The sequence below is a fragment of the Salvelinus namaycush genome, chromosome 10 (assembly GCF_016432855.1).
Source record: "Salvelinus namaycush isolate Seneca chromosome 10, SaNama_1.0, whole genome shotgun sequence".
In the NCBI taxonomy this organism is placed as follows: Eukaryota; Metazoa; Chordata; class Actinopteri; order Salmoniformes; family Salmonidae; genus Salvelinus; species Salvelinus namaycush.
This window is the reverse complement of record NC_052316.1, coordinates 46630359-46774537: the sequence shown is the minus strand read 5'-3', so window position 1 is coordinate 46774537 and position 144179 is coordinate 46630359. Positions and strand designations below refer to the sequence as shown.

General features: G+C 44.7%; 3 protein-coding genes across 4 annotated transcripts in view; all 3 read right to left on the bottom strand.

The window, feature by feature from the left end:
- Nucleotides 1-32326: 32326 nt before the first annotated feature.
- LOC120055109 (espin-like protein) lies at nt 32327-78835 on the bottom strand. Its single transcript, XM_039003027.1, has 15 exons — nt 78115-78835; nt 72807-72997; nt 60649-60835; nt 54665-54847; nt 54320-54451; nt 36933-37068; nt 36233-36399; nt 36029-36127; nt 35579-35716; nt 35318-35473; nt 35040-35210; nt 34633-34797; nt 34101-34367; nt 33215-33946; nt 32327-33102 (listed from the first exon to the last, which is right to left on the bottom strand). Exons 1-15 carry the CDS (start codon nt 78415-78417, stop codon nt 32614-32616), a joined length of 3516 nt encoding a protein of 1171 aa, XP_038858955.1. The 5' UTR covers nt 78418-78835; the 3' UTR covers nt 32327-32613.
- Nucleotides 78836-81177: 2342 nt separating this feature from the next.
- scly (selenocysteine lyase) lies at nt 81178-105698 on the bottom strand. 2 transcript variants are annotated; one of them, XM_039003025.1, is made up of 13 exons: nt 105595-105698; nt 104643-104890; nt 104292-104401; nt 102653-102753; nt 102273-102468; nt 101859-101986; nt 96780-96932; nt 96401-96507; nt 96180-96216; nt 93324-93407; nt 92562-92664; nt 82580-82655; nt 81178-81783 (listed from the first exon to the last, which is right to left on the bottom strand). In XM_039003025.1, exons 2-13 carry the CDS (start codon nt 104885-104887, stop codon nt 81615-81617), a joined length of 1509 nt encoding a protein of 502 aa, XP_038858953.1. In that variant the 5' UTR covers nt 104888-104890; nt 105595-105698; the 3' UTR covers nt 81178-81614. The 2 variants fall into 2 exon arrangements, with proteins under 2 accessions (XP_038858953.1, XP_038858954.1); XM_039003026.1 differs by lacking the exons at nt 96180-96216; nt 96401-96507.
- Nucleotides 105699-117569: 11871 nt separating this feature from the next.
- Nucleotides 117570-144179, bottom strand: part of kif1aa (kinesin family member 1Aa) — a 130569-nt gene continuing 103959 nt past the window's right edge. The window contains exons 34-44 of the mRNA XM_039001780.1: nt 137695-137809; nt 133636-133769; nt 133312-133373; nt 132901-133046; nt 132349-132540; nt 130667-130738; nt 130186-130310; nt 125454-125606; nt 123789-123981; nt 120479-120597; nt 117570-117612 (exon numbers count right to left, since the gene is read on the bottom strand). Of these exons, the coding sequence (XP_038857708.1) occupies nt 117570-117612; nt 120479-120597; nt 123789-123981; nt 125454-125606; nt 130186-130310; nt 130667-130738; nt 132349-132540; nt 132901-133046; nt 133312-133373; nt 133636-133769; nt 137695-137809 (1354 nt within the window). The remainder of the gene's footprint in view (nt 117613-120478; nt 120598-123788; nt 123982-125453; nt 125607-130185; nt 130311-130666; nt 130739-132348; nt 132541-132900; nt 133047-133311; nt 133374-133635; nt 133770-137694; nt 137810-144179) is intronic.

Here is a 144179-nt window from a genome sequence, read left to right as displayed (position 1 = left end):
CTGGGCACCGTTCCAGTTCATGCCTAACGCAATGTGCATTTCTGCATGGCAAGAGGACAGCTTTCGACCAAAAGACGATTAGACCCAAGAAAGGATTCTTTGACCAAGATTCTGATGGAAGAACAGCTCAAAGTAGGAACAATTTATTATGATAAATCGTGTTTCTGTCGAAAAATGTTAGTGGCTTAGGACGCCATCTTTTTTGACGTAGCTTCGCTTGGCGCAAACTGTATTGAAAAGTAAGGATAATTTAAAAAATGTAATTCCGCGATTGTATTAAGAATTAAATTGTCTATCAATCGCTGTCCACCCTATATTTTTTAGTCACGTTTATGAGTATTTATGTATAAGACTAGATCACTGTCTAATATGGCGCACGACATTTTCTGACCAGCTGGGCTACTTTTCTCATTGTCTAACCATGATTTTGGTTGCTAAATATGCACATTTTCGAACAAACTGTATATGTATGTTGTAATGTGATGTTACAGGAGTGTCATCTGAAGAATTCTGAGAAGGTTAGTGAAAAAATTAATATATTTTGGCGATGTTTACGTTATCGCTCTCTTTGGCTAGAATCAATGCTGGGGTAATGTTTGCACATGTGCTATGCTAATATAACGATTTATTGTGTTTTCGCTGTAAGACACTTAGAAAATCTGAAATATTGTCTGTATTCACAGAATCTGTGTCTTTCGATTAGTGTATGCTGTGTATTTTTACGAAATGTTTGATGATTAGTAATTAGGTAAACACGTTGCTCTATGTATTTATTCTAGTCCATTTGTGACGGTGGGTGCAATTGTAAACTATGATATCTACCTGAAATATGCACATTTTTCTAACAAAACCTATCCTATACCATAAATATGTTATCAGACTGTCATCTGATGAGGTTTTTTCTTGGTTAGTGGCTATCAATATCTTAGTTTAGCCGAATTGGTGATAGCTACTGGTGTTGGTGGACAAAGAAAAGATGGTGTCTTATGCTAATGTATTTAGCTAATAGATTTACATATTGTGTCTTCCCTGTAAAACATTTTAAAAATCGGACATGTTGGCTGGATTCACACGATCTGTGTCTTTCATTAGCTGTATTGGACTTGTTAATGTGTGAAAGTTAAATATTAAAAAAAAAAAAAAAAATTGAATTTCGCGCTCTGCCTTTTCAGTGGAATGTGGGAGGAGTGCCGCTAGCGGCACCCCCGTCCTAGACAGGATAACTGAAACTGACCTTGTTGGTGTAACTCACCTTGTTGGTGTAACTCACCTTGTTGGTATAACTGACCTTGTTGGTGTAACTGACCTTGTTGGTATAACTGACCTTGTTGGTGTAACTGACCTTGTTGGTGTAACTGACCTTGTTGGTGTAACTCACCTTGTTGGTGTAAATAGAACTTCCGTAGCATTTTCCTCAAATTTTCTTTGTTAAAACTCACCTTGTTGGTGTAACTCACCTTGTTGGTGTAACTGACCTTGTTGGTATAACTCACCTTGTTGGTTTATAACTCACCTTGTTGGTGTAACTCATCCAGTGGCGATTTTAGCATGTACGTGTTTGTGTGTGAAACTCTTAATTGTATTTTTAGATGCATGCCAGCAAAGCCCCTACACAACACTAAACAATACATTAATTGCGCTATATGGCAGACTGTCACCTGTCTGCAAGGACTGTCCCTCTGTCTGCCATGACTGTCACCTGTCTGCCATGACTGTCAACTGTCTGCCATGACTGTCACCTGTCTGCCATGACTCTAACCAGTCTGCCATGACTCTAACCAGTCTGCCATGACTGTCACCTGTCTGCCATGACTGTCAACTGTCTGCCATGACTGTCACCTGTCTGCCATTGTTGTACCTGTTTGCCATGCCTGTACCTGTCTGCCATGACTCTCTCCTGTCTGCCATGACTGTAACCTGTCTGCCATGACTGTAACCTGTCTGCCATGACTGTAACCTGTCTGCCATGACTGTAACCTGTCTGCCATAACTGTCTCCTGTCTGCCATGACTGTCTCCTGTCTGCCATGACTGTCCTTCTGTCTGCCATGACTGTCCGTCTGTCTGCCATGACTGTCGCCTGTCTGCCATGACTGTACTTGTCTGCCATGACTCTCTCCTGTCTGTCATGACTCTCTCCTGTCTGTCATGACTGTCCTTCTGTCTGCCATGACTGTCGCCTGTCTGCCATGACTCTCTCCTGTCTGTCATGACTGTCCTTCTGTCTGCCATGACTGTCGCCTGTCTGCCATGACTGTCCTCTGTTTGCCATGACTGTAACCTGTCTGCCATAACTGTGTCCTGTCTGCCATGACTCCTGCCTGTTTGCCATGACTCCTGCCTGTCTGCCATGACTGTACCTGTCTACAATGACTCTCTCCTGTCTGCCATGACTCTCTCCTGTCTGTCATGACTGTCTCATGTCTGCCATGACTGTACCCTGTCTGCCATGACTGTCAACCTGTCTGCCATGACTGTAACCTGTCTGCCATGACTCCTGCCTGTCTGCCATGACTATCTCCTGTCTACCATGACTGTACCTGTCTGCCATGACTGTCACCTGTCTGCCATGACTGTGCTCTGTCTGCCTTGACTGTCTCATGACTGTACCCTGTCTGCCATGACTATCAACCTGTCTGCCATGACTGTAACCAGCCTGTCTTGCCATGACTGTAACCAACTTGTCTGCCATGACTGTCAACCTGTCTGCCATGACTGTAACCAACCTGTCTGCCATGACTGTAACCAACCTGTCTGCCATGACTGTAACCTGTCTGCCATGACTGTCATCCTGTCTGCACATCTATTAAACTATTTGGTTTTGTTTTTCTAAATTCGTTTTTTCTGCTTTAAAACCTCTCTAGGGGGTTTGGGATGCTACTGTCCCACCTGGCCAACATCCAGTGAAATTGCAGAACGCCAAATTCATAACAGAAATACTCATTATAAAAATTCATGAAACATACAAGTGTTATACATCGGTTTAAAGATTAACTTCTTGTTAATCCAACCACGGTGTCAGATTTCAAAAAGACTTTACGGCGAAAGCAAACCATGCGATTATCTGAGAACAGCGCCCAGCAGACAAACCATTACAAACAGTAACCAGCCAAGTAGACGAGTAACAAAAGTCAGAAATAGCAATAAAATTAATCACTTACCTTTGATGATCTTCAAATGGTTACACTCACAAGACTCCCAGTTACCCAATAAATGTTTGTTTTGTTCGATAAAGTCCCTCTTTATATCCAAAAACCTCAGTTTTGTTGGTGCGTTTTGTTCAGTAATCCACTGTCTCAAACAACATCCGGTGAAATTACATAGCTTGAAACTCAACAAAACTGAAATTCTCATAATAAACATACATAAAAGATACAAATGTTATACACCAGCTTAAAGATACACTTCTTGTTGATCCAACCACTGTGTTAGATTTCAAAAAGACTTTACGGCGAAAGCAAACCATGCGATTATCTGAGAACAGCGCCCAGCAGACAAACCATTACAAACAGTAACCAGCCAAGTAGACGAGTAACAAAAGTCAGAAATAGCAATAAAATTAATCACTTACCTTTGATGATCTTCAAATGGTTACACTCACAAGACTCCATGTTACACAATAAATGTTTGTTTTGTTCGATAAAGTTCGTCTTTATATTCAAAAATCTCAGTTTTGTTGGTGCGTTTTGTTCAGCAATCCATTGGAACAAAGCGCGGTCACAACAGACAGACGAAAAATCTAAAAAGTACCATAAAGGTTCGTAGAAACATGTCAAACGATGTTTATAATCAATCCTCAGGTTGTTTTTGTCATAAATAATCGATCATATTGCAACCGGACAAAAGCTTCATCAATAGAAAAGGAAAAACTGGAAATGCGCACTCCGGGTCATGCGCAGGACTCACGTCTGGAAATTTCCACTGTCCTCCCATTGAAAGTGGTGTTTCTCCCTCATTTTTCAGAGTAAAAGCCTGAAACAATGCCTAAAGACTGGCCACATGTAGTGGAAGCCATAGAGATCGTGAACTGGGTCATAAGTCTTTGTATGGTGGATAGGCTTTCAATGGAAAAACACAATTTCAAAATAATAGCACTTCATGGATGGATTTTCCTCAGGTTTTCGCCTGCCATATCAGTTCTGTTATACTCAGACATTTTTATTTTTTATTTTTTTTAATTATTATTATTATTATTATTTTTTTTAAATTTTATCCCATTTTCTCCCCAATTTTCGTGGTATCCAATCGCTAGTAATTACTATCTTGTCTCATCGCTACAACTCCCGTACGGGCTCGGGAGAGACGAAGGTCGAAAGCCATGCGTCCTCCGAAGCACAACCCAACCAAGCCGCACTGCTTCTTAACACAGCGCGCCTCCAACCCGGAAGCCAGCCGCACCAATGTGTCGGAGGAAACACCGTGTACCTGGCCCCCTTGGTTAGCGCGCACTGCGCCCGGCCCGCCACAGGAGTCGCTGGAGCGCGATGAGACAAGGATATCCCTACCGGCCAAACCCTCCCTAACCCGGACGACGCTATGCCAATTGTGCGTCGCCCCACGGACCTCCCGGTCGCGGCCGGCTGCGACAGAGCCTGGGCGCGAACCCAGAAACTCTGGTGGCGCAGTTAGCACTGCGATGCAGTGCCCTAGACCACTGCGCCACCCGGGAGGCCCTCACAGACATTATTTTAACCGTTTTGGAAACTTTAGAGTGTTTTCTATATGCATATCCTAGCTTCTGGGCCTGAGTAGCAGGCAGTTTACTTTGGGCACGCTTTTCATCCAAAATTCCGAATGCTGCCCCTACCCTAGTGAGGTTTTACAGCGATTTGAGATTATTTATGAAATGAATAGCACTATAAAAGTTGAATAAATTAAGTACTATAATTCATATAATTGTTCTTGTTCTTGTTATTATTATTAGTATTATTGTTATTATTATTATTATTGTTGTTGTTGTTGTTGTTATTATTATTGTTATTATTGTTATTGTTATTGTTGTTATTAGTATTGTTATTATTATTATTATTATTGTTGTTGTTGTTATTGTTGTTGTTATTATTATTGTTGTTGTTGTTGTTATTGTTGTTGTTGAAATTGAAAACCCTAGTCATTGGTGACTCCATTACCCGCAGTATTAGACTTAAAACGAATCACCCAGCGATCATACACTGTTTACCAGGGGGCAGGGCTACCGACGTTAAGGCTAATCTAAAGATGGTGCTGGCTAAAGCTAAATTTGGCGAGTGTAGAGAGTATAGAGATATTGTTATCCACGTCGGCACCAACGATGTTAGTAGTGCAGAGGTGGAGCGGAGTAGTGCAGAGGTGGAGCGGAGTAGTGCAGAGGTGGAGCGGAGTAGTGCAGAGGTGGAGCGGAGTAGTGCCGAGGTGGAGCGGAGTAGTGCCGAGGTGGAGCGGAGTAGTGCCGAGGTGGAGCGGAGTAGTGCAGAGGTGGAGCGGAGTAGTGCCGAGGTGGAGCGGAGTAGTGCCGAGGTGGAGCGGAGTAGTGCCGAGGTGGAGCGGAGTAGTGCCGAGGTGGAGCGGAGTAGTGCCGAGGTGGAGCGGAGTAGTGCCGAGGTGGAGCGGAGTAGTGCCGAGGTGGAGCGGAGTAGTGCAGAGGTGGAGCGGAGTAGTGCAGAGGTGGAGCGGAACAGAGGTGGAGCGGAGCAGAGTGGGATTCGAGAGAGAGAAGGGGGAGGTTAGAGGGAGAGTGGGGGAGGTTAGAGGGAGAGTGGGGGAGGTTAGAGTGGGAGGGTTAGAGAAAGAGGAGGTGGAGGTTATGGTGGAGGGGGGGGGTTAGAGAGAGAGGAGGCGAGGTTGAAGAGAGAGGAGGGGGAGGTTATGGTGGAGGGGGGAAGTTAGAGAGAGAGGAGGGGAGGTTGAAGAGAGAGGAGGGGGAGGTTATGGTGGAGGGGGGAAGTTAGAGAGAGAGGATGGGGGGTTGAAGAGAGAGGAGGGGGAGGTTATGGTGGAGGGGGGAAGTTAGAGAGGGAGGAGGGGGAGGTTATGGTGGAGGGGGGGGGGGTTAGAGAGGGAAGAGGTGGGGGGGTTCTGAACAACAACACTTTGTCATAGTGACTGCACCCTCTTGGGGGCTTCCTCCATGGAGCATGTCAAATCCAGAGCATCTCCTCCCTCCTCTCCCTCCTCTCCCTCCTTCACCCTCCTCTCCCTCATCTGCCTCCTCCACCCTCCTCCACCCTCCTGTCCCTCCTCTCCCTCCTCCCACCTCCTCCCTCTCCTCCCTCTCCTCCCCCCTCCTCTCCCTCCTCCACCCTCCTCTCCCTCCTCCCTCTCCTCCACCCTCCTCTCCCTCCTCTGCCTCCTCCCTCTCCTCCACCCTCCTCCACCCTCCTGTCCCTCCTCTCCCTCATCTGCCTCCTCCCACCTCCTCCCTCTCCTCCCCCCTCCTCTCCCTCCTCTGCCTCCTCCCTCTCCTCCCCCCTCCTCTCCCTCCTCTGCCTCCTCCCACCTCCTCCCTCTCCTACCCCCTCCTCTCCCTCCACTGCCTCCTCCCTCCTCCCCCTCCCCCTCCCTGCCCACACAGGCTACAGTACAGGGACCTAGGAAGGGTTGCTGGGGTCACAGGGTCAAAGGGTCAGTGAGTGAAGAGAGAGACAAGATGGAGGGTGTGTCTCTTGCTCTCCTCTCAGGCTGCTCCCTAGAGAGGTAGAGGCTGCTGAGGAAAATGGTTTGACAGGTGCCCCGAAGGCAACACACACACACAAGCAAGTGCGTACATACACACACGCACACACAGACATACATACACACACATGCTTCTGCAGTAAAAGACTAGCTAGAGATAATGTACTGTCATAACACATTTATATAACCCATGATTTGTGTAGCAGTAATGTGTTTGGCTAAAAAGACAGAAGGTATGTGCTGATTTAATGATATGATGTTTCCCTGATAATGCACTGAGGCGTGCAGGGCAAGGCTGGTTACCCTGGGGGGGAATTCTATCATCAGTGTCAAATATGCAGAGATTATTCAAGCTATCAAATAGGTGCCTGGCTGATGAGAAGGATGATCTCATGTAATGTAACAACAAATCAAATCAAATCAAGTTTATTTTATATAGCCCTTCGTACATCAGCTAATATCTCGAAGTGCTGTACAGAAACCCAGCCTAAAACCCCAAACAGCAAGCAATGCAGGTGTAGAAGCACGGTGGCTAGGAAAAACTCCCTAGAAAGGCCAAAACCTAGGAAGAAACCTAGAGAGGAACCAGGCTATGAGGGGTGGCCAGTCCTCTTCTGGCTGTGCCGGGTGGAGATTATAACAGAACATGGCCAAGATGTTCAAAATGTTCATAAATGACAAGCATGGTCAAATAATAATCAGGAATAAATGTCAGTTGGCTTTTCATAGCCGATAATTAAGAGTTGAAAACAGCAGGTCTGGGACAGGTAGGGGTTCCATAACCGCAGGCAGAACAGTTGAAACTGGGACAGCAGCAAGGCCAGGTGGACTGGGGACAGCAAGGAGTCATCATGCCCGGTAGTCCTGACGTATGGTCCTAGGGCTCAGTTCCTCCGAGAGAGAGAAAGAAAGAGAGAAGGAGAGAATTAGAGAGAGCCAAGATGTTCAAAATGTTCATAAATGACAAGCATGGTCAAATAATAATCAGGAATAAATGTCAGTTGGCTTTTCACAGCCGATCATTAAGAGTTGAAAACAGCAGGTCTGGGACAGGTAGGGGTTCCATAACTGCAGGCAGAACAGTTGAAACTGGGACAGCAGCAAGGCCAGGTGGACTGGGGACAGCAAGGAGTCATCATGCCCAGTAGTCCTGACGTATGGTCCTAGGGCTCAGGTCCTCCGAGAGAGAGAAAGAAAGGGAGAAGGAGAGAATTAGAGAGAGCATACTTAAATTCCCACAGGACACTGGATAAGACAGGAGAAGTACTCCAGATAAAACCAACTGGCCCTAGCCCCCCGACACAAACTACTGCAGCATAAATACTGGAGGCTGAGACAGGAGGGGTCAGGAGACACTGTGGCCCCATCCGATGATACCCCCGGACAGGGCCAAACAGGAAGGATATAACCCCACCCACTTTGCCAAAGCACAGCCCCCGCACCACTAGAGGGATATCTTCAGCCACCAACTTACAATCCTGAGACAAGGCCGAGTATAGCCCACAAAGATCTCCACCACAGCACAAACCAAGGGGGGGCGCCAACCCAGACAGGAAGATCACGTCAGTAACTCAACCCACTCAAGTGACGCACCCCTCCTAGGGACGGCATGAAAGAGCACCAGTAAGCCAGTGACTCAGCCCCTGTAATAGGGTTAGAGGTAGAGAATCCCAGTGGAGGGGAACCGGCCAGGCAGAGACAGCAAGGGCGGTTCGTTGCTCCAGAGCCTTTCCGTTCACCTTCACACTCCTGGGCCAGACTACACTCAATCATATGACCTACTGAAGAGATAAGTCTTCAGTAAAGACTTAAAGGTTGAGACCGAGTCTGCGTCTCTCACATGGGTAGGCAGACCATTCCATAAAAATGGAGATCTATAGGAGAAAGCCCTGCCTCCAGCTGTTTGCTTAGAAATTCTAGGGACAATTAGGAGGCCTGCGTCTTGTGACCGTAGCGTACGTGTAGGTATGTACGGCAGGACCAACTCGGAAAGATAGGTAGGAGCAAGCCCATGTAACGCTTTATAGGTTAACAGTAAAACCTTGAAATCAGCCCTTGCCTTAACAGGAAGCCAGTGTAGGGAAGCTAGCACTGGAGTAATATGATCAAATTTCTTGGTTCTAGTCAGGATTCTAGCAGCCGTATTTAGCACTAACTGAAGTTTATTTAGTGCTTTATCCGGGTAGCCGGAAAGTAGAGCATTGCAGTAGTCTAGCCTAGAAGTAACAAATGCATGGATTAATTCTTCTGCATCATTTTTGGACAGAAAATTTCTGATTTTTGCAATGTTACGTAGATGGAAAAAAGCTGTCCTTGAAACAGTCTTGATATGTTCGTCAAAAGAGAGATCAGGGTCAAGAGTAACGCCGAGGTCCTTCACAGTTTTATTTGAGACGACTTTACAACCATCAAGATTAATTGTCAGATTTAACAGAAGATCTCTTTGTTTCTTGGGACCTAGAACAAGCATCTCTGTTTTGTTCGAGTTTAAAAGTAGAAAGTTTTCAGCCATCCACTTCCTTATGTCTGAAACACAGGCTTCTAGCGAGGGCAATTTTGGGGCTTCACCATGTTTCATTGAAATGTACAGCTGTGTGTCATCCGCATAGCAGTGAAAGTTAACATTATGTTTTCGAATAACATCCCCAAGAGGTAAAATATATAGTGAAAACAATAGTGGTCCTAAAACGGAACCTTGAGGAACACCGAAATGTACAGTTGATTTGTCAGAGGACAAACCATTCACAGAGACAAACTGATATCTTTCCGACAGATAAGATCTAAACCAGGCCAGAACTTGTCCGTGTAGACCAATTTGGGTTTCCAGTCTCTCCAAAAGAATGTGGTGATCGATGGTGTCAAAGGCAGCACTAAGGTCTAGTAGCACGAGGACAGATGCAGAGCCTATATAGACTCCACACTGACTCTGTACCAGTACCTCCTGTATATAACCTCCACATTGACTCTGTACTGGTACCACCCTGTATATAGCCTCCACATTGACTCTGTACCGGTACCTCCTGTATATAGCCTCCACATTGACTCTGTACCGGTACCCCCTGTATATAGCCTCCACATTGACTCTGTACCGTAATACCCTGTATATAGCCTCCACATTGACTCTGTACCGGTACCTCCTGTATATAGCCCCGCTATTGTTATTTACTGCTGCTCTTTAATCATTTGTTACTCTTATCTCTTACTTTTTTTGGGGGGGGGGTGGTTCTTAAAACTGCATTGTTGGTTAAGGGCTTGTAAGTAAGCAGTTCACTGTAAGGTCTACCTACACCTGTTGTATTCAGCATTTCACTGTAAGGTCTACACCTGCTGTATTCGGCGCATTAAGGAAATTAACATTTTAAATGATTTGACTTGAAGAATACAAATCACATCCCACATTTCATGCATGGGGTCAAAGGTACCACGGAATAAACCCCAAATCCCCTGAAACAATCCCCCAAAACAGGTCCAAAAAAGAATCACCAAAACAATCCCTCATTTGATCCGTCAGACTAAACAGGTTTGTAAAGGTCTTCTCCTACTGCTTTGCCCTGCTTGCTAAAGCAGTAGGCTGGCTAGAACTCAGAGGCAGGGTGACATCTGACCATGTACTGGACTGTTGAGGTCACTAAAGGCTTAAAGCGGTCCTGTCTCCCTGGGTTGGGTTGGCCTGCACCCATACGGATAATAAATGGCATTCATCTGTCAGATTCCTAAGCACAGCTGGAGTGGGTGTCCATCTCTTCTATTAATAAAAAATATATATTATTATTATTTTTATTCTTTTTAAACCTTTATTTAACAAGGTAAGTCAGTTTTTTAAATTTACAATGACGGCCTCCACCGACCAAACACTCCCCTAACCCGGAAGACGCAGGGACAATTCTGCGCCACACGATGGGACTCCCGATCACGGCCGGTTGTGATCGAACCAGGATCTGTAGTGACGCCTCTAGCACTGAGTTCCTTAGACCGCTGTGATACAGCCCGGGATTGAACCAAGGTCTGCAGTGACGCCTCTAGCACTGAGATGCAGTGACGCCTCTAGCACTGAGATGCAGTGCCTTAGACCGCTATGAAACAGCCAGGATCGAACCAGGATCTGTAGTGAAACATCTAGCACTGAGTGCCTTAGACCGCTGTGATACAGCCTGGAATGGAACCAGGGTCTGTAGTGACGCCTCGGCCAAACCCTCCCCTAACCCGGAAGACGCTGGGACAATTCCGCGCCGCCCGATGGGACTCCCGATCACGACCGGTTGTGAAACAGCCGGGACCGAACCAAGGTCTGTAGTGACGCCTCTAGCACTGAGATGCAGTGCCTTACACCGCTGTGCCACTCAGGAGGACAAGATGCATACACACACACAAAGACACACACACACACACACACACACACACACACACACACACACACACAGACACACACAGACAGACACACAAAGGCATCTTGTCTCCTTTCCTAACCCCCTGGGCGCTGGCTTTGTGAAAGTAGAAGAGGCCCAGCTGATTGTGAAAGCCTGTTTATGCCTGTGACCGACGATTACACAATGTAGGAAAACAATCAGAAGTGGGGGGTACAGGGTTGTGTGTGTGTGTGGTGTGTGTGTGTGTGTTTGTGTTGTGTGTTTTTGTGTTGTGTGTGTGTGTGTTGTGTGTGTGGTGTGTGTAGGGACCCCCAGTGTGGAGATGTGTACATATCTAGCATGGTTGCCATGGTGCACGTTTAGTTTTGTCCCTAGGGGCAGATGATGGTAACATGGGTAATGAGATGGGGTTGACAGCTGCATGGTAACATGGGTAATGATATGGGGTTGACAGCTACATGGGTAATGAGATGGGGTTGACAGCTACATGGTAACATGGGTGATGAGATGAGGTTGACAGCTACATGGTAACATGGGTAATGAGATGGGGTTGACAGCTACATGGGTAATGAGATGGGGTTGACAGCTACATAGGTAATGAGATGGGGTTGACAGCTGCATGGTAACATGGGTAATGAGATGGGGTTGACAGCTACATGGTAACATGGGTAATGAGATGGGGTTGACAGCTACATGGGTAATGAGATGGGGTTGACAGCTACATGGGTAATGAGATGGGGTTGACAGCTACATGGGTAATGAGATGGGGTTGACAGCTACATGGTAACATGGGTAATGAGATGGGGTTGACAGCTACATGTTAACATGGGTGATGAGATGGGGTTGACAGCTACATGGTAACATGGGTGATGAGATGAGGTTGACAACTACATGGGTAATGAGATGGGGTTTGTCAGCTACATGGTAATGGTACAATGGGTAATGAGATGGGGTTGACAGCTACATGGGTAATGAGATGGGGTTGACAGCTACATGGGTAATGAGATGGGGTTGACAGCTACATGGGTAATGAGATGGGGTTGACAGCTACATGGGTAATGAGATGGGGTTGACAGCTACATGGTAACATGGGTAATGAGATGGGGTTGACAGCTACATGGGTAATGAGATGGGGTTGACAGCTACATGGGTAATGAGATGGGGTTGACAGCTACATGGTAACATGGGTGATGATATGGGGTTGACAGCTACATGGGTAATGAGATGGGGTTGACAGCTACATGGTAACATGGGTAATGAGATGGGGTTGACAGCTACATGGGTAATGAGATGGGGTTGACAGCTACATGGTAACATGGGTAATGAGATGAGGTTGACAGCTACATGGTAACATGGGTAATGAGATGGGGTTGACAGCTACATGGTAAAATGGGTGATGAGATGAGGTTGACAACTACATGGGTAATGAGATGGGGTTGACAGCTACATGGTAACATGGGTAATGAGATGGGGTTGACAGCTACATGGGTAATGAGATGGGGTTTGTCAGCTACATGGTAACATAGGTAATGAGATGGGGTTTGTCAGCTACATGGTAACAATGGGTAATGAGATGGGGTTGACAGCTACATGGTAACATGGGTAATGAGATGGGGTTGACAGCTACATGGTAACATGGGTAATGAGATGGGGTTGACAGCTACATGGGTAATGAGATGGGGTTGACAGCTACATGGTAACATGGGTGATGAGATGGGGTTGACAGCTGCATGGTAACATGGGTAATGAGATGGGGTTGACAGCTGCATGGTAACATGGGTAATGAGAATATAGTAATTGATAAATATAGTAATTGATAAAAAAACTGTATTTATCGAAGAAATGTTTAAAAAAGGTATAATTTTTGTGAATGATATCATAAATAGGACTGGTGGAGTTATGTCACACATGCAGCTAACACAGACATATGGAAATGTCTGCTCTACCCAAAATTACAACCAATTAATTGCAGCATTACCACAAAAATGGAAGAGGCAAGTAGAAGGGGAAAAAAGTAAGGAACTTGTATGTCGGCCCTGTATTAAAGAACATAAATGGTTAAAGAAAAGTGTGATAAATAAAAACATATACCAATTTCATTTAAGGACCAAAAAACTGACAGCTGTGCCATATAAATTGCAAAATAGTTGGGAAGAGATTTTCGATGTACCCATTCCATGGCACATGGTTTATGAATTGATACGCAAAACAACGCCGGATTCAAAACTTCGAATTTTTCAATTTAAATTACTGTACAAAATTCTTGCAACTAATAGAATGTTATATATATGGGGTATACAATCTTCCCAGCTCTGCAGATTCTGTTGTGAGGAGGCAGAGTCATTAGATCATTTATTTTGGTATTGTCCATATGTAGCTCGTTTTTGGTCACAGGTCCAGGAATGGCTGAAGAATTGCAACATTTGCCTAGAACTAACGCTACAGATAGCAATACTGGGGGATTTGAAAAGCCATAGTCAATCAATCAATAATATAATAATTATTTTAGCAAAAATGTTTATTTTTAATTTACAATCTGTAGAAGCTATGAGAATAGGAAGGTTCAAATCTTTTGTGAAGCATCAAAGCACAGTTGAAAAATATATGGCAAATAAAAATCCGAAATGGATGATGTTGGAAGATAGATGGGAAGGGTTGAGTGGAACTGAAGGGTGGGACTAATAACAAGATAAACAATGTAGGGCATACGGGATCTGTGAAATGTGTATAGGTGCGGAGCTTTTGTGAAATAGCACAGTTACAAGTGGAAATAAAATTGGATGGACAACAGAAATAGAGGAAGGACTAAGAACAAACAAGAGAGAACTATTATAAAGTAGTCTGTGTCTGTAAAATAGGTATAAGATGTATAAATTGAAGGTAAAAGCAGAAGTGTTTATTAGTTTACTCCAATTGGGGGAGCGGTGGTAGGGTTGCGGGGAATAATAATAAAGGTATATTCTTTAAAAAGTATGTATGTCTATATAGGTATGTGTATGTATATATGTATATATGTTTGCATGCATGTATGGATATATATATTTACCCAAAAAAATATGGGGGATTGGAAATGATGCAGACAATTACATTGGAAGCAACATTCTTTCCGCAATATTAAGCTGATCCACCCCAAAAAAAAAAAAAAAAAAAAAAAAAAAACATGGGTAATGAGATGAGGTTGACAGCTACATGGTAACATGGGTAATGAGATGAGGTTGACAGCTACATGGTAACATGGGTAATGAGATGGGGTTGACAGCTACATGGTAACATGGGTAATGAGATGGGGTTGACAGCTACATGGTAACATGGGTAATGAGATGGGGTTGACAGCTACATGGTAACATGGGTAATGAGATGGGGTTGACAGCTACATGGGTAATGAGATGGGGTTGACAGCTACATGGTAACATGGGTAATGAGATGGGGTTGACAGCTACATGGTAACATGGGTAATGAGATGGGGTTGACAGCTACATGGTAACATGGGTAATGAGATGGGGTTGACAGCTACATGGGTAATGGGATGGGGTTGACAGCTACATGTTAACATGGGTAATGCGATGGGGTTGACAGCTACATGGTAACATGGGTAATGAGATGGGGTTGACAGCTACATGGGTAATGAGATGGGGTTGACAGCTACATGGTAACATGGGTAATGCGATGGGGTTGACAGCTACATGGTAACATGGGTAATGAGATGGGGTTGACAGCTACATGTTAACATGGGTAATGCGATGGGGTTGACAGCTACATGGGTAATGAGATGGGGTTGACAGCTACATGGGTAATGAGATGGGGTTGACAGCTACATGGTAACATGGGTGATGAGATGGGGTTGACAGCTACATGTTAACATGGGTAATGAGATGGGGTTGACAGCTACATGGTAACATGGGTAATGAGATGGGGTTGACAGCTACATGGTAACATGGGTAATGAGATGGGGTTGACAGCTACATGGGTAATGAGATGGGGTTGACAGCTACATGGGTAATGAGATGGGGTTGACAGCTACATGGTAACATGGGTAATGAGATGGGGTTGACAGCTACATGGGTAATGAGATGGGGTTGACAGCTACATGGTAACATGGGTAATGAGATGGGGTTGACAGCTACATGTTAACATGGGTAATGAGATGGGGTTGACAGCTACATGGTAACATGGGTGATGAGATGGGGTTGACAGCTACATGGTAACATGGGTAATGGGAAGGGGTTGACAGTTCCTGTGCTTTTAGAAAGTATTCACACCCCTTGACTTTTTCCTCATTTTGATGTGTTACAGCCTGAATATTAAATTACATTGAGATTTTGTGCACTGGCCTACTCACAACACCATATAATGCCATAGTGGAATTATGTTTGTAGAAATGTTTACAAATTAATAAAAAATGAAAAGCTAAACTGTCTTGAGTCAATAAGTATTCAGTTCCTTTGTTATGACAAGCATAAATAAAGCCAGGAGTAAAAATGTGCTTAACAAATCACATAAAAAGATGCATGGACTCGCTTTGTGTGCAATAATAGTGTTAAACATGACTGCTGAACGACTCATCTCTGTACCCCACACATATAATTATCTGTAAGGTACATCCGTTGAGCAGTGAATTTCAAACACAGATTCAACCACAAAGACCAGGGAGGTTTCCCAATGCCTTGCAAAGAAGGGCACCTGTTAGTAGATGTGTACAGCTTTTTTTAAAGCATACATTGAATGTCCCTTTGAACATGGTGAAGTTATTAATTACACTTTGGATGGTGTATCAATACACCCAGTCACTACAAAAATACACCCGTCCTTCCTAACTCAGTTGCCGGAGAGGAAAGAAACTGCTCAGGGATTTCACCATGAGGCCAATGGTGACTTTAAAACACTTACAGAGTTTAATGGCTGTGATAGGAGAAAAGTGAGGATGAATCAACAACATTGTAATTACTCCACACTACTGTACTAACCTAAATGACAGTATAAAAAGAAGGAAGCCTGTACAGAATACAAATATTCCAAAAGATGTATCCTGTTTGCAATAAGGCAATAAAGTAAAACTGCAAAAAATGTGACAAAGAAATTAACTTTATGTCCTGAATACAAAGCATTATGTTTGGGGAAAATCCACCACAACACATCTCTGAGTACCACTCTTTATATGTTCAAGCATGGTGGTGCCTGCATCATGTTATGGGTATGTGAGTTTTTTAGGATACAAATAAACGGAATAGATCTAAGCACAGGCAAAATCCTGGAGGAAAACCTGGTTCAGTCTGCTTTCCAAATTAAACTGCGAGACAAATTCACCTTTCAGCAGGACAATAACCTAAAACACAAGGCCAAATATACACTGGAGTTGCTTACCAAGAAGACATTGAATGTTCCGGAGTGGCCTAGATATAGTTTTGACTTAAATCAGCTTGAAAATATATGGCAAGACTTGAAAATGGCGATCTAGCAATGATCAACAACCAACTTGACAGAGCTTGAAGAATTTTTAAAAGAATGATGTGCAAATATTGTACAATCCAGGTGTGCAAAGCTCTTAGACTCACAGCTGTAATCACTGCCAAAGGTGATTCTAACATGAATTGACTCAGGAGTGGGAAAACTTACGTAAATTAGATATTTTGCAAAAATGTCTAAAAACACTTTGTTATTATGGGGTATTGTGTTTAAATGGGTGAGAGAAAATCTATTTAATCCATTTTTAATTCAGGGTGTAACTCAACAAAAGTGTGGAATAAGTCAAAAGGTATAAATACTTTCTGAAGGCACTGTGCAACATGGGTAACATGAGAAAAGTCACATTTTGAAATGACTACATGGAATACTTTCATCAAACATATTAGGCCTGGACGGACGGGAAGTTTTAGAGCACCTCTGAGAGGCCCAGTTCTTTTTACGATTTCGTGACAGTTGACAGAATCATAATCTGTCTGGATTCTACCAGAACTGCAGTATGGCTGAATGGTTTTACACAGGCCGAGAAAATATACTGTATCCAGAGGGAGAAGAGGAGAGAAGACGGGAGGAGGAGGATGAGGAGAGGAGGTGAGTGGAAGGGAGTGGGGGAGGGGGGGAGAGGAGAGGAGAGGAGAGGAGAGGAGAGGAGAGCTGACAGATTCAGAATCTGTCTGGATTCCACAAGAAGTGTCGCTGAATAGTTTTACACAAGTTGAAAAAATATATTGTATCCGGAGGGAGGAGAGAATAGGAGTGGAAGGGAAGAGAGTGGGGGGGGCATGGAGCGGGGGGGGGGGGGCAGAGGAGAGGGGGGGGGGACTAAAGTTGGGGAGAGGGTAGGAGATTCGACCCAGCAACCTTAAGTTTTTGTTTTGTTTAATTAATTCCCATGTATTACATAAAGTACAGTGGAATAGAAGTGTGTATTTATGTTAGATTTTGGCACTTGCCACTCTAGCAAACGAAACGTGGAGAAATGATTTCCCCCTGAAGCTTGGTCCAGAGCTGCTGGTGATGTACAATACACACATGCTGCACACACACACACACATACACGTATCCCTAGCACACCCACATACTCGCATAAACACACACACACCATTTCTCCCCCCTCCCTCCCCACACACACACACTCACGTATCACCCCCTACACACATGCACCCCCCCTCCCCCAAAACACACACAGCCTCTTCTCTACGCCTGAGAAACAGAGGCGGCATGTTGGCAGTGCTCCAACATAAACACAGAGGGGTCAGAGTTCAAATAGACTTGTTCTCTGGCCTCCTGAGACGCTCCAGTCCCTAACTGTGTGTGTGTGGGGGGGGGGGGTCTGAGACAGCCTGGGTAGAGGGAAGAAGAAACAGGGGGGAGGCGTTTGGGTCTGAGACAGCCTGGGTAGAAGGAAGAAGGAGGGAGGGTTGGAGGGAGGAGAGGAGGAAGGGAGGGATGGAGGGAGGAGAGGAGGCAGGGAGGGATGGAGGGAGGGAGGGAGGGAGGGAGGAGGCAGGGAGGGATGGAGGGAGGGAGGGAGGGATGGAGGGAGGGAGGGAGGCAGGGAGGGATGGAGGGATGGAGGGAGTCAGGGAGGGATGGAGGGATGGAGAGAGGGAGGCAGGGAGGGATGGAGGGAGTCAGGGAGGGATGGAGGGAGGGAGGGAGGGATGGAGGGAGGGACGAGAGGAGGCAGGGAGGGATGGAGGGAGGAGAGGAGGCAGGGAGGGATGGAGGAAGGAGAGGAGGCAGGGAGGGATGGAGGAAGGAGAGGAGGCAGGGAGGGATGGAGGGAGTGATGTTACTCCTCTCATCTCTAGATCAAAGCCTATCTATCTGCTGACTGCTGCTGGAGCCAGACCAGCTCAGAAATGTTCTACACTCTGAGAAAACATCAGAGGGGGACAGGTTCTACACTCCGAGAAAACATCAGGGGAGGAGGACAGGTTCTACCCTCTGAGAAAACAGAGGAGAACATGTTCTACACTCTTAGAAAACATCAGAGGAGGACAGGTTCTACACTCTTAGAAAACAGAGGAGGAGGACAGGTTCTACACTGAGAAAACAGAGGAGGAGGACAGGTTCTACACTCTTAGAAAACATCAGAGGAGGAGGACATGTTCTACACTCTTAGAAAACATCAGAGGAGGAGGACAGGATCTACACTCTGAGAAAACAGTAGAGGAGGACAGGTTCTACACTCTTAGAAAACAGAGGAGGAGGAGGACAGGATCTACACTCTGAGAAAACAGTAGAGGAGGACAGGTTCTACACTCTTAGAAAACAGAGGAGGATGAGGACAGGTTCTACACTCTTAGAAAACAGAGGAGGAGGACAGGTTCTACACTCTGAGAAAACAGTAGAGGAGGACAGGTTCTAGACTCTTAGAAAACATCAGAGGAGGAGGACAGGTTCTACACTCTTAGAAAACAGAGGAGGAGGACAGGTTCTACACTCTTAGAAAACATCAGAGGAGGACAGGTTCTACACTCTTAGAAAACATCAGAGGAGGACAGGTTCTACACTCTTAGAAAACAGAGGAGGAGGACAGGTTCTACACTCTTAGAAAACAGAGGAGGAGGACAGGTTCTACACTCTGAGAAAACATCAGAGGAGGACAGGTTCTACACTCTTAGAAAACATCAGAGGAGGAGGACAGGTTCTACACTCTTAGAAAACAGAGGAGGAGGACAGGTTCTACACTCTTAGAAAACAGAGGAGGAGGACAGGTTCTACACTCTGAGAAAACAGAGGAGGAGGACAGGTTCTACACTCTGAGAAAACATCAGAGGAGGAGGACAGGTTCTACACTCTTAGAAAACATCAGAGGAGGAGGACATGCTCTACACTCTTAGAAAACATCAGAGGAGGAGGACATGCTCTACACTCTTAGAAAACATCAGAGGAGGAGGACATGCTCTACACTATTAGAAAACATCAGAGGAGGAGGACAGGTTCTACACTCTGAGAAAACATCAGAGGAGGAGGACAGGTTCTACACTCTTAGAAAACATCAGAGGAGGAGGACAGGTTCTACACTCTGAGAAAACATCAGAGGAGGAGGACAGGTTCTACACTCTTAGAAAACATCAGAGGAGGAGGACAGGTTCTACACTCTTAGAAAACAGAGGAGGAGGACAGGTTCTACACTCTGAGAAAACAGAGGAGGATGACAGGTTCTACACTCTGAGAAAACAGAGGAGGAGGACAGGTTCTACACTCTTAGAAAACATCAGAGGAGGAGGACAGGTTCTACACTCTTAGAAAACAGAGGAGGAGGACAGGTTCTACACTCTTAGAAAACAGAGGAGGAGGACAGGTTCTACACTCTGAGAAAACATCAGAGGAGGAGGACAGGTTCTACACTCTGAGAAAACAGAGGAGGAGGACAGGTTCTACACTCTGAGAAAAAAAGGTGCTGTCTAGAATTAAAAGGATTCTTCGGCTGTCCCCTCAGGAGAACCCTTTGAAGAACTCTTTCTGTTTCCAGGTACATTTTTGGGTCCTCCTTTCCAGAGGGTTCAACATGGAATCCCAAAGGGTTCTACATGGAACCAAAATCAATCAATCAAATGTATTTATAAAGGCCTTTTTACATCAGCCGATGTCACAAAGTGCTATTCAGAAACCCAGCCTAAAACCCCAAACAGCAAGCAATGCAGATGTAGAAGCACATTGGCTAGGAAATACTCCCTAGAAAGGCTGGAACCTAGGAAGAAACCTAGAGAGGAACCAGGCTCTGAGGGGTGGCCAGTCCTCTTCTGGCTGTGCCGGATGGAGATTATAACAGAACATGGCCAAGATGGGTTCAGAAATGGTTCTCCTATGTGGACAGCCGAAGAACCCTTTTGGCATAAAGACTCCCTCTAACGGAGGAGGAGGTCAAAGGGGAACGAACCCATGTTACCTCAAACTACAAAGACTGCTTCACTTAATCGCAAAATGCTAATATTTCCCAAAGTTCTCAGGTTTCCCAGAAACCGAGGTTTGAGGTGTTCGGGAATCAGCTGGGAATAAGCAGGAAATACAGAATCCTCCATCCAGGATTTATGGAAAACCTAGGGAATTTGGCAAAGTTTAGCTGAATTTTGCAACCCTAGAACTACAAAGACTGCTTCATGTTACCTCAAACCACAAGACTGCTTCTAAAGCCTACCTTATCCTCAGCCAGAGACAGTCATCCTAGATGATAAAGCAGGGTCCTTGAGAAAAGCAACATGACTTCAGCACAGTCCAAAAGTAATTTGACCATGTCTTGTATGGTCTTTAGCTCTGGTTAATTTAGCAGAGATGTTAGAGGTAGAGAGATGTTAGAGGTAGATAGATATTAGAGGTAGAGAGATATTAGAGGTAGAGAGATATTAGAGGTAGAGAGCTGTTAGAGGTAGAGAGATATTAGAGGTAGAGAGATGTTAGAGGTAGAGAGATATTAGAGGTAGAGAGATGTTAGAGGTAGAGAGATATTAGAGGTATAGAGCTATTAGAGGTAGAGAGCTGTTAGAGGTAGAGAGATGTTAGAGGTAGAGAGCTATTAGAGGTAGGGAGATATTAGAGGTAGGGAGATATTAGAGGTAGGGAGATAGAGGTAGAGAGATATTAGAGGTAGAGAGATATTAGAGGTAGAGAGCTATTAGAGGTAGAGAGCTGTGTGAAGCGCTAGCTAGCTAGTGGCTAGTCCATATTTTGAGAAACACACCCAGTATGATTATTGTGAGGAAGAAATGCTTTCTCTCTACTATATAATCAAGAAGCTGATTAAACAGCATGATCATTACACAGGTGCACCTTGTGCTGGGGACAATAAAAGGCCACTCTAAAATGTACAGTTTTGTCACACAACACAATGCCACAGATGTCTCTTTTGAGGGAACGTGTAATTGGCATGCTGAGTGCAGGAATATCCACCAGAGCTGTTAACCTCCAACGTCATTTTTGAGAATTTGGCAGAACGTCCAACCAGCCTCACAACCGCAGACCATGTGTTATCCATGCCAGCCCAGGGAGACAGTGTGTTCCAGTTCGCACCAAAATCTAGCAACTTCGCACAGCCATTGAAGAGGAGTGGGAAAACATTCCACAGGCCACAATCAACAACCTGATCAACTCTATCGAAGGAGATGTGTCACGCTGCATGAGGCAAATGTTGGTCACACCAGATACTGACTGGTTTTCATATCCACGACCCTACCTTTTTTAAGATATCTGTGACCAACAGATGCATACCTGTATTCCCAGTCATGTGAAATCCATAGATTAGAGCCTAATGAATTGATTTCTATTGACTGATTTCCTCATATGAACTGTAACTCGGTAAAAACTTTGAAATTGTTGCATGTTACGTTAATATTTTTGTTCAGTATACTTTCAGGTCAATAAAGTTTTTCTGTAATACAATGACGGCACATTGTAGTTATGATAGAGCCTGGACAGTCACGAAGGCAATACCATACACAACAGTATCATTGGCATATAAGTGCAGGTTACATTTTTTTTTACAGACATTGTTACAGATACTGTTAATGTAAACAGTAAAAAGTACAGGAACCAGAATCGACCCCTGCGGGACACCTTTTGTAATATCCAGGAAACCTGATGTAACACCCATCAGTAGATACACATTGAGTTCAATCTGTCAAGTACTTTTTAAACCAGCTACACGCAGCCTGGTCTAGGCTAATTGAGGGAGGAAAGCCTCTGAATTAGAAGTGAGTTATCAACAGTATCTGACCTTAATGTCTTAATGTGATGATGGACTGTTGTTTCTCTTTGCTTATTTGAGCTGTTCTTGCCATAATATGGACTTGGTCTTTTACCAATTTAGGCTATCTTCTGTATACCACCCCTACCTTGTCACAACACAACTGATTGGCTCAAACGCATTAAGAAGGAAAGAAATTCCACAAATGAACTTTTAACAAAGCACACCTGTTAATTGAAATGCATTCCAGGTGACTACCTGGTTGAGAGAATGCCAAGAGTGTGCAAAGCTGTCATCAAGGCAAAGGGTGGGTTTTCAAGAATCTCAAACATAAAATATATTTAGATTTGTTTAACTCTTTTTTTGTTTCTACATGATTCTATATGTGTTATTTCATAGTTTTGATGTCTTCACTATTATTCTACAATGCAGAAAATAGTCAAAATAAAGAAAAACCCTTGAATGAGTAGGTGTTCTAAAACTTTTGACCGGTAGTGTATATTATCATAATTTTTTGGCTGTTTTGCATGTTATTTTGGCACGAGTCACATATCAAATGAAAATCAAATCATATCAAATTTTTGTTGTCACAGGCGGCGAAATGCTTACTTACAAGCCTTTAACCAACAATGCAGTTTTAAGAAAAATACCATAAAAAAGAGGGGGGGGGGCAATATAAGTAGTCTGGGTATCCATTTGATTAGATGTTCAGGAGTCTTATGGCTTGGGGGTAGAAGCTGTTTAGAAGCCTCTTGGACCTAGACTTGGCGCTCCGAGAACAGTCTATGACTAGGATGGCTGAAGTCTTTGACAATTTATAGGGCCTTCCTCTGACACCGCCTGGTATAGAGGTCCAGGATGGCAGGAAGCTTGTCCACAGTTATGTACTGGGCAGTTCGCACTACCCTCTGTACTGCCTTGCGGTAAGAGGCCGAACATTTCCCATACCAGGCAGTGATGCAACCATTCAGGATGCTCTCGATGGTGCAGCTGTCGAACCTTTTGAGGATCTGAGGACCCATGCCAAATCTTTTAAGTCTCCTGAGGGGGAATTGGTTTTGTCGTGCCCTCTTCACGACTGTCTTGGTGTGCTTGGAACATGTTAGTTTGTTGGTGATGTGGACACCAAGGAACTTGAAACTCTCAACCTGCTCCACTACAGCCAAATCAATGAGAATGGGGGCGTGCTCGGTCCTCCTTCTCCTTTAGTCCAAAATCATCTGCTTACTCTTAATCACGTTGAGGGAGAGGTTGTTGTCCTGGCACCACACGGCCAGGTCTCTGGCCTCCTCCCTATAGGCTATCTCGTCGTTGTCGGTGATCAGGCCGTTGTGTCATCGGCAAACTTAATGATGGTGTTGGAGTTGTGCCTGGCCGTGCAGTCATGAGTGAACAGGGAGTACAGGAGGGGACTAAACATGCACCCTAGAGGTGCCCCCCTGTTGAGGATCAGCGTGGCGGATGTGTTGCAACCTACCCTTACCACCTGGTGGGCGGCTCGTCAGGAAGTCCAGGATCCAATTGCAGAGGGAGGTGTTTAGTCCCAGGGTCCTTAGCTTAGTGATGTGCTTTGAGGGCACTATGGTGTTGAAAGCTGAGCTGTAGTCAATGAATAGCATTCTCACATAGGTGTTCCTTTTGTCCAGGTGGGAAAGGGCAGTTTGGAATGCAATAGAGATTGCATCATCTGTGGATCTGTCGGGGCGGTATGCAAATTGGAGTGGGTCTAGGGTTTCTGGGATTATGGTGTTGATGTGAGCCATGACAAGCCTTTAAAATAATTTCTTGGCTACAGACGTGAGTGCTACGGTTAGGTAGTCATTAACCTGTTTGGGCTGCAGGGGCAGTATTGAGTAGCCAGATAAAAGGTGCCCATTTCAAACGGCCTCGTACCCAATTTGTAAGTCGCTCTGGATAAGAGCGTCTGCTAAATGACTTAAATGTAAATGTAAATGTAACTAGTCGTCGGCGCCCAACTTTTGGGTACTCTAGCTATACCGAAGCTGGATGTCGTAATGAAGTTATTTTTTAGAATTCTAACACTGCGATTTCATTAAGAACTAATGGATCTATCATTTCCTATACAACATGTATTTTTTAGTTATGTTTATGAATAGCTATTTGGTCAGAATATGTGTGTCAGAAAAAGTGTCAGAAAAATATCCGAACGTTGTGGGAAATAGTAGCTACGTTAGCAGAATGTATAACCACTGATTTCAGCTCTAAATATGCACATTTTCGAACAAAACATAAGTGTATGTATAACCTGATGTTATAGGACTGTCATCTGATGAAGAATATCAAGGTTAGTCAAAAATTATATATCTTTTACTGGTTTGTTACGATCGCTAACCTTTTGCTACTGGGAAATGGCATGTGTTTCTGGCTATTGTGGTAAGCTAATATAACGCTATATTGTGTTTTCGCTGTAAAACACTTAATAAATCGGAAATATTGGCTGGAATCACAAGATGCCTGTCTTTCATTTGCTGTACACTATGTATTTTTCAGAAATGTTTTATGATGAGTAATTAGGTATTTGACGTTGGTGTCTGTAATTATTCTGGCTGCTTTCGGTGCAATTTCTGATTGTAGCTGCAATGTAAACTATGATTTATACCTGAAATATGCACATTTTTCGAACAAAACATAGATTTATTGTATAACATGTTATAAGACTGTCATCTGATGAAGTTGTTTCTTGGTTAGTTTGGTTGGTTCTTGGTTAGTTAGGTTGGCTTTGTGCATGCTACCTGTGCTGTGAAAAATGTCTGTCCTTTTTTGTATTTGGTGGTGAGCTAACATAAATATACGTGCTGTTTTCGCTGTAAAACATTTAAAAAATCGGACATGTTGGCTGGATTCACAAGATGTGTACCTTTCATTTGCTGTATTGGACTTGTTAATGTGTGAAAGTTAAATATTTAAAAAAAATATATCTTTTGAATTTCGCGCCCTGCACTTGAGCTGGCTGTTGTCATATTGTGGGCGGCCTCGGGCTGCTTAAGGCAGGTTTGTCAAGCGCTGATCTGTTTCACCTGTCTTTGTGTTTGTCTCCACCCCCCGCCAGGTGTCGCCCATCTTCCCCATTATCCCCTGTGTATTTATACCTGTGTTCTCTGTTTGTCTGTTGCCAGTTCGTCTTGTTTGTCAAGCCTACCGGCATTTGTCCTGTCAGCTCCTGCTTTTCCCAGCTTCTCTTTTTCTCACACTCCTGGTTTTGACCCTCGCCTGTCTCGTCTCTGTACCCGCCTGCCTGACCACTCTACTTGCCCCTGACCCTGCCTGCCGACCTTTGCCCCATCTCTGGATTATTGACCCCTGCCTCCCTTGACCTGTCTCTAGCCTGCCCCTTGGAGTATTAAACCATTGTTTATTCAACGTGTCTGCATGTGAGTCTTACCTTGATTCCTGATAGGTTACCTTAGTGTTACAACTTAGTGTTCTTAGGCACAGGGACTATGGTGGTCTGCTTCAGACAGGGACAGGTTGAAAATGTTGGTTACTTACCGGTGCATCAATCAGCTCTCGGGGGTTAAACACTCAGATATAGCACCAACAGCATTCGGTATGGCAGCAGGGGGGCAGTAAATCCCAGAAACAAATACACTGGTTGATGGACACATCCACAACCAGGAACTCAAATAAAATTCAAATAATAATGTTCTCTTGAAACGTTTTCCAATGGTTGAGATTCAGTCTAATGGTCACGTTCTTCGTTTTCCTCGTCTGAGGAGGAGTAGGAGATATCGGACCAATACGCAGCGTGGTGAGTATTCATATTTATTTTTGAATACTTGAAACAAACAAACAAAATAATTAATAAACTAACGAACACGAAACAGTCCCGTATGGTGAACAAACACAGAAACAGGAACAATCACCCACAACCCACAATACAAAACAGGCTACCTAAATATGGCTCTCAATCAGAGACAACGACAAACACCTGCCTCTGATTGAGAACCATATCAGGCCAAACACATAGAAATAGACAAACTAGACAAACAACATAGAATGCCCACTCAGATCACACCCTGACCAAACAAAACATAGAAATCATACAAAGCAAACTATGGTCAGGGCGTGACACTAATGGTCTGTGTAAGACAGATTCCTTCATCCCGCTCCCGCAGCTTTTCATACCGCACCCACCTGGCGTTCTGTCCGACTCCCACCCGCTACCACAAGAACTGGTCCCGAATCTAACCGCAGTCCTGCAATGTTATTTTAGGCATACAGTATGTAAATGAGATATTTCTAAAAACCTGTTTTGGTTTGTCATTATGGGGTTTGTTTGTAGATTGATGAGGGGGGGAAAAAACGATTTAATCTATTTTAGAATAAGGCTGTAACGTAACAAAAATTTGGAAAAAGTCAAGGGGTCTGAATACTTTCTAAATTACCTCGTACACTTGCACATCAACTCGGTACTGGTACCCCATGTATATAGCCAAGTTATCGTTACTCATTGTGTATTTATTCCTTGTGTTATTATTTTTTCTGTTATTTCCCCACCAAAAATGTATCTCTGCATTGTTGGGAAGGGACCATCAGTAAGCATTTCACTGTTAGTCTACACCGGTTGTTTACAAAGCATGGGACAAATAGAGCTTGATTTGATTTCATGCAAATCAAATCAAATTCAAATCAAATCAAATTTATTTATATAGCCCTTCGTACATCAGCTGATATCTCAAAGTGCTGTACAGAAACCCAGCCTAAAACCCCCAAACAGCAAGCAATGCAGGTGTAGAAGCACGGTGGCTAGGAAAAACTCCCTAGAAAGACCAAAACCTAGGAAGAAACCTAAAAGCAAATCTATCATGTTTAAGATCATGTTCAAGATGAGACTGCTGTTGCACCCAGTCCAGGCGATGTTGGTTCACGTTGAGATTCGTTAGATGAACATGAGAACATTTACAAGAGCTAAACTTCTTACTTTAATGACAAGAGATGATTAGACAAAAACACCCGTGGAAGTTTGTCAAAAGGACAAAAAAAAAAAAAATAACTTTGTAAAAACAGCATGAACTATGTATTTGTTTGTTTGGATCCCCATTACGTTTTGTAGACGCAGCAGCTATTCTTCCTGGGGTTCACAAAAGAAAAGAAAACATGACAAGTAACAAAACACTGATTAACAAGGACAGTCAAACAAAATTTAAATTTAAAATACAACAAAATACAAAACAACAGAACTAAATAAATAATGTGTATGTTAGTTTGTGTATACCCTCCCCCCTCCCAATACCCGCCGTTCCATGAGATGTTGCTTAATCTTTTGTTTTAAAGGTAATTTTGTTGTTTGGAGGTCCATGCGATCATGGCTCTGTAAAACATTGTGGGTTATCCGTTAATTCGTTTTGGACTTGGGTTGAAAGTTGCATACTCTTTTAATTTAACTGAATATAATTATATATTATATTTATGTTTTATTATAAGCGTTCTACAAGGAATTTCAGCAGCATATCACTAGGCTATTTGAAGACCTCCCTGGGAATAGTGTTGTAATAGAACTGACAAGCCAACAAACACAGGTTGAAAAACACTGCTCCATAATAGCACAAAAAGTACTGTAAATAATTCATGCTTTCCACCATTAAAAATAATAACATTTCTACAAATATTGAGTTTAAAGATTCACAGCACATTTCAATGATTTAAGGATTCAACAAAACATGCATAATATGACAAATGCAAACAGATATTTCTCTTTGTTTCATTGTCAGGAAGCAACAGCATAAATAAACACATCATATGAGTCTAACATTAGAAAAACAGAAGAAAAACTATTGGGCACTGCAGCATACCAGAGATCATGTGACCTGCTATTCTAGGGCACAAAGGCATCCCTCATAAACTAATGTTCAACATTCTAGGTTACTGACAGTCCGGACAGGAACAAATGACAATCCGGACAGGAACAAATGACAATCCGGACAGGAACAAATGACAGTCCGGACAGGAACAAATGACAGTCCGGACAGGAACAAATGACAGTGCGGACAGGAACAAATGACAGTCCGGCAGGAACAAATGACAGTGCGGACAGGAACAAATGACAGTCCGGCAGGAACAAATGACAGTTCGGACAGGAACAAATGACAGTCCGGACAGGAACAAATGACAGTCCGGACAGGAACAAATGACAGTTCGGACAGGAACAAATGACAGTCCGGACAGGAACAAATGACAGTCCGGACAGGACAGGACATAGCAATAGTCACTATGGCCCTGAGATAAGTATCTGTGACCCTGAGATAAGTATCTGTGACCCTGAGATAAGTCTGTCATGGCCATGGGCTCAGTGCTTAAAGGCAGTGTAGCACGTAAACTGAGTTTACAAAACATTACGAACACCTTCCTAATATTGAGTTGCACCCGCTTTTGCCCTCGGAACAGCCTCAATTCGTTGGGCATGGAATACAAGGTATTGAAAGTGTTCCACAGGGATGCTGGCCCATGTTGCCTCCAATGCTTCCCACAGTGTTTTTTTTAAATATTTTTTTATTTAACCAGGTAGGCCAGTAGAGAACAAGTTCTCATTTACAACTGCGACCTGGCCAAGATAAAGCAAAGCAGTGCGACACAAACAACAACACAGAGTTACACATCGGATAAACAAACGTACAGTCAACAACACAATAGAAAAGTCTATATACAGTGTGTGCAAATGGCGTGAGGAGGTAAGGCAATAAATAGGCCATAGTAGCGAAGTAATTACAATTGAGCAAATTAACACTGGAGTGATAGATGTGCAGATGATGATGTGCAAGTAGAAATACTGGTGTGCAAAAGAGCAAAAAAGTAAATAAAAACAATATGGGGATGAGGTAGGTAATTGGATGGGCTATTTACAGATGGGCTGTGTACAGCTGCAGCGATCGTTAAGCTGCTCAGATAGCTGATGCTTAAAGTTAGTGAGGGAAATATACGTTTCCAGCTTCGGCAATTTTTGCAATTCATTCCAGTCATTGGCAGCAGAGAACTGGAAGGAAAGGAGGCCAAAGTAGGTGTTGGCTTTGGGGATGACCAGTGAGATATACCTGCTGGAGCATGTGCTACGGGTGGGTGTTGTTATGGTGACCAGTGAGCTGAGATAAGGCGGAGCTTTACCTAGCATAGACTTAAAGATGACCTGGAGCCAGAGGGTCTGGCGACGAATATGTAGCGAGGGCCAGCCGACGAGAGCATGCAAGTCGCAGTGGTGGGTGATATATGGGGCTTTGGTGACAAAAAGGATGGTACTGTGATAGACTGCATCCCGTTTGCTGAGTAGAGTGTTGGAAGCTATTTTGTAAATGACATCGCCGAAGTCGAGGATCGGTAGGATAGTCAGTTTTACGAGGTTATGTTTGGAAGCGTGAGTGAAGGAGGCTTTGTTGCAAAATAGAAAGCAGATTCTAGATTTAATTTTGGATTGGACATGTTTAATATGAGTCTGGAAGGAGAGTTTACAGTGTAGCCAGACACCTAGGTATTGTAGTTGTCCACATATTCTAAGTCAGAACCATCCAGAGTAGTGATGCTAGTCGGGTGGGCGGGTGCGGGCAGCGATCGGTTGAAAAGCATGCATTTAGTCTTACTAGCGTTTAAGAGCAGTTGGAGGCCACGGAAGGAGTGTTGTATGGCATTGAAGCTCGTTTGGAGGTTTGTTAACACAGTGTCCAAAGAAGGGCCAGATGTATACAGAATGGTGTCGTCTGCGTAGAGGTGGATCAGGGAATCACCCGCAGCAAGAGCGACATTGTTGATATATACAGAGAAGAGAGTCGGCCCGAGAATTGAACCCTGTGGTAACCCCATAGAGACTGCCAGAGGTCCAGACAACAGGTCCTTCAATTTGACACACTGAACTCTATCTGAGAAGTAGTTGGTGAACCAGGCGAGGCAGTCATTTGAGAAACCAAGGCTGTTGAGTCTGCCGATAAGAATGTGGTGATTGACAGAGTCGAAAGCCTTGGCCAGGTCGATGAAGACGGCTGCACAGAACTGTCTTTTATCGATGGAGGTTATGATATCGTTTAGTACCTTGAGCATGGCTGAGGTGCACCTGTGACCAGCTCTGAAACCGGATTGCACAGCGGAGAAGGTAGGGTGGGATTCGAAATGGTCAGTGATCTGTTTGTTACCTTGGATATCGAAGACTTTAGAAAAGCAGGGCAGGATGGATATAGGTCTGTAACAGTTTGGGTTCCTTTGAAGAGGGGGATGACCGCGGCAGCTTTCTAATCTTTAAGAATCTCGGACGATACAAAAGAGAAGTTGAACAGACAGGTAATAGGGATTTCAACAATGGCGGCGGATAATTTTAGAAAGAGAGGGTCCAGATTGTCTAGCCCAGCTGATTTGTACACGTCCAGGTTTTGCAGCTCTTTCAGAACATCTGCTATCTGGATTTGGGTGAAGACACTGCAATCACTGCCCTGGGGAATTGGGATATTTTTTAGACCAGAGGAAAGAGTGCCTCCTACTGGCCCGCCAACACCACTTCCAGCAGCATCTGGTCTCCCATCCAGGGACTGACCAAGACCAACCCTGCTTAGCTTCAGAAGCAAGCCAGCAGTGGTATGCAGGGTGATATGCTGCTGGTGCTAAGTAACCTATATTGCATTGATAACGAAATACATTTTTTACATTTACATTTTAGTCATTTAGCAGACGCTCTTATCCAGAGCGACTTACAGTAGAGTGCATACATTTTATTACATTTTACATACTGAGACAAGGATATCCCTACCGGCCAAACCCGCTATGCCAATTGTGCGTCGCCCCACGGACCTCCCGGTTGCGGCAGGCTGCGACAGAGCCTGGGCGCGAACCCAGAGACTCTGGTGGCGCAGCTAGCACTGCGATGCAGTGCCCTAGACCACTGCGCCACCCGGGAGGTATACAATCTCAGTGACTGTTCAAACAGTAACCCAAACAACAAGAATCCACCAAAAATGTGTTTTGTTTAGCAGTAATAACTAGTGATTACAGGCTATTGTGAAATGCTAGAACCTGCTGTAGCCAGCTAGCTAACCAAGTGCTTTTTTTTCTCCATGACCAAAACATGGTATTCTATTTTTAGCTGGGAATGAATACACAAGCAGTATATTAAACTGGGATTATGTTTTAGGTTACACAGGCAAGTATAACAATATTTGCCAGGGCATATTTTTTGTTATTTTAAATCGGATTATTTCACATGGAAAGCTAAAAAGGCTAGCTAGCCTGCTATGTTTTTAGCCAGGCTAAAGCCAGCTAGCCAGGTTTTTAGCCAGGCTAAAGCCAGCTAGCCATGTTTTTAGCCAGGCTAAAGCCAGCTAGCCATGTTTTTAGCCAGGCTAAAGCGAGCTAGCTATGTTTTTAGCCAGGCTAAAGCCAGCTAGCTATGTTTTTAGCCAGGCTAAAGCCAGCTAGCTATGTTTTTAGCCAGGCTAAAGCCAGCTAGCCAGGTTTTTAGCCAGGCTAAAGCCAGCTAGCCAGGTTGCCAGCTGGCTACTACTAGCAAGGGTAGGTGACTCTTCCTTGCTTTCACAAAATGAGAAGACAAAAAAACAACAAAAAAACGTTTCTATGGCCCGGCGAGGATATCATGTTACCAAAAGGGGTTTTCTGCTCCGAAGCTGAAGCTTGTAGTAAACTTAATACTTAAAATAATTCTCCGGATTTTGGCATTGATGCCCTTTATCTACTTCCCCAGTCAGATGAACTTGTGCAAACCATTTTTATGTCTCTACATGCAGTTTGAAGGAAGTTGATAACATAGCGGTAGCGCAGTTGCTAACTGATGTTAGCGCAATGACTGGAAGACTATGCTAGCAGATACCAAGACGTCTAGTCATTGCACTAACGCTAGTTAGCATTGGCTTGCGAAACTACCTCTAACTTTCTTCATACTGAACACAGAGACATAAAAATAGTATCCGCAAGTTCGTCTGACTTTGGGTGAAGTACATAAAGGGCATCATTGCCAGAAACTCAAAGTTTTCCTTTTACACTATGTGACATCATCATGGTACAAGGTGACATCATGCTAATAGTATTGATACCGATATGCGTCAGAGGGGTGAGTGACGAAGGAAAACCGTGTTATCAATAGGTGTACAGACAGTACTGACTCTTCTCAGAGGAAATCACATGACACAAAGCATGTCCTTTATGCTTCTTTATTGTAATAATGTTATAGCTTTGTACTATACATCTGACTACCTGTTTCTAAGATTGGAAAGTTTACTGTAGGCCTACTTATTGCTTTCTCTTTAAATAATAAGAGCTGTTACAACTATTCACAAAGAACACAAAGGTATTCACACTCAGAATAAAATGCACTTACAGTACACCAATCCCTTACTATAACTTGATATCAGCAGACTACATAACTAGAACTTGATTTCAGAAGACTACCAATTATTTAAAAAAAGATTTAAAAAAAAAGGTACAGTGAAAACAATTACTACTCAAAATCAAAAATCTCTGCCTCCTTGTCTTTCCAGAAAGTGAAACTCCTGTCTATGTATTTGCAAATCTCATCATTGCTGAAACTGGAAATGTCTGTTCCTTGTTTAATCAGAGCCCCTTCATCTGGTGTCGGGGTTTGGAGGATGACTTTGGGCACAGGCCTGACCTCTGGTAGGAACTGTTGTTTCTCTACCTCTGGCACTTCAGACTGAGTCGTTGACACGTTCCCAAAGAACTTGACCTTAATGTCCTCGAAGCCGTCCTTCCACTCACGGTTCCCAGCCTCGATGTCCATCATGACGGCCTTGTGGAACTCCCGGATGCTCTCCCAGGTGAAACGACCAACGTGGTCAAACACCTCAAAGCACAGCAGGTGTCTCATCTTCCTCTCGTCCGCGGGGAGTTCGAGTTCCAGGATGTGGAAGTACCCCAGCATAAAGAGGTCAAGGGTCAGGCTGTCATAGTCCACCATCGCCCCGTCCACCTTGTGGAGGAATTAGAATCAGATTCAGAATCACAATCAGTTTGTGTGCGTGTAGAAAGTGTCTGTGTGTGTGTAGAAAGTGTCTGTGTGTGTGCATAAAGTGCAGAATGACCTTGGGGAGGAACTGTTCAGGGGAGTATGGTGCCTGTTGCCGGTGGAGACGGCGGATCTGTCGAGATGGAACGCTGGAGATCATGCTCCTCCAATCACCAATCATCTTGTTGATGACACTCCTCTGTTTGAAGAAATGTCCCAGAGGCATCTGAGATCCCCTCTGTGGTCCCCTCCCATCTGTCCCCCCAGGTTTACCACCAACCTCCACCACACTGGCTCTGCTCTCAGCCTCTCTGGTCTTCAGAGCCACCGTGTAGGCTGACTTCTTCCAGTGGCCCAGGAACAGCACCACAATACGTTCCTTCCGTAAACTGGTGGTTTCCCTAACGTCGGTCATGTTGTCATCACAGGCTATGCCTGAGTCACTGTTCTGAACAGCTTCAGGGGCTGGGTTCATCTCTTTGGGCTGTTCCTGTGTTCCTCTGACCTCTAACCCCATGCCTTCCTCCTGTATGGCTAACATCGTGTGGACCTCTTCTTCTGTTTCTTGTTCATGACCTTCAAAGTTGGACTTCAGATTCCGGACAGAAACCCCAAACTGTTGGATCTCGGACTCTATCTTCTCCCTGCGCCCTCGAGTAGAGGTGGGTCTGTCTGGGGTCTGGGAGAACACAGTGGATAGCTCTGTGTTGGGCATCTTCGAGTACGGCCCGTCTGCCAGGTTGGCCATCAGCAGGGACATGCTCTTTACGATGCCTGAGATGCGGTTACACCACACGGGCAGAGGGACCTTAATTAAAGGGATTACAATGGAAATAAGTCATTGACTTCATTGTGTGACTCTAGAAACATTGTTCATGTTTGTACAATAGAATTACATATATAATTTAATAGGATCTCTTTGGTATATGCACTGTTGATTTAAAAAAAAAAAAAACTCAAACCTGAGACTCCTGGTTGGGGTTTCTGAACTGAGTGCTGGCTGTGATGTTGACGATGGGAGCTGGCAGGATGGTCCTGAGCTCCTCAGCCAGACGAGCTAGCTCTGTCTCATAGCCTTCACAGTTTTTCTGGTTGGACACGCTCTGGATCTGCTTCTCCAGGTAGATCAGGTCGTCCTCGGTCAGCAACTCTCCAAACGGGCCCAGGATAGCGTTGTGGGCCTGGGAGTACCTCCAGTTCACCGCTTTGGAAGTGCTGTTCCCATTCTCCTACAAAGGTGGCGGAGACACAGTACAGAGTTTTTTAATATACAGTACACATCATATCACTGACATGCACACGATGAGGGACGTTTTTTTTTGGAACACAAGAAATGAGTAGACTTAATCTGGGTCTGAAAATCTGTCTCTTTATGTCCTGATTGGTGTAATGACTACGAATAACATGCCAGCTCTGTTGATGTGACCATACAGCATCATGGGTTATCCAATCAGAGCTGTGACCGTATTGGAATATGAAATCAGAGTGCCTCACCTTCCTCCTCTGGTCCTCCTCGTCCAATAGCCTGGTCTGTAGCTGACGCACCATGACCTGTCTCTTCCACTCAGCGATTGGCCGACCCCGCTCGTCATGGGTGGGAACCAGGTAGTCAATGTCTGACAGGTTGGCCTCTTCCGTGGGCAGAACTACCATCCTGTTCTGTTGGCGACAAAACAATATCAACACCAATTTACCATCAGTCCAATATGGAGACTGAGCTGGACAAGATGGGTCTCTCGTGGGACAGGGCAGAAACTGTGGACAAAGACAGACTCCAGTGACAGACTCCAGTGGCAGAAGATTGTTGCTGCCTTATGTCGCACACCAGACGAAGAGAACTAAGTAAGTAAGCATTAGTCCAAGTAGAGAAATATCAGAAGGAAAAGTGATGTGATGCTTACTGCTTGTGCTACAGCTACTGTGGTTATTTCTGTCTGTTTCAGAGATGTGATGGATTTCATGTTGTCGAGGAATTTGTTGTCACCGAGCAGGTTTTTGCCAACCAGGAGTTTTTTGTCAGAAGCCTTCGCCAGATCGACAGTTATTACCTCAGCCTTTACCAGTATCTTACCCTGTTTAAGACAAAGAAAGGGAACATTCATTCCGTTATAACAGCTTGGTGGTTATAAGTCTACGAACATGAATTTAAAAAACAGAAGAGGAAATCTGATGTGTTTACTGTGTCCACTGCGTCAGCTGAAGACTTCATTTCAGTCAGGAGCTTTTTGCCACCAAGTGTAACGTTTTTGGTCAGATCAACAGTAATCACTTCTTCAGGAGGTTTGTTCTGACTGATTCCGTCTGCGGAAAATGTATGTCTCACCACCATTTTACTCTGTTGAAAAAAGGCAAAAACCGCACATCAGTTAAAATAACTTGGTCAAATAGACCTATTAGTCCAAGAACAGAAACAAGATATCAGAGAGTGAAGAGTAATTACAGCATTTGTTGAAGCTTCTGGAGACTTCATTTCACAGAGCAGTTTTTTACCACCGAGCCCAAGGACGTTTTGGGTCGGATCAACAGTAGACTGTTCAGAAGGTTTGACCTCTTCTGTGGAAAACGACACCATCTTACTCTGTTGAAGACAACGCTATATCACTCATCATTCACATACGGTGTCCATATTAGGACAACCACAGACACAGCAGGACTTGTTTCATTATCAGGATGTCCTAATACGGACACCATAATTATAACAGATAGGAGTATTAATACAAAAACACAAATATCTGAGGAAGAGCAAAGAGGAAATCCAATGTAAATCCAATGGCTTTCATCAGCATAACATATCATTTTGCTGTATTAGTTCAAGAACAACAAAACTAAAGCGTTTGGTTCAAAATCTGTAAAAAATTAAAATAAAAAAAATATCTGAGGAAGAACTAACTACTGCAGCTGGTGAGGATTTCATTTCACAAAGGAGCTTTTTTCCACCCAGCTGAACCTTGGTGAGATCAACAGTCCTCTCTTCCGCTACCATCTTATTCTGTAGAAGACAAAGAAGACCAACTATTTATAAGTATAACAGCCTGGTATATCATCCTAAAAACAGAGAAAGACATATCAAAGGGGGGGTAATGTGTAATCTTACTGCTTGTGTGGATACTAGCTCTGATTGTTTCAAACGAATCGTTGACTTCATTTCTGTCAGGAGCCCTTGGTCACCGTTGATTTTACCAGCCAGGAGGTTTTTGTCTGAAACATTGGTCAGATTGACAGTTTTCACCTCCTTGCTGCGCTGAGTTAAAGTTTTCACAACTGGAATAAAACAGTGACAGATGTGTTGGTTAGTGTGTCCTACTCGTGTTAACACATGGCAACAGACACAAACGTCAATTCCAACCGTCATGGATTGACCAATGATTGAACTGAACCAATGGTGAAAATCAATTCCCAAACCAACTATTACAAGTAGTGACTTGCTTAGTAAAAACAAAATAAATTTGTTTAAATAAAAAATAAAGTTAAATAAATACATAAATAAAGTAGGAATAGAGTGCAATACTGGTATAACACTAAACTGTTAGGGTCGGGACGATGCCAGTATTGTGATAGTCGTTAGTATCGTGGCAAGGAAACAAAACATGAAGCGGATTTTCCTTTTGTAGGAAAACAACCCTAATGTTGGAAACAAACATATTATGTTGTCATCCAGAATCACATGTATTTATTTCCCGAGCTATAGCACACAAAAAGGATTTGGTCTGCTTTGTGTTTTCATTTTTTTGCCATGGAAAAAAATATTGGGATACTGGTATCATCACAGCCCTGCTAACTGGTGTTACCCTCACCTGTTGATGCCACTATAACATGTTGTACACTGGAGATGGCAGATGGTTGTGGTTGAGAGGAGGATGAGGTGGGTAGAGAAGGTTCAGGCAGAGGAGCAGGGTTTTGAGCCTGAGGGTACTCCTCTGTCTCTGGTTGCTGGGCAGGAAAACAAAGAGATGGTGAATCTTTGGGGATATAGGATATGCCAAAATGGGATATACAGCATTTCCCCATCAGCCCTGGAATTTGAATTGGCAACCCACTGGGTACTGGCCCGCCTCTCAAACCTTGAGGCTAATATATAGAGACAAATAATCACTGACAGTAGCTATGTTAGAAGATAAGTTAGTAGCTAGGTTAAACGCAAGGTTAGAAGCAAGGTTAGTAGCTAGGTTAGAAGCTAGGTTAGTAGCTAGGTTAGTAGCTAGGTTAGTAGCTAGGTTAGTAGCTAGGTTAGTCTTCCGACTAGCTTGGAAAGACAGTACCGTGCAGTATCGAAGAGCCCTCACTGCTGCTCGATCATCCTATTTTCCAACTTTATTGAGGAAAATAAGAACAATCCTACATTTATTTTTGATACTGTCGCAAAGCTAACTAAAAAGCAGCATTCCCCAATTTGCTTTCACTTCAGCAGTAATAAATTCATGAACTTCTTTGAGGAAAAGATCATGATCATTAGAAAGCAAATTACGGACTCCTCTTTAAATCTGAGTATTCTTCCAAAGCTCAGTTGTCCTGAGTCTGCACAACTCTGCCAGGACCTAGGACCTAGGATCAAGGGAGACAGTCAAGTGTTTTAGTACTATGACACAATGATGAAAATAATCATGGCCTCTAAACCTTCAAGCTGCATACTGGATCCTATTCCAACTAAACTACTGAAAGCGCAGCTTCCTGTGCTTGGCCCTCCTATGTTGAACATAATTAAACGGCTCTCTATCCACCGGGATGTGTACCAAACTCACTAAAAGTGGCAGTAATAAAGCCTCTCTTGAAAAAGCCAAACCTTGACCCAGAAAATATAAAAAACTAAATCGGCCTATATCGAATCTCCCATTCCTCTCAAAAATGTTAGAGAAAGCTGATGCGCAAGCAACTCACTGCCTTCCTGAAGACAAACAATGTATACAAAATGCTTCAGTCTGATTTTAGACCCCCATCATAGCACTGAGAGTGCACTTGTGAAGGTGGTAAATTACCTTTTAATGGCGTCAGACCGAGGCTCTGCATCTGTCCTCGTGCTACTAGACCTTAGTGCTGCCTTTGACACCATCAATCACCACATTCTTTTGGAGAGACTGGAAACCCAAATTGGTCTACACGGACAAGTTCTGGCCTGGTTTAGATCTTATCTGTCGGAAAGATATCAGTTTGTCTCTGTGAATGGTTTGTCCTCTGACAAATCAACTGTACATTTCGGTGTTCCTCAAGGTTCCGTTTTAGGACCACTATTGTTTTCACTATATATTTTACCTCTTGGGGATGTTATTCGAAAACATAATGTTAACTTTCACTGCTATGCGGATGACACACAGCTGTACATTTCAATGAAACATGGTGAAGCCCCAAAATTGCCCTCGCTAGAAGCCTGTGTTTCAGACATAAGGAAGTGGATGGCTGAAAACTTTCTACTTTTAAACTCGGACAAAACAGAGATGCTTGTTCTAGATCCCAAGAAACAAAGAGATCTTCTGTTAAATCTGACAATTAATCTTGATGGTTGTAAAGTCGTCTCAAATAAAACTGTGAAGGACCTCGGCGTTACTCTTGACCCTGATCTCTCTTTTGACGAACATATCAAGACTGTTTCAAGGACAGCTTTTTTCCATCTACGTAACATTGCAAAAATCAGAAATTTTCTGTCCAAAAATGATGCAGAAAAATTAATCCATGCATTTGTTACTTCTAGGTTAGACTACTGCAATGCTCTACTTTCCGGCTACCCGGATAAAGCACTAAATAAACTTCAGTTAGTGCTAAATACGGCTGCTAGAATCCTGACTAGAACCAAGAAATTTGATCATATTACTCCAGTGCTAGCTTCCCTACACTGGCTTCCTGTTAAGGCAAGGGCTGATTTCAAGGTTTTACTGTTAACCTATAAAGCGTTACATGGGCTTGCTCCTACCTATCTTTCCGAGTTGGTCCTGCCGTACATACCTACACGTACGCTACGGTCACAAGACGCAGGCCTCCTAATTGTCCCTAGAATTTCTAAGCAAACAGCTGGAGGCAGGGCTTTCTCCTATAGATCTCCATTTTTATGGAATGGTCTGCCTACCCATGTGAGAGACGCAGACTCGGTCTCAACCTTTAAGTCTTTACTGAAGACTTATCTCTTCAGTAGGTCATATGATTGAGTGTAGTCTGGCCCAGGAGTGTGAAGGTGAACGGAAAAGCTCTGGAGCAACGAACCGCCCTTGCTGTCTCTGCCTGGCCGGTTCCCCTCTCTCCACTGGGATTCTCTGCCTCTAACCCTATTACAGGGGCTGAGTCACTGGCTTACTGGTGCTCTTTCATGCCGTCCCTAGGAGGGGTGCGTCACTTGAGTGGGTTGAGTTACTGACGTGATCTTCCTGTCTGGGTTGGCGTCCCCCCTTGGTTTGTGCTGTGGTGGAGATCTTTGTGGGCTATACTCGGCCTTGTCTCAGGATGGTAAGTTGGTGGTTGAAGATATCCCTCTAGTGGTGCGGGGGCTGTGCTTTGGCAAAGTGGGTGGGGTTATATCCTTCCTGTTTGGCCCTGTCCGGGGGTATCATCGGATGGGGCCACAGTGTCTCCTGACCCCTCCTGTCTCAGCCTCCAGTATTTATGCTGCAGTAGTTTGTGTCGGGGGGCTAGGGTCAGTTGGTTATATCTGGAGTACTTCTCCTGTCTTATCCAGTGTCCTGTGTGAATTTAAGTATGCTCTCTCTAATTCTCTCCTTCTCTCTTTCTTTCTCTCTCTCGGAGGACCTGAGCCCTAGGACCATACGTCAGGACTACCGGGCATGATGACTCCTTGCTGTCCCTAGTCCACCTGGCCTTGCTGCTGTTCCAGTTTCAACTGTTCTGCCTGCGGTTATGGAACCCCTACCTGTCCCAGACCTGCTGTTTTCAACTCTTAATGATCGGCTATGAAAAGCCAACTGACATTTATTCCTGATTATTATTTGACCATGCTTGTCATTTATGAACATTTTGAACATCTTGGCCATGTTCTGTTATAATCTCCACCCGGCACAGCCAGAAGAGGACTGGCCACCCCTCATAGCCTGGTTCCTCTCAAGGTTTCTTCCTAGGTTTTGGTCTTTCTAGGGAGTTTTTCCTAGCCACCGTGCTTCTACACCTGCATTGCTTGCTGTTTGGGGTTTTAGGCTGGGTTTCTGTACAGCACTTTGAGATATCAGCTGATGTAAGAAGGGCTATATAAATAAATTTGATTTGGTTAGTAGCTATGTTAGAAGCTAGGTTAGAAGCTAGGTTAGAAGCTAGGTTAGTAGCTATGTTAGAAGCTAGGTTAGAAGCTAGGTTAGAAGCTAGGTTAGTAGCTATGTTAGAAGCTAGGTTAGAAGCTAGGTTAGTAGCTAGGTTAGTAGCTAGGTTAGTAGCTAGGTTAGAAGCTAGGTTAGTAGCTAGGTTAGTAGCTAGGTTAGAAGCTAGATCAGTAGCTAGATTAGAAGCTAGGTTAGTAGCTATGTTAGTAGCTATGTTAGAAGCTAGGTTAGTAGCGAGGTTAGAAGCTAGGTTAGTAGCTATGTTAGAAGCTAGGTTAGAAGCTAGGTTAGTAGCTAGGTTATTAGCTAGGTTAGTAGCTAGGTTAGAAGCTAGGTTAGAAGCTAGGTTAGTAGCTAGGTTAGTAGCTAGGTTAGAAGCTAGATCAGTAGCTAGGTTAGAAGCTAGGTTAGTAGCTATGTTAGAAGCTAGGTTAGTAGCTAGGTTAGAAGCTAGGTTATTAGCTAGGTTAGTAGCTAGGTTAGTAGCTAGGTTAGAAGCTAGGTTAGTAGCTAGGTTAGAAGCTAGGTTAGTAGCTAGGTTAGTAGATACGTTAGAAGCTATGTTAGTAGCTAGGTTAGAAGCTTGGTTTACATCAAATTTGCATAAAATAATATGCACATTTTCCCACCAGAGATGTGTTTCCATCAAACAGATTTTTTGCTGATGAAAGTCTGTGTGATGACATAGTGCACATAAAGATAATGTTTGCGGATAAATTCTCATGTACCGAATGAAAAATACAAGGAAATTGGTTTCCATCGCATTTTCAACTCTGATAGTTTTGTTATATAGCAAATGTGCCCACTCTGGTCTTGGAACGTGAGCTCTAGCCAACAGCTGGCAGACACAGTACGCTAGCTACATTATGAGATTATTATGGATAAGAGCAATATTATTTTTATTTGTCAAATGGCAGCCAAGCATCGATCATCATGTCACCAGAATAAGACCCTCGATATTTATTGGAAAGGAGCATCAAGCTCATCACCTTGCACATTCACCACCTTGTGAAGTGGGAGGACGAAGCCTAGAGAGGATCCAGACTCAGAGGGGAAGCCCATCTAGAGAGGATCCAGACTCAGATGGGAAGCCCATCTAGAGAGGATCCAGACTCAGATGGGAAGCCCATCTAGAGAGGAACCACTCGGAGGGGAAGTCCATCTAGAGAGGAACCAGACTCAGAGGGGAAACCCACCAGAAGCCCATCAGTATGCCAACCATCAGCTCAGTAAGCTCTCCATATTTGTTTTGTTGTTATTGTGGAAGTAGTCTAGGCCGGGGTCGCTAAGGCGACGGTAGTAGTCCTCTTTACTGGGCTGCCACGCCACAGCCTGTCTCCCCCTCACATCCTCCTCTAACAGACCTAGTTCTTCTATTGGCTGGTCTGCTGAGAAGGGCTGGACAGACAGACAGACAGACAGACACAGAGACAGAGAGACAGAGAGACAGAGAGACAGAGAGACAGAGAGACAGAGAGAGACAGAGAGAGACAGAGAGAGACAGAGAGAGAGAGACAGAGAGAGAGAGACACAGAGACAGAGACAGAGAGAGAGAGAGAGAGAGAGAGAGAGAGAGAGAGAGAGAGAGAGAGAGAGAGAGAGAGAGAGAAAGAAGCTCAGATCGGAGAGGTACAATGAGTTCAGGACAGTGTAGAGAGGAGAGGAAAATAAAGAAATAGAGGATTAGGGAGAGGAGAAGAAAGAAACAAACCTTGCATGTATTGGCAGGATTTCAACCCCTGTGGGGATGATGCAGGATATATGGAAGCATTTAGATCTCCCCTAATGAACCTGTAATGTCCTAATGGAGGCCATGCAGAATGCAGATCAAATTCTGCTCTTAAAGGACAGGAATAAAACCCACAACGTCTGTGTTCCAAACGGGACCCTAATTCCCTATATAGTGCACTACTGTTGACCAGAGCACCTAAGGCTCTAGTGTACAGTATAGGGAATAGGGTGCCATTTGGAACACACTAAACATCAAAGGCAGGGCTGATACGCTGCAGAACACTATTGTGCTTTGTCTTCAAGGAGTGGTCCCAGCCATTTCCTCACTCACGCCACTTTGATGTGGAACAGCCACAAATACGCTGTGACACTGCGGCATTGCTCTCGCTGCGGAGTTAACTTCAAGATGGCGCGGACAGACAAGGTCACCCTGTCCCTAACTCCTAACCGACTTTGCAGTATTTTTGTTGTTGTGTTATTTCTTACATAATTTGCTCAGAACATTTTCTTGCATTATTACCTATAGCCAAAAGCAACTTATGGTTATTAGATTGCCGGTCACCAGCGTTTCGACCAGAATTGTGACTTTCCTGAAGTGGATTCTTTGTTCATACCTCCAGAAGCATTTTCACTCATCTCAGGGGCTGCTCCAAGACACCGCCGACGAAGAAGAGGAATACCGAGTGAGATTTTAGTCCGACTCAGGAGGCGTTCATACTATTCACCGCATACAAGTATATTACTTGCTAATGTTCAGTCCCTGGACAATAAAGTAGACGAGCTCAGAGCGAGGATCTCCTTCCAGGGAGACATCGGGGACTGTAACATACTCTGTTTCCGGAATCATAGCTCTCTCCGGATATACTGTCCCCGTCCATACAGCCAGCGGGGTTCTCCATACATCGCGCGGACAGGAAGGAAGAAAGAACTCTACGGGAAGAAGAAAGGCGGAGATGTATGTTTCATGATTAACTATCATGGTGTGAATATGGTACATACAGGAACTCAAGACCTTTTCTTCCGCCAATCTGGAATATCGCACTATAAAATGCCGACTGTATTATCTCCAGAGAGAATTCTCTTCGGTCATTGTCACGGCCGTGTATATTCCCCCTAAAGTTGACACCGCGACGGCTCTCAAGGAACTACATTGGACTTTGTGCAAACTGGAAAATGCATATCCCGAGGCGGCATTTATTGTAGCTTGGGACCAATAAAGCAAATCTGAGAAAAATGCTACCAAAGTTTTATCAACACATCACTTGCTCTACTTGTTCATCAAGACACTCTTGACCATTGCTACTCCCCCTTTCGGGACGGCTAAGAAGCCCTCTCCTGCCCTACTTTTGGCAAATCAGATCACTCCTCCACATTCTGCTCCTCCTTTCCTATAGGCAGAAACGTAAACAGGAAGTTCCCGTGGTAAGGACTGTTCAATGTTGTTCTGGCCAATCAGAATCTTTGCTTCAAGATTGTCTTGATCAAGCATACTGGGATATGTTCCGGGTTGCCTCTGAGAATAACATTGACGTATACACTGACTCGGTGACAGAGTTCATAAGGAAGTGGTATAGAGGATGTTGTTTCCAGTGTGAGGATTATTCCAAAACCTTCTGAATAGATGGCAGCATTCACGCAAAACTGAAATCGTAGGCCTGATTACCAAGAATAACGAGACAGCCGACAGGGAGGAGGTGAGGGCCCTGGCGGAGTGGTGCCAGGAAAATAACCTCTCCCTCAATGTCAACAAAATGAAGGAGCTGATCGTGGACTTTAGGAGGTAGCAGAGAGAGCACTAGAGGGGGGGGGGGGCTTCAAGTTTCTCAGCGTGCACATCACAACCTGAAATGGTCCATCCACACAGAAAGTGTGGTGAAGAAGGTACAACAGCAACTCTTCAACCTCAGGAGGCTGAAGAAATTCAACCTGGCCCCTAACACCCTCACTAATTTCTGCAGATGCACCATTGAGAGCATCTTGTCGGGCTGTATCACCGCCTGGTATGGCAACTGCACCATCCGCAACCGCAGGGCTCTTCAAAGGGTGGTGTGGTCAACACGACGCATCACCGGGGGCACACTGCCTGCCCTCCAGGACATCTAAGGCACCAGGTGTCACAAGAAGCCCAAAAAGATCATCAAGGACCTCAGCCACCTGAGCAATGGCTTGTTCACCCCGCTTCCAGGCGGAGATAGTAAGGGTGCATCAAAGCTAGGACCGACCTACTAGCTGGCCTCCGCCCAGTCCCCTGCCCTGAACCTTAGAGAGATGCTCTATGTACAGTTGAAGTCGGAAGTTTACATAAACCTTAGCCAAATATATTTAAACTCAGTTTTTCACAATTCCTGACATTTAATCCAAGTAAAAATTCCCAGTCTTAGGTCAGTTAGGATCACCACTTTATTTTAAGAATGTGAAATGTCAGAATAATAGTAGAGAGAATGATTTATTTCAGCTTTTTTTTCTTTCATCACATTCCCAGTGGGTCAGAAGTTTACATACACTCAATTAGTATTTGGTAGCATTGCCTTTAAATTGTTTAACTTGAGTCAAACGTTTCGGGTAGCCTTCCACAAGCTTCCCACAATAAGTTGGGTGGATGTTGGCCCATTCCTCCTGACAGAGCTGGTGTAACTGAGTCAGGTTTGTAGGCCTCCTTGCTCACACACGCTTTTTCAGTTCTGCCCACACATTTTCTATAGGATTTAGGTCAGGGCTTTGTGATGGCCACTCGATTACCTTGACTTTGTTTTCCTTAAGCCATTTTGACACAACTTTGGAAGTATGCTTAGGGTCATTGTCCATTTGGAAGACCCATTTGCGACCAAGCTTTAACTTCCTGACTGATGTCTTGAGATGTTGCTTCAATATATCCACATACTTGTCCTGCCTCATGATGCCGTCTATTTTGTGAAGTGCACCAGTCCCTTCTGCAGCAAAGCACCCCCACATGATGCTGCTACACCCGTGCTTCATGGTTGGGATGGTATTCTTCGGCTTGCAAGCCTCCCCCTTTTTCCTCCAAACATAAAGATTGTCATTATGGCCAAACAGTTCTATTTTTGTTTCATCAGACCAGAGGAAATTTCTCCAAAAAGTGCAATCTTTGTCCCCATGTGGAGTTGCAAACCGTAGTCTGGCTTTTTTTGTGGCGGTTTTGGAACAGTGGCTTCTCCCTTGCTGAGCGGCCTTTCAGGTTATGTCGATATAGGACTCGTTTTACTGTGGATATAGATACTTTTGTACCTGTTTCCTCCAGCATCTTCACAAGGTCCTTTGCTGTTGTTCTGGGATTGATTTGCACTTTTCGCACCAAAGTACGTTCATCTCTAGGAGACAGAACGCATCTCCTTCCTGAGCGGTATGAAAGCTGCGTGGTCCCATGGTGTTTATACTTGCGTACTATTGTTTGTACAGATGAACGTGGTACCTTCAGGCGTTTGGAATTTGCTCCCAAGGATGAACCAGACTTGTGGAGGTCTACACTTTTTTTTCTGATGTCTTGGCTGATTTCTTTTGATTTTCCCATGAAGTCAAGCAAAGAGGTTCAGTTTGAAGGTAGGCCTTGAAATACATCCACAGGTACACCTCCAATTGACTCAAATTATGTCAATTGGCCTATCAGAAGCTTCTAAAGCCATGACATAATTTTCCGGAATTTTCCAAGCTGTTTAAAGGCACAGTCAACTTAGTGTACCTAAACTTCTGACCCACTGGAATTGTGATACAGTGAATTATAAGTGAAATAATCTGTCTGTAAAAAATTGTTGGAAAAATGACTTGTGTCATGCACAAAGTAGATGTCCTAACCGACTTGCCAAAACTATAGTTTGTTAACAAGACACTTGCGGAGTGGTTGAAAAACGAGTTTTAATGACTTCAACCTAAGTGTATGTAAACTTCCGACTTCAACTGAACATAGTCATTGAACATTGGTCACTTAAATAATGTTTACATACTGTTTTACCAGTATGTGTTTGGACACACCTACTCATTCCTCCAATTTTTTAAAACTATTTTCTACATTGTAGAATAATAGTGAAGACATATTAACTATGAAATAACACATGGAATCACGTAGTAACCAAAAAAAGTGTTAAACAGATCAAAATATATTTGATATTCTTCAAAGTAGCCACCCGTTGCCTTGATGACAGCTTTGCACACTCTTGGCATTCTCTCAGCCAGCTTCATAAGGTGGTCACCTGGAATGCATTTCAATTAACAGGTGTGCCTTGTTAAAAGTTAATTTGTGGAATGTCTTTCCTTCTTAATGCTTTTGAGCCAATCAGTTGTGTTGTAGGGTTGGTATACAGAAGATAGTCCTATTTGGCATTCTCTCAACCAGCTTCATGAGGAATGCTTTTCCAACAGTCTTGAAGGAGTTCCCACATACGCATGGAGGAGGAGGTGTGATGGTGTGGGTGAATGGATGATCTCCGTATGTGTGGTTCCTACCATGAAGCATGGAGGAGGAAATGTGGATGCTTTGCTGGTGACACTGTCAGTGATTTATTTCGAATTCAAGGCACACTTAACCAGTATGGCTACCACAGCATTCTGCAGCGATATGCCATCCCATCTGGTTTGCGCTTATTGGGACTATCATTTGTTTTTCAACAGGACAATGACCCAAAACACACTTCCAGGCTGTGTAAAGGATATTTGACCAAGAAGGAGAGTGATGGAGTGCTGCATCAGATGACCTGGCCTCCACAATCACCTGACCTCAACCCAAATGAGATAGTTTGGGATGAGTTGGACCGCAGAGGGATGGAAAAGCAGCCAAGTGCTCATCATGTGGGAACTCCTTCAAGACTGTTGGAAAATAATTCCTCATGATGCTGGTTGAGAGAATGCCTAGCGTGTGCAAGACTGTCATCAAGGCAAAGGGTGGCTACTTTGAATTATCTAAAATCTATTTTGATTTGTTTAACGCTCTTTTGGTTACTACATGATTCCATATGTGTTATTTCATAGTTTTGATGTCGTCACTATTCTACAATATAGAAAATAGTAAAAATAAAGAAAAACCCTTGAATGAGCACTCAAACTCAAAACTCAATGACTATGAGGTAAATTTGCAGACTGTCAGCATAAAATTGATGGTATTTTCATCCATATTGGGTGAACCGTTTAAAGTACAGCAGTTTTTGTACATAGTCCCCCCATTTTAATGGACCAAAATCATTGGGACAAATTCACTTATGTGTATTAAAGTAATAAAAAGTGAAGTATTTGGTCCCATATTCATTTGCACACAATGGCTATATCAAGGTTGTGACTCTACAAATTTGTTGGACAATCCTAAATTAATTGTGAATAATGATGAGTGAGAAAGTTAGACGCACAAATATCATACCCCCCAAAAAATGCTAACCTCCCCTGTTATTGTAATGAGAGGTTAGCATGTCTTGGGGTATGATATAAAATGCTAACCTCCCCTGTTATTGTAATGGTGAGAGGTTAGCATGTCTTGGGGGTATGATATAAAATGCTAACCTCCCCTGTTATTGTAATGAGAGGTTAGCATGTCTTGGGGGTATGATATAAAATGCTAACCTCCCCTGTTATTGTAATGGTGAGAGGTTAGCATGTCTTGGGGGTATGATATAAAATGCTAACCTCCCCTGTTATTGTAATGAGAGGTTAGCATGTCTTGAGGTATGATATCAAATGCTAACCTCCCCTGTTATTGTAATGAGAGGTTAGCATGTCTTGGGGTATGATATAAAATGCTAACCTCCCCTGTTATTGTAATGAGAGGTTAACATGTCTTGGGGTACGATATAAAATGCTAATCTCCCCTGTTATTGTAATGAGAGGTTAGCATGTCTTGGGGGTATGATATAAAATGCTAACCTCCCCTGTTATTGTAATGAGGTTAGCATGTCTTGGGGTATGATATCAAATGCTAACCTCCCCTGTTATTGTAATGAGAGGTTAGCATGACTTGGGGTATGATATAAAATGCTAACCTCCCCTGTTATTGTAATGGTGAGAGGTTAGCATGTCTTAGAAGTATGATATAAAATGCTAACCTCCCCTGTTATTGTAATGGTGAGAGGTTAGCATGTCTTAGGGGTATGATATAAAATGCTAACATCTCCTGTTATTTTAATGGTGAGAGGTTAGCATGTCTTGGGGTGTGATATAAAATGCTACTCTCCCCTGTTATTGTAATGGTGAGATGTTAGCATGTCTTGGGGGTATGCTATCCTCCCCTGTTATTGTAATGGTGAGAGGTTAGCGTGTCTTGGGGGTATGCTAACGTCCCCTGTTATTGTAATGGTGAGAGGTTAGCATGTCTTGGGTGTATGATATTATTGCATCTGTAACTTTCTCACTCATGATTATTCAAGATTATCCATAATCATTGTAGCATCCACATTAATGTAGAAGTGTTTAAAAATATATTCACATTTTTATTTACAATAAAAGTGACTCCAAAATGATACGATTCATTATTTACCATTAATTTACAGTACTAGTCAAACGTTTGGACACACCTACTCATTCAATGGTTTTTCTTTATTTTATACATTGTAGAATAATAGTGAAGACATCAAAACTATGAAATAACACATACTAACCAAATATATTTTAGATTAGCCACCCTTTGCCTTGATGCCCCCATTCACATAACAAGTTCCATACAAAAATGGTTTGTTGAGATCGGTGTGGACAAACTTGACTGGCCTGCACAGAGCCCTGACCTCAACCTCATCGAACACCTTTGGGATGAATTGGAAGGCCGACTGCAAGCCAGGCCTATTCGCCCAACATCAGTGCCCGACCTCACTAATGCTCTTGTGGCTGAATGGAAGCAAGTTCCCGCAGCAATGTTCCAACATCTAGTGGAAAGCCTTCCCAGAAGAGTGGAGGCTGTTGTAGCAGCAAAGGGGGGACCAACTCCATATTAATGTCCATGGTAGGTGTCCACATACTTTTGATCATGTAGTGTACATTTAGCCCCTTGCGAATTGAAGGAAAATTATGAAACACAGAGAGACGAAAGATACATTTAATGTTTTCGAATTTCTTTCTTGGTACATTTTTTGGCGAAGTCTAGCTTCCCTTGACATCCATGAATAACACTGCTTCCAATGTCGTTTTAGAGAATTTGCCAGTACATCTAACCGGCCTCAAAACCACAGACCACATTTATGGTGATGTGTGGGCGAGCGTTTTGCTGATGTCAATGGTGTGAACAGAGTGCCCCATGGTGGAGGTGGGGTTATGGTATGGGCAGGCATAAGCTACGGACAACGAACACAATGGCATTTTATCGATGGCAATTTGAATGCACAAAGATATCTTGATGAGAACCTGAGGCCCATTGCCGTGTCATTTATCCACCGCCATCACTACATGTTTCAGCATGATAATTAACAGTCTCATGTCGCAAAGATCTGTACACAATTCCTGGAAGCTAAAAAATGGCCCAGTTCTTCAATGGTCTATGTAAGCACCAGACATGTCACCAATTGAGCATGTTTGAGATGCTCTGGATCGACGTGTACGACAGCATGCTCCAGTTCCTGCCAATATCCAGCAACTTCACACAGACATTCAAGAGGAGTAAGCCACAATCAACAACCTGATCAACTCTTTGCAAAGTCGCACTGCGTGAGGCAAATGTTGGTCACACCAGATACCGACTGGTTTTCTGATCCACGCCCCTACCTTTTTTTAAAGGTATCTGTGACCAACAGATGCATATCTGTATTCCCAGTCATGTGAAATCCATAGATTAGTGCCTCATTTATTTATTTCAATTGACTGATTTCCTTATATGAAACTCAGTAAAATGTTCAAAATTGTTGCGTCAGTATAGTATCCTACCCCTGGCCTAGTTAATCAACACTATTGACAAGCGTTTGACTTAAAAGCATTGTATCAAATAAATCCATAGCAATCAACAAAATCAATAAGTAACTTACGGCTCAGACCCGAGTGATGCTACGTCCTCCAGTCAGTCAGTTAGTTAGTGATCCAGTCAGTCAGCCCTCAATGATGAAGATGTGACATGTGAACCCATCACACCCAGTCAGTCAGCCAGCCATCCAGCCTGCCAGCTAACCAGGCAGCTAGTCAGTCAGTCAGCCTGCCAGATAACCAGGCAGCCAGTCATTCGGGTAGGTGTTTGACACCCCCATGAACACAGACAGCTAGCCTCCACACTGCCCCGAGGGCCGCTCTGCCAGCCAATAAACAATAACAATGATCGGAGAATGGTGTTAATTATTAAGGTGCAGGATGGGATGGCCGGTAATGTCCCTAATGCAGGACAAACCAATAGCTATGTTGCTGTAGCACTGAACAAAGGAAGAAAACTGTCCCAATGGCATCCTATTCCCTTTATAGTGCACTACTTTTGACCAGGACCTATAGGGAATAGGGTGTCATTTGGTACGATAACCTAAATCTGTCAAAGCTGCTGGAAAAGAGACATTTTATACACAAAATGTATGTGGACACGAATTCAAATGAATGGATCGGATATTTCAGCCACACCCGTTGCTGACAGGTTTATAAAATCGAGCACACAACCATGCAATCTCAATAGACAAACATTGGCAGTAGAATGGCCTTACTGAAGAACTCAGCAACTTTCAAAGTGGCAGTCATAGGATGCCACCTTTCCAACAAGTCAGTTCGACAAATTTCTGCCTCAGGCAACTGTAAGTGCTGTTATTTTGAAGTGGAAACATGATTATTATCCCCGTTTCAGCCGATCCTCATCCCCGTTTCAGCCGATCCTCATCCCCGTTTCAGCCGATCCTCATCCCCGTTTCAGCCGATCCTCATCCCCGTTTCAGCCGATCCTCATCCCCGTTTCAGCCGATCCTCATCCCCGTTTCAGCCGATCCTCATCCCCGTTTCAGCCGATCCTCATCCTCGTTTCAGCCGATCCTCATCCCTGTTTCAGCCGATCCTCATCCCTGTTTCAGCCGATCCTCATCCCTGTTTCAGCCGATCCTCATCCCTGTTTCAGCCGATCCTCATCCCTGTTTCAGCCGATCCTCATCCCTGTTTCAGCCGATCCTCATCCCTGTTTCAGCCGATCCTCATCCCTGTTTCAGCCGATCCTCATCCCTGTTTCATGATTTATGTTTGATGGAGCTGATGGATGTGAAGGCCTTTTGACTTTCCAATGTAAAAAATAAATAAAACACATTTCAAGAAGTCCACTGTCTTTGTGTGTGAATGAAGAGCGGAAGTCCTAGTCTGTGTCCCAAATGGCACCCTATTCCCTATATAGTGCACCCTATTCCCTATATAGTGCATCCTATTCCCTATATAGTGCACCCTATTCCCTATATAGTGCATCCTATTCCCTATATAGTGCACTATAAAGAGAATAGGGTGTGATTTGGGACAAAACCCTCAATGCGTGTAAAATAAACCCAACACCACAAGGTTGTTTATTTGATTGCAGCTGTTTCTGAAGGAGAGGCACTACTGCCGGTAAGAGGTGAGCAGAGCTGCTGGCTGGCTGGCTGCTGGCTGACTGACTGACTGGATGGCTGGCTGACTGGCTGACTGACTGACTGGATGGCTGGATGGCTGCTGGCTGACTGACTGGATGGCTGCTGGCTGGCTGACTGACTGACTGGATGGCTGCTGGCTGGGTGACTGACTGGATGGCTGGATGGCTGCTGGCTGGCTGGCTGACTGACTGACTGGATGGCTGGATGGCTGCTGGCTGACTGACTGGATGGCTGGCTGACTGACTGGATGGCTGGCTGACTGACTGGATGGCTGTAGCAGAACGCTAGCTAAATAAGGAGGAGGGAAGGTGACCTCTTTAGGAGAAACGAAAACATCAGGAAATGCCTAGCACGCAACTCTCTGGCCACCAGGCCCGTTAAAGCTGCCGATCGGGAAACGAGACGAAGTGACGGACAGACACTTTAGAACAGACAGAAACCCTACAACCATGTGAGCTACACGGACAGAAACCCTACAACGCTGTGAATTACACAGTGCTCTGTGAACGTGTGACACTAAGGGACGTGTAATTAAAACGACGTAGTGGATTTATACTGCAAGATATTTCACAGAACTACTGTTCGCAATGCCTTCAATTTCATGGGATTAAATAGATTAAAAAGTCTTTGTTGAGAACATTTCACCAAAGCCCTATTTTAATCTAAACTAATCTGCGGAGAAAAAAACCATTCCACCATAATATGATATGCTATGTGTAATGTGTGATCTGGAAACAGAACGGGACACACAATCAAACTGAGGACGACGTGTGTTTGAAGCCAACATGACATCCCTGCTCCTGAGGGATAGAGTTTCCGGTTCCAGGCTTCACAACCACGGGTAAAAATGATGAAACCGAAGCCCTCAGATCTCATAACCGGCTCAGGCCCCTAGGCCAGGCCCTCTCCCCGCCACCTGAGCTTCCTATCTGGGGTAACTGATAGGCCCCAGGGGCTCACGGCGGCTCCAAACCACAGCTGCAACACTGCAGCGCCAGGAGCCCCACAGTTAATTAGCTGTCCCATTGTTAACAAGAGGAAGGAGGGTTATTTTAGGTGGAGGGGAGGTGAAGCTAACTCCGTCAGCCAAGCCTCGCTGGGTACTCTCCAAATGGCACCCTATTCCCTATATAGTGCACTACTATTGACCGGGGCAGGCACCCTATTCCCTATATAGTGCACTACCTCTGACCAGGGCTAGCACCCTATTCCCTATATAGTGCACTACTATTGACCGGGACTGGCACCCTATTCCCTATATAGTGCACTACTATTGACCGGGGCAGGCACCCTATTCCCTATATTGTGCACTACCTCTGACCAGGGCTGGCACCCTATTCCCTATATAGTACACTACTATTGTTACTGTTCCTGTGAAGGGGACACATCACTGGGTATCTATGGGCTGTCAGGCAGAGAGCTGCTGTTACTGTGAAGGGGACACATCACTGGGTATCTACGGGCTGTCAGGTAGAGCTGCTGTTACTGTGAAGGGGACACATCACTGGGTATCTACGGGCTGTCAGGTAGAGCTGCTGTTACTGTGAAGGGGACACATCACTGGGTATCTACGGGCTGTCAGGTAGAGAGCTGCTGTTACTGTGAAGGGGACACATCACTGGGTATCTACGGGCTGTCAGGTAGAGAGCTGCTGTTACTGTGAAGGGGACACATCACTGGGTATCTACGGGCTGTCAGGTAGAGAGCTGCTGTTACTGTGAAGGGGACACATCACTGGGTATCTACGGGCTGTCAGGTAGAGAGCTGCTGTTACTGTGTATTTGTGGGCTGTCAGGTAGAGAGCTGCTGTTACTGTGTATTTATGGGTGTGAATAACTGTGGACGTGGTGGACTGAGGCGAGCACACACAATACACACACACACACACACACATCCACGCAGCAATACACACATCCACACACCAAAAAACAGGACTAGTTTTGAGGCTTTACAAGTGTTCTTACGCTATGATTTGGAACATTCAAAGCAACTGGGACACGTCCATGGTTGTCATGGTTGTCACCTTAGCTTGCTACATAACTTCAGAGAGTGACAGGAAGCACGAGCACCACCACCAATCAGCCTACACCACTGCTCACACACACACACACACACACACACACCTGTTGTTACTATGACAACTAGCGTAGCCGTGTCAGCTAATGACTGCTGTTTGAACACGTGTGATTCGGTCACTTGTAACTTGTTGTTTTGGACAGTCAACTATTCCAAAATAGATTTGAAAAAACAAAACTGATTGGAGCATTGAGGCCTGTAGTGTGAACAAGGCTGAAGGTCTGAACACTACAGACACGGACCCTCCCCCTAACCCGGACCACGCTGGGCCAATTGTGCACCGCCAGAGATCAGGAGTCCCATAAGGAGGCGCAAAATTGGCCCAGCGTCGCCCATGTTAGAGAAGGGGTTGGGGGGGGGCTTTACAAGTAGGCCGTCATTGTAAATAATAATTTGTTCTTAACTGACTTGCCTAGTTAAATAAAAACTAAAATAAGTAAATGGACAGATCACAATATGACAGTACAAAACAGTTCTCCTATTTTTAGATGTTTTAAAGCTTGTTCTGACTTGGATTATAATGCAAAAAAATGCTTGGGAACAATAAACAGTTAACAGAGGCCACAAAACAAGAATATATCATATCTGAACTAAGAAAGACACTATAAAACGAAAGGGTTTGGGTCTTACGCATGTCTCCACGGCTCGGAGGTAACCGGCACAGTCGTAGTGTCCATTGTACTCCGCAAGGTCTGCTGCTGTGAACCCATCTATGTCCTGCTCCGATGGGCTCACCTGGTTGGCTAACAGGATCCTGCAGCACTAGAAAGGAGGGGTAACAGTTCAGCAAACAGACTGAATCAAAACCTCTTACTATGACTTAACATGACTTTAATATACTGTAGATACTTAGGAGTTCTGATTTAAGATCAGTTTGACCTTTTAGACCACTGTGAATAAGATGACATGGACAAAGGGGCACCAGATCCTAGATCACTCTGAAACTCTTGATAAAATGATCTTGTCATCCCTCACCTCCAGCTCTCCATTCTCAGCAGCGTCGTGAAGAGGGGTTCCCCCCCAGTCGTCTCTGATGACCTTTGCCCCCATGCGGAGCAGCCTCTCCAGGATGCGATGGTGCCCTCCACTGGCCGCAAAGTGAAGAGCAGTCGCTCCCTCTCTGTCCTGGCACTGCAGGCTAAGGTCTGTGAAGGTGGCCTGCGAGGGACAAATGTCAACAGACCAGAATGTTAAGGTGGCCTGCAAGGGACAAATGTAAGACCAGGATGTTAAGGTGGCCTGCAAGGGACAAATGTCAGACCAGGATGTTAAGGTGGCCTGCAAGGGACAAATGTAAGACCAGGATGTTAAGGTGGCCTGCAAGGAACAAATGACAACAGACCAGAATATTAAGGGGGCCTGTGAGGGACAAACGACAGGGGAGGAGAAGGTTTCAACATAAGAAAGTAATCCTTCTGAGGTAGCTTTGATGATCAAGAACAACCCCTGGAAAGGAAGCTTGTCTGTCGCAGGAACTTATAACTCAACATAGTAAACTAATACCATCTGGTGGGAAAAAACAACAAGATAACTAATGTAAAATATACTGTGTCCGTAAAATGTATATAGGTTCAGAAATTTGGTGAAACAGCACAGTTAAAAATATATGGCAAAACATAAATCAAACTGGATGGGATTCAGAGATAGACGTGAGGGTTTTTTTCTTAAATTTGTACTATTTTTTACATTGTAGAATAATGGTGAAGACATCAAAACTATGAAATAACGCATTTTGAATCATGTCGTAACCAAAATAGTGTTAAACAAATCAAAATATATTTTATATTTAAGATTCTTCAAAGTAGCCACCCTTTGCCTGTTGTTTCTCTTTGCTTATTTGAGCTGTTCTTACCATAATATGGATATGGTATTTTACCAAATAGGGCTATCTTCTGTATACCACCCCTACCTTGTCACAACACAACTGATTGGTTCTTTCCTTCTTTTAATGCGTTTGAGCCAAAGACCTTCCTTCTGAAAATCGTCAGTTTATTCTTGTTCTGAGTAATGAAGGCTATTCCATGTGAGAAATTGCCAAGAAACTGAAGATCTCGTACAACGCTGTGTACTACTTCCTCCTTCACAGAACAGCTCAAACTGGCTCTAACCAGAATAGAAAGAGGAGTAGGAGGCCCCGGTGCACAACTAAGCAAGAGGATAAGTACATTAGAGTGTCTAGTTTGAGAAACAGACGACCTCACAAGTCCTCAACTGGCAGCTTCATTAAATAGTACCAGCAAAACACCAGTCTCAACGTCAACAGTGAAGATGCGACTCCGGGATGCTGGCCTTCTAGGCAGAGTTCACAAAGAAAAAGCCATATCTCAGACTGGCCAATAAAAAGAAAAGATTAAGATGGGCAAAAGAACAGACACTGGACAGAGGAACTGTTTAGAAGGACAGCCTCTCGGAGTCGGGATGCTTGGGGGTTCTTCTCAAGCTCTGTCAGGTTGGATGGGAAGCGTCGCCGCACAGTTATTTTCAGGTCTCGTCAGAGATGTTAGATCGGGTTCAAGTCCGGGCCCTGGCTGGGCCACTCAAGGACATTCAGAGACTTGTCCCGAAGCCACTCCTCAAATCAAATCAAAGTTTATTTGTCACGTGCGCCGAATACAACAGGTGTAGACCTTACAGTGAAATGCTTACTTACAGGCTCTAACCAATGGTGCGGTGTCCTGCGTTGTCTTGGCTGTGTGCTTAGGGTCATTTCCTGTTGGAAGGTGAACCGTCACCCCAGTCTGAGGTCCTGTGTGCTCTGGAGCAGGTTTTCATCAAAGATCTCTCTGTACTTTGTTCTGTTCATCTTTGCCTCAATCCTTACTAGTCTCCCAGTCCCTGCTGCTGAAGAATATCCCCACAGCATGATGCTGCCACCACCATGCCAGGTTTCCTCCAGACTTGATGCTTGGCATGCAGGCCAAAGAGTTCAACCTTGGTTACATCAGACCAGAGAATCTTGTTTCTCATGGTCTGAGAGTCTGTGGGTACCTCTTGGAAAAGTCCAAGCAGGCTGTAATGTGCTTTTTACTGAGGAGTGGCTTTTGGCCACACTACTGTCGTGTCTTTGGCTATGCCAGATTAATTGCTATGACATACTATTCTATAAAATAATTTCTCCGTAATTAGTATTACCTGATTGAACTAATCAGGTAAATGTAATTAACTAGTGAGGGACACCACGAAAGAATATTTATAGAGCTGTTATCTTCCGAATAAACTCTTAAAGATTTAGTAATATTTTACATCCATAGCAGTCACATTAATCGTCATTTTATTCAGTCTCATCTGAAAGTTGTAAATCCTTGGTTATCTGCAAGAATCCTGGCTAACAAGTTGAATCAGCAATACAACATTGGGTTTAATTATTTATTTACTAAATACCTAACTAATCACACAGAATCACACATACACAATTAAATCATAACTTGATTACAAAGTGCCGTCATAAAGGAAAACGTCCCTAGCGGGCAGAATAGAGATGACAGCTTGTTACACAAAGAAAAGGGGCGGGATTTTAGTGAAAGAGTGGGAGACTGGAACAGAGGCGAAGCTGTGTTATCGTAAATACAGTATCTTATGCATTCTAAATTACCGCCCATTTGAAAAGGAAAATGCAATAAATATTTACTCTGAGCTGCGCTTCAGTAGGTTGGTGGTAGATGGAAGACCGTATCGCCAACCCGAGTCCTCTGTCCTTTGAAGAATGTCTCTGGTGGTCACTGGATACGTTGGAGTAACGTCGATGTGTAGTAGACGGGATACTCTGACTGTCCTTCCTAACCTGCGTTTGTAGCAGCTGTTGCTAACTCAACGGCTAGGAGGTATCACTTCTGTAGTGAATACGAGTTCAAAGTTCATACCATTCACAACCAAAGTCCATGCTGATGTTGGCTTAGTTCTGTAGTTATTATCTGAACCATTCTGACATCGGATCGTCATCCTAAATGTACCCGGAACAGGAAGTTATATTTTTGTCAATGGCTTATATAGTGGAGGGAGAGGGGTGTGTCTGAAAAGTTTATAACCCATGTCTCTTCACAGGGGCGGGCCCCTGGTTGAACAGAGGCCCCAACTTATGAAAACCCAAATCTCTTATTTGGAAGCTAAAATTACATTTAATCTCTTCACAAATAATTTCATATTCAAACATTTGAATTAAACAACAATTCCATGTGAATCCGATACCTCTGACGTTTAGACTTTCCACGGTAGAGTTTATGTCATTCTATCATTGATGAGAATGTGTCAGAGGGCAACCGAACTGACATAATATACCTTAAGTACCACCGCATATGTTCAGTTGGTCGGATTACCAGAACATAGTTAATTTCCCTCCCACTTCTGATGTTCCCAGAATCTCTATGTTAACCAATGGGTTTTCTTATGTCACATCAGTTATAGTAGGGAGAGGGAAAAAGGGGGAAAGAGGTATTTATGACTGTCATAAACCTACCCCCAGGCCAACGTCATGACACTACCATAAAGGCCTGATTGGTGGAGTGCGTCGGAGATGGTTGTCCTTCTGGAAGTTTCTCCCATCTCAACAAAGGCACTCTACAGCTCTGTCAGAGTGACCATCTGGTTCTTGGTCACCTCCCTGACCAAGGCCTTCTCCCCCGATTGCTCAGTTTGGGGCGGTCGGACAGCTCTAGGAAGAGTCTTGGTGGTTCCATTTAAGAATGATGGAGGCCAATGTGTTTGGGGACCTTCAATGCTGCAAAAATTATTTGGTACCATTCCCCAGATATGTGCCTTGACACAATCCTGTCTCGGAGCTCTATGGACAATTCCTTCGACCTTGTGGCTTGGTTGTTGCTCTGACATGCACTGTCAACTGTGGGACCTTATATAGACAGGTGTGTGCCTTTCCAAATCATGTCCAATCATGTTAAGTTTCCACAGGTGGACTCCAATCGTTTTAGAAACATCTCAAGGATGATCAATGCAAAAAGGATGCACCTGAGTTCAATTTTGTGTCTCATAGCAAAGGGTCTGAATACTTATGTAAATAAGCTATTTCTGATTCATTTTTAAGACATTTGCTTTTTCATTATGGGGTATTGTGTGTAGATTGCTGAGGAAAAAACATATTTAATCCATTTTGGATTAAGGCTATAAACGTAACAAAATGTGGAAGAAGTCAAGGGATCTGAATACTGTATATACACTGCTCAAAAAAATTAAGGGAACACTTAAACAACACAATGTAACTCCAAGTCAATCACACTTCTGTGAAATCAAACTGTCCACTTAGGAAGCAACACTGATTGACAATAAATTTCACATGCTGTTGTGCAAATGGAATAGACAAAAGGCGGAAATTATAGGCAATTAGCAAGACACCCCCAATAAAGGAGTGATTCTGCAGGTGGTGACCACAGACCACTTCTCAGTTCTTATGCTTCCTGGCTGATGTTTTGGTCACTTTTGAATGCTGGCGGTGCTTTCACTCTAGTGGTAGCATGAGACGGAGTCTACAACCCACACAAGTGGCTCAGGTAGTGCAGCTCATCCAGGATGGCACATCAATGCGAGCTGTGGCAAGAAGGTTTGCTGTGTCTGTCAGCGTAGTGTCCAGAGCATGGAGGCGCTACCAGGAGACAGGCCAGTACATCAGGAGACGTGGAGGAGGCCGTAGGAGGGCAACAACCCAGCAGCAGGACCGCTACCTTCACCTTTGTGCAAGGAGGTGCACTGCCAGAGCCCTGCAAAATGACCTCCAGCAGGGCACAAATGTGCAGTAGGACACGTGATTCAGACATGAACCTGGGCTTACCTACAGTAGGACGCGTGATTCAGACACGAACCTGGGCTTACCTACAGTAGGACACGTGATTCAGACATGAACCTGGGCATACCTACAGTAGGACACGTGATTCAGACATGAACCTGGGCTTACCTACAGTAGGACGTGTGATTCAGACATGAACCTGGGCTTACCTACAGTAGGACGTGTGATTCAGACATGAACCTGGGCTTACCTACAGTAGGACGTGTGATTCAGACATGAACCTGGGCTTACCTACAGTAGGACACGTGATTCAGACATGAACCTGGGCTTACCTACAGTAGGACGTGTGATTCAGACATGAACCTGGGCTTACCTACAGTAGGACGTGTGATTCAGACATGAACCTGGGCTTACCTACAGTAGGACGCGTGATTCAGACATGAACCTGGGCTTACCTACAGTAGGACACGTGATTCAGACATGAACCTGGGCTTACCTACAGTAGGACGCGTGATTCAGACATGAACCTGGGCTTACCTACAGTAGCACGCGTGATTCAGACACGTACCTGGGCTTACCTACAGTAGGATGCGTGATTCAGACACGAACCTGGGCATACCTACAGTAGGACGCGTGATTCAGACATGAACCTGGGCTTACCTACAGTAGGACACGTGATTCAGACATGAACCTGGGCTTACCTACAGTAGGACGTGTGATTCAGACATGAACCTGGGCTTACCTACAGTAGGACGTGTGATTCAGACATGAACCTGGGCTTACCTACAGTAGGACGTGTGATTCAGACATGAACCTGGGCTTACCTACAGTAGGACGTGTGATTCAGACATGAACCTGGGCTTACCTACAGTAGGACGCGTGATTCAGACATGAACCTGGGCTTACCTACAGTAGGACATGTGATTCAGACATGAACCTGGGCTTACCTACAGTAGGACGCGTGATTCAGACATGAACCTGGGCTTACCTACAGTAAGACACGTGATTCAGACATGAACCTGGGCTTACCTACAGTAGGACGTGTGATTCAGACATGACAGATCTCTACTCTTCATCCACAGAACACCCGATTCCGCTAAAATCTACAGCTTTACGATTAGTTGACTAGTTGAATCAGGTGTGCTGGAAAATATCAAATAAGTGCAACTGGTTGGGAGAAGTTTGAGAAACAACGGTTGTACAGGATATTGGCATGCAGTCCACTTACCAGCCAGATGACCAGGGCATGGTGCCCCATGTGTGCAGCAGCGTGCAGGCCGGTCATGCCATCGTGGGCCCTGAGGTGCACGTCTGAGCCACAGTCCTTCACCAGGTACTCCACTACATGCAGGTGACCCTCCTGACATGCCAGGTACAGAGGGGTGGCACCGATACCAGTCTGACGGTTCACACACCTGGTGGAAGAAACACAAGGAGGCATCGTAAAGATGACATCAAAATGTACATTATACAACTATAGTTCTACAGTAATGTTAGTGGAAGATATTATACAACTATAATTATACAGTAATGTTAGTGCCAGAATGTACACTACAGGTCAAAAGTTTTAAAACACCTACTCATTCAAGGGTTTTTCTTTGTTTTTACTATTTTCTACATTGTAGTATAATAGCGAAGACATCAAAACTATGATATAACAAATGGAATCGCAAAAGAAAGTGTTAAACAATCAAACTATTTGTCACATGCTCCAGGTACCTTAATTCTTACTTCCAAGCCCTTAATCACTATAGTTCTACAGTAATGTTAGTGCCAGATAATACAGTATGCTACAGTTATACAGTAATGTCAGTGCCAGATAATACAGTATGCTACAGTTATACAGTAATGTCAGTGCCAGATAATACAGTATGCTAGTTATACAGTAATGTTAGTGCCAGATAATACAGTATGCTACAGTTATACAGTAATGTCAGTGCCAGATAATACAGTATGCTACAGTTATACAGTAATGTTAGTACCAGATACAGTATGCTACAGTTCTACAGTAATGTTAGTGCCAGATAATACAGTATGCTACAGTTATACAGTAATGTTAGTGCCAGATAATACAGTATGCTACAGTTATACAGTAATGTTAGTGCCAGATAATACAGTATGCTAGTTATACAGTAATGTTAGTGCCAGATACAGTATGCTACAGTTCTACAGTAATGTTAGTGCCAGATACAGTATGCTACAGTTCTACAGTAATGTTAGTGCCAGATAATACAGTATGCTACAGTTCTACAGTAATGTTAGTGCCAGATACAGTATGCTACAGTTCTACAGTAATGTTAGTGCCAGATAATACAGCATGCTACAGTTCTACAGTAATGTTAGTGCCAGATAATACAGCATGCTACAGTTCTACAGTAATGTTCGTGCCAGATAATACAGCATGCTACAGTTCTACAGTAATGTTAGTGCCAGATAATACAGTATGCTACAGTTATACAGTAATGTTAGTGCCAGATAATACAGTATGCTACAGTTATACAGTAATGTTAGTACCAGACAATACAGTATGCTACAGTTATACAGTAATGTTAGTGCCAGATAATACAGCATGCTACAGTTATACAGTAATGTTAGTGCCAGATAATACAGTATGATACAGTTATACAGTAATGATAATGTTAGGTTAAGGACAGGTTAACCCTAAACTGCCCAAACCTGGCCCTAACCTGGCCTTAGCCTGTCCCTAACCTAACCAAACCATAGCCTTAACCCAACCTGGCACTAACCTGGTCCTAACCTCACCGAACCTGGCCCTAACCTCACCGAACCTGGCCCTAACCTGGCCTTAACCTCACCCAACCTGGCCTTAACCTCACCCAACCTGGCCTTAACCTCACCCAACCTGGCCTTAACCTCACCTAACCTGGCCTTAACCTCACCTAACCTGGCCTTAACCTCACCTAACCTGGCCTTAACCTCACCCAACCTGGCCTTAACGTCACCCAACCTGGCCTTAAAGTCACACAACCTGGCCTTAAAGTCACACAACCTGGCCCTAACCTCACCTAACCTGGCCCTAACCTCACCTAACCTGGCCCTAACCTCACCTAACCTGGCCCTAACCTCACCCAACCTGGCCTCAACCTCACCCAACCTGGCCTCAACCTCACCCAACCTGGCCTCAACCTCACCCAACCTGGCCTTAACCTCACCCAACCTGGCCTTAACCTCACCTAACCTGGCCTTAACCTCACCCAACCTGGCCTTAACCTCACCCAACCTGGCCTTAACCTCACCCAACCTGGCCTTAACCTCACCCAACCTGGCCTTAACCTCACCCAACCTGGCCTTAACCTCACCCAACCTGGCCTTAACCTCACCCAACCTGGCCCTAACCTCACCTAACCTGGCCCTAAACACACCCAACCTGGCCCTAAACACACCCAACCTGGCCCTAAACACACCCAACCTGGCCCTAAACACACCCAACCTGGCCCTAAACACACCCAACCTGGCCCTAAACACACCCAACCTGGCCCTAAACACACCCAACCTGGCCCTAAACACACCCAACCTGGCCCTAAACACACCCAACCTGGCCCTAACCTCACCCAACCTGGCCCTAAACACACCCAACCTGGCCCTAAACACACCCAACCTGGCCCTAACCTCACCTAACCTGGCCCTAACCTCACCTAACCTGGCCCTAACCTCACCTAACCTGGCCCTAACCTCACCTAACCTGGCCCTAACCTCACCTAACCTGGCCCTAACCTCACCTAACCTGGCCCTAACCTCACCCAACCTGGCCCTAACCTCACCCAACCTGGCCTTAACCTCACCCAACCTGGCCTTAACCTCACCCAACCTGGCCTTAACCTCACCCAACCTGGCCTTAACCTCACCCAACCTGGCCTTAACCTCACCCAACCTGGCCCTAAACTCACACAACCTGGCCCAAAACTCACACAACCTGGCCCTAACCTCACCTAACCTGGCCCTAAACACACCCAACCTGGCCCTAAACACACCCAACCTGGCCCTAAACACACCCAACCTGGCCCTAAACACACCCAACCTGGCCCTAAACACACCCAACCTGGCCCTAAACACACCCAACCTGGCCCTAAACACACCCAACCTGGCCCTAACCTCACCTAACCTGGCCCTAAACACACCCAACCTGGCCCTAAACACACCCAACCTGGCCCTAAACACACCTAACCTGGCCCTAACCTCACCTAACCTGGCCCTAACCTCACCTAACCTGGCCCTAAACACACCCAACCTGGCCCTAACCTCACCTAACCTGGCCCTAACCTCACCTAACCTGGCCCTAACCTGGCCCTAACCTCATCTAACCTGGCCCTAACCTCATCTAACCTGGCCCTAACCTCACCTAACCTGGCCCTAACCTCACCTAACCTGGCCCTAACCTCACCTAACCTGGCCCTAACCTCACCCCCTGAATGAAACAAAGTAGAGTGGTATGGTTGTCATGGTGCCATCACCCATCGTGTGTGAATCTCTGTGGGGTTTCGAGGTGGCTGACCTGGATAGGTCGTGTGTGTGTGTGTCCCATTGCCCTGGCGATCACATGTCAGCGGGGAAGAGTGAGAGGAGTCATGGGATACCCTGTGGTTACCTCTCTGGGTCAGGAGAGGCAGGGTCAGGGTTACCTCTCTGGGTCAGGTTAAGGTTAGGGTCAGGGTTACCTCTCTGGGTCAGGTTAAGGTTAGGGTCAGGGTTACCTCTCTGGGTCAGGTTAAGGTTAGGGTTATCTCTCTGGGTTGGTCAGGTTAAGGTTAGGGTCAGGGTTACCTCTCTGGGTCAGGTTAAGGTTAGGGTTATCTCTCTGGGTCGGTCAGGTTAAGGTTAGGGTTACCTCTCTGGGTCAGGTTAAGGGTAGGGTCAGGGTTAGGGTTACCTCTCTGGGTCAGGAGAGGCAGGGTAGGGTCAGGGTTAGGGTTACCGCTCTGGGTCAGGTTAAGGTTAGGGTCAGGGTTAGGGTTACCTCTCTGGGTCAGGATAAGGTTAGGGTTATTTCTGGGTCGGTCAGGTTAAGGTTAGGGTTACCTCTCTGGGTCAGGTTAAGGGTAGGGTCAGGGTTACCTCTCTGGGTCAGGTTAAGGTTAGGGTCAGGGTTAGGGTTACCTCTCTGGGTCAGGAGAGGCAGGGTAGGGTCAGGGTTAGGGTTACCTCTCTGGGTCAGGTTAAGGTTAGGGTCAGGGTTAAGATTACCTCTCTGGGTTAGGAGAGGCAGGTTAGGGTCGGGGTTAGGGTTACCTCTCTGGGTCAGGTTAAGGTTAGGGTCAGGGTTACCTCTCTGGGTCAGGTTAAGGTTAGGGTTATCTCTGGGTCGGTCAGGTTAAGGTTAGGGATACCTCTCTGGGTCAGGTTAAGGGTAGGGTCAGGGTTACCTCTCTGGGTCAGGTTAAGATTAGGGTCAGGGTTAGGGTTACCTCTCTGGGTCAGGAGAGGCAGGGTAGGGTCAGGGTTAGGGTTACCTCTCTGGGTCAGGTTAAGGTTAGGGTTACCTCTCTGGGTCAGGAGAGGCAGGGAAGGGTCAAGGTTAGGGTTACCTCTCTGGATCAGGTTAAGGTTAGGGTTACCTCTCTGGGTCAGGTTAAGGTTAGGGCTGGGGTTAGGGTTACCTCTCTGGGTCAGGTTAAGGTTAGGGTTACCTCTCTGGGTCAGGAGAGGCAGGGAAGGGTCAGGGTTACCTCTCTGGGTCAGGTTAAGGTTAGGGTTACCTCTCTGGATCAGGTTACGGTTAGGGTTACCTCTCTGGGTCAGGTTAAGGTTAGGATCAGGGTTAGGGTTACCTCTCTGGGTCAGGTTAGGGTCAGGGTTATCTATCTGGGTCAGGTTAGGGTTACCTCTCTGGGTCAGGTTAAGGTTAGGGTTACCTCTCTGGGTCAGGTTAACGTTAGGGTTACCTCTCTGGGTCAGGTTAAGGTTATCTCTCTGGGTCAGGTTAAGGTTACCTCTCTGGGTCAGGTTAAGGTTAGGGTTACCTCTCGGTCAGGTTAAGGTTTTAGGGTCAGGGTTACCTCTCTGGGTCAGGTTAAGGTTTATCTCTCTGGGTCAGGTTAAAGTTTTAGGGTCAGGGTCAGGGTTACCTCTCTGGGTCAGGTTAAGGTTATCTCTCTGGGTCAGGTTTTAGGGTTAGGGTTACCTATCTGGGTCAGGTTAAGGATTTAGGGTCAGGGTTAGGGTTACCTCTCTGGGTCAGGTTAAAGTTAGTGTTATATCTCTGGGTCAGGTTAAGGTTTTAGGGTTACCTATCTGGGTCAGGTTAAGGTTTTAGGGTCAGGGTTAGGGTTACCTCTCTGGGTCAGGTTAAAGTTAGTGTTATCTCTCTGGGTCAGGTTAAGGTTAGTGTTATCTCTCTGGGTCAGGTTAAGGTTTTAGGGTTCATCACGTCTTACCACCACTGCTTCCTGTTCAATCAACAAATACACGCTGGAAATGTACAAGTCACCTGTGTGCTCTAAAAGGATTAACTAATCATGAACACCCATCACCTCAGTAAGAACTAAAAGGATAAACTGCTACAGACATATATCTATCCTACCCTGTCTTTCTAAGGTCTTCGAAAGCCAAGTTAACAAACAGATTACCGACCATTTCGAATCCCACCGTACCTTCTCCGCTATGCAATCTGGTTTTAAGCTGGTCATGGGTGCACCTCAGCCACGCTCAAGGTCCTAAACGATATCATAACCGCCATCGATAAGAGACATTACTGTGCAGCCGTATTCATCGACCTGGCCAAGGCTTTCGACTCTGTCAATCACCACATTCTTATTGGCAGACTCGACAGCCTTGGTTTCTCAAATGATTGCCTCGCCTGGTTTACCAAGTTTGCCAGGTTAATCAGTGTGTCAAATCGGAGGGCCTGTTGTCCGGACCTCTGGCAGTCTCTATGGGGGTGCCACAGGGTTCAATTCTCGGGCCGACTCTCTTCTCTGTATACATCAATGATGCCGCTCTTGCTGCTGGTGAGTCTCTGATCCACCTCTACGCAGACGACACCATTCTGTATACTTCTGGCCCTTCTTTGGACACTGTGTTAACTAACCTCCAGACGAGCGTCAATGCCATACAACTCTCCTTCCGTGGCCTACAACTGCTCTTAAATGCAATTAAAACTAAATGCATGCTATTAAATCGATCACTGCCCGCACCTGCCCGCCCGTCCAGCATCACTACTCTGGACGGCTCTGACTTAGAATATGTGGACAACTACAAATACCTAGGTGTCTGGTTAGACTGTAAACTCTCCTTCCAGACTCACATTAAGCATCTCCAATCCAAAATTAAATCTAGAATCGGCTTCCTATTTCACAACAAAGCATCCTTCACTCATGCTGCCAAACATACCCTCGTAAAACTGGCCATCCTACTGATCCTCGACTTCGGCGATGTCATCTATAAAATACCCTCCAACACTCTACTCAACCAATTGGATGCAGTCTATCACAGTGCCATCCGTTTTGTCACCAAAGCCCCATATATTACCCACCACTGCAACCTGTGCACTCTCGTTGGTTGGCCCTCGCTTCGTACTCGTTGCCAAACCCACGGGCTACAGGTTATCTACAAGTCTCTGCTAGGTAAAGCGCCGCCTTATCTCAGGTCACTGGTCACCATAGCAGCACCCACTCGTAGCACGCGCTCCAGCAGGTATATTTCACTGGTCATCCCCAAAGCCAATTCCTCCTTTGGCCGTCTTTCCTTCCAGTTCTCTGCTGCCAATGACTGGAATGAACTACAAAAATCTCTGAAGCTGGAGACTCATATCTCACTCAATAGCTTTAAGCACCAGCTGTCAGAGCAGCTCACAGATCACTGCACCTGAACATAGCTCATCTGTAAACAGCCCATCTATCTACCTCATCCCCATACTGTATTTATTTATTTATCTTGCTCCTTTGCACCCCAGTATCTCTACTTGCACATTCATCTTCTGCACATCTACCATTCCAGTGTTTAATTGCTATATTGTAATTACTTCGCTACCATGGCCTATTTATTGCCTTAACTTACCATCATTTGCACATGCTGTATATAGATTTTTGTTTTCTTGTGTTCTACTGTATTATTGACTGTATGTTTTGTTTATTCCATGTGTAACTCTGTGTTGTTGTATGTGTCGAACTGCTTTGCTTTTTTTGGGCCAGGTCGCAGTTGTAAATGAGAACTTGTTCTCAACTAGCCTACCTGGTTAAATAAAATAAAAATTAAAAAAAAGGATAAACGAATCATGAACACCCATCACCTCTGTATGAACTCCAGCTCTGAACAGATATTAGTAAGGAATGAGGACCATATTCTCCACTATGACCACTGTAAGACCATGAGGACTATATTCTCCACTATGACCACTAAGACAATGAGGACTATATTCTCCACTATGACCACTGTAAGACAATGAGGACTATATTCTCCACTATAAAACAATGAGGACTATATTCTCCACTATAAAACAATGAGGACTATATTCTCCACTATGACCACTGTAAAACAATGAGGACTATATTCTCCACTATGACCACTGTAAGACAATGGGGACTATATTCTCCACTATAAGACTATATTCTCCACTATGACCACTAAGACAATGAGGACTATATTCTCCACTATGACCACTGTAAGACAATGAGGACTATATTCTCCACTATGACCACTGTAAGACAATGAGGACTATATTCTCCACTATAAGACAATGAGGACTATATTCTCCACTATGACCCCTGGAAGACAATGAGGACTATATTCTCCACTATAAGACAATGAGGACTATATTCTCCACTATAAAACAATGAGGACTATATTCTCCACTATAAAACAATGAGGACTATATTCTCCACTATGACCACTGTAAAACAATGAGGACTATATTCTCCACTATGACCACTGTAAGACAATGGGGACTATATTCTCCACTATAAGACTATATTCTCCACTATGACCACTGTAAGACAATGAGGACTATATTCTCCACTATAAGACAATGAGGACTATATTCTCCACTATGACCACTGTAAAACAATGAGGACTATATTCTCCACTATGACCACTGTAAAACAATGAGGACTATATTCTCCACTATAAGACAATGAGGACATTATCCTCCACTATGACCACTGTAAGTCAATGGGGACTATATTCTCCACTATAAGACAATGCGAACTATATTCTCCACTATGACCACTGTAAGACAGTGAGGACAAAATTCTCCACTATGACCACTGTAAGACAATGAGGACTATATTCTCCACTGTAAAACAATGAGGACTATATTCTTCACTATGACCACTGTAAGTCAATGAGGACTATATTCTCCACTATAAGACAATGCAAACTATATTCTCCACTATGACCACTGTAAGACAATGAGGACATTATTCTCCACTATGATCACTGTAAGACAATGAGGACATTATTCTCCACTATGACCACTGTAAGACAATGAGGACATTATTCTCCACTATGACCACTGTAAGACAATGAGGACTAAATTCTCCAATATGACCACTGTAAGGCAATGAGGACTATATTCTCCACTATGACCACTGTAAGACAATGAGGACTATATTCTCCACTATAGGGCAATGAGGACTATATTCTCCACTATGACCCCTGGAAGACAATGAGGACTATATTCTCCACTATGACCACTGTAAAACAATGAGGACTATATTCTCCACTATAAGATAATGAGGACTATATTCTCCACTATAAAACAATGAGGACTATATTCTCCTCTATAAAACAATGAGGACTATATTCTCCACTATGACCACTGTAAAACAATGAGGACTATATTCTCCACTATGACCACTGTAAAACAATGAGGACTATATTCTCCACTATGACCACTGTAAAACAATGAGGACTATATTCTCCACTATGACCACTGTAAAACAATGAGGACTATATTCTCCACTATGACCACTGTAAGACAATGAGGACTATATTCTCCACTATAAGACAATGAGGACTATATTCTCCACTATGACCACTGTAAAACAATGAGGACTATATTCTCCACTATGACCACTGTAAAACAATGAGGACTATATTCTCCACTATGACCACTGTAAGACAATGAGGACTATATTCTCCACTATAAGACAATGAGGACTATATTCTCCACTATGACCACTGTAAAACAATGAGGACTATATTCTCCACTATGACCACTGTAAAACAATGAGGACTATATTCTCCACTATAAGACAATGAGGACATTATCCTCCACTATGACCACTGTAAGACAATGAGGACTATATTCTCCACTATAGGACTATATTCTCCACTATGACCACTGTAAGACAATGAGGACTATATTCTCCACTATGACCACTGTAAAACAATGAGGACTATATTCTCCACTATGACCACTGTAAGTCAATGAGGACTATATTCTCCACTATAGGACTATATTCTCCACTATGACCACTGTAAGACAATGAGGACTATATTCTCCACTATGAGCACTGTAAGACAATGACTACTATATTCTCCACTATGGCCACTGTAAAACAATGAGGACTATATTCTCCACTATGACCACTGTAAAACAATGAGGCCTATATTCTCCACTATAGGACTATATTCTCCACTATGACCACTGTAAATCAATGAGGACTATATTCTCCACTATGACCACTGTAAGTCAATGGGGACTATATTCTCCACTATGACCACTATAAGACAATGCGAACTATATTCTCCACTATGACCACTGTAAGACAATGAGGACAAAATTCTCCACTATGACCACTGTAAGACAATGAGGACTATATTCTCCACTATGACCACTGTAAAACAATGAGGACTATATTCTCCACTATAAGACAATGAGGACATTATCCTCCACTATGACCACTGTAAAACAATGAGGACTATATTCTCCACTATGACCACTGTAAAACAATGAGGACTATATTCTCCACTATGACCACTGTAAGTCAATGGGGACTATATTCTCCACTATAAGACTATATTCTCCACTATGACCACTGTAAGTCAATGAGGACTATATTCTCCACTATAAGACAATGCAAACTATATTCTCCACTATGACCACTGTAAAACAATGAGGACTATATTCTCCACTATGACCACTGTAAGACAATGAGGACTATATTCTCCACTGTAAAACAATGAGGACTATATTCTTCACTATGACCACTGTAAGTCAATGAGGACTATATTCTCCACTATAAGACAATGCAAACTATATTCTCCACTATGACCACTGTAAGACAATGAGGACATTATTCTCCACTATGATCACTGTAAGACAATGAGGACATTATTCTCCACTATGACCACTGTAAGACAATGAGGACATTATTCTCCACTATGACCACTGTAAGACAATGAGGACTATATTCTCCACTATGACCACTGTAAGGCAATGAGGACTATATTCTCCACTATGACCACTGTAAGACAATGAGGACTATATTCTCCACTATAGGGCAATGAGGACTATATTCTCCACTATGACCCCTGGAAGACAATGAGGACTATATTCTCCACTATGACCACTGTAAAACAATGAGGACTATATTCTCCACTATAAGACAATGAGGACTATATTCTCCACTATAAAACAATGAGGACTATATTCTCCTCTATAAAACAATGAGGACTATATTCTCCACTATAAGACAATGAGGACTATATTCTCCACTATGACCACTGTAAAACAATGAGGACTATATTCTCCACTATGACCACTGTAAAACAATGAGGACTATATTCTCCACTATGACCACTAAGACAATGAGGACTATATTCTCCACTATAAGACAATGAGGACTATATTCTCCACTATGACCACTGTAAAACAATGAGGACTATATTCTCCACTATGACCACTGTAAAACAATGAGGACTATATTCTCCACTATAAGACAATGAGGACATTATCCTCCACTATGACCACTGTAAGACAATGAGGACTATATTCTCCACTATATGACTATATTCTCCACTATGACCACTGTAAGACAATGAGGACTATATTCTCCACTATGACCACTGTAAAACAATGAGGACTATATTCTCCACTATGACCACTGTAAGTCAATGGGGACTATATTCTCCACTATAAGACAATGCGAACTATATTCTCCACTATGACCACTGTAAGACAGTGAGGACAAAATTCTCCACTATGACCACTGTAAGACAATGAGGACTATATTCTCCACTATGACCACTGTAAAACAATGAGGACTATATTCTCCACTATGACCACTGTAAGTCAATGAGGACTATATTCTCCACTATGACCACTGTAAAACAATGAGGCCTATATTCTCCACTATAGGACTATATTCTCCACTATGACCACTGTAAATCAATGAGGACTATATTCTCCACTATGACCACTGTAAAACAATGAGGACTATATTCTCCACTATAAGACAATGAGGACATTATCCTCCACTATGACCACTGTAAGACAATGAGGACTATATTCTCCACTATAGGACTATATTCTCCACTATGACCACTGTAAGACAATGAGGACTATATTCTCCACTATAGGACTATATTCTCCACTATGACCACTATAAGACAATGCGAACTATATTCTCCACTATGACCACTGTAAGACAATGAGGACAAAATTCTCCACTATGACCACTGTAAGACAATGAGGACTATATTCTCCACTATGACCACTGTAAAACAATGAGGACTATATTCTCCACTATAAGACAATGAGGACATTATCCTCCACTATGACCACTGTAAGACAATGAGGACTATATTCTCCACTATATGACTATATTCTCCACTATGACCACTGTAAGTCAATGGGGACTATATTCTCCACTATAAGACAATGCGAACTATATTCTCCACTATGACCACTGTAAGACAATGAGGACAAAATTCTCCACTATGACCACTGTAAAACAATGAGGACTATATTCTCCACTGTAAGACAATGAGGACTATATTCTCCACTATGACCACTGTAAGTCAATGAGGACTATATTCTCCACTATGGGACTATATTCTCCACTATGACCACTGTAAAACAATGAGGACTATATTCTCCACTATGACCACTGTAAGACAATGAGGACTATATTCTCCACTATGACCACTGTAAGGCAATGAGGACTATATTCTCCACTATATTCTCCACTATGACCACTGTAAGACAATGAGGACAATATTCTCCACTATGACCACTGTAAAACAATGAGGACTATATTCTCCACTATATTCTCCACTATGACCACTGTAAGACAATGAGGACAATATTCTCCACTATAGGACTATATTCTCCACTATGACCACTGTAAGACAAGCAGTGACAACCATCAACATACTGACTGGATGGAGGTGTAACAGTCCATACATGGTGTTCATCTTTGGTCCTACCCAGGTGCTTGGTGAACCAGTAGTTTCAGACAGGTGAGGTCTCCCTTGGCAGCAGCGTAATGGGCGGGGACTGCCCCGCAGTCTGTCGTCTCCTCGGCAACGCTACCAACCAACAGCAGCCAATGGACGACCTCCACCCGTCCGAACCGAGCTGCGAGATGGAGCGCTGTGGCCCCAGCTGCATCCTGGTCCTACAAAACAGCCACAGCTTCAATTAAGATCAGTATTAGACCCTTAAAAAGACATACATTATCATCTTTATAATGCGTTATATTAAAAGGCATTATAATGCATTATACACCTTTAAGTACAGTGTTACCAAGTTCTTTAAAACGTGTACATCTACGCATACAACCATAGATGTGCTTACATACTATAATATATTAGGTCTGGAAAACAAACAAAAAAACAGACCCAGAGATCTATTCATAATGGTACTACTGTATGAACACAGAGCACAAGACATGTTATGAAAATCCAACCTGAGAAAGCCATCATATTATGACATCATTACAAGAACATAATCCTATTGGGTCAACTGTCTGAACACCCCTATTGGCATATGAACATCTATCAAACCTAAAAAAAAAAAAAGCTTACAGATCACTTACTCACACCCCTAGGAGTTGAGTACAGGATAATCTGATGAATGCATCTTCAATCATGTAAGGGAATGTTCATTAACGATTTAAAGATCGTATTGCCCTTTTCACCTTCCGTTACGAAGCACAATAAGCTGGAGCAATACAGGTGCCCTCTAATGGAAATACCACCAACTTAGAAAAATTGTTATCACTGGTCTGAACGATAACAAGGACCTCTGAACCTGTTCTTTAACTTGGAGCAGCTGTATTTAAATGAGATCAAGAGGTCGGTGAGGTTGAGACGGGACGGTTTGAGTTAGTGTGAGAAATAACTGAAGTACAACCTATGAGGAGGTTGAGTTATACACTACTGTGAACAAACACATTTGTGAACAAACACATTTTTTTAGGAGGGAGTGAGAGACGGGGGAGAGAACGAGAGAAAGAGAGAGAGAGAGACAGGGAGAGAGCGAGAGAAAGAGAGAGAGACGGGTGAAAGACAGAAAGAGAGATGGGGAGAGAGCGAGAGAAAGAGATGGGGGAGAGAGCGAGAGAGAGACGGGGGAGAGAGCGAGAGAAAGAGAGAGAGATGGGTGAAAGACAGAAAGAGAGATGGGGAGAGAGCGAGAGAAAGAGAGAGAGACGGGGGAGAGAGCGAGAGAAAGAGAGACAGGGGAGAGAGCGAGAGAAAGAGAGACGGGGGAGAGAGCGAGAGAAAGAGAGACGGGGGAGAGAGCGAGAGAAAGAGAGACGGGGGAGAGAGCGAGAGAAAGAGAGACGGGGGAGAGAGCGAGAGAAAGAGAGACGGGGGAGAGAGCGAGAGAAAGAGAGACGGGGGAGAGAGCGAGAGAAAGAGAGACGGGGGAGCGAGCGAGAGAAAGAGAGACGGGGGAGCGAGCGAGAGAAAGAGAGACGGGGGAGCGAGCGAGAGAAAGAGAGACGGGGGAGCGAGCGAGAGAAAGAGAGACGGGGGAGCGAGCGAGAGAAAGAGAGACGGGGGAGCGAGCGAGAGAAAGAGAGACGGGGGAGCGAGCGAGAGAAAGAGAGACGGGGGAGCGAGCGAGAGAAAGAGAGACGGGGGAGCGAGCGAGAGAAAGAGAGACGGGGGAGCGAGCGAGAGAAAGAGAGACGGGGGAGAGAGCGAGAGAAAGAGAGACGGGGGAGAGAGCGAGAGAAAGAGAGACGGGGGAGAGAGCGAGAGAAAGAGAGACAGGGGAGAGAGCGAGAGAAAGAGAGACGGGGGAGAGAGCGAGAGAAAGAGAGACAGGGGAGAGAGCGAGAGAGAAAGATATAACCCATTATCCTAGTCATTATAGAGTTCTACAGGACAACAAAGACATGGGCACGAGTAATGACAACACAGCAGCTAGGGACTCTTCATCTGTAAAGGAACTCCACCTTTCATTAAGCAAGCGTCTATTTTAAGAACACGGTTATTAAGAGAGAGAGAGACGGGGGAGAGAGAGAGACGGGGGAGAGAGAGAGAGAGACGGGGGAGAGAGAGAGAGAGACGGGGGAGAGAGAGAGAGAGAGACGGGGGAGAGAGCGAGAGACAGGGGAGAGAGAGAGAGAGAGACAGGGGAGAGAGATGGGGGAGAGAGAGACGGGGGAGAGAGAGAGAGAGAGACGGGGGAGAGAGATGGGGGAGAGAGAGAGACAGGGGAGAGAGAGAGAGAGAGACGGGGGAGAGAGATGGGGGAGAGAGAGAGACGGGGGAGAGAGAGAGAGAGAGAGAGAGAGAGACGGGGGAGAGAGATGGGGGAGAGAGAGAGAGACGGGGGAGAGAGAGAGAGAGAGAGAGAGAGAGAGACGGGGGAGAGAGAGAGAGAGAGAGAGAGAGACGGGGGAGAGAGAGAGAGAGAGAGAGAGACGGGGGAGAGAGAGACAGGGGAGAGAGAGAGAGAGAGACAGGGGAGAGAGATGGGGGGAGAGAGAGAGAGACAGGGGAGAGAGATGGGGGGAGAGAGAGAGACGGGGGAGAGAGATGGGGGAGAGAGAGAGAGAGACGGGGGAGAGAGATGGGGGAGAGAGACGGGGGAGAGAGCGAGAGAGAGACGGGGGAGAGAGATGGGGGAGAGAGAGACGGGGGGGAGAGCGAGAGAGAGAGAGAGAGAGACGGGGGAGAGAGCGAGAGAGAGAGAGACGGGGGAGAGAGCGAGAGAAAGAGAGACGGGGGAGAGAGCGAGAGAGAGAGAGACGGGGGAGAGAGCGAGAGAAAGAGAGACGGGGGAGAGAGCGAGAGAGAGAGAGACGGGGGAGAGAGCGAGAGAGAGAGAGACGGGGGAGAGAGCGAGAGAGAGAGAGACGGGGGAGAGAGCGAGAGGGAGAGAGAGCGAGAGAAAGAGAGACGGGGGAGAGAGCGAGAGAAAGAGAGACGGGGGAGAGAGCGAGAGAAAGAGAGACGGGGGAGAGAGCGAGAGAAAGAGAGACGGGGGAGAGAGCGAGAGAAAGAGAGACGGGGGAGAGAGCGAGAGAAAGAGAGACGGGGGAGAGAGCGAGAGAAAGAGAGACGGGGGAGAGAGCGAGAGAAAGAGAGACGGGGGAGAGAGCGAGAGAAAGAGAGACGGGGGAGAGAGCGAGAGAAAGAGAGACGGGGGAGAGAGCGAGAGAAAGAGAGACGGGGGAGAGAGCGAGAGAAAGAGAGACGGGGGAGAGAGCGAGAGAAAGAGAGACGGGGGAGAGAGCGAGAGAAAGAGAGACGGGGGAGAGAGCGAGAGAAAGAGAGACGGGGGAGAGAGCGAGAGAAAGAGAGACAGGGGAGAGAGCGAGAGAGAAAGATATAACCCATTATCCTAGTCATTATAGAGTTCTACAGGACAACAAAGACATGGGCACGAGTAATGACAACACAGCAGCTAGGGACTCTTCATCTGTAAAGGAACTCCACCTTTCATTAAGCAAGCGTCTATTTTAAGAACACGGTTATTAAGAGAGAGAGAGACGGGGGAGAGAGATGGGGGAGAGAGAGAGAGACGGGGGAGAGAGAGAGAGAGAGACGGAGGAGAGAGCGAGAGACAGGGGAGAGAGAGAGAGAGACAGGGGAGAGAGATGGGGGGAGAGAGAGAGAGAGAGGGGAGAGAGAGAGAGAGACAGGGGAGAGAGAGAGAGACGGGGGAGAGAGAGAGAGAGAGACGGGGGAGAGAGAGAGAGAGAGACGGGGGAGAGAGAGAGAGAGGGGAGAGAGAGAGAGAGACAGGGGAGAGAGGGAGGGGAGAGAGATATAGGGAGAGAGAGACATGGGAGAGAGAGAGACAGGGGAGAGGGAGAGAGAGGGGAGAGAGAGAGACAGGGGAGAGAGAGAGACAGGGGAGAGAGAGAGACAGGGGAGAGAGAGAGACAGGGGAGAGAGAGAGACAGGGGAGAGAGATGGGGGGAGAGAGCGAGAGACAGGGGAGAGAGAGAGAGAGACAGGGGAGAGAGATGGGGGAGAGAGAGAGAGACGGGGGGAGAGAGAGACGGGGGGGAGAGAGAGAGAGACGGGGGGGAGAGAGAGAGAGACGGGGGGGAGAGAGAGAGAGACGGGGGGGAGAGAGAGAGAGACGGGGGGGAGAGAGAGAGAGACGGGGAGAGAGAGAGAGAAGGTGGGGGAGAGAGAGAGAGACGGGGGAGAGAGAGAGAGACGGGGGAGAGAGAGAGAGACGGGGGAGAGAGAGAGAGAGACGGGGAGAGAGAGAGAGAGACGGGGGAGAGAGAGAGAGAGAGACGGGGGAGAGAGAGAGAGAGACGGGGGAGAGAGAGAGAGAGACGGGGAGAGAGAGAGAGAGAGACGGGGGAGAGAGAGAGAGAGAGAGAGACGGGGGAGAGAGAGAGAGAGACGGGGGAGAGAGAGAGAGACACGGGGGAGAGAGAGAGAGAGACGGGGGAGAGAGCGAGAGAGACGGGGGAGAGAGCGAGAGAGACGGGGGAGAGAGCGAGAGAGACGGGGGAGAGAGCGAGAGAGACGGGGGAGAGAGCGAGAGACGGAGGAGAGAGAGAGAGACGGGGAGAGAGAGAGAGACGGGGGAGAGAGAGAGAGACGGGGGAGAGAGAGAGAGACGGGGGAGAGAGAGAGAGAGACGGGGGAGAGAGAGAGAGAGACGGGGGAGAGAGAGAGAGAGACGGGGGAGAGAGAGAGAGACGGGGGAGAGAGAGAGAGACGGGCCAGGAGAGAGCGAGAGACGGGCCAGGAGAGAGCGAGAGACGGGCCAGGAGAGAGCGAGAGACGGGCCAGGAGAGAGCGAGAGACGGGCCAGGAGAGAGCGAGAGACGGGCCAGGAGAGAGCGAGAGAGACGGGGGAGAGAGCGAGAGAGAGAGAGAGAGAGTCAGAAGCCGGCCAACAGTCAGAAGCCAGGTGACTTTGGGTTAGTGTTTACATGCAGTGCAGTCTGATGGTTAAACATCACATTCATGAGGCACAACATGTGCAGTGAATGAGACAAGACCCCTGGGAAGTCCAGGTACCATGGACTCATCTAAACTGCTCTTCACGCTGCTCCGTATAAACCAAGTACTGTTGCCCTGATACATGGCTGCTGGCTAGACGCCATAGGAGTCAACAGCCACGTATCTCCATCTCTCTCTAGTCCCATCAGTGTCTCAACCAGCCTCACCACTATGTTGTAACTCTCTGGTCTACCCTCAGTAACACAGGTGGAAATATTTGTTATTTCAGGCTCACCTCTATATTGTAACTCTGGTCTATCCTCAGTAACACAGGTGGAATTATTTGTTATTTCAGGCTCACCTCTATATTGCAGCCCCCTTGGTCTACTAGCCACTGCAGTTCCCGGGCGTGGCCTGTAGCGGCAGCGTCGTGGGCGGGCGTGGCTCTGTTCAGGGCCCGGGCGTCGGCCGCCAGCCCCACCTCCACCACCAGGTAGCGCAGACATTCCAGGCGGCCGCAGCGAGCGGCGTGGTGCACCGGGCCTGCCCCCTGGGCGTCTGTGATGGAGGCTGAGACCGTGAGGCACCCAGAGGAGGACAGCTTCCTCAGGGCTGAGAGATCGCCTGCCCGGGCTGCCTGGATCACCCGGTGTAGCACCATCATACATCCACACCTGGCTGATGGCTGGCCCACGGTAGTCTCTCTCCAATTCTGGCTCTGACAGGTGGCTGTTACACAAATAACATGGACCTGGACCCACGCCTGTTGCCTGGCCTACAGTAGTCTCTCTCTGGCTCTGGCTGTCGCTGTCGTCGAGTGTCTTTCTGGCTCTGCCGGGTGTCTTTCTGGCTCTGCCGGGTGGCTGTGGTGCAAAGGTAAGCTGGAGCTGGAGCTCTCTCCCGATCACGGCAACTTAGCCTGATCACACACACACACACAAAGGCACACTGAAACACACACACAAAGGCACACTCGAACACACACACTCACAGTCGCATACAAACACACATACAGCCACACATGAATACACACAAAGGCACACTCGATCACACACACACACCGAGCCTCCTCCCTGCCAGGAGCCCACGGGAAAGTGACACCATGGGAGCAGCTGGCCAGCAGGCAGGGCTGAGAGGGAGGGAGGAGGGAGGGAGGGGAGAGCGTCATGGCGGCCCAGGGAGGGATAGAGAGAAAGAGGGTAATAGTGGCCCAGTGAGGGAGGGAGGGTAAACGCTTTTACCCCCAGGGAGGGTTACAGCGGCCCAGGGAGGGAGGGAGGGAGGGAGGGTAAAAGCGGCCCAGTGAGGGAGGGAGGGAGGGTAAAAGCGGCCCAGTGAGGGAGGGAGGGACAGAGGGTCACAGCGGCCCAGGGAGGGAGGGAGGGAGGGTCAGAGGGACCCAGGGAGGGAGGGAGGGACCGAGGGTTATAGCAGCCCAGGGAGGGAGTGACAGAGGGTCATAGCAACCCAGGGAGGAAGGGAGGGAGGGACAGAGGGTTATAGCGGTCCAGTGAGGGAGGGAGGGACAGAGAGTCATAACGGCCTAGAGACCTAAAAAGATCATGAAAGACAGGTTGAAGGAACAAAGGTCCACCTTTCACAGCCTAGCACTTCCCTTTGTGCTGGGCTGAACACATGCTGCCACACGCTCCCATGCTTCACTGAAGACAGGGGATCGAGACCCAAATGGCACCCCTATTCCATATGTAGTGCACTACTTTTGAACAGGGCCCTATGGGGTTAGGCTTACCCTAGTCCAAGATGTACTCTTAAGGAGCCTGCTGTTACTCCTTAACTCCATAAGGTCCAAGGACCTTCTATGTTACAGAGGTAGACTGCATTTACAGTATACACAGAGGTAGACTGGCTCTGGCAGCCAAAACAGTAAAATACTCGATCTAAACGTGAATCAATTCTCAATTGCGATACGATTTTAGAAACGTAAAGCCCTTTACTTTAATATCACATCAAACTAATGCAAAATATACACTTACTGTACACAGTTTTAACCAGGTGACAGTACTTTTCAGTCAACACGATTCTAGCGGCCTTCTTCGATTACACACAGGTGTTCAGAGCATGCTAGATAGCTAATTACCACAGGTGTTCAGAGCATGCTAGATAGCTAATTACCACAGGTGTTCAGAGCATGCTAGATAGGTAATAACCACAGGTGTTCAGAGCATGCTAGATAGCTAATTACCACAGGTGTTCAGAGCATGCTAGATAGGTAATAACCACAGGTGTTCAGAGCATGCTAGATAGCTAATTACCACAGGTGTTCAGAGCATGCTAGATAGCTAATTACCACAGGTGTTTAGACATGCTAGATAGGTAATAACCACAGGTGTTCAGAGCATGCTAGATAGCTAATTACCACAGGTGTTTAGACATGCTAGATAGGTAATAACCACAGGTGTTCAGAGCATGCTAGATAGCTAATTACCACAGGTGTACAGAGAAGCATAGATAGCTAATTACCACAGGTGTTCAGAGCATGCTAGTGTAACAGTATAACTTTAGACCGTCCCCTCGACCCGGGCGCGAACCAGGGACCCTCTGCACACATCAACAACAGTCACCCACGAAGCGTCGTTACCCATCGCTCCACAAAGGCTAGGGGCCCTGGTCAAAAGTAGTGCACTATATAGGGAATATGGTGCCATTTGGGACACTTACGGAGGGGACGGAGGGAGCATGGTGTAACGGGAGAATTCCCCGTCGACGAGATGAAGGGGATACACCTGCATTCTACACCTGCTTTGCTTCTACACCTGCTTTGCTTCTACACCTGCTTTGCTTCTACACCTGCTTTGCTTCTACACCTGCTTTGCTTCTACACCTGCATTGCTTCTACACCTTCTACACCTGCATTGCTTGCTGTTTGGGGTTCTAGGCTGGGTTTCTGTACAGCACTATGTGACATCAGCTGATGTAAGAAGGGCTGTATAAATAAATTTGATGATACATCAGACGACTAGCGTTATTTAAAAACATTTATCTCGGAGCGGTGGGGAGTGAACAGACAACTGTGTATATCTATCAGATCAAATTGTATTTTTCACATGCTCCAAATACAACCTTACATTGAAATACTTAATTAGAAGCCCTTTAAATCAACAATAGAGTTAAGAAAATATTTACTAAATAAACTAAAGTAAAAATGGTAAAATAAAGTAACACAAAAAAAACGAGGCTATATACAGGGGGTATCGGTACCGAGTCAATGTGCGGGGGGGGAACAGGTTAGTCGAGGTGTTTTGAACATGTAGGTAGTGGTAAAGTGACTATGCATAGATAGTAAACAGCAGTGTAAATAGTCCAGGTGGCCATTTGATAACAGCCATCATGGGATTTAGACACCTGATTAGATAATACACACATTCAAATAGCATCCCTCCATCATAAAACAATGAACGTGATGTAGAAGTTGATACACCAATGCTTTATTAGCGGGAAGCATTTTTTACAAACCATCTCCAACTTTAAACAGCTGATATGCTGTATTCACATGAAGTTTCTGTTAGCTCCCCTGATTAAGTATTAACCAGCGAAGCGGACGACTGACAGCAAGCACAATAAAGCCTTTGTCTATTTCACATCATTCAAGTCAGTTTAAATACGTTTTTCCAGTCTTTTAAACATTGGAAACATTTTCTCCTGAATTAAACTAATAAAAAGCACAAAAAGATATACATTAGGTCTACACACATGGTGTATGCTACAAACAAATAACAAACGTACACTCTCATGGCAGAATTGATAAGATATTGCTTTAAAAGATTAACTGTTTGTAACACAGTATGTCACAGTACTATCAGGTGTATATTCTGTAGATCAATCAACCAATAAGTCAAAGAATCAATCAACGTTGATCAGTTGAGTCCCTCCAAGCCTCTCGACAGCATTCTTCAGATCCTCCACCACCAGGCCTACCTCAGCCCTGCTGGTGCCTCTCCCCACACTCAGCCTCAGGGCATTAGCTGCCACCTCCTCAGGGATGCCACAGCTCAGCAGGATATGGGAGGGCCTGAGGGACAAACAGAGTGAAAACTAACAGTGACAACATAACAATATGGTTCCACTAAACAAGGTGATTTATTTTGTTGTCTGTATATATACACAGTGTATAAACAGTATATACAGTGTATATATATATATATATATATATATATATATATATATATATATATATATATATATATATATATATATATAGTAATGGTCTTAAGTTTGGGTGAGGGCAGTTATTGTGACTGTAGGTCTATGATGTAGCTAGTTACTGTAGCTCTATGATATACAGTATCTAGTAACTGTAGGTCTATGATGTAGCTAGTTACTGTAGCTCTATGATATACAGTATCTAGTAACTGTAGGTCTATGATGTAGCTAGTTACTGTAGCTCTATGATATACAGTATCTAGTAACTGTAGGTCTATAATATACAGTATCTAGTAACTGTAGGCCAATGTGGTATCTAGTAACTGTAGGTCTATGATATACAGTATCTAGTAACTGTAGGTCTATGATATACAGTATCTAGTAACTGTAGGTCTATGATATACAGTATCTAGTAACTGTAGGCCAATGTGGTATCTAGTAACTGTAGGTCTATGATATACAGTATCTAGTAACTGTAGGTCTATGATATAGCTAGTAACTGTAGGTCTATGATATACAGTATCTAGTAACTGTAGGTCTATGATATAGCTAGTAACTGTAGGTCTATGATGTAGCTAGTAGCTGTAGGTCTATGATATACAGTATCTAGTAACTGTAGGTCTATAATATACAGTATCTAGTAACTGTAGGTGTCAGGTCCTTACCTGTCTCCTCTGTGTGAATGGCATGCAGCCCCAACACTGGCCAGCAGTCTTCTACAGCTGGACAATACCTTCCTCCCTACAGTACAGGGGACAGAATAGACATGAACACCTTCCTCCCTACAGCACAGGGGACAGAATAGACATGAACACCTTCCTCCCTACAGTACAGGGGACAGAATAGACATGAACACCTTCCTCCCTACAGCACAGGGGACAGAATAGACATGAACACCTTCCTCCCTACAGTACAGGGGACAGAATAGACATGAACACCTTCCTCCCTACAGTACAGGGAACAGAATAGACATGAACACCTTCCTCCCTACAGCACAGGGGACAGAATAGACATGAACACCTTCCTCCCTACAGTACAGTACAGTACAGGGGACAGAATAGACATGAACACCTTCCTCCCTACAGTACAGGGGACAGAATAGACATGAACACCTTCCTCCCTACAGTACAGGGGACAGAATAGACATGAACACCTTCCTCCCTACAGTACAGGGGACAGAATAGACATGAACACCTTCCTCCCTACAGCACAGGGGACAGAATAGACATGAACACCTTCCTCCCTACAGTACAGGGGACAGAATAGACATGAACACCTTCCTCCCTACAGCACAGGGGACAGAATAGACATGAACACCTTCCTCCCTACAGTACAGGGGACAGAATAGACATGAACACCTTCCTCCCTACAGTACAGGGAACAGAATAGACATGAACACCTTCCTCCCTACAGCACAGGGGACAGAATAGACATGAACACCTTCCTCCCTACAGTACAGTACAGTACAGGGGACAGAATAGACATGAACACCTTCCTCCCTACAGTACAGGGGACAGAATAGACATGAACACCTTCCTCCCTACAGTACAGGGGACAGAATAGACATGAACACCTTCCTCCCTACAGTACAGGGAACAGAATAGACATGAACACCTTCCTCCCTACAGTACAGGGAACAGAATAGACATGAACACCTTCCTCCCTACAGCACAGGGGACAGAATAGACATGAACACCTTCCTCCCTACAGTACAGGGGACAGAATAGACATGAACACCTTCCTCCCTACAGTACAGTACAGGGGACAGAATAGACATGAACACCTTCCTCCCTACAGTACAGGGAACAGAATAGACATGAACACCTTCCTCCCTACAGTACAGTACAGGGGACAGAATAGACATGAACACCTTCCTCCCTACAGTACAGGGAACAGAATAGACATGAACACCTTCCTCCCTACAGTACAGGGAACAGAATAGACATGAACACCTTCCTCCCTACAGTACAGGGGACAGAATAGACATGAACACCTTCCTCCCTACAGTACAGTACAGGGGACAGAATAGACATGAACACCTTCCTCCCTACAGTACAGGGAACAGAATAGACATGAACACCTTCCTCCCTACAGTACAGGGAACAGAATAGACATGAACACCTTCCTCCCTACAGTACAGGGAACAGAATAGACATGACCACCTTCCTCCCTACAGTACAGGGGACAGAATAGATATGAACACCTTCCTCCCTACAGTACAGGGGACAGAATAGACATGAACACCTTCCTCCCTACAGTACAGGGGACAGAATAGACATGAACACCTTCCTCCCTACAGTACAGGGAACAGAATAGACATGAACACCTTCCTCCCTACAGCACAGGGGACAGAATAGACATGAACACCTTCCTCCCTACAGTACAGGGGACAGAATAGACATGAACACCTTCCTCCCTACAGTACAGTACAGGGGACAGAATAGACATGAACACCTTCCTCCCTACAGCACAGGGGACAGAATAGACATGAACACCTTCCTCCCTACAGCACAGGGGACAGAATAGACATGAACACCTTCCTCCCTACAGTACAGGGGACAGAATAGACATGAACACCTTCCTCCCTACAGTACAGTACAGGGGACAGAATAGACATGAACACCTTCCTCCCTACAGTACAGTACAGGGGACAGAATAGACATGAACACCTTCCTCCCTACAGCACAGGGGACAGAATAGACATGAACACCTTCCTCCCTACAGTACAGGGGACAGAATAGACATGAACACCTTCCTCCCTACAGTACAGGGGACAGAATAGACATGAACACCTTCCTCCCTACAGCACAGGGGACAGAATAGACATGAACACCTTCCTCCCTACAGCACAGGGGACAGAATAGACATGAACACCTTCCTCCCTACAGTACAGGGGACAGAATAGACATGAACACCTTCCTCCCTACAGTACAGGGGACAGAATAGACATGAACACCTTCCTCCCTACAGTACAGGGGACAGAATAGACATGAACACCTTCCTCCCTACAGTACAGGGAACAGAATAGACATGAACACCTTCCTCCCTACAGCACAGGGGACAGAATAGACATGAACACCTTCCTCCCTACAGTACAGGGGACAGAATAGACATGAACACCTTCCTCCCTACAGTACAGGGAACAGAATAGACATGAACACCTTCCTCCCTACAGCACAGGGGACAGAATAGACATGAACACCTTCCTCCCTACAGTACAGGGGACAGAATAGACATGAACACCTTCCTCCCTACAGTACAGGGGACAGAATAGACATGAACACCTTCCTCCCTACAGCACAGGGGACAGAATAGACATGAACACCTTCCTCCCTACAGCACAGGGGACAGAATAGACATGAACACCTTCCTCCCTACAGTACAGGGGACAGAATAGACATGAACACCTTCCTCCCTACAGTACAGGGGACAGAATAGACATGACCACCTTCCTCCCTACAGCACAGGGGACAGAATAGACATGAACACCTTCCTCCCTACAGCACAGGGGACAGAATAGACATGAACACCTTCCTCCCTACAGTACAGTACAGGGGACAGAATAGACATGAACACCTTCCTCCCTACAGTACAGGGGACAGAATAGACATGAACACCTTCCTCCCTACAGTACAGGGGACAGAATAGACATGAACACCTTCCTCCCTACAGCACAGGGGACAGAATAGACATGAACACCTTCCTCCCTACAGTACAGGGGACAGAATAGACATGAACACCTTCCTCCCTACAGCACAGGGGACAGAATAGACATGAACACCTTCCTCCCTACAGCACAGGGGACAGAATAGACATGAACACCTTCCTCCCTACAGCACAGGGGACAGAATAGACATGAACACCTTCCTCCCTACAGCACAGGGGACAGAATAGACATGAACACCTTCCTCCCTACAGCACAGGGGACAGAATAGACATGAACACCTTCCTCCCTACAGCACAGGGGACAGAATAGACATGAACACCTTCCTCCCTACAGTACAGTACAGTACAGGGGACAGAATAGACATGAACACCTTCCTCCCTACAGTACAGGGGACAGAATAGACATGAACACCTTCCTCCCTACAGTACAGGGGACAGAATAGACATGAACACCTTCCTCCCTACAGCACAGGGGACAGAATAGACATGAACACCTTCCTCCCTACAGCACAGGGGACAGAATAGACATGAACACCTTCCTCCCTACAGTACAGTACAGGGGACAGAATAGACATGAACACCTTCCTCCCTACAGTACAGTACAGGGGACAGAATAGACATGACCACCTTCCTCCCTACAGTACAGTACAGGGGACAGAATAGACATGAACACCTTCCTCCCTACAGTACAGGGGACAGAATAGACATGAACAACTTCCTCCCTACAGTACAGGGGACAGAATAGACATGAACACCTTCCTCCCTACAGTACAGGGGACAGAATAGACATGAACACCTTCCTCCCTACAGTACAGGGGACAGAATAGACATGAACACCTTCCTCCCTACAGTACAGTACAGGGGACAGAATAGACATGAACACCTTCCTCCCTACAGTACAGTACAGGGGACAGAATAGACATGAACACCTTCCTCCCTACAGTACAGGGGACAGAATAGACATGAACACCTTCCTCCCTACAGTACAGGGGACAGAATAGACATGAACACCTTCCTCCCTACAGTACAGGGTACAGAATAGACATGAACACCTTCCTCCCTACAGTACAGGGGACAGAATAGACATGAACACCTTCCTCCCTACAGCACAGGGGACAGAATAGATATGAACACCTTCCTCCCTACAGTACAGTACAGGGGACAGAATAGACATGAACACCTTCCTCCCTACAGTACAGTACAGGGGACAGAATAGACATGAACACCTTCCTCCCTACAGTACAGTACAGGGGACAGAATAGACATGAACACCTTCCTCCCTACAGTACAGGGGACAGAATAGACATGAATCATTAACAGCCACCGTAGTTTATAAATAGCCACAGCAACGTAGGTTGTGACCTCGCGGCGATGTAGAGTTAGAGATACTGTACAGGAGGGGTTCTTAACCTTTTTCTACCTGGAACCCAATGAGAAATTCACTGTTTTCCTGGGAACCAATGAGAAATTCACTGTTTTCCTGGAACCCAAGCTCATGAAAACATGGCCCGTTTTGACTGAGAACACATTCTTGCTGTAACTGAGAACACATTCTCAGTTACAGCAACGACCTGGGGGATAGTTACAGGGGAGAGGAGGGGGGACAACGACCTGGGGAATAGTTACAGGGGAGAGGAGGGGGGACTACGACCTGGGGAATAGTTACAGGGGAGAGGAGGGGGGACAACGACCTGGGGAATAGTTACAGGGGAGAGGAGGGGGGACTACGACCTGGGGAATAGTTACAGGGGAGAGGAGGGGGGACAACGACCTGGGGAATAGTTACAGGGGAGAGGAGGGGGGACAACGACCTGGGGAATAGTTACAGGGGAGAGGAGGGGGGACAACGACCTGGGGAATAGTTACAGGGGAGAGGAGGGGGGACAACGACCTGGGGAATAGTTACAGGGGAGAGGAGGGGGGACAACGACCTGGGGAATAGTTACAGGGGAGAGGAGGGGGGACAACGACCTGGGGGATAGTTACAGGGGAGAGGAGGGGGGACAACGACCTGGGGAATAGTTACAGGGGAGAGTAGGGTGGACTACGACCTGGGGAATAGTTACAGGGGAGAGTAGGAGGGACAACGACCTGGGGAATAGTTACAGGGGAGAGGAGGGGGGACAACGACCTGGGGAATAGTTACAGGGGAGAGGAGGGGGGACAACGACCTGGGGAATAGTTACAGGGGAGAGGAGGGGGGACAACGACCTGGGGAATAGTTACAGAGGAGAGGAGGAGGGACTACGACCTGGGGAATAGTTACAGGGGAGAGTAGGAGGGACAACGACCTGGGGGATAGTTACAGGGGAGAGGAGGGGGGACTACGACCTGGGGAATAGTTACAGGGGAGAGTAGGAGGGACAACGACCTGGGGAATAGTTACAGGGGAGAGTAGGAGGGACAACGACCTGGGGAATAGTTACAGGGGAGAGGAGGGGGGACAACGACCTGGGGAATAGTTACAGGGGAGAGTAGGAGGGACAACGACCTGGGGAATAGTTACAGGGGAGAGGAGGGGGGACAACGACCTGGGGAATAGTTACAGGGGAGAGGAGGGGGGACAACGACCTGGGGAATAGTTACAGGGGAGAGTAGGGGGGACAACGACCTGGGGAATAGTTACAGGGGAGAGGAGGGTGGACAACGACCTGGGGAATAGTTACAGGGGAGAGGAGGGGGGACTACGACCTGGGGAATAGTTACAGGGGAGAGGAGGGTGGACAACGACCTGGGGAATAGTTACAGGGGAGAGTAGGAGGGACAACGACCTGGGGAATAGTTACAGGGGAGAGGAGGGGGGACAACGACCTGGGGAATAGTTACAGGGGAGAGGAGGGGGGACAACGACCTGGGGAATAGTTACAGGGGAGAGGAGGGGGGACAACGACCTGGGGAATAGTTACAGGGGAGAGGAGGGGGGACAACGACCTGGGGAATAGTTACAGGGGAGAGGAGGAGGGACTACGACCTGGGGAATAGTTACAGGGGAGAGTAGGAGGGACAACGACCTGGGGGATAGTTACAGGGGAGAGGAGGGGGGACTACGACCTGGGGAATAGTTACAGGGGAGAGTAGGAGGGACAACGACCTGGGGAATAGTTACAGGGGAGAGTAGGAGGGACAACGACCTGGGGAATAGTTACAGGGGAGAGGAGGGGGGACAACGACCTGGGGAATAGTTACAGGGGAGAGTAGGAGGGACAACGACCTGGGGAATAGTTACAGGGGAGAGGGGGGGGGACAACGACCTGGGGAATAGTTACAGGGGAGAGGAGGGGGGACAACGACCTGGGGAATAGTTACAGGGGAGAGTAGGAGGGACAACGACCTGGGGAATAGTTACAGGGGAGAGGAGGGTGGACAACGACCTGGGGAATAGTTACAGGGGAGAGGAGGGGGGACTACGACCTGGGGAATAGTTACAGGGGAGAGGAGGGTGGACAACGACCTGGGGAATAGTTACAGGGGAGAGTAGGAGGGACAACGACCTGGGGAATAGTTACAGGGGAGAGTAGGAGGGACAACGACCTGGGGAATAGTTACAGGGGAGAGTAGGAGGGACAACGACCTGGGGAATAGTTACAGGGGAGAGGAGGGTGGACAACGACCTGGGGAATAGTTACAGGGGAGAGGGGGGACTACGACCTGGGGAATAGTTACAGGGGAGAGGAGGGGGGACTACGACCTGGGGAATAGTTACAGGGGAGAGGAGGGGGGACAACGACCTGGGGAATAGTTACAGGGGAGAGGAGGGGGGACAACGACCTGGGGAATAGTTACAGGGGAGAGGAGGGGGGACAACGACCTGGGGAATAGTTACAGGGGAGAGGAGGGGGGACAACGACCTGGGGAATAGTTACAGGGGAGAGGAGGGTGGACAACGACCTGGGGAATAGTTACAGGGGAGAGGAGGAGGGACAACGACCTGGGGAATAGTTACAGGGGAGAGGAGGGGGGACAACGACCTGGGGAATAGTTACAGGGGAGAGTAGGAGGGACAACGACCTGGGGAATAGTTACAGGGGAGAGTAGGAGGGACAACGACCTGGGGAAATAGTTACAGGGGAGAGGGGGGACTACGACCTGGGGAATAGTTACAGGGGAGAGGAGGGACACCGACCTGGGGAATAGTTACAGGGGAGAGGAGGGGGGCCAACGACCTGGGGAATAGTTACAGGGGAGAGGGGGGACAATGACCTGGGGAATAGTTACAGGGGAGAGGGGGGACAATGACCTGGGGAATAGGTACAGGGGAGAGGAGGAATGCATTTCAATTAACAGGTGTGCCTTGTTAAAAGTTAATTTGTGGAAATAATTTCCTTCTTAATGCGTTTCAGCCAATCAGTTATGTTGTGACAAGGTAGGGGTGGTATACAGAAAATAGACCTATTTGGTAAAAGACTAAGTCCATATTAAATGGCAAGAACAGCTCAAATAAGCAAAGAGAAATGACAGTCCATCGTTACTTTAAGACATGAAGGTCAGTCAATGCAGAACATTTCAAGAACTTTGAAAGTTTCTTCAAATGCAGTCGCAAAAACCATCAAGCGCTATGATGAAACTGGCTCTCATGAGGACCACCACAGGAATGGAAGACCCAGAGTTACCTCTGCTGCAGAGGATAAGTTCATTAGAGATACCCGCCTCAGATTGCAGCCCAAATAAATGCTTCACAGAGTTCAAGTAACAGACACATCTCAACATCAACTGTTCAGAGGAGACTGCGTGAATCAGGCCTTCATGGTCAAATTGCTGCAAAGAAACCACTACTAAAGGACACCAATAAAAATAAGATACTTGCTTGGGCCAAGAAACACAAGCAATGGACATTAGACCGGTGGACATTTGTCCTTAGTCTGATGAGTCCAAATGTGAGATTTTTGGATCCAACAGCTGTGTCTTTGTGAAACGCAGAGTAGGTGAACGGATGATCTCCGCATGTGTGGTTCCCACCGTGAAGCATGGAGGAGGAGGTGTGATGGTGTGGGGGTGCTTTGCTGGTGACACTGTCAGTGATTTATTTAGAATTTAAGGCACACTTAACCAGCATGGCTACCACAGCATTCTGCAGCGATATGCCATTCCATCTGGTTTGCGCTTAGTGGGACTATCAATTGTTTTTCAAGAGGACAATGACCGAACACACCTCCAGGCTGTTTAAGGGCTATTTGACCAAGAAGGAGAGCGATGGAGTGCTGCATCAGATGACCTGGCCTCCACAATCCCCTGAGCTAAACCCAATTGAGATGGTTTGGGATGAGTTGGACCGCAGAGTGAAAGAAAAGCAGCCAACAGGTTTTTATAAATTGCTAATATATAAAAAATTATAAACTGAAATAACATTGACATAAGTATTCATACCCTTTACACAGTACTTAGTTGAAGCACCTTTGGCAGCGATTACAGCCTCGAGTCTTCTTGGGTATGATGCTACAAGCTTGGCACACCTGTATTTGGGGAGTTTCTCCTATTCTTCTCTGCAGATCCTCTCAAGTTCTTTTAGGTTGAAAGGGGAGCGTTGCTGTACAGCTATTTTCAGGTCTCTCCAGAAATGTTAGATCGGGTTCAAGTCCGGGCTCTGGCTGGGCCACTCAAACACATTCAGAGACTTGTGCCAAAGCCACTCCTGCGTTGTCTTGGCTGTGTGCTTTGGGTCATTGTCCTGTTGGAAGGTGAACCTTCGCTCCAGTCTGAGGTCCTGAGTGCTCTGGAGCAGGTTTTCATCAAGGATCTCTGTACTTTGCTCCATTCATCTTTGCCCCGATCGTGACTAGTGTCACAGTCCCTGCTGCTGAAAAACATCCCCACAGCATGATGCTGCCACCACCGTGCTTCACCGTAGAGATGGTGCCAGGTTTCCTCCAGATGTGACGCTTGGCATTCAGGCCAAAGAGTTCAATCTTGGTTTCATCAGAAAATAGCATCTGGTTTCTCATAGCCTGAGAGTCCTTTAGGTGCTTTTTGGCAAACTCCAAGTGGGCTGTCATGTGCCTTTTACTGAGGAGTGGCTTCCGTCTGGCCACTCTTCCATAAAGTCCTGATTGGTGGAGTGCTGCAGAGATGGTTGTCCTTCTGTAAGGTTCTCCCATCTCCACAGAGGAACTCTGGAGCTCTGTCAGTGACCATCTGGTTCTTGGTCTCCTCCCTGACCAAGGACCTTCTCCCCCGATTGCTCAGTTTGGTCGGGCGGCCAGCTCCAGGAAGAGTCTTGGTGGTTCCGAACTTCTTCCATTTAAGAATGATGGAGGCCACTGTGTTCTTGGGGACCTTCAATGCCGCTGACATTTTTTGGTACCCTTCCCCAGATCTGTGCCTTGACACAATCCAGTCTTGGAACTCTATGGAAAATTCCTTCGACCTCATTGGTTTTTGCTCTGATATGCACTGTCAACTGTGGGACCTTATACAGACAGATGCGCCTTTCCAATCAATTGAATTTACCACAGGTGGAATTCAATCAAGTTGTAGAAACATCCCAAGGATGATCAACGGAAACAGGATGCACCTGAGCTCAATTTCGAGTCTCATAGCAAAGGGCCTGACTACTTGTGTGAATATTGAAGTGATTTTTTTTTTTTTGTGAGTAGATTGCTGAGGATTTGTATTTAATCCATTTTAGAATAATGCTGTAATGTAACAAAATCAACAGTTCTGAAAACCTTCCCAAGGCACTGTATATATATATATATAATTATTTTTACTCATATGTTGCAACCCACCATTTAACATTCCCGCAACCCAACCCATACTTAAAGAAAGGCTGTTGTACAGAGTGGCAGATTGACGGAGACAAATCCCACAGCAGGAAGGGTAGAGACAGGTATGACTCTACAGATCAATTCAGAGTCCACATCCACAGAGCTGTGATAGTCCACTAGTAAATATGTAATAATAGGCCAACGTAGTTTCATTGGCTGTTATTGAGTGGCCGAAGTAGGTCACAAATTACTGCGCAGCTCAATAGCACATTTTACTCGCCCTGTAGTCCAGGACCCAGAATGGACACGTTACAGGTGTTGGGGAGGGTCTCGGAGTCAGGGAAATGACTGTTGAAATGGATCCTCTCTCTCCCGAAGACCGCCTGGCAACACACAACAGCAAAGACTTATTGGACATAGAATAGTTATAGGACATGTACTATACTGTACATTTGACTTCTTCACTCACGAAACTGTAACTTCTAAGGAAAACATGGCAACAATCTAAAGGAAAACAAATGTTGGTTTGTCACGTTCTGACCTTTATTTTCCTCTGTTTTGTGGGTGGGTTATCTATATGTTGTGTTTCTATGTTGGGTTTGTTGTTTGGCCTAATATGGTTCTCAATCAGAGGCAGGTGTTTGTCATTGTCTCTGATTGGGAACCATATTTAGGTAGCCAGTTTTGTGTTGGGTTTTGTGGGTGGTTGTCTTCTGTCTTTGTGTTCATTACACCAGATAGGACTGTTTCGGTTAGATTGACTTTTGTTATTTTGTATTTGTGTTCAGTTGTTTATTATTAAAACATGGACACTAACTACGCTGAGTCTTGGTCCGATCCCTGCTACACCTCCTCTTCAGACGAAGAGGAGGAAATCTGCCGTTACATGGTTCTACATTGAAACTACTGAACAAATCTCCAGAAACAGTGACACTGTGTCAACACAGGGTATAAATATATTCTGAAATCCAACAAAAAAAACATTGATGCTTGTGATAGTCTATGACGGATGGATCAGCAGACTGACGTTCTGTTACTGTACCTCTAGTTGTTTCTCCAGGTAGTCCCTTGTATCCAGCATATGAGTCTCATACTCAGTCAGGTTAGAGTTCACCAGCTCTGCTGCCTAGTAGAGACAATAAGTTAGTTCACCTGCTCTGCTGCCTAGTACAGACAATAAGTTAGTTCACCTGCTCTGCTGCCTAGGTGAGACAATAAGTTAGTTCACCTGCTCTGCTGCCTAGGTGAGACAATAAGTTAGTTCACCAGTTCTGCTGCCTAGGTGAGACAATAAGTTAGTTCACCTGCTCTGCTGCCTAGTAGAGACAATAAGTTAGTTCACCTGCTCTGCTGCCTAGTACAGACAATAAGTTAGTTCACCTGCTCTGCTGCCTAGTAGAGAGACAATAAGTTAGTTCACCTGCTCTGCTGCCTAGTAGAGAGACAATAAGTTAGTTCACCAGCTCTGCTGCCTAGTACAGACAATAAGTTAGTTCACCAGCTCTGCTGCCTAGTACAGACAATAAGTTAGTTCACCAGCTCTGCTGCCTAGTACAGACAATAAGTTAGTTCACCTGCTCTGCTGCCTAGTACAGACAATAAGTTAGTTCACCTGCTCTGCTGCCTAGTACAGACAATAAGTTAGTTCACCTGCTCTGCTGCCTAGTTGAGACAATAAGTTAGTTCACCAGCTCTGCTGCCTAGTACAGACAATAAGTTAGTTCACCTGCTCTGCTGCCTAGTACAGACAATAAGTTAGTTCACCAGCTCTGCTGCCTAGTAGAGAGACAATAAGTTAGTTCACCAGCTCTGCTGCCTAGTAGAGAGACAATAAGTTAGTTCACCTGCTCTGCTGCCTAGTACAGACAATAAGTTAGTTCACCTGCTCTGCTGCCTAGTACAGACAATAAGTTAGTTCACCAGCTCTGCTGCCTAGTACAGACAATAAGTTAGTTCACCTGCTCTGCTGCCTAGTAGAGAGACAATAAGTTAGTTCACCAGCTCTGCTGCCTAGTACAGACAATAAGTTAGTTCACCAGCTCTGCTGCCTAGTACAGACAATAAGTTAGTTCACCAGCTCTGATGCCTAGTAGACACAACTCTTTAGTTCAGCTCCAGGCTCTGCATCATCACGTCATATAGACACCATGAATATGGTTTGCTTTAACAATACTTATATACAGTGCCTTGCAAAATAATTCATCCCCCTTGGCGTTTTTCCTATTTTGTTGCATTACAACCTGTAATTTAAATTTATTTTTATTTGGATTTCATGTAATGAACATACACAAAATAGTCCAAATTGGTGAAGTGAAAAAAAATTACTTGTTTCAAAGAAATTTGAAAATAAACACAAATTCAAAAGTGTAGCGTACATATGTATTCACCCCCTTTGCTATGAAGTCCCTAAATAAGATCTGGTGCAACCAATTACCTTCAGAAGTCACATTATTAGTTAAATAAAGTCCACCTGTGTGCAATCTAAGTGTCACATGATCTGTCAAATGATCTCAGTATACATATACGCCTGTTCTGAAAGGCCCCAGAGTCTGCAACACCACCAAGCAAGCGGCACCATGAAGACCAAGGAGCTCTCCAAACAGGTCAGGGACAAAGTTGTGGAGAAGTACAGGTCAGGGTTGGGTTATAAAAAAAATATCAGATACTTTGAACATCCCACGGAGCACCATTAAATCCATTATTAAATATGGAAAGATTATGGCACCACAACAAACCTGCCAAGAGAGGGCCGCCCACCAAAACTCACAGACCAGGCAAGGAGGGCATTAATCAGAGAGGCAACAAAGAGACCAAAGATAACCCTGAAGGAGCTGCAAAGCTCGACAGCGGATATTGGAGTATCTGTTCATAGGACCAGTTTAAGCCGTACTCTCCTCAGAGCTGGGCTTTTTGGAAGAGTGGCCTGAAAAAAAGCAAACACGTTTGGTGTTCGCCAAAAGGCATGTGGGAGACTCCCCAAACATATGGAAGAAGGTACTCTGGTCAGATGAGACTAAAAGTGAGCTTTTTGGCCGTCAAGGAAAACACTATGTCTGGCACAAACCCAACAGCTCTCATCACCCCAAGAACACCATCCACAATGAAGCATGGTGGTGGCAGCATCATGCTGCGGGGATGTTTTTCATCGGCAGGGACTGGGAAACTGGTCAGAATTGAAGGAATGATGGATGGCGCTAAATACAGGGAAATTCTTGATGGAAACCTGTTTCAGTCTTCAGAGATTTGAGACTGGGACGGTAGTTCACCTTCCAGCAGGACAATGACCCTAACCATACTGCTAAAGCAACACTCGAGTGGTTTAAGGGGAAACGTTTAAATATCTTGGAATGGCCTAGTCAAAGCCCAGACCTAAATCCAATTGAGAATCTGTGGTATGACTTAAAGATTGCTGTACACCGGCGGAACCCATCCAACTTGAAGGAGCTGGAGCAGTTTTGCCTTGAAGAATGGACAAAATCCCAGTGGCTTAGATGTGCCAAGCTTATAGAGACATACCCCAAGAGACTTGCAGCTGTAATTGCTGCAAAAGGTGGCTCTGCAAAGTATTGACTTTGGGGGGGTGAATAGTTATGCACGCTCAAGTTTTCAGATTTTTTGTCTTATTTCTTGTTTGTTTCACAATTGTTTCATACTTCAAAGTGGTAGGCATGTTATGTAACTCAACTGATACAAACCCCCCCCCAAAAATCTATTATAATTCCAGATTGTAAGGCAACAAAATAGGAACAATTCCAAGGGGGGTGAATACTTTTCCAAGCCACTGTAACTGTATTTGGCCACCAGTTTTAGCAAAAGGCATATATACGGTAGGAGTAAGGGTCATAACGTTTTGTTAGACAAATGGGCTAATTAATACTGTAATGATTCAAGACTGTACCTTTCCAAGGCCAGCGATCATTGGTGTGTTCTCAGTGCTAAAACAAACATGAAAATAACAGTGCTTTTACTTTATTACTTGTAACATCTTCATTTGTTGTTCATTATAACTTCAGAGGGTGTTATATACAGTACCAGTCAAAAGTTTTGAAACACCTACTCATTCAAGGGTTTTTATTACTATTTTCTACATTGTAGTAGACATAATTACTTGAACGATACCCTGGTCTGAAGTTCCTCTCCTGTCCCCCTCCAAACAACATGGGGTAGAGTGGTGTGATTGTTCCTGGGCCGTTCACATACAACGCACCAATCCTCGGTGCATAGAACTGGAAACCACAGTGACGGAATAGAAAACTTCTCAGAACTCAATATAAGAACTCATCTTCCCAGAATACAATAAAAGATAATCACAGTATCCATGGGTGAATCTAAATTGTATTTCCTTGATTCCTTGCATATTGACTCCTTCTCAAAATGCATTGGATGAAAAGATCTTAGGTTTCTCCCCTCTACTCCAATACGCTTTAAGAAAAACATGAGGAATCAAGGAAACACATTTCAGATTTGCCTAAAGTCCAGAAGAGTCCTGACCCCTGACCTTGTGTCCTACAATGGTGAGGTAATCCACTCCCAGGTCACGGGCGTCGACCCGCACCTTGCCTATGGCCTGGGCCGCGTCAGTGTGCAGCAGGATTCTATGTTGACGCTGTCTGTTGACAAATCTGATCCTCTGACAGAGCTCTCTGATTGGCTGTCAGGAAAAACACAAGGTAGTCAAGTAATAATGCTGTTAGTAATATCTGTGATTAAGATACACTACATAACCAAAAGTATGTGGACACCTGCTCATCCAACGTCTCATTCCAAAAGCATGAATATGGAATTGGTCTCCATTTTGCTGCTATAACAGTCTCCACTTCTCGGAAAGCTTTCCACTAGATGTTGGAACATTGCTGCAGGGATTTGCTTCCATTCAGCCTCAAGAGCATTACAGTCTGAGTTCTAATTCATCCCAAAGGGGTTGAGGTCAGGGCTCTGTGCAGGCCAGTCAAGTTCTTCCACATCGATCTCGACAAACCATCGATGTATGGACATCGCTTTATGCACGGGGGCACCGTCATGCTGAAACAGGAAAGGGCCTTCCCCAAACTGTTGCCTCACAGTTTGGGGAAGACAGAATTGACAGAATCATCTAGAATGTCATTGTATGCTGTAGTGTTAACGTTTCCCTTCACTAGGGGCCTAGCCCGAACCATGAAAAACAGCTCCACACCATTATTCACCCTCCACTAAACTTTATACAGTTGGCACTATGCATTGGGGCAGGTAGCATTCTTCTGGCAGCCGTCAAACCCAGATTCATCCGTCGGACTGCCAGATAGTGAAGTGTGATTCATCACTCCAGAGAACGCGTTTCCACAGCTCCAGAGTCCAATGACGGTGAGCTTTACACCACTCCAGCCGACGCTTGGAATTTGCGCATGGTGATCTTAGGCTTGTGTGCAGCTGCTCGGCCATGGAAACCCATTTCATGAAGCTCCCGATGAACAGTTCCTGTGCTGACGCTGCTTACAGATGTAGTTTGTAACTTGGTAGTGAGTGCTGCAACCGAGGACAGATCATTTATGCACTTCAGTGGTTCTGTGAGCTCGTGTGGCCTACCACTTCACGACTGAGCCGTTGTTGCTCCAAGATGTTTCCACTTCACAATAACTGCACTCACAGTTGGCTTTAGCAGGGCAGAAATTTGATGAACTGACTTGTTGGAAAGGTGGCATCCTATGACAGTGCCACGTTGATAGTCTATTAGGATTGCATGGCTGTGTGCTTGATTTTATACACCTGTCAGCAACAAGTGTGGCTGAACTAACCGAATCTATAAATTTGAAGGGATGTCCACATACACTATAATTACAAAAGTATGTTAATAATATACACTGAGTGTTAAAAACATTAGGAACACCTGCTCTTTCCATAACAGACCAGGTCAATCCAGGTGAAAGCTATGATCCCTTATTGCAGAGATTCTTAAACATTTTCAGCATGGGACCCAAATTAGAAATTCTGTGTTTTTCTTGGGACACAAGCTTAGGAAAATATGTAACTATACATAAATATCGGTACATTTCATTGCCCTTATGCCTAAAACAAATGCAATATAGACAGACACAAATAACAATGAAAATAAATATTTATATAAATATCTATTCATGTTTATTTCCCCCCTGTGTACAAGACCAGGGGATTGTTTGAAAGAGAAACTCACATCTACTACTATGAGAGAGAGTACTCCCTTATTTCTGCTAATCAACACCTGTTATAAAATGACAATGTCTCGCTAGCTGACTTACTTATCCACTGTCGAAGCAGTTTCCTGAAGCATTCTGCCCTGTTCTGATAGAACTCCCTGGGTTTACCGTCATGCTGTGGATGTTTTGGTCAGGAAGCAGTTTCCTGAAGCATTCTGCCCTGTTCTGATAGAACTCCCTGGGTTTACCGTCATGCCGTGGATGTTTTGGTCAGGAAGCAGTTTCCTGAAGCATTCTGCCCTGTTCTGATAGAACTCCCTGGGTTTACCGTCATGCTGTGGATGTTTTGGTCAGGAAGCAGTTTCCTGAAGCATTCTGCCCTGTTCTGATAGAACTCCCTGGGTTTACCGTCATGCTGTGGATGTTTTGGTCAGGAAGCAGTTTCCTGAAGCATTCTGCCCTGTTCTGATAGAACTCCCTGGGTTTACCGTCATGCTGTGGATGTTTTGGTCAGGAAGCAGTTTCCTGAAGCATTCTGCCCTGTTCTGATAGAACTCCCTGGGTTTACCGTCATGCTGTGGATGTTTTGGTCAGGACGTGTCGTTTTATTCATTTGTTCGTTTTGAGAACCTCATTACTAAGCACTTCCCAGCACAAAACGCATTGTAGGAAGGTGTTATTCATGTTTTGTACATTCAGTCTATGTTAGTACTATACAGTATGTTAGTAATATCTATTAGTAATATACAGTATGATAGTACTATCTGTTAGTAATATACAGTAGGTTAGTAATATCTGTTAGTAATATACAGTAGGTTAGTAATACCTGTTAGTAATATATGTTAGTAATATACAGTATGATAGTAATATCTGTTAGTAATATCTGTTAGTAATATATGTTAGTAATATACAGTATGATAGTAATATCTGTTAGTAATATACAGTATGTTAGTAATATCTGTTAGTAATATACAGTAGGTTAGTAATATATGTTAGTAATATACAGTATGTTAGTAATATACAGTATGATAGTAATATATGTTAGTAATATATGTTAGTAATATTTGTTGGTAATATACAGTATGATAGTAATATCTGTTAGTAATATCTGTTAGTAATATACAGTATGATAGTAATATACAGTATGATAGTAATATCTGTTTGTTATATACAGTATGATAGTAATATCTGTTTGTTATATACAGTATGATAGTAATATCTGTTTGTTATATACAGTATGATAGTAATATCTGTTTGTTATATACAGTATGTTAGTAATATCTGTTAGTAATATCTGTTAGTAATATACAGTATGATAGTAATATCTGTTAGTAATATCTGTTAGTAATATACAGTATGTTAGTAATATCTGTTAGTAATATACAGTATGATAGTAATATCTGTTAGTAATATACAGTATGTTAGTAATATACAGTATGTTAGTAATATCTGTTAGTAATATACAGTATGTTAGTAATATACAGTATGATAGTAATATCTGTTAGTAATATACAGTATGTTAGTAATATACAGTATGATAGTAATATACAGTATGATAGTAATATACAGTATGTTAGTAATATCTGTTAGTAATATACAGTATGTTAGTAATATACAGTATGTTAGTAATATCTGTTAGTAATATACAGTATGTTAGTAATATACAGTATGATAGTAATATTTGTTAGTAATATACACTGTTAGTAATATCTGTTAGTAATATACAGTATGTTAGTAATACCTGTTAGTAATATACAGTATGTTAGTAATACCTGTTAGTAATATACAGTATGTTAGTAATACCTGTTAGTAATATACAGTATGTTAGTAATACCTGTTAGTAATATACAGTATGTTAGTAATACCTGTTAGTAATATACAGTATGTTAGTAATACCTGTTAGTAATATACAGTATGTTAGTAATACCTGTTAGTAATATACAGTATGTTAGTAATACCTGTTAGTAATATACAGTATGTTAGTAATATCTGTTAGTAATATACAGTATGTTAGTAATACCTGTTAGTAATATCTGTTAGTAATATACAGTATGTTAGTAATATCTGTTAGTAATATACAGTATGTTAGTAATATCTGTTAGTAATATACAGTATGTTAGTAATATCTGTTAGTAATATACAGTATGTTAGTAATATATGTTAGTAATATATGTTAGTAATATATGTTAGTAATACCTGTTAGTAATATCTGTTAGTAATATACAGTATGTTAGTAATATCTGTTAGTAATATACAGTGTTAGTAATATCTGTTAGTAATATACAGTATGTTAGTAATATATGTTAGTAATATATGTTAGTAATATTTGTTAGTAATATACAGTATGATAGTAATATCTGTTAGTAATATCTGTTAGTAATATACAGTATGTTAGTAATATCTGTTAGTAATATACAGTATGTTAGTAATATCTGTTAGTAATATCTGTTAGTAATATACAGTATGTTAGTAATATCTGTTTGTAATATACAGTATGATAGTAATATCTGTTAGTAATATACAGTATGATAGTAATATCTGTTAGTAATATACAGTATGATAGTAATATCTGTTAGTAATATACAGTATGATAGTAATATCTGTTAGTAATATACAGTATGTTAGTAATATCTGTTAGTAATATACAGTATGATAGTAATATCTGTTAGTAATATACAGTATGATAGTAATATCTGTTAGTAATATACAGTATGTTAGTAATATCTGTTAGTAATATACAGTATGTTAGTAATATCTGTTAGTAATATATGTTAGTAATATCTGTTAGTAATATCTGTTAGTAATATACAGTATGTTAGTAATATACAGTAGGTTAGTAATATCTGTTAGTAATATACAGTATGGTAGTAATATCTGTTAGTAATATACAGTATGTTAGTAATATCTGTTCGTAATATCTGTTAGTAATATACAGTATGATAGTAATATCTGTTAGTAATATACAGTATGTTAGTAATATCTGTTCATAATATACAGTATGTTAGTAATATACAGTAGGTTAGTAATATCTGTTAGTAATATCTGTTAGTAATATACAGTAGGTTAGTAATATCTGTTAGTAATATACAGTATGTTAGTAATATACAGTATGTTAGTAATTTCTGTAGTAATATACAGTATGTTAGTAATACCTGTTAGTAATATACAGTATGTTAGTAATACCTGTTAGTAATATACAGTATGTTAGTAATACCTGTTAGTAATATACAGTATGTTAGTAATATTTAGGATCTGTGGACAGGTGTGTGTGTGTGTGTGTGTGTGTGTGTGTGTGTGTGTGTGTGTGTGTGTGTGTGTGTGTGTGTGTGTGTGTGTGTGTGTGTGTGTGTGTTAGGGCCATGCAGGTGTGAAAAACGAGGCCATGCTGCCCGTACGTCTGTCCTCCCGTGTGTGCGTGTGCCCCTCACCATTAGGACTCCTGTCTCGTTGTTCGCCATCATGATAGAGATGAGACAGGTGGAGGAGCGGACAGCAGCCAACACATCCTCCACCTCCACCCTCCCCGTCACCTTGGAAACCGCCACTGACGTCACGTCTAAGACAACAACACAGATAGCCCTACGTCAAGTCATTGACTATTAAAGGACAATATTTGGTGTATTTATCACACAAATATAAACTATCCTTATTACAGTATAATGATTTATGTATGTACAGTACTGAGTTACTAAAGTTCTCGTTACACTTAAGTGTTATATGTTAATAAAAAAATATATGATTGATCATCATCATCTTCATCTCAACGTCATTCTCCTCCTCATCATCGTCATAATTTAGCATACAGTAAATAAATCTAAATCCAGAACAGTGTTAAACCCTACCTGCCGTGGCGTCCTTCAGCAGGTGTTCAGCGGTCAGTCTGACAGAGTCATGCTCTACGTTAGAGACGAGGATATGAGGTAGAGGCCAGGCTGAGGTACCGCTGTTCTCATGGCGATGTCTCTCCCCTCTCTGCTCTGCTGTCCTGCAGCTCTCTCTGTAGGCCTCCAGGGCACTGTGGAACACCAGGTTATTGGCCTGAAGAGAACAGAGGAAAGTAAACATCGCTGGCAATTAAACCCTAGAGCCTTTCCAACGGTATGTTATATCGCTGATACAGCATGCACCAATCACATTGGGGATGCTTGTGTTGTTTTGAGCCAGACAATAAGCCAGATGCCATGTTGTGTTCACGTACAGTATACCAAGACTATCATTCTACCTCAGTCCCACCAGAGGTGAAGATGATGTCCTCTGCTTTTCCCCCCACCATTCTAGCCACATTCTCTCTCGCCTGGGTAATGATCTTCTTTGCTTTCACACCTGGAACAAGGAAGAAACGACAAAATTCAAAAACACACATACCTAAAGACGTTAATAACATCAGTGGGGATGACCCAAGATAGTCCACAACTAAAGAGATTAATATAATCAGTGGAGATGACCCAAGATAGTCCACAACTAAAGAGATTAGTAAAATCAGTGGGGATGACCCAAGATAGTCAACAACTAAAGAGATTAATAAAATCAGTGGAGATGACCCAAGATAGTCAACAACTAAAGAGATTAATAACATCAGTGGAGATGACCCAAGATAGTCCACAACTAAAGAGATTAGTAAAATCAGTGGGGATGACCCAAGATAGTCAACAACTAAAGAGATTAATATAATCAGTGGGGATGACCCAAGATAGTCCACAACTAAAGAGATTAATATAATCAGTGGGGATGACCCAAGATAGTCCACAACTAAAGAGATTAATAACATCAGTGGGGATGACCCAAGATAGTCCACAACTAAAGAGATTAATATAATCAGTGGGGATGACCCAAGATAGTCCACAACTAAAGAGATTAATATAATCAGTGGAGATGACCCAAGATAGTCCACAACTAAAGAGATTAATAACATCAGTGGGGATGACCCAAGATAGTCCACAACTAAAGAGATTAGTAAAATCAGTGGGGATGACCCAAGATAGTCAACAACTAAAGAGATTAATAAAATCAGTGGGGATGACCCAAGATAGTCCACAACTAAAGAGATTAGTAAAATCAGTGGAGATGACCCAAGATAGTCCACAACTAAAGAGATTAGTAAAATCAGTGGGGATGACCCAAGATAGTCAACAACTAAAGAGATTAATAAAATCAGTGGAGATGACCCAAGATAGTCAACAACTAAAGAGATTAATAACATCAGTGGAGATGACCCAAGATAGTCCACAACTAAAGAGATTAATATAATCAGTGGGGATGACCCAAGATAGTCAACAACTAAAGAGATTAATAAAATCAGTGGAGATGACCCAAGATAGTCAACAACTAAAGAGATTAATAACATCAGTGGAGATGACCCAAGATAGTCCACAACTAAAGAGATTAATATAATCAGTGGGGATGACCCAAGATAGTCCACAACTAAAGAGATTAATATAATCAGTGGAGATGACCCAAGATAGTCAACAACTAAAGAGATTAATAACATCAGTGGAGATGACCCAAGATAGTCAACAACTAAAGAGATTAATATAATCAGTGGGGATGACCCAAGATAGACAAAACAGAACATACAAAACATACTTCCAAGGTTGGTACTGACCCCTCACCTGGTACTGACCCCTCACCTGGTGCCGACCCCTCACCTGGTGCCGACCCCTCACCTGGTGCCGACCCCTCACCTGGTGCCGACCCCTCACCTGGTGCCGACCCCTCACCTGGTGCCGACCCCTCACCTGGTACTAACCCCTCACCTGGTACTAACCCCTCACCTGGTACTAACCCCTCACCTGGTACTAACACCTCACCTGGTACTAACCCCTCACCTGGTACTAACACCTCACCTGGTACTAACCCCTCACCTGGTGTGTAGGTACTACTGGGGTTTCCCCAGGCGTCGTGCAGGGCTTCAGTAACAGCCTGGATCACCTGTGGCTCCAGTGGGGTGGTGGCGTTATAGTCCATATAGATCCTGTATTACAGAGAGGTAGTACATTAACCATTAGTAAGAGGTGGGAGAAGACAGGATGTGCCATGAAATAGGCCTATTAAAACATGAATATGTCTACAGGGAGGAAATCCTGTGGAGTCGTTCGAAGCTAATTTGAATACAATAGGATAAGAGCATGAGGAACCACAGGAACTCAATGGGTTGCCGTGGTCTCTCATCAACCCCCATGTATACATCTGTGACAAACAGTGATAACACTTACTTGTCCTCATCCATGTCTGGAATATACGTGTGTATATGACCATCAAATGGAAGATCGGAGTGTGTATGCCCATTGGCACCACCTGTGTCTGAATGATGTGAGCGTGCGTGGTGGTCATCCAATGAAGTGACTGTATGGCCATCAGATGCAGCTGAATGGTGAGAGAGTGGACGACTGTCTACTGAGTGGTGACTGTGGTCCCTCGGGTTCCTTGTGCCGGAGCTGGCCTTCGCTGGTTCAGACATTACCTTACGGAAAAGCAAAGCCTAGGTTTTACCAAGGTTTATATGACTTTACATTAAGTGGGCCCCCCCCAAAAAAATTACCTTCAGGTAAAGTGTGTAACATAATGTTATGTCATTCTATAGGGTTGGGGTTGTCCTATATTATTTTACCTTTATTTAACCAGGTAGGCAAGTTGAGAACAAGTTCTCATTTATAATTGCGACCTGGCCAAGATCAAGCAAAACAGTTCGACACGAACAACAACACAGCGTTACACAAATGGGATACAAGTCTTATTTATATAGGGCAACGGTCCTATAGGTCGAGGCTGGGTTTGTAAACAAACTCATGAAGCTAAAAACGTCAGTCTGTTAGCCACCTGTTATCTACTATGTCACCGACAGTCAGATACATTCTAACCTGTCATGCCTAGCTAACTAGCTAATATGTACTTTCCATTGAAACACGTGCAATGACCTAGCTAGCTCTAAAGAAAGCTAACTAACCGTCTCATTTCTTAAAATTAACCCCATAGACAATGAAATGTCCCTTTTTGAAATGCAGCATTCGTTGAGTGACATAACTTGCGCTAATACGTGGCTGTAGAACAAGCTAAAAGCTTGCTAAGCTAGCTAACGTTATTTACTGTGGCTGGCTGGCTATGTTGGTATAAAACAAAGACATGTTTATTTCATCAATTTGAACGTCACTGTAGTTAGCTAAATACCTTGGCTAGATAGGCAAAGGAGGATGAGACTGAAGTAGATAGCTCTACTGTCAACGACTCCCAACGTCGAAGCTTCTTCCCAACCAGGAAATGCCAGGTTGACGGCTCAGTAATTAACCCGTTCCTTCCTTGTTTAGTGGGGTACGCGCAGTTGCAGTGTCTGAAAAACGGGTCGGGAAAAAAAGCTGTTTCCTGTATTGAAGACTTTTCCTTAGTTTCGGGTTTGAAAATGAATATCAGTAAGTCAGTCTTAATTTCCACTCAAGGACTGTGTTTTACAGGAAGTATATGGTATCCCAATTAAAGATAAGGTTACTTATCTTGGAATTGTTATATGCAAGGATGAAAAACAAAGGAGTGACTTAAACCCCATTGTTGAGAAAACATAGAAGAAATTGAACCTCTGGTTGCTGAGAGATATTTCTTTATATGGTCGGGTTTTATTGACCAAAGCTGAAGGGTTATCCAGATCGGTTTATGTCTCGTTATCACTTGAATTATCCCCTAGAATTGTAAAGGATTTAGATAAGAGTCTTTATAATTTTATTTGGAGGAACAAGCCTCACTATATACGGAAAGATATTCTCACTAATACACAGGAACAAGGAGGTCTTGACGTTTTAGATTTCAATACTCTAAATAATGCTTTTAAAATAAATTATATATTAAGAACCAGAACAGTATTTGGAATGCCTTATCCTAAGTATTTATTTGACTGTTGGTGGTTTAGAATTTTTGCTTTGACGTAATATTGATGTTGTTAAAATCCCAGTAAAATTGGCCAAATTCCATAAACAAGCAATTTTAGCTTTGATGTTAATGGCGGCAGTGTAGCCTAGTGGTTAGAGCGTTGGACTAGTAACCTAAAAGGTTGCAAGTTCAAATCGCCGAGCTGACGAGGTAAAAATCTGTCGTTCTGCCCCTGAACAGGCAGTTCCCACTGTTCTTAGGTAAAAATCTGTCGTTCTGCCCCTGAACAGGCAGTTCCCACTGTTCCTACCCACTGTTCCTAGGCCGTCATTGAAAATAAGATTTTGTTCTTAACTGACTTGCCTAGTTAAATAATGGCAAAATAAAATGTATAAACACAATTTTTACCCTCACAGATACTTTATATGGAACAACAAAGATATATGATTTAAAAATAACTATTTTTTTCCGTAACTGGTTTGAGAATAAAATAATTTTGGTTGGTCAGTTACTGAATGAGGATGGATATCTACTCTCATATGGGGAATTTCTTGATACATTTAAAATTCCAGTAACCCCCGAAAGAAAATGCAATTGTTTTTGATGCGGGGGGTTGTCTCTTTTAAATTCCTCTGTGGTTGATGTAAGTAACATAGATGTACATGAAAATATATTCATTGGCAATATTAACATCAAATATAAATGTAGTAATAAACAGATTAGGAATATTGTTTGTGATACTACAATTCCCTCAGCATGATTATTTTGGTCAAATATCTATGGTATATTTAATTCAACTGCTAATAATATTAGGTACATTTCATATTCAAAAATGCAAATGGTTTAATTCAAAACCTAACTTTTTTTACTTTATAAATTAATTTAAACAATATGTCACTACTTTAACTAAAATGAAAAACAAAAAGGCATTTTAAAACTTGTTGTATTATTAAGTATTATTAATGAATATGATTTGTTTGTTTAGGATTCCTGACAATGTAAATAGTTTGTATGTATGCTTGTTTGCATGTGACTATTCTTCTTTTGTTTGTTGATATTTGTTCATTAAAAAATAATAATAATAATCGGAAGTTGCTAGCCAGCCAACCAAAATTGGTTCTGTGAAGGTTCCCAGAACACAAAAACGGTTCATTTGTGCTGATAATTACAACGTTTCTATTAGGTTTCAAAAACATATTTGCCTAATATTGCAAAAACATTTCTCTAGGTTGTGGGAACATTGTGTGTTCTGGGGATGTTATCATCCTAATGTTAGATAAAACCCTAACTACAACTTAATGGGAATGTCAGCTAACGTTCTGGGAATGTTCCTGGTTTGCTGGGTGGTTTCTTCAAACCTATATTTCATACTAAATCCTACGTATTCTATCAAATCCTAAACTATAATCTATCAGAATAGAATTTAATAGATCAATAAAAAGAGGCCTATAATCTCCAGCATGCAGGGAACAATATCAACAAAAAAATGGACATGTACTTTAGTCGTGTTTCATAAGTTCCACGTTTCTTTAATATCAATTGACAATGTGTTTAGTGTACACCAACTGTTTATGCTTCACTCCAACACTCAAATAGAGACATTGATTTAACTACTGAACATTTAAGATGGTGTTTAAACGGGTTACAGCTGTATGGTGTACTGTTTACAGCAATCGTGTTTATTTATATACAATGCAAAAAACATGAAGAAAACCAAATAGAAAAATGCTTTTATGGGTGCAGTTTGACAGAGCTATAGAAACAATACAATCAGTTCTGATTAAATATGGAAGCACACTTCAATAATGGTGGCTCAAACGCAGCTTTGTGAATGCTGTGATGGTGATGATGGAGGGGGTGTGGATGTTTGTTTGCCAGACAGTGAAACAGGATTGACAGACAGACAGTGACCGAGTCCCAAACGGTACCCTATTCCCTATACAGTGCACTAGTTTTGACCAGATCCCATAAGGCCTCTGAGAAAAAATGTAGTGCACTATTAAGGGAATAGGGTGCCATTTGGGACTAATGACCCAGTCTACATGATGTCCTGGCTACATTCAACAGGCCATATGAACACTTCTCCTCTTAGGTAAGGGTCTATTATGACCTATACAGTGTAGTGCCCTTGATATTGTAAACTGGGAAGGAGGCAACCATAACCTGCTCAATACACACTGCAATCCAATATAATAAAGTATGATATAATAATTTACATTCTACCAGACTGTATATGTGAGATTTCAATGATGCACCACCACCATCCATGACTATTTGGGTTTTCTGATTCAATCAATGGAACTAGACAAACTGTGAGGAAATTAGCCAGACCCAACAGGTGTAGAACCCGTTGGTACAGGGTAGACCTCTGACCCGTTGGTACAGGGTAGACCTCTGACCCGTTGGTGCAGGGTAGACCTCTGACCCGTTGGTGCAGGGTAGACCTCTGACCCGTTGGTGCAGGGTAGACCTCTGACCCGTTGGTGCAGGGTAGACCTCTGACCCGTTGGTGCAGGGTAGACCTCTGACCCGTTGGTGCAGGGTAGACCTCTGACCCGTTGGTGCAGGGTAGACCTCTGACCCGTTGGTACAGGGTAGACCTCTGACCCGTTGGTGCAGGGTAGACATCTGACCCGTTGGTACAGGGTAGACCTCTGACCCGTTGGTACAGGGTAGACCTCTGACCCGTTGGTACAGGGTAGACCTCTGATCCGTTGGTGCAGGGTAGACCTCTGACCCGTTGGTACAGGGTAGACATCTGACCCGTTGGTACAGGGTAGACATCTGACCCGTTGGTACAGGGTAGACATCTGACCCGTTGGTACAGGGTAGACATCTGACCCGTTGGTACAGGGTAGACCTCTGACCCGTTGGTACAGGGTAGACCTCTGACCCGTTGGTACAGGGTAGGCCTCTGACCCGTTGGTACAGGGTAGACCTCTGACCCGTTGGTACAGGGTAGACCTCTGACCCGTTGGTGCAGGGTAGACCTCTGACCCGTTGGTGCAGGGTAGACCTCTGACCCGTTGTTGCAGGGTAGACCTCTGACCCGTTGTTGCAGGGTAGACCTCTGACCCGTTGGTACAGGGTAGACCTCTGACCCGTTGGTACAGGGTAGACCTCTGACCCGCTGGTACAGGGTAGACCGATTGACCCGTTGGTACAGGGTAGACCTCTGACCCGTTGGTACAGGGTAGACCTCTGACCCGTTGGTGCAGGGTAGACCTCTGACCCGTTGGTACAGGGTAGACCTCTGACCCGTTGGTACAGGGTAGACCTCTGACCCGTTGGTACAGGGTAGACCTCTGACCCGTTGGTACAGGGTAGACCTCTGACCCGTTGGTGCAGGGTAGACCTCTGACCCGTTGGTACAGGGTAGACCTCTGACCCGTTGGTACAGGGTAGACCGCTGACCCGTTGGTACAGGGTAGACCTCTGACCCGTTGGTACAGGGTAGACCTCTGACCCGTTGGTGCAGGGTAGACCTCTGACCCGTTGGTACAGGGTAGACCTCTGACCCGTTGGTACAGGGTAGACATCTGACCCGTTGGTACAGGGTAGACCTCTGACCCGTTGGTACAGGGTAGACCTCTGACCCGTTGGTACAGGGTAGACCTCTGACCCATTGGAACTTCAAAGGAATGATAACAGTTTTAAAATGCACATTTACTGCAAGCAGTTTATACCCTGTAGTTATACAGTAAGATACATTGATATGGATAAAATTACCTTATATCACAACCTAGATTGAATCATTAGTGTGAAATCTAATATCATTCACACACAGAGCCCTTTCAACATGGTACAGTATGTGAAGAGATATGCATGTTGCCAGTGGTGGAAAAAGTACACACCTGTCATACTTGAGTAAAAGTAAAGATACCTTAAAAGAAAATGACTCAGGTAAAAGTGAAAGTCACCCAGTAAAATACTACTTGAGTAAAAGTCTAAAAGTATTTAGTTTTAAACGTACTTAAGTATCAAAAATAAATGTAATTGCTAAAATATACTTAAGTATCAAAAGTAAAATTAAATGTATAAATCATTTCAAATTCCTTTATATTAAGCAAACCAGACGGCAAGATTTTCTTGCTTTTTAAATTTACGGATAGCCAGGGGCACTCAGACATCATTTTCAAACGAAGCGTTTGTTTTTAGTGAGTCTGCCAGATCAGAGGCAGTAGGGATGACCTGGGATGTTCTCTGTTTAGTGAGTCCTCCAGATCAGAGGCAGTAGGGATGACCTGGGATGTTCTCTGTTTAGTGAGTCCTCCAGATCAGAGGCAGTAGAGATGACCAGGGATGTTCTCTGTTTAGTGAGTCCTCCAGATCAGAGGCAGTAGGGATGACCTGGGATGTTCTCTGTTTAGTGAGCCAGATCAGAGGCTGTAGGGATGACCTGGGATGTTCTCTGTTTAGTGAGTCCTCCAGATCAGAGGCTGTAGGGATGACCTGGGATGTTCTCTGTTTAGTGAGCCAGATCAGAGGCTGTAGGGATGACCTGGGATGTTCTCTGTTTAGTGAGTCCTCCAGATCAGAGGCAGTAGGGATGACCTGGGATGTTCTCTGTTTAGTGAGCCAGATCAGAGGCTGTAGGGAAGACCAGGGATGTTCTCTGTTTAGTGAGCCAGATCAGAGGCTGTAGGGATGACCTGGGAATGTTTTCTTGATAAGTGCGTGAATTAGAACGTTTTCCTGTTCTGCTAAACATTCAACATGAAACTAGTACTTTTGGGTGTCAGGGAAAATGTATGGAGTAAAAAGTACATTATATTCTTCAGAAATGTAGTGGAGTAAAAATAGTCAAAAATATAAATAGTAAAGTAAAGTACAGATACTCCAAAAAACTACTTCACTAGTACTTTAAAGTATTTTTACTTAAGTACTTTACAACACTGCATGCGGGTACAGTGATATTCAACATACAGTACCAACAACAACAGTAGTGCTGTGTTCCGTTGTATTAAACAGCAGAGCCCCAGCTGTGTTCCGTTGTATTGAACAGCAGAGCCCCAGCTGTGTTCCGTTGGCTACTGGGCATACAGAGAGCCGTCCTGTTCTCTTCCAACTGTGAGTAGTGGCTACTGGGCATACAGAGAGCCGTCCTGTTCTCTTCCAACTGTGAGTAGTGGCTACTGGGCATACAGAGAGCCGTCCTGTTCTCTTCCAACTGTGAGTAGTGGCTACTGGGCATACTGAGAGCCGTCCTGTTCTCTTCCAACTGTGATTAGTGGCTACTGGGCATACAGAGAGCCGTCCTGTTCTCTTCCAACTGTGAGTAGTGGCTACTGGGCATACTGAGAGCCGTCCTGTTCTCTTCCAACTGTGAGTAGTGGCTACTGGGCATACAGAGAGCCGTCCTGTTCTCTTCCAACTGTGAGTAGTGGCTACTGGGCATACAGAGAGCCGTCCTGTTCTCTTCCAACTGTGAGTAGTGGCTACTGGGCATACTGACAGCCGTCCTGTTCTCTTCCAACTGTGAGTAGTGGCTACTGGGCATACAGAGAGCCGTCCTGTTCTCTTCCAACTGTGAGTAGTGGCTACTGGGCATACAGAGAGCCGTCCTGTTCTCTTCCAACTGTGAGTAGTGGCTACTGGGCATACTGAGAGCCGTCCTGTTCTCTTCCAACTGTGAGTAGTGGCTACTGGGCATACAGAGAGCCGTCCTGTTCTCTTCCAACTGTGAGTAGTGGCTACTGGGCATACTGAGAGCCGTCCTGTTCTCTTCCAACTGTGAGTAGTGGCTACTGGGCATACTGAGAGCCGTCCTGTTCTCTTCCAACTGTGAGTAGTGGCTACTGGGCATACAGAGAGCCGTCCTGTTCTCTTCCAACTGTGAGTAGTGGCTACTGGGCATACTGACAGCCGTCCTGTTCTCTTCCAACTGTGAGTAGTGGCTACTGGGCATACTGAGAACCGTCCTGTTCTCTTCCAACTGTGAGTAGTGGCTACTGGGCATACTGAGAGCCGTCCTGTTCTCTTCCAACTGTGAGTAGTGGCTACTGGGCATACAGAGAGCCGTCCTGTTCTCTTCCAACTGTGAGTAGTGGCTACTGGGCATACAGAGAGCCGTCCTGTTCTCTTCCAACTGTGATTAGTGGCTACTGGGCATACTGAGAACCGTCCTGTTCTCTTCCAACTGTGATTAGTGGCTACTGGGCATACTGAGAACCGTCCTGTTCTCTTCCAACTGTGAGTAGTGGCTACTGGGCATACTGAGAGCCGTCCTGTTCTCTTCCAACTGTGAGTAGTGGCTACTGGGCATACTGAGAGCCGTCCTGTTCTCTTCCAACTGTGAGTAGTGGCTACTGGGCATACTGAGAGCCGTCCTGTTCTCTTCCAACTGTGAGTAGTGGCTACTGGGCATACAGAGAGCCGTCCTGTTCTCTTCCAACTGTGATTAGTGGCTACTGGGCATACTGAGAGCCGTCCTGTTCTCTTCCAACTGTGAGTAGTGGCTACTGGGCATACAGAGAGCCGTCCTGTTCTCTTCCAACTGTGAGTAGTGGCTACTGGGCATACTGAGAGCCGTCCTGTTCTCTTCCAACTGTGAGTAGTGGCTACTGGGCATACAGAGAGCCGTCCTGTTCTCTTCCAACTGTGAGTAGTGGCTACTGGGCATACAGAGAGCCGTCCTGTTCTCTTCCAACTGTGAGTAGTGGCTACTGGGCATACAGAGAGCCGTCCTGTTCTCTTCCAACTGTGAGTAGTGGCTACTGGGCATACAGAGAGCCGTCCTGTTCTCTTCCAACTGTGATTAGTAGCTACTGGGCATACTGACAGCCGTCCTGTTCTCTTCCAACTGTGAGTAGTGGCTACTGGGCATACAGAGAGCCGTCCTGTTCTCTTCCAACTGTGAGTAGTGGCTACTGGGCATACAGAGAGCCGTCCTGTTCTCTTCCAACTGTGAGTAGTGGCTACTGGGCATACAGAGAGCCGTCCTGTTCTCTTCCAACTGTGAGTAGTGGCTACTGGGCATACAGAGAGCCGTCCTGTTCTCTTCCAACTGTGAGTAGTGGCTACTGGGCATACTGACAGCCGTCCTGTTCTCTTCCAACTGTGAGTGCAACATATAGCAGGGTAATAGCATAGTAAATACACAATACAACTGATGACCAACTTGTAAAAAAATCACAAAAGGCTCCTCAGTCATCATTCTGCTTCCCTGTTGCCTGGACTGGACCCACTACGATGACTAATGTATACTCGATACAAAACAAACAGCCCGTACATTTACAATTCGTCACGATTCATTCACATACAGTAGCTGCAATAGTGATGTATACATCCACAGGTACACAATAAGTGCTGTTGAATGGAGGAAACAAAAAGGGACTAAAGACTAAAATATTAAGCTTCACGTGAGATGAACTAAAAAGAAGCGATTGAGGAGGATGTGAGCGCCATATAATTTGCTGTTTTCAATCTGGTTATTATACAGAAAATGTCTACAATGAAATATCAGTAATGTATTTCTATAGAAATGGATAATCTTATACTATCACTCGATAATATGTTTATAAAATGGCGTACGGTATATGACAATTCATATTCACTGTCTTTAAATGCATTTGGCTCATATCAATCTCCGACAATTATTTTGTTGTTTTTTTGGCTCTGTACTCCAGCACTTTGGATGTGAAATGATACAATGACTATGAGGTTAAAAGTGCAGGACTGTCAGCTTTAAATTTTGAGGGTATTATCATCCATATCAGGTGAAATGTTTAGAAATTACAACACTTTTTTTTTGTTCATAGTCCCTCTGTTTTAGAGGAACAAAAGTATCGGGACAAATTCACTTTATAATTTCAAATCCAGGAAGTGCTGAAGTAAAGAGCTAAATCAACAACAGAAAGAAAATGGTCGCTGTATCGATACTTTTGCAGCTCGCTGTATATTAACCTACTGTGTACATAAATAGATTATGGTTAGCTAGACAAAACAGCCACAGGATGATGACAGAGTCCCAAACCAGCACCCTACTCCCTATGTAGTGCACTACTTTTAACAAGGGCCCATAGGACTCTGGTCAAAAGTAGTGCACTACCCGGGGAATATTGAATCACTTGGGACGTGATGAAGTAGATCCAAAGCAACTGGTGACTGCAGATATACTGTTTGAAAAGAGAGGCACTGCATCATCATGTACAAATCCTTGTTCAGACACCTCGTTTCTTGTCTTATGTGCTACAAACAGCTTGTTTTCATTTTCCTCATTCTATTCACAATGTAAGGGATCGGGATCGTTCTGTCCATGCACCCCATCTGTTTCCCATCTTGGCTTTGAAGTATAATTAATTTCCATCACATTCACAATCTCTCGAACTTTCTAAAATATTGTAGCATGAGTGAAATCGGATTGTAATTAGCTCAGGTACAACACTTCAAAATCTATCTATGTGATGTTGATGGTTTAATTCAAGTAACATATAGCTGCTATACTATAGCACATAGAAGATGGCCCTGTATCAAATTTTTTTTTTGGGGGGGGGGGGGTAGCACTATTCACTACTGACCACAGTAAGAAGGGGTAGGGGTTAGAGGTCATAGGTCATGTTATCAAAACATTAGTCGAACTCATAATAAAAAGTGCTGCGTGCAGAAGTTGCACTGTAACTACTTTAGAAATATACATATATTTGTAAATAAATACACGCATAAATAAATAATCATATTGTTAAATATTTAAATATATCACATATTAATACAAATAAAATTCGTTAGACTTTAGAGATGAATCAAGGTTAAATTTGGGAGGATTTTTATAAAATGTTATTTTACATAGCTACTGTAGGGACCTTTATAGCTATCATAGATAACTTCATAGTTACCGTAGATGTCTTCAGAGTTACCGTAGATGTCTTCAGAGTTACTGTAGATACCTTCATAGCTACTGTAGATACCTCCATAGTTACTGTAGATACCTTCATAGATACTGTAGATACCTTCATAGTTACTGTAGATACCTTCATAGCTACTGTAGATACCTTCATAGTTACTGTAGATACCTTCATAGTTACTGTAGATACCTTCATAGTTACTCTAGATACCTTCATAGTTACTGTAGATACCTTCATAGTTACTGTAGATACCTTCATAGCTACTGTAGATACCTTCATAGCTACTGTAGATACCTTCATAGTTACTGTAGATACCTTCATAGCTACTGTAGATACCTTCATAGCTACTGTAGATACCTTCATAGTTACTGTAGATACCTTCATAGTTACTGTAGATACCTTCATAGCTACTGTAGATACCTTCATAGTTACTGTAGATACCTTCATAGCTACTGTAGATACCTTCATAGCTACTGTAGATACCTTCATAGTTACTGTAGATACCTTCATAGTTACTGTAGATACCTTCATAAATACTGTAGATACCTTCATAGTTAACGTAGATGTCTTCAGAGTTACTGTAGATACCTTCAGAGCTACTGTAGATACCTTCATAAATACTGTAGATACCTTCATAGTTACTGTAGATACCTTCATAGTTACTGTAGATACCTTCATAGTTACTGTAGATACCTTCATAAATACTGTAGATACCTTCATAGTTACTGTAGATACCTTCATAGTTACTGTAGATACCTTCATAGTTACTGTAGATACCTTCAGAGCTACTGTAGATACATTCATAGTTACTGTAGATACCTTCATAGTTACTGTAAATACCTTCAGAGCTACTTTGGGAATTAGCTAAACCATCATCTGGTTTTATCAGAACTCCAGCGTGAACATTTGATCAATGCCAACCCTTCTCTGTAGGTGCATCCTCCCATGGCACCCTATTCCCTTTGTAGCGCACTACTATTGACGAGGGCCCATAGGGTCGTGATCAAAAGTAGTGCACTATATAGGGGATAGGGTGCCACGTGGGATGTCCTGTTCAACAGAGCTGAGCTGGTATGGAAAGAGAATAGGGACAGAAAGAGTTACTCTGTCCTGCCCAACAGAGCTGAGCTGGTATGGAAAGAGAATAGGGACAGAAAGAGTAACTCTGTCCTGCCCAACAGAGCTGAGCTGGTATGGAAAGAAAGAGAAAAATAAACAGAAGAGTTACATTAAACGTAACAATTGTCAATTGTAATTTTTTTCAGCCTTATATTTTAGCAGAACTGACAAAACCCTAGTTTGGTGAAAATGTGTTTACTATGAATACTAACCTGTTTTTTATAATATTTTTTTTTTTTACATTGTATGAGTAACAATAAAAGCAGCAATATAACCAAGACCACGTATCTGGAGTCAGCAGTAGTGTTATTTCCATGGTAAGACTTCCATCTCAGTTGTGTCCCCTTAATAAGGTAAGCTGAGGTGCAGTAATGTAGCGATGTGAACAAAAGCACCCCACTGTAAGACAGCGTCGTTTCAGACAGAGCCATTTACTGTCAACACTCCTGATTTTTATTTTATTTATTCTTTTCCTCGAGGAAATAAATGTGTGTTGTTTAATAAGCTCAACGTTTTGCTGATGACATAGCCATACAGAGTACATCACAATGTCTATAAAATAAGGAACTGGTAACTAACTACCCATTACTCCGTTCCACCAGCTCCGAAAGGTAAGGACGAGGTTCGGGAAGCATCCCAAATGGCACCCTATTCCCTATATAGTGCACTAGTTTTGACCCAAATGGCACCCTATTCCAGATATAGTGCACTACTTTTGACCCAAATGGCACCCTATTCCAGATATAGTGCACTACTTTTGACCCAAATGGCACCCTATTCCCTATATATAGTGCACTCGTTTTGACCCAAATGGCACCCTATTCCCTATATATAGTGCACTCGTTTTGACCCAAGTGGCACCCTATTCCCTATATATAGTGCACTCGTTTTGACCCAAATGGCACCCTATTCCCTATATAGTGGACTACTTTTGACCAGAGCCCTATGGGTTATTCATACAGTAGCTATGACCAGCCCTATGGGGTCCTGGTCAAACGTAGCGCACTATATAGGGAATAGGGTGCCATTTGGGACACAATCCTTGGAGAGGGGTTAACCAGATGATAAAGCCCACACAGACAGACAAGCAGTACAGGCCTGACAGACACACAACGATGATGGAGGCCTCAGATACACAGGTGGTCAGCTTGTGATAAAGTGAGCGTGTGCAGAAGGAAGAAGAGCGGGTTACTAGTGTAGGATGGACAGGGGGGGGTGGGATAAGCACAGGAGTCATCTGGGATTTATATACAGGTTAGTCTCTTTGCGTTCGAATGTTTTCTATCTTCTTTATAAGACGTTGTTGTTGTTTGATTGTTTGTTTCACATCCTCATCTGTCCAGCTCTCCTTCTGGAGAGTTTTGATCTGGTGGAGACAAAAAGGGGAGGAGAGAATATATTGTATATGGATTCAAAATACCAACCATTCGGATTTTTCTTCATATTTACTGCATCGCAACATACTGAATAATAACATACAGTAGATAAAACGTTGCGTAACCCCGGTTCTCTGATAATATGAGAGAGATATATCACATGTGAGGGGTTCGCCAAGAACCGCCTACTCTTGGAAGTACCAATCAAAAAATGTATGTTGGAGACAGACAGGTAGAGTGGCGAATGAGGTGAGACCCTCACTTCCATTAAAAGGAGCCACCTTCCCCACCCTCTGGTTATTCTCGCTTCTCTTCCTCAAGCTCTTGTAAGCATGGGGAATGCGGTGATACATCTCACTCATATTATCAGAGAACCGGGGACAAGTTCTCTTTCAAATACTCTTGTTAAGATGTATCATGTAGGGATATGGCCAACTCCCTGATCGCAAGAAATATGCTTTTACGAAGCCAGGGAATTCCCAAACGTAGCAACCCTCAGAGGTCCCGAAACGAAGGGAATAAGAACAAAGAAGGTGCAAAGACAACCCCCTCCCCACCAGGAAAATCCTCATAACTAAGTGGGGGAGAGCCCAGTACAAAACTCCAGTCTCAGCATCATGAGACATGAGGTCATATCCTGTGTAGTAGAGGATCCTTCCTAAGATAAATACAATGGTTTTATCCTTTTTTTCTTTGTACTCCCTGACGAAGGCCGTGCAGACGAAACGCGTCTGAGTTTTTTTTTTAACTTAGTTTTTCCATTGAACATGCCATATAAATAAAGGAATTTAAATTAATGATATGAAGAGTGCCTTGGTCCTCCTTTCCTTTTTTTGATCCCCCATGAATCATCAGGATACAGTCAAAAAGAGAAAGTCCCACTCGAGGGTGGTAGCCCAATGAGCGAAGAGTATGACACCTTTGCACACACTGAACAACAACACGGGATGTCCTTCTAGGGGAAAAGCGTCAGGGTAAAAAAGCCATAGTCTTCGAGGTGCGTCAATAGGAAAAAAGTCGACCCGGGATAAAAATGAGGTTAGGTAATTAACCTGAAAAACACTGGTCGAGCACAGTCCACCGATACGCTAGGGACGCCAAGGGTAGTAGTAAAAGTGAAAGAAGGTGGAATATGACGTCTGTGCGCTTTTCAGAGGCTAAAATCGAGGAGGTCCACTTTCTTCTTTGTCTGTTAAAACTGGATAAGCTCAGCCAAAGGGCTCTTTCTTGCTCATAGTATGACCACAGCCTTGGATGGCACTACGGGAGGCCTGTAATCAGGTCTGTAATCATACAGATCTCCTCCCAATCTCCTCCCAGGCATCTGGGTCTAGGGTGTCTGAGTCCAGCTGCTTCCTCCACCTTGAAAACCAACAATAAAGAGGTCACGTTGACGGTTTTAATGAGGCCTTTCCAGGGAGTGAAGCGCTGGTAACAAGGAGCTAGGGGCTGAGGGGGTGAGCCAGTGACGGCTCCACCGTGGAAAGGTTGCCAAACCCAGATTCCTCCATATTGTGCATGTCCAGGCTCGGGATACTCTTAGCAAGAATCCTGTGGGTAATGGGTTTATCCCGAGAGCTCGTAGCTTCCCTTAGGCAAGTTGGTACTGCGGCGAGCAGGTCCTTTATCGGGGCTGTGTGGGCTGGAGTCTCTTCCTGTCGTACAGGTCCCTTGACGGGTCTTGAGCCCCTACAGAAGATGACCATTCGATGTTGAGTCTAGCCGTGGCTTACAGATATGATGGAGCCCAAACTTCACTGGAAGAGGGGCAGCGCCAATGCTCTAAGGGCCGTCAGGTCTGCGGGCCTGAGAGGGTGGAAAAACACAGTGCAGGAGTTGGGGAATGACGACCATCTCAAGGATTTCCGTGAGATTGATCCCATCGTCATCCTCGCCATCAACCTAACTCACCTTCACCACTACGTCCTCAGACATTGAGGGAAGGGAGTGGAGGCTAGTGGGGGGTTATCTAGCTAGCAGCTACCTCGTGGTGAAGGTATGCCGTGGCTAGCTCAGTGCTAGCTCAAGGAAACCAAATGACAGTTTGCCTTCTGAAAAAGGCACAGATGTTGCTGTGAAGGCAGAGAGGGTTGGTTTAGCTAACAGAATGGGTGAACATATGTTAACTAGACTTAAAAGGGAGCTAGCAAAGCTACCATCTTGCAGGTAGGTTATACTAGTGAGGCTAGCTTGCCTTTCAGCAAGCTAGCCAACTTAGCCTTGCAGCGTGGGCTAACCGAGTCTCAATAGCTAGCAGCAATGCTAGCTACCAACGGAAACTGAGAAGTAGAAAAGAGAATTTCTACTCGAAAGGTAACAGGTATCCAGTCGATATGAGGAGAGCTAGAGTAGTGACACTCTTTGGGTGAGGAAGAGAAGCGAGAGTAACCAGAGGGCGGGAGAGTGGCTCCTTTTATGGAAGTGAGGGTCTCACCTCATTCGTCACTCTACCTGTCTGACTCTAACAGATGTTTTTGATTGGTACACATGTAATACATTGAAACATGCATTTGAAAGAAAACTCCTGTATAGTTATAATTCAACTGGGATATAAAGTTTACAATTACATTTTAGTTATTTAGCAGACACTCTTTTCCAGTGTAACTAAAGTCATAAAAATAAAAATAAACACCTACGATCACTATCATTGTAATTAAAACGTTCTTAAAAATAGTCGCTATAAGCAAAACCAATGTTAGTAAAAATGAAGGTGGTGGATGAGGTCAGTTTCTCTCGTACTATGTAAAGCACTTTGAGTACCTTAGTTGGTAGAAATGTGCTATACAAATTCAATTCATTATTTTTATTATTTATTAAGGGAAAAACAAAAAAACCTTAGTGTATCATCCATGTTACCTGATGGATCCAGCCAGGAGAGGGTTAAAAGCATAGAGCCAGTCGTGCATCTCCTTGTCATTGCTGGCTTGGAGCAGTATACCGCGGTGCTCTGTACACACAGCAAACGTGTTTGGGGTCTGTTGGGGAAACACGGAGAGGTACAGTAATGTTAAAACCAGCTAGCTGCCCAGAGCAAGCTTACTTTTGAGGGTAGGTAGGAAGAGAGAGGAGTAAAAACATGACATTCTCTGTGAGTCTTTTCAAATGCAGTACATATAAACTCAAGCAAAAAAAAGAAACGTCCTCTCACTGTCAACTGCGTTTATTTTCAGCAAACTTAACAAGTGTAAATATTTGTATGAACATAACAAGATTCAACAACTGAGACATAAACTGAACAAATTCCACAGACATGTGACTAACAGAAATGGAATAATGTGTCCCTGAACAAAGGGGGGGTCAAAATCAAAAGTAACAGTCAGTATCTGGTGTGGCCACCAGCTGCATTAAGTACTGCAGTGCATCTCCTCCTCATGGACTGCACCAGATTTGCCAGTTATTGCTGTGAGATGGTACCCCACTCTTCCACCAAGGCACCTGCAAGTTCTCTGACATTTCAGGGGGGAATGGCCCTAGCCCTCACCCTCCGATCCAACAGGTCCCATACGTGCTCAATGGGATTGAGATCCGGGCTCTTCGCTGGCCATGGCAGAACACTGACATTCCTGTCTTGCTGGAAATCACGCACAGAACGAGCACTATGGCTGGTGGCATTGTCATGCTGGAGGGTCATGTCAGGATGAGCCTGCAGGAAGGGTATCACATGAGGGAGGAGGATGTCTTCCCTGTAACGCACAGCGTTGAGATTGCCTGCAATGACAACAAGCTCAGTTCGATGATGCTGTGACACATCGCCTCAGACCATGACGGACCCTCCACCTCCAAATCGTTCCCGCTCCAGAATACAGGTCTCGGTGTAACGCTCATTCCTTCAACGATAAATGTGAATCCGACCATCACCCCTGGTGAGACAAAACCGAAGAGCACTTTTTGCAAGTCCTGTCTGGTCCAGCGACGGTGGGTTTGTGCCCATCGTTGTTGCCGGTGATGTCTGGTGAGGACCTGCCTTACAACAGGCCTACAAGCCCTCAGTCCAGCCTCTCTCAGCCTGGTCAGTCTGAGCACTGATGGAGGGATTGTGCGATCCTGGTGTAACTCGGGCAGTTGTTGTTGCCATCCTGTACCTGTCCTGCAGGTGTGATGTTCGGATGTACCGATCCTGTGCAGGTGTTGTTACCCGTGGTCTTCCACTGCGAGGACGATCAGCTGCCTGTCCTGTCTCCCTGTAGCGCTGTCTTAGGCATCTCACAGTACGGACATTGCAATTTATTGCCTTGGCCACATCTGCAGTCCTCAAGCCTCCTTGCAGCATGCCTAAGGCACGTTCATGCAGATGAGCAGGGACCCTGAGCATCTTTCTTTTGGTATTTTTCAGAGTAAGTAGAAAGTCCTCTTTAGTGTCCTAAGTTTTCATAACTGTGACCTTAATTGCCTACCGTCTGTAAGCTGTTAGTGTCTAACGAGCGTTCCACAGGTGCATGTTCATTAATTGTTCATTGAACAAGCATGAGAAACAGTGTTTAAACCCTTTTGCAATGCAGATCTGTGAAGTTATTTGGATTTTTACGAATTATCTTTGAAAGACAGGGTCCTGAAAAAGGGACGTTTCTTTTAATTTGCTGAGTTTAGTTGCGGCCAAATATATTGGCACTGTAATTGTAAAAAAAAAAAAATATTGTACTCCACAGATTGCAGAACCAATTTTATTTTTGTAAATTTAATTTGACCATTTTAATTTAAAATGACTGGAGCTAGTACTTGGTTGCACAGCCTTTTTGCCAAGATAACTGCAGGTAAGTGTTTCTTGTACCATCAATGAGCTTCCTACACCTTTCTACTGGCAATTTGCCCCACTTTTCAGCAGTAAATTGCACCAACTATTCAATGTTTAAGGGGTGCTCTCAACCAACTGCTGTTTTCAGCTCTTGCCATAGATTACGGATGTGATTCATATCTGAATCATTGGCCAATCAGTCCAGCCAATCCAGAACAGTCCAGCCAATCCAGAACAGTCCAGCCAATCCAGAACATTCCAGCCTTTCTTCTTTTACCATTCCAGGGTGCTTTGTTTTTTTTCGTTTTTTGTGTGTTTAGGTTTGTTGTCCTGCTGGAAAATTCAAACTAAAAAAACACCGTTTCTGGACACTGGGTTGAACATTGGATTCCAAAACACCTTAGTAATCGACTGATTTCATGATGTCTTACACATGTTCAAGATCCCCAGTACCAGAGCCTAAATCCTTGGGAAAATGTTTTGTGGACTAATGAAACAAAAATAAGAGAGCTTTGGCAATACAGATCAGTGCTGTGTTTACAGACAACCAAATGAAGCATTCAATGAAAAGAACACCCTACCTAGACTCAAACATGGCTTTGCTGCCTCAGGTACTGAGGGCCTTTTGAAATGCGCAAGTGGTCACAAAATCTGCAGATGATCAGGTGTTTTGGAGTCCAATGTTTAAACCAGTATCCAAAAACTAAGTCTTCATTGGGTCTTCCATCAGGAAAACAACTCCAAACACACATAAGGTAACACAGAGAAATGGTTCAAGAAGAGATGCTGGACTGTTCTGGATTGGCCAGTTAAGAGTCCATCCTTGAATCACATCAAAAACGTGAGATCTGAAAACAGCAGTGATGGAGGGCGCTCCTCAAAACATTGTGTTGTAAAAGGTGTCAGGTTAGGGTGTGTAAAGGTGTCAGGTAAAGGTGTGTAAAGGTGTCAGGTTAGGGTGTGTAAAGGTGTCAGGTATTGGTGTGTAAAGGTGTCAGGTAAAGGTGTGTAAAGGTGTCAGGTCAAGGTTTGTAAAAGGTGTCAGGTTAGGGTGTGTAAAGGTGTCAGGTAAAGGTGTGTAAAGGTGTCAGGTAAAGGTGTGTAAAGGTGTCAGGTTAGGGTGTGTAAAGGTGTGTAACGGTGTCAGGTATTGGTGTGTAAAGGTGTCAGGTAAAGGTTTGTAAAGGTGCCGGGTTAAGATGTGTAAAGGTGTCAAGTAAAGGTGTGTGAAGGTGTCAGCTAAAGGTATCAGGTAAAGATGTGTAAAGGTGCCAGATAAAGATGCCAGGTCAAGGTGTCAGGGTAAAGATGTGTAAAGGTGCCAGATAAAGGTGCCAGGTCAAGGTGTCAGGTAAAGATGTGTAAAGGTGCCAGATAAAGGTGCCAGGTCAAGGTGTCAGGTAAAGATGTATCGACAGGTAAAAGGATACCAACCTTGAGCATGGCCTGCTGGTCCTCGCTGTACTTGACATGGGCAGAGGAGAGGTTGAGGATGGCTCTCTCCACGCTGTCTCTCTCTGTATTGTAGATATAGACGTACGGACGTCTCACCACCACATAACGCTTCACCCAGCCGTTGGTATTAGGCTCCAGGAAATGCAGGTAGCCCTTCTTTGACACAATGGGGCTGGTGGAAAGATCAAGATTGTTACTACACTTGTTCACTTTTCACACTACCATGCCGACCCAAACCAGCTTTTGTCATGACGTTGCCCTCTTTGGGTACAGAAAGCACCATCCCCCGTAAATTCGTAAATTCCTGGAGGAGATTATCTTCTCATGGCCACAGTATAGAGAGAAACTTCCCTTTGGAGTTTAACTAAATCAGAGGACCGCCCATGAGCACAGTTATGGTCTGGCGTCCTGGGACAGGCCCTTTTCTGCTCTTCCGAATAAGACCCCCACCCGGGTTTTCTATCACCAGACCAGCTTACCTCGATAACGAGAGGGCCAAGGTTTGAGAGAAGACCGAGCTTACCTCAATTACGAGAGATGGCTAAAGGTTGCAGACCAGCTTACCACGAGAGGGCCAAGGTTTGAGTAGAGACCATAAACTTAAGGTTTGAGTAGATGGCTGAATCTTTTAACCATACCACGTGGTTAAATTCTTAGACTATCGATACTGACAGAATAAGAAAAAGTCTTTGATATTAATTACTAGTCTGCAGCTAGGAATTCGGTATCATTGAACGCGAAGACCGACAACCGCTGAAACACCTATTCTATAACGACATGAATGAATGTCACTCTGAACTATACATTCTAACCACGACAGAGAGAGAGAGAGGGCGGACAGACTCTCCAACAGAAACAAACTTTTCAACAGAGATCCCGACGACACACTGAGCGTAAATATATATATTGATTGCAATTATTCCCGAATGAGTGAGCGTTCATGTGCAAAGGATTAGCATTTCAATTGTTATAGTTATCACTCTGTCTAACAAGCCGCCATACCGGTTTAGCCCACTAGGGCACATTCTCCTATCATTTCTTTGTCAACATATCAATTTTGTTTGTTTGTGTGATGCATTTCTGTGAATTACTTAGTTAGTACATAAATGATTTTAAGACAATTTATGTATGGATGACTCATAGTGAAGACTGGGTTCGTGCAGATAACCAACAATTTATGACGTTTGGAAGGAGACTAACGTGAGGTAAGTAATAATTCATTAATCAGAAGACTAAATGATCAGATATTAAAATATCTGAAAGTTATATTAGGAAAATTATAACATTGTAATCTGAATATTTTCCTTGGTGCCCCGACTTCCTAGTTACTTACAGTTACATGATTAAGTAGTTTATTCACGTAATAATAATTACAGAGAATTTTTGATAAAGATAAGTCTTCAGTTTTAATGATGCCAAAGACACGACACTTTGCTGGCTCTGATATTTTATTTTACACATTGTCGTTTTCAAGATGTGAGCAGCAACTATGGTGGATAGGTAACAAGGCCAGCTCAGTAGAGCTTGACACATTTTGCCTCAGTAGTGTGAAAAGCACTTTGATGAGGTAAATTCCACCAAGTCTACTAAGCCATAAATCAATCAATCAACCAATCAATCAATACATCTCTGAAGCCTCCTCACCTGACCCGGATCTCTTGGATGTCTGGTACAAAGCGGCGCACCCTGGGTTTAACCTCCGGGGCGGCAACCCCACCAGAGGACTTCTTGACCTCTCCATCCCGCTGTGAGCAGTCAGGGTTGGGGCTGGCACATCGGGAGCGAAGCTTGGTGGCTCTGGTTGGAGAGACGGAGGAAGAAAAGTTTTCCATGTGGGGATAGACCATAGAGATAGTTAGAGAACCCATCTTAGATATAACCCGTTTTAGCATGGATATTAGCATTGAGCGATTCCACCTGTTTTAGCATGGATATTAGCATTGAGCGATTCCACCCGTTTTAGCATGGATTTTAGCATTGAGCCATTCCACCCGTTTTAGCATGGATATTAGCATTGAGCGATTCCACCCGTTTTAGCATGGATATTGGCATTGAGCCATTCCACCCGTTTTAGCATGGATATTAGCATTGAGCGATTCCACCCGTTTTAGCATGGATATTAGCATTGAGCCATTCCACCCGTTTTAGCATGGATATTGGCATTGAGCCATTCCACCCGTTTTAGCATGGATATTAGCATTGAGCGATTCCACCCGTTTTAGCATGGATATTAGCATTGAGCCATTCCACCCGTTTTAGCATGGATATTGGCATTGAGCCATTCCACCCGTTTTAGCATGGATATTGGCATTGAGCCATTCCACCCGTTTTAGCATGGATTTTAGCATTGAGCGCTTCCACCCGTTTTAGCATGGATTTTAGCATTGAGCGATTCCACCCGTATTAGCATGGATATTGGCATTGAGCGATTCCACCCATTTTAGCCTGGATATTGTCATTGAGCCATTCCACCCGTTTTAGCATGGATATTGGCATTGAGCCATTCCACCCGTTTTAGCATGGATATTGGCATTGAGCGATTCCACCCATTTTAGCAAGGATATTGGCATTGAGCAATTCCACCCGTTTTAGCATGAATATTGGCATTGAGCCATTCCACCTGTTTTAGCATGGATATTGGCATTGAGCCATTCCACCTGTTTTAGCATGGATATTGGCATTGAGCCATTCCACCTGTTTTAGCATGGATATTAGCATTGAGCCATTCCACCCGTTTTAGCATGGATATTAGCATTGAGCCATTCCACCCGTTTTAGCATGGATATTAGCATTGAGCCATTCCACCTGTTTTAGCATGGATATTGGCATTGAGCCATTCCACCCGTTTTAGCATGGATATTAGCATTGAGCCATTCCACCCGTTTTAGCATGGATATTGGCATTGAGCCATTCCACCCGTTTTAGCATGGATATTGGCATTGAGCCATTCCACCCGTTTTAAGTAGTCAACTGGGTGGGGATTCATATGGGGTTGGGAATAATCAGCCAATGATCAGAGCATTGCCTTCTTTTAAATTAGGTGCAGTAGTTTGTAAATGTCTTTAAGGTTTTTCACCGCCATCTAGTGGCCATAATACATTAATGGCACATAGGATTTGGTTCAGGACTCCAGCACTGCAGGTGTCAAGAAATCACCAATATTAGCTTTACACTTTTTTCAAACACAAAATAACAAGAAAATGTACTACTTTAAAATGGAGATGGCCTCAATGGCGGAGCATCGCATTAGTGCAAACCAAAACTGTTCTCAGGGCAGGTCTGCCAGTTTTGACTAGCAGAAGTCACTTTCGTAGCAGGTTATTAAGAGAACTAACGCAGCAGGTTAGGAGAACTAACTCAGCAGGTTAGGAGAACTAACTCAGCAGGTTAGGAGAACTAACTCAGCAGGTTAGGAGAACTAACTCAGCAGGTTAGGAGAACTAACTCAGCAGGTTAGGAGAACTAACTCAGCAGGATAGGAGAACTAACTCAGCAAGTTAGGAGAACTAACTCAGCAGGTTAGGAGAACTAACTCAGCAGGTTAGGAGAACTAACTCAGCAAGTTAGGAGAACTAACTCAGCAAGTTAGGAGAACTAACTCAGCAAGTTAGGAGAACTAACTCAGCAAGTTAGGAGAACTAACTCAACAGGTTAGGAGAACTAACTCAGCAGGTTAGGAGAACTAACGCAGCAGGTTAGGCGAATTAACGCAGCAGGTTAGGAGAACTAACGCAGCAAGTTAGGAGAACTAACTCAGCAGGTTAAGAGAACTAACTCAGCAGGTTAGGAGAACTAACGCAGCAAGTTAGGAGAACTAACTCAGCAGGTTAGGAGAACTAACTCAGCAGGTTAAGAGAACTAACTCAGCAGGTTAAGAGAACTAACTCAGCAGGTTAAGAGAACTAACTCAGCAGGTTAAGAGAACTAACTCAGCAGGTTAAGAGAACTAACTCAGCAGGTTAGGAGAACTAACTCAGCAAGTTAGGAGAACTAACGCAGCAAGTTAGGAGAACTAACGCAGCAGGTTAGGAGAACTAACTCAGCAGGTTAGGAGAACTAACTCAGCAGGTTAGGAGAACTAACTCAGCAGGTTAGGAGAACTACCTCAGCAGGTTAGGAGAACTACCTCAGCAAGTTAGGAGAACTAACTCAGCAAGTTAGGAGAACTAACTCAGCAAGTTAGGAGAACTAACGCAGCAGGTATGGAGAACTAACTCAGCAGGTTAGGAGAACTAACGTAGCAGGTTAGGAGAACTAACTCAGCAAGTTAGGAGAACTAACTCAGCAAGTTAGGAGAACTAACTCAGCAAGTTAGGAGAACTAACGCAGCAAGTTAGGAGAACTAACTCAGCAAGTTAGGAGAACTAACTCAGCAGGTTAGGAGAACTAACTCAGCAGGTTAGGAGAACTAACGTAGCAGGTTAGGAGAACTAACTCAGCAGGTTAGGAGAACTAACTCAGCAGGTTAGGAGAACTAACTCAGCAAGTTAGGAAAAGGGTTAGCTAAAACGCGAAAATGTTCCCCGACCTGACGCAATCATATCTAGCTACAACCAAGCCTTTCCTGAGAACAGTCTTGGTTTCCACAAATGCGATGCTGCTTCAATGGCACTGCTCATGCTGTCACAGGTGCCATAATGGCACAGATACAGAGATGAGTCCTCAAACTATCTCTATGGGATAGACAGCCTGACATACAATGTAAGTAGTGTCTATTAACCATGTACACTTCCAACAGTAGGTGAAATACATAGCAGGTACCAGTAGGTGTCAGTGATGGTCGGATTAAATGGGGAGGACGTGCTCATAGCAGGTACCAGTAGGTGTCAGTGATGGCCGGTTTAAATGGGGAGGACGGGCTCATAACAGGTACCAGTAGGTGTCAGTGATGGCCGGTTTAAATGGGGAGGACGGGCTCATAACAGGTACCAGTAGGTGTCAGTGATGGCCGGTTTAAATGGGGAGGACGGGCTCATAACAGGTACCAGTAGGTGTCAGTGATGGCCGGTTTAAATGGGGAGGACTGGCTCATAGCAGGTACCAGTAGGTGTCAGTGATGGCCGGTTTAAATGGGGAGGACGGGCTCATAGCAGGTACCAGTAGGTGTCAGTGATGGCCGGTTTAAATGGGGAGGACGGGCTCATAGCAGGTACCAGTAGGTGTCAGTGATGGCCGGTTTAAATGGGGGGGACTGGCTCATAACAGGTACCAGTAGGTGTCAGTGATGGCTTGTTTAAATGGGGAGGACGGGCTCATAGCAGGTACCAGTAGGTGTCAGTGATGGCCGGTTTAAATGGGGGGGACTGGCTCATAACAGGTACCAGTAGGTGTCAGTGATGGCCGGTTTAAATGGGGAGGACTGGCTCATAACAGGTACCAGTAGGTGTCAGTGATGGCCGGTTTAAATGGGGAGGACTGGCTCATAGCAGGTACCAGTAGGTGTCAGTGATGGCCGGATTAAATGGGGAGGACGGGCTCATAGCAGGTACCAGTAGGTGTCAGTGATGGCCGGTTTAAATGGGGAGGACTGGCTCATAGCAGGTACCAGTAGGTGTCAGTGATGGCCGGTTTAAATGGGGAGGACTGGCTCATAACAGGTACCAGTAGGTGTCAGTGATGGCCGGTTTAAATGGGGAGGACTGGCTCATAACAGGTACCAGTAGGTGTCAGTGATGGCCGGTTTAAATGGGGAGGACTGGCTCATAACAGGTACCAGTAGGTGTCAGTGATGGCCGGTTTAAATGGGGAGGACAGACTCATAACAGGTACCAGTAGGTGTCAGAGATGGCCGGTTTAAATGGGGAGGACGGGCTCATAACAATGGCAGGAGCGGAACAAATGGAATAGCATCAAACACCAGGTCTGCCATGTGATTGATACTAGCCCAGGTACTCCATTCCATCCATTATTATGAGCTGTCCTCCCCTCACCAGCCTCCTCTTGCAGGTGTCTGTAGATGTTATGTGTGATGACAGGCCAGGTGTATCTTAGGTCTGATCTGAATTCAGTCTTGCCATAATCTCAGAAACCCAGAGCTAAAATGTAATAATTGAGTCAGATGCTGGATTATGTTCTGGGGAGATGTTGAAGATGAGATACTAACCAGACTCTCCAAGTCTCCACCCCCCAACTAAACGGAAACTCTCAGCCAAAACATGAGCCGAATGTTCCCTCCCCACCTGTAAAAATGAGGATCTGACCAGATGATCAGTGATTGGAAAATCTGCACACCGGGAACAAAGTTCCTCGTTAGTCCTCTCAATCCCAAAACCATTTTATGTGACGTCAAACTATCCACAAGAAATGAGTGTTACCGCGGCAGCCCTGAGTCTGTTAGTGTCGTGTGTAACGGTAGCAGAAGTGTGTTATTACTGACCTGAGTGTTTCAGTCTTGGGGTAGCATCCCTCCACCAATGAAGGGCACGTCGAGGAGGGGGTGAGGGTGTCAAGGGCCGTGGCAGAGGTCGACTCCCTCAACAGAGTCACTGACATTTCAGACAGCTGGAAAGACACACACACACAAACACACAAGCACATACACAAACTCACACACACACACACACACACACACACACACACACACACACACACACGTACATGTACACACACAAACAAGCACATGTCAAAATGCACACACACACACACACACACACACACACACACACACACACACACACACACACACACACACACACACACACACATACAGCATGTCAAAACCCTGTCTGGAAAAAGTTCACTGAGAAAAACGAACACGTCATATCCCCACTCGTAGATTCCTCACATCTAAGTAACTTCAAACCTTCAAACATACATGAAAACCCATCATAGTAAAGTGACACAGGAAGGAAGTCTACCTTGCTTTCACTGGCGCTGACATACACGTGGCTGTACTCTCTGTTGAAGGAGTGGGCGAGTAGCCGTAGACACTGGTGAGTGGTAGAGACAAAATACATCTTTAAAAGTCTCAGAGCAATGGGCTTTACAACAAAAAAAACTCCGAAACGGTTACCTAAGGAGAAGGCTTAAGTGGGCCACAAACCACATTTAAAAGGGACACTCAAGCATAGCCACAGGAAGTAGAGGTGCTGGGAGGTGCTGCGGCTGATAAATTGAAATAATCTTGCCCAAAAATGTGGATATAAAAAATTATAATTTACCCCCAAAATGTAATTAGTCCTGTCTGAACAGACATAAATAAAATAATTCTAAATATCACACCAGAAGGCATAATTTAGCTACAAAGGATAAATAGCGTCTAAGCAGGTTTTACAGTTGGGAAGGACACAATCTGGGCAGCACACACACCAAATATAGAACAGCTTGTTCCATTGTGACCATAGATATAATCCATAGAAGGAATTTGGAACCTCTAACCCTGGTACTTTGACTGTTAAACTCATGGTACACTAGCAATGGCTGCCAGTCCTGACTCTTATGGGAACAGCCAGTCCTGACTCTTATGGGAACAGCCAGTCCTGACTCTTATGGGAACAGCCAGTCCTGACTCTTATGGGAACAGCCAGTCCTGACTCTTATGGGAACAGCCAGTCCTGACTCTTATGGGAACAGCCAGTCCTGACTCTTATGGGAACAGCCAGTCCTGACTCTTATGGGAACAGCCAGTCCTGACTCTTATGGGAACAGCCAGTCCTGACTCTTATGGGAACAGCCAGTCCTGACTCTTATGGGAACAGCCAGTCCTGACTCTTATGGGAATTTTAGAAACAGATGCCTCACAAGTTCTCAACTGGCAGCTTCATTAAATAGTACCCGCAAACACCAGTCTCAATGTCAACCATGAAGAGGCGACTCCGGGATGCTGGCCTTCTAGGCAGAGTTCCTCTGTCCAGTGTCTGTGTTCTTTTGCCTATCTTTTTATTGGCCAGCCTGAGATATGGCTTTTTCTTTGCAACTCTGTCAGTAAGTGTGTCCATGATTGAGTCTTTGAATGAAGAGATTGAGATTAAACTGTCCAAATCATGTCCAATCAATTGAATTTACCACAGGAGGACACAAATCAAGTTGTCGAAACATATCAAGGATGATCAATGGAAACAGGATGCACCTGAGTTCAATTTTGAGTCTCATAGCAAAGGGTCTGAATACTTATGTAAATACGCTATTTCGGTTTTTAATTTGTAATACATCTGCAAAAATTTCTAAAAACCTGTTTTTGCTTTGTCATTATGGGGATTCTCATGTAGATTGATGAGGGAAAAAAACTATTTAATCAACTTTAGAATAAGACTGTAACCTGCATTTGGCCATTCATGTGGTATTGAAAAATATTCTGCTAATTTCTTTTATCCTGTAAATGATGTAGAAGTGCATGAAATGTGTTTATAAAAGGTTAATAAAAATCCCCATGTGTCGAAATCCCCAAAAATGTGTCTGCTCAACTGTATGCCACTACACAAATTTGATTATAGATACAGGCAATGCAATTCAAAACATCTTCCCGCGGCTTTACTCGTAAGCAAGAACGGGAATATTTAAGTAACAAGGTGACTTTTTTTAAAGAAGAAGAGACACTGACCTTAGCGGCTAGCTCCCTCTGCCTCTCGTTGGGGGCGTCAGCTGTGGGGCTGAGGTCCTGGGCGTGGCCTTCGGAAGGCTGAGGGGACTCACTCTGCTCCACAGACACACAGGACAACAACCCTTCCTGATCCAACAGCAGGGTGGACTCTAGCTTCTCCCTCAGGAGCAGGTAGTGTCTCGTCTTCTCCACCTGAATGAAACAGATAACCATAACTAACTAAGTAAGTAACTAAATAACCAACCAACCCTAACCTGTATTTGTAGGGTGTAGGGTGTACGACGTAGGGTATAGGTGTAGGGTATAGGGTGTAGTGTATAGATGTAGTGTATAGTATATAGGGTATAGGTATAGTAGGGTGTAAGGTATAGGTTGTAGGGTATAGGGTGTAGAGTATAGGGTGTAGGATATAGGTGTATGGTGTAGGGTGTAGGATATATGTGTATGGTGTAGGGTGTAGGATATAGGTGTATGGTGTAGGGTGTAGGATATATGTGTATGGTGTAGGGTGTAGGTTATAGGGTGTAGGGTATAGGGTGTAGTTGAACATACCTCCTGTAGGAGGCTGAGTTTCTCCAGTTCCCACTGGTGGTCCAGGATGAGGCTGTCACTGCGTGGCCTCCACCCAGCCAGGTTCTCCTCCCCTCGGACGTATGCCACCGAGGTGTCCAGCACCCGCCGACGTCTCCTCTGCATTCCTGGGGGGGTTGAATAAGGTCAATGGTTAGAGGTCAGGGATCAGACAAACAAAGCAGAAATACACTTTATCTATTATCTCTCGATTTTGTTTGGATTCGTTGCGTTTTATCTCCTTGTCTCCTTTTAAATTGTTTTGGAGAAAAAGGTCCTTCCAATTCAGACCTTCTCCTTCAATACATTTTTGAGAAAGAGGCAGGAAGATGAATTGAGAAAGAATGTGGAAACACCAGACAAAGGGGAAGCTCAAAAGAGAAAGTGTGTCACCTGGGCTCCCGTGATCCGCCAGGTGACACAAGCTGACCTCGTACACACCTGTCACTCGGTTCCTGGACAGAGAAAGAAACAACAGACAAACAAAACCCTGGGTTCAACTCCGGGTTCATTTCATGTCCGTTGTTTCCATTGATTTAACCATCATCTTTCAGGAATGCAACCAAAGCAAAGGACTGTGGTGAGATAAACAGTAACAGACTTGATTTTATGATTTATTTCATGATAGTTGATTTAATAATTAATCTTTCAGGAATGCAACAGAAGAAATATAATGTTTCTGCTAATACTAATAATCATAAGAGATGATTAAGTCACCCCTCTGTTGTCCTCAGGCTTCCGGTGCCAAACAGGTTTCGGATGGAGCGGGAGGCCGGGAGTTTAGCGTCTCGAGAGTAGAACACCATACAGAAATCTTTGGTTATGACTGTGGGCTGAGTGCAGTTCTCCATCTGCAGAAAGGAAAAGGATCAAAAAGATAATTTCTCTCTCTGCCTCTTAAGGGTCATAACATCAGATACAGTAGGGGTCATTTTGGATACAGTACTGGCAGTTCAAATCAAATCAAATTGTCTTGGTCACATGCTCTGAATACAACAGGTATAGACCTTACTGTGAAACGCTTACTTACAAGCCCCTAACCAACAATACAGTTTAAAAAAATATATGGATAAGATTAAGAAATAAAAGTAACATGCAAATAAAGAGCAGCAGTAAAATAACACTAGCGAGACTATATGGTGGGGGGGGGGGGTACCGGTACAGAGTCAATGTGCGGGGGCACTGGTTAGTTGAGGTAATATGTACATGTAGGTAGAGTTATGAACCAGTCCAGTTATGAACCAGTCCAGTTATGAACCTGTCCACTCAGGAACCTGTCCAGTCAGGAACCAGTCCAGTTATGAACCAGTTCAGTCAGGAACCAGTCCAGTGTTGAACCAGTCCAGTGTTGAACCAGTCCAGTTATGAACCAGTTCAGTCAGGAACCAGTCCAGTTATGAACCAGTCCAGTTATGAACCAGTTCAGTCAGGAACCAGTCCAGTTATGAACCAGTCCAGTTTTGAACCAGTTCAGTCAGGAACCAGTCCAGTCAGGAACCAGTCCAGTTATGAACCTGTCCAGTTATGAACCAGTCCAGTCAGGAACCAGTCCAGTTATGAACCAGTTCAGTCAGGAACCAGTCCAGTTATGAACCAGTCCAGTCAGGAACCAGTCCAGTCAGGAACCAGTCCAGTTATGAACCAGTCCAGATATGGACCAGTCCAGTTATGAACCAGTCCAGTTATGAACCAGTCCAGTTATGAACCAGTTCAGTCAGGAACCAGTCCAGTGTTGAACCAGTTCAGTCAGGAACCAGTCCAGTCAGGAACCAGTCCTGTTATGAACCAGTCCAGTAATGAACCAGTTCAGTCAGGAACCAGTCCAGTTATGAACCAGTCCAGTCAGGAACCAGTCCAGTTATGAACCAGTTCAGTCAGGAACCAGTCCAGTTATGAACCAGTCCAGTTAGGAACCAGTCCAGTTATGAACCAGTCCAGTCAGGAACCAGTCCAGTTATGAACCAGTTCAGTCAGGAACCAGTCCAGTTATGAACCAGTCCAGTTAGGAACCAGTCCAGTTTTGAACCAGTCCAGTCAGGAACCAGTCCAGTTATGAACCAGTCCAGTTATGAACCAGTCCAGTTATGAACCAGTTCAGTCAGGAACCAGTCCAGTGTTGAACCAGTTCAGTCAGGAACCAGTCCAGTCAGGAACCAGTCCAGTTATGAACCAGTCCAGTAATGAACCAGTTCAGTCAGGAACCAGTCCAGTTATGAACCAGTCCAGTCAGGAACCAGTCCAGTTAGGAACCAGTCCAGTTATGAACCAGTCCAGTTATGAACCAGTTCAGTCAGGAACCAGTCCAGTGTTGAACCAGTTCAGTCAGGAACCAGTCCAGTCAGGAACCAGTCCAGTAATGAACCAGTTCAGTCAGGAACCAGTTCAGTCAGGAACCAGTCCAGTTATTAACCAGTCCAGTCAGGAACCAGTCCAGTTAGGAACCAGTCCAGTTATGAACCAGTCCAGTTATGAACCAGTCCAGTTATGAACCAGTCCAGTTATGAACCAGTTCAGTCAGGAACCAGTCCAGTTATGAACCAGTTCAGTCAGGAACCAGTTCAGTCAGGAACCAGTCCAGTTATGAACCAGTCCAGTTATGAACCAGTTCAGTCAGGAACCAGTCCAGTTAAGAACCAGTCCATTTATGAACCAGTCCAGTCAGGAACCAGTCCAGTTATGAACCAGTCCAGTTATGAACCAGTTCAGTCAGGAACCAGTCCAGTGTTGAACCAGTTCAGTCAGGAACCAGTCCAGTCAGGAACCAGTCCAGTAATGAACCAGTTCAGTCAGGAACCAGTTCAGTCAGGAACCAGTCCAGTTATTAACCAGTCCAGTCAGGAACCAGTCCAGTCAGGAACCAGTCCAGTTATGAACCAGTCCAGTTATGAACCAGTCCAGTTATGAACCAGTCCAGTTATGAACCAGTTCAGTCAGGAACCAGTCCAGTTATGAACCAGTTCAGTCAGGAACCAGTTCAGTCAGGAACCAGTCCAGTTATGAACCAGTCCAGTTATGAACCAGTTCAGTCAGGAACCAGTCCAGTTAAGAACCAGTCCATTTATGAACCAGTCCAGTTAAGAACCAGTCCATTTATGAACCAGTCCAGTTATGAACCAGTCCAGTTATGAACCAGTCCATTTATGAACCAGTCCAATTATGAACCAGTTCAGTCAGGAACCAGTCCAGTTATGAACCAGTCCAGTTTTGAACCAGTTCAGTCAGGAACCAGTCCAGTCAGGAACCAGTCCAGTTATGAACCTGTCCAGTTATGAACCAGTCCAGTCAGGAACCAGTCCAGTTATGAACCAGTTCAGTCAGGAACCAGTCCAGTTATGAACCAGTCCAGTCAGGAACCAGTCCAGTCAGGAACCAGTCCAGTTATGAACCAGTCCAGATATGGACCAGTCCAGTTATGAACCAGTCCAGTTATGAACCAGTCCAGTTATGAACCAGTTCAGTCAGGAACCAGTCCAGTGTTGAACCAGTTCAGTCAGGAACCAGTCCAGTCAGGAACCAGTCCTGTTATGAACCAGTCCAGTAATGAACCAGTCCAGTAATGAACCAGTTCAGTCAGGAACCAGTCCAGTTATGAACCAGTCCAGTCAGGAACCAGTCCAGTTATGAACCAGTTCAGTCAGGAACCAGTCCAGTTATGAACCAGTCCAGTTAGGAACCAGTCCAGTTATGAACCAGTCCAGTCAGGAACCAGTCCAGTTATGAACCAGTTCAGTCAGGAACCAGTCCAGTTATGAACCAGTCCAGTTAGGAACCAGTCCAGTTTTGAACCAGTCCAGTCAGGAACCAGTCCAGTTATGAACCAGTCCAGTTATGAACCAGTCCAGTTATGAACCAGTTCAGTCAGGAACCAGTCCAGTGTTGAACCAGTTCAGTCAGGAACCAGTCCAGTCAGGAACCAGTCCAGTTATGAACCAGTCCAGTAATGAACCAGTTCAGTCAGGAACCAGTCCAGTAATGAACCAGTCCAGTTAGGAACCAGTCCAGTCAGGAACCAGTCCAGTTATGAACCAGTCCAGTTATGAACCAGTCCAGTCAGGAACCAGTCCAGTTATGAACCAGTCCAGTAATGAACCAGTTCAGTCAGGAACCAGTCCAGTAATGAACCAGTTCAGTCAGGAACCAGTCCAGTTATTAACCAGTCCAGTCAGGAACCAGTCCAGTTAGGAACCAGTCCAGTTATGAACCAGTCCAGTTATGAACCAGTCCAGTTATGAACCAGTCCAGTTATGAACCAGTTCAGTCAGGAACCAGTCCAGTTATGAACCAGTTCAGTCAGGAACCAGTTCAGTCAGGAACCAGTCCAGTTATGAACCAGTCCAGTTATGAACCAGTTCAGTCAGGAACCAGTCCAGTTAAGAACCAGTCCATTTATGAACCAGTCCAGTTAAGAACCAGTCCATTTATGAACCAGTCCAGTTATGAACCAGTCCAGTTATGAACCAGTCCAGTTATGAACCAGTCCAATTATGAACCAGTTCAGTCAGGAACCAGTCCAGTTATGAACCAGTCCAGTAATGAACCAGTCCAGTCAGGAACCAGTCCAGTTATGAACCAGTTCAGTCAGGAACCAGTCCAGTTATGAACCTGTCCAGTTAAGATGAGTAGATTTTCTCAGATTGTTTCTGTGAAGCTAGCTTTACGATTACCATTAGACACGTACAGTTACATATAACTACCTTCATATAACTATGTAGGCCGACAAGGTCATTTATATCACACTATATACAACTATATACTGTATATAACTATATATGTTACCTCTAGGTAGGCCGACAAGGTCATGTAGATCTTCTCTCCGTAAGGAGTGACCCGGTTCAGGAGAAGGGAGTTATGCATGGCGCTGTCCCAGGCAGCCTCGAAGCGATAGAATGTCCTGATGGAGGAGAAGAGGAGTTAACCATGCAGAGAGAACGACTGAACAGAGAGCTCATCGACCCTGGTCTGAACTAACATAGTCTGTCTGTCTGTCTGTCTGTCTGTCTGTCTGTCTGTCTGTCTGTCTGTCTGTCTGTCTGTCTGTCTGTCTGTCTGTCTGTCTGTCTGTCATGAATACTACTAACATAGTGGTCTCTGTTTGGTCTGTCTGTCTGTCTGTCTGTCTGTCTGTCTGTCTGTCTGTCTGTCTGTCTGTCTGTCTGTCTGTCTGTCTGTCATGAATACTACTAACATAGTGGTCTCTGGTTGGTCTGTCTGTCTGTCTGTCTGTCTGTCTGTCTGTCTGTCTGTCTGTCTGTCTGTCTGTCTGTCTGTCTGTCTGTCTGTCATAAATACTACTAACATAGTGGTCTGTCTGTCTGTCTGTCTGTCTGTCTGTCTGTCTGTCTGTCTGTCTGTCTGTCTGTCTGTCTGTCTGTCTGTCTGTCATGAATACTACTAACATATATTACTAACTAATACTACTAACTACAAAACCTACTCTAGTGTTTAGTATGCTAGTATGCTGTAAACTGAAAGCAAAGCAGGATGGGTGGTTTTCTGTATAGTCCTGTTGATAGTTGTGTTACAACTTTATTAGACAAATAAAGGTTATGTCTACTGTAGGAGGAAGGTAACTATTTAAAGGTTTTCTCAAGAATAGCTACAATCTATTGCTATCGGCAGATCAAGTTGTAGTTGCATGGCATGTAGGGACATTGTTTATCACTATGATAATGTGAATAACATTCTGTCTGTCTGGGATATGTTACCTACAGTACATGTGCATCTAAAATGCTCTTGAGAGAAGATAGCTTTTGTTTATGAAGATTAAAATAACAACATTGATTTTCAAATACACACATTCAATAGACAAGACACATAGTTTGAGGATGAAGACAATAAATAGCATGCAACAGGGAACCCGTCGGTTGTGGGTCGACCTTTAAAAAGAAAAACACCAAACAATAACAGCACGAAGGAAAGAAAAGGTAATGAGAGATCGACAGACGGGAGGAGAGGAGGAGGACAGGACAGGACAGGTGGTGAGGAGAAATACCTATGGTCTATTCCCAAGGAGACGCTTTGAGAAGGAATAGAAGAAGAGAACCAGGAAGAGAACCAGGAAGAGAACCAAAGGTGAGTCAGGAAGAGAGTCTGATGTGGTTGTGAGCGTCGTTATGAGCGAGAGCGACAGGACAGGTTTGTTCTTCCTAGCCTGGTCCCAAATAGGTTTGTGCTGTCTTGCCAACTGGGACCAGGCTACATTTCCCATCCACTACTTGATGATTTGAACACCAAAATGTACTGTACTTATTAATAATTGTATCTTATCTGTTCTAGAATGTCTCACAATGGACAGAAGAGATACAATGTAATACTTTTGAGTTTATTTTAATTCTGTAGATAGAGATACAAATTATAACTATGGAATGCCGTTTGGGTCTTTGCGTGTCATAAAATATATGTCAAATAACACTATTTGACACGTCAAATAAGCTTATAATTTGACGCATCAAATAACAAAATTACGATTTTCGAATGTTGTATGAGCTGAATTTGCATGCGCGAGCCAAGCGCCATCAACATTGATGAAAGTCTGTAAACTAGAGGTAGGCTATCTCCCTACTATGTTGACTTTGATTTGCAGTATGACAAAGTCACTCAGAAATATATTTTATATAGGATATAGGCCAGACACTTCCAAACGTTATTCCTTATGATACATTTTTTCTGTCCCCCTCAATGGCTTAGACTTTTAGAGAATAACTTCCCATTTCTTCAGATCTAACAGAACAAACCTTCTCCTCCACCCCTCTCTCCTTCTCATCCACCCTTCTCTCCTTCACCTCCACCCCCTCTCCTTCACCTCCACCCCCTCTCCTTCTCCTCCACCCCCCTCTCCTTCACCTTCTCCTCCACCCCCTCTCCTTCAGCCTCCCTCTCCTTCAGCCCCCTCTCCTTCAGCCCCCTCTCCTTCAGCCCCCCTCTCCTTCAGTCCCCCTCTCCTTCAGTCCCCGTTTCCTTCAGCCCCCTCTCCTTCAGCCCCCCTCTCCTTCAGTCCCCTCCCCTTCAGACCCCTCTCCTTCAGCCCCCCTCTCCTTCAGCCCCCCTTTCCTTCAGCCCCTGGCCACCTTCAGCCCCCCTCTCCTTCAGCCCCTCTCTCCTTCAGCCCCCTCTCCTTCAGCCCCCCTCTCATCCAGCCCCCCTCTCCTTCAGCCCCCCTCTCCTTCAGCCCCCCTCTCCTTCAGTCCCCGTTTCCTTCAGCCCCCCTCTCCTTCAGCCCCTCCCCTTCAGCCCCCTCTCCTTCAGCCCCCCTCTCCTTCAGCCCCCCTCTCCTTCAGTCCCCGTTTCCTTCAGCCCCCCTCTCCTTCAGCCCCTCCCCTTCAGCCCCCTCTCCTTCAGCCCCCCTCTCCTTCAGCCCCCCTCTCCTTCAGCCCCTCCCCTTCAGCCCCCTCTCCTTCAGCCCCCTCTCCTTCAGCCCCCCTCTCCTTCAGCCCCCTCTCCTTCAGCCCCTGCCCCCCTTCAGCCCCCCTCTCCTTCAGCCCCCGCTCCTTCAGCCCCCTCTCCTTCAGCCCCCATATCATTCTCCTCCACTCCCTCTCCTTCTCCTCCATAATTTAGTCCATACATTGATGAATGAGGACTTCCCCTGAGCAAATAATCACAACTTGAAAGCAGTTATGTTTCTGGCCCGCTGCCCAGCACAGTCTTAAATCTGAAACCGCTCATCCAAGCAGAGAAACGTAAGAGGAAACCAATGTTTCTGTAGGCCATTAAAGGGAGATAAATCGTCCCGTTCATAGAGTTCAGATGTTGAAGGCCGGCTGTTGGCATTTGTACTGAGATGACCTGGTGGGAAAGCTAGCTGTGTGTCTGTCATAGGGAAGAAGACAGAGAGCGAGAGGAGAACAGCTGCTATACTGTGGGACGAGAGGAGAGGAGAACTGCTGTTATACTGTGGGACGAGAGGAGAGGAGAGGAGAGCTGCTGTTATACTGTGGGACGAGAGGAGAGGAGAGCTGCTGTTATACTGTGGGACGAGAGGAGAGGAGAGGAAAGCTGCTGTTATACTGTGGGAGGAGAGGAGAGGAGAGCTGCTGTTATACTGTGGGACGAGAGGAGAGGAGAGGAGAGCTGCTGTTATACTGTGGGACGAGAGGAGAGGAGAGGAGAGCTGCTGTTATACTGTGGGACGAGAGGAGAGGAGAGCTGCTGTTATACTGTGGGACGAGAGGAGAGGAGAGGAGAGCTGCTGTTATACTGTGGGACGAGAGGAGAGGAGAGGAGAGCTGCTGTTATACTGTGGGACGAGAGGAGAGGAGAGGAGAGGAGAGCTGCTGTAATACTGTGGGAGGAGAGGAGAGCTGCTGTTATACTGTGGGACGAGAGGAGAGGAGAGCTGCTGTTATACTGTGGGACGAGAGGAGAGGAGAGGAGAGCTGCTGTTATACTGTGGGACGAGAGGAGAGGAGAGGAGAGCTGCTGTAATACTGTGGGAGGAGAGGAGAGCTGCTGTTATACTGTGGGACGAGAGGAGAGGAGAGCTGCTGTTATACTGTGGGACGAGAGGAGAGGAGAGGAGAGCTGCTGTAATACTGTGGGACGAGAGGAGAGGAGAGCTGCTGTAATACTGTGGGACGAGAGGAGAGGAGAGCTGCTGTTATACTGTGGGACGAGAGCTGCTGTTATACTGTGGGACGAGAGGAGAGGAGAGGAGAGCTGCTGTAATACTGTGGGACGAGAGGAGAGGAGAGCTGCTGTAATACTGTGGGACGAGAGGAGAGGAGAGCTGCTGTTATACTGTGGGACGAGAGGAGAGGAGAGGAGAGCTGCTGTTATACTGTGGGACGAGAGGAGAGGAGAGGAGAGCTGCTGTTATACTGTGGGACGAGAGGAGAGGAGAGGAGAGCTGCTGTTATACTGTGGGTTGAGAGGAGAGGAGAGCTGCTGTTATACTGTGGGACGAGAGGAGAGGAGAGCTGCTATAATACTGTGGGACGAGAGGAGAGGAGAGCTGCTATAATACTGTGGGACGAGAGGAGAGGTGAGGAGAGCTGCTGTTATACTGTGGGACGAGATGAGAGGAAAGGAGAGCTGCTGTTATACTGTGGGACGAGAGGAGAGGAGAGCTGCTGTTATACTGTGGGACGAGAGGAGAGGAGAGGAGAGCTGCTGTAATACTGTGGGACGAGAGGAGAGGAGAGCTGCTGTAATACTGTGGGACGAGAGGAGAGGAGAGGAGAGCTGCTGTAATACTGTGGGACGAGAGGAGAGGAGAGCTGCTGTTATACTGTGGGACGAGAGGAGAGGAGAGCTGCTGTAATACTGTGGGACGAGAGGAGGAGAGAGCTGCTGTAATACTGTGGGACGAGAGGAGAGGAGAGGAGAGCTGCTGTAATACTGTGGGACGAGAGGAGAGGAGAGCTGCTGTAATACCGTGGGACGAGAAGAGAGGAGAGGAGAGGAGAGCTGCTGTAATACTGTGGGACGAGAGGAGAGGAGAGGTGCTGTTATACTGTGGGACGAGAGGAGGAGAGGAGAGCTGCTGTTATACTGTGGGACGAGAGGAGAGGAGAGCTGCTGTTATACTGTGGGACGAGAGGAGAGGAGAGCTGATGTTATACTGTGGGACGAGAGGAGAGGAGAGCTGCTGTAATACTGTGGGACGAGAGGAGAGGAGAGGTGCTGTTATACTGTGGGACGAGAGGAGAGGAGAGGAGAGCTGCTGTTATACTTTGGGACGAGAGGAGAGGAGAGGAGAGCTGCTGTTATACTGTGGGACGAGAGGAGGAGAGGAGAGCTGCTGTTATACTGTGGGACGAGAGGAGAGGAGAGCTGCTTCAGGGGAAATGTGTCTATGGACCTAGAGGAGCTATAGCCTCTCTTATCCATCCTAACTGCTGACCTCCCTGCTCACACACGCTGCATGCAAGCGCCATGCCCAGGTCACAGAGCAGGCCCAGGTCACAGAGCAGGCCCAGGTCACAGAGCAGGCCCAGGTCACAGAGCAGGCCCAGGTCACAGAGCAGGCCCAGGTCACAGAGCAGGCCCAGGTCACAGAGCAGGCCCAGGACACAGAGCAGGCCCAGGTCACAGAGCAGGCCCAGGTCACAGAGCAGGCCCAGGACACAGAGCAGGCCCAGGACACAGAGCAGGCCCAGGTCACAGAGCAGGCCCAGGTCACAGAGCAGGCCCAGGACACAGAGCAGGCCCAGGACACAGAGCAGGCCCAGGACACAGAGCAGGCCCAGGTCACAGAGCAGGCCCAGGTCACAGAGCAGGCCCAGGACACAGAGCAGGCCCAGGACACAGAGGAGGCCCAGGTCACAGAAATGTTAAATCTCTCCTTGTCCAAGTCTGTAATCCCAACATATTTCAAGGTGACCACTATTGTCACTGTTCCCAAGAATTCAAAGGTAACCTGCCTAAATTACTATCACCCTGTAGCACTCACATCTGTAATTAGGATGTGCTTTGAAAGGCTGGTCATGACACACATCAACACCATCATCCCAGACACCCTCAACCCACTCCAATTTTCATACCACCCCAACAGATCCACAGATGACGCAATCTCAATTGCACTTCAGACTGCCCTCTCCAACCTGGAACAAGAGGAACTGCGAATGCTGTTCATTGATTACAGCTCAGCGTTCAACACCATAGTGCCCTCCAAGCTCATCACTAAGCTCAGGACCCTGGGACTGAATATCTTCCTCTGCAACTGGATCCTGGACTTCTTGACGGGACGGCCCCAAGGTGGTAAGGGTAGGCAACAACAGATCCGCCACACTGACCGTCAACACGGGGGCCCCTCAGGGGTGTGTGCTTAGTCCCCTCCTGTACTCCCTGTTCACCCAGCTGCACTCGACCGACCGTAATGCCCATGATTAATTTGGTTTGACATTTGCTACCCCCTATGGGGCTATTTAGAGACCCCTTCAGTAAATTACAAAATGTCAATCGCTCCAAATTTCAATGACTTAAAAACCTCAAACCAACTATACATTTTAGAAATTCATATACAAATATTGAAACCATTTAATGAGACAACTAAAATATGTACAACAATAAAATGTGTGACCGACTGGCTCGATTCGGTCTTATGTAGCAAAATTTAAAATTGTGTTTTTTTACATTGGATAAAAATAGAAACTCCGAGCTAGAAAATGGAATATCATACACTACAGTTGAGGAATAATGGAAAAGTAATTCTGCTTTGAAAGTTGATAAACTTTTAACCTCACTTTTGAGAAAATGGCCCTTGAATGTTTTGGTAAACCTACTGGAGAGCTCGTCTTTGTTTACACCCATTCAGCATCGTT

Excerpts from the sequence above, each read along its gene's own strand:
- LOC120055109 (XM_039003027.1), bottom strand. The coding sequence starts at position 78,417 with ATGATGGTGCTACACCGGGTGATCCAGGCAGCCCGGGCAGGCGATCTC. Across the intron at positions 34,798-35,039 it reads CAGTAGCTGTAGCACAAGCA|AACAGGATGGTAGTTCTGCC; the intron begins GTAAGCATCACA and ends TGTCGCCAACAG. Across the intron at positions 33,947-34,100 it reads ACCCCAACCAGGAGTCTCAG|GTCCCTCTGCCCGTGTGGTG; the intron begins GTTTGAGTTTTT and ends CCTTTAATTAAG.
- scly (XM_039003025.1), bottom strand. The coding sequence starts at position 104,887 with ATGTCTGAACCAGCGAAGGCCAGCTCCGGCACAAGGAACCCGAGGGAC. Across the intron at positions 101,987-102,272 it reads GCTGAAGGACGCCACGGCAG|ACGTGACGTCAGTGGCGGTT; the intron begins GTAGGGTTTAAC and ends TTGTTGTCTTAG. Across the intron at positions 82,656-92,561 it reads TCTGGGTCCTGGACTACAGG|GGAGGAAGGTATTGTCCAGC; the intron begins GCGAGTAAAATG and ends CCTGTACTGTAG.